The 120,459-nt window shown below is 37.0% G+C and overlaps 4 protein-coding genes and 1 long non-coding RNA gene across 9 annotated transcripts; 3 read left to right on the top strand and 2 right to left on the bottom strand.

Annotated features, from left to right (window-relative positions):
* The first annotated feature begins 37,184 nt into the window (after window positions 1-37,184).
* Window positions 37,185-55,479, top strand: ywhaqb (tyrosine 3-monooxygenase/tryptophan 5-monooxygenase activation protein, theta polypeptide b). The gene is made up of 6 exons (XM_055172200.2): window positions 37,185-37,344; window positions 38,172-38,551; window positions 48,493-48,616; window positions 52,113-52,276; window positions 53,899-53,994; window positions 54,144-55,479. Exons 2-6 carry the CDS (start codon window positions 38,258-38,260, stop codon window positions 54,201-54,203), a joined length of 738 nt encoding a protein of 245 aa, XP_055028175.1. The 5' UTR covers window positions 37,185-37,344; window positions 38,172-38,257; the 3' UTR covers window positions 54,204-55,479.
* Window positions 55,480-56,218: 739 nt separating this feature from the next.
* gcfc2 (GC-rich sequence DNA-binding factor 2) lies at window positions 56,219-67,920 on the top strand. Of its 2 annotated transcripts, none has more exons than XM_055172193.2 (18): window positions 56,219-56,770; window positions 56,854-56,958; window positions 57,210-57,344; window positions 57,607-57,837; window positions 57,950-58,047; window positions 58,458-58,558; window positions 59,723-59,906; window positions 60,329-60,452; window positions 60,977-61,037; window positions 61,202-61,282; window positions 61,436-61,637; window positions 64,268-64,412; window positions 64,846-64,967; window positions 65,051-65,127; window positions 65,296-65,362; window positions 65,676-65,822; window positions 65,911-66,050; window positions 67,719-67,920. In XM_055172193.2, the coding sequence occupies exons 1-18, from the start codon at window positions 56,515-56,517 to the stop codon at window positions 67,825-67,827; spliced, it is 2,385 nt and encodes a 794-aa protein (XP_055028168.2). In that variant the 5' UTR covers window positions 56,219-56,514; the 3' UTR covers window positions 67,828-67,920. The 2 variants fall into 2 exon arrangements, with proteins under 2 accessions (XP_055028168.2, XP_055028167.2); XM_055172192.2 differs by having other exon boundaries at window positions 56,227-56,770; window positions 61,202-61,290; window positions 61,438-61,637.
* A 12,214-nt stretch (window positions 67,921-80,134) lies between these two features.
* eva1ab (eva-1 homolog A, regulator of programmed cell death b) lies at window positions 80,135-106,152 on the top strand. 3 transcript variants are annotated; one of them, XM_055172201.2, is made up of 4 exons: window positions 80,135-80,479; window positions 100,470-100,518; window positions 103,068-103,195; window positions 105,167-106,152. In XM_055172201.2, exons 3-4 carry the CDS (start codon window positions 103,099-103,101, stop codon window positions 105,535-105,537), a joined length of 468 nt encoding a protein of 155 aa, XP_055028176.2. In that variant the 5' UTR covers window positions 80,135-80,479; window positions 100,470-100,518; window positions 103,068-103,098; the 3' UTR covers window positions 105,538-106,152. The 3 variants fall into 3 exon arrangements, with proteins under 3 accessions (XP_055028176.2, XP_055028177.2, XP_055028178.2); XM_055172202.2 differs by lacking the exon at window positions 80,135-80,479 and having other exon boundaries at window positions 100,270-100,518; XM_055172203.2 differs by lacking the exons at window positions 80,135-80,479; window positions 100,470-100,518 and adding an exon at window positions 102,481-102,640.
* LOC129417493 (uncharacterized) lies at window positions 93,690-112,534 on the bottom strand. 2 transcript variants are annotated; one of them, XR_008635781.2, is made up of 3 exons: window positions 112,405-112,534; window positions 107,933-108,005; window positions 93,690-95,000 (listed from the first exon to the last, which is right to left on the bottom strand). It is a non-coding gene; the product is annotated as an uncharacterized lncRNA (long non-coding RNA). The 2 variants fall into 2 exon arrangements; XR_008635782.2 differs by having other exon boundaries at window positions 112,363-112,528.
* Window positions 112,535-112,737: 203 nt separating this feature from the next.
* xkr5b (XK related 5b) lies at window positions 112,738-120,016 on the bottom strand. Its single transcript, XM_055172194.2, has 7 exons — window positions 119,682-120,016; window positions 118,851-119,034; window positions 118,252-118,424; window positions 116,122-116,334; window positions 115,786-115,955; window positions 115,576-115,687; window positions 112,738-115,497 (listed from the first exon to the last, which is right to left on the bottom strand). The coding sequence occupies exons 1-7, from the start codon at window positions 119,770-119,772 to the stop codon at window positions 114,737-114,739; spliced, it is 1,704 nt and encodes a 567-aa protein (XP_055028169.2). The 5' UTR covers window positions 119,773-120,016; the 3' UTR covers window positions 112,738-114,736.
* Between the last annotated feature and the right edge of the window lie 443 nt (window positions 120,017-120,459).

Below are 120,459 nucleotides of genomic sequence, written 5' to 3'. Positions count from 1 at the left end.
CCCAAGACCTTTCTTCAAACACTCTAGAGGAGACACTGTCCTTAGAAAAAGTAACCATGGTTTTACTACAGTTAAAAGATTAGTCCATTTTCTTAAAAAAAATTACAGATAATTTACTCACCACCATGTCATCCAAAATGTTGATGTCTTTCTTTGTTCAGTCGAGAAGAAATTATGTTTTTTTTTTTAGGATTTTACTCATTTAAATGGACTTTAATGGACCCCAACACTTAACAGTTTTGATGCAGTTTAAAATTGCAGTTTCAAAGGACTCTAAACAATCTCAAATGAGGCATAAGGGTCTTATTTAGCAAAAAGATTGTCATTTTTGGCAAGAAAAATAAAAAATATGCACTTTTAAACCACAACTTCTCATCTTCCTCCGGCCGTGTGACGTAATACATCATCACGTCAAGAGGTCACGGATGACGTATGCGAAACTACGCCTCAGTGTTTACAAGTGTGGAAAAAAGAGGACCGTTCCGACATTGTTGTATGTCGAATGATACTAATTAATGTCTTTGTGTCAGTTTATTGTTTAAAATGCTCCGCAAAGGCATTACGCAATTACGTGAGGTCGCGCTGGCTCGTCACACACGTGCCGGAGGAAGACAAGAAGTTGTGGTTTAAAAGTGCATATTTTTTATTTTTCTTGCCAAAAATGACAATTGCTTTGCTAGACCCTTATGCCTCGTTTGAGATCGTTTAGAGTCCTTTGAAACTGCAATTTTAAACTGCATTATAACTGTTACGTGTTGGGGTCCATTAAAGTCCATTAAAATGAGAAAAATCCTGGAATGTTTTCCTCAAAAAACATAATTTCTTTCGACTGAACAAAGAAAGACATCAACATTTTAGATGACATGATGGTGAGTAAATTATCTGGATTTTTTAAAGAAAATTGATTAATCCTTTAAAACCAAAAAACATGGATAGTGTAGTAAAACCATGGCTTTGCCGAGAGTAATCAATACACCAAAAAAACATGATTACTACACTTTTACCAAAATAAAACCATGGTTAATTTTCGTAAGGGTGTATATGTGGATGAGGTCATTACCTCAAAAAATTTATAGAAGCAGAAGAGTAAAAAACTTTCATCCGATCTCCATTTAATCTCCCTGCCATCAAGAAGAAACAATTGATGTATTAAAGAGATTTGTGAAAAATTATTTATTTAAATTACATTATCTTTTTAAGATCAGACCAGGAAATCCCAATGAGTGTTTCCCAATTATATCTACAGTACACTCTAAAAAATGTTGGGTTATTTTCAACCCAGCGTTGAGTCAAAAAGCGACAAGCCCAGCCCCTTGGGTTGTAATTTAACCTGGGTTGTTTCAACCCAAAATGCTGGGTTGTTTTAACCCATTGTTGGTTCAAATATAAAAATGTCTGCGTAATTTAACCCAACAGCTAAGCTTGTCCCTTTTTGACCCAATGCTGGTTTGAAAATAACCCAGAGTCTAATGAAACCTCAATGATTAGTTTTGGTGTGGCTTGTTACAAATAAAGATCAACCCGACCCCGTGACATGGCCGATTAAAAAATCAGTAGGATGGTAAACATATAGCATATTTTATAACACAACAACCGAAGCAATGGGGGCAAATACATGCATATACATAAATGAATAATCACGGCAGATTTGTTGGGACACACTCTTGTTTACAAGATAATGGCTGCAACGCACATCTGTACTGGAATGCTGATAAACTGAACTTTCAACATTCCATTTTGTTCCAGATCTCAAACTAAATCCTCTAAAAAAAGTTTCAACCTTTATGCTTAATCTAAAGCTGATTTTTGGATATTGATGATAATGTCCCATGTACAGTCTGCTGGACAAACAGGTTACCAGTGTTTAATAGAGAACCGTGATTGTTACTCTTCAGCACAAAGCAAAAAATTATATTCCCATAGGTCAACACGAAATGACAAGGTTGTGGATTTAAACATCAGGGAATATAAACGTATAAATGAATGTCATGTGCAAGACATTATAATCCTAATATGAACAAAAATCTCGACTGTGGGATTGTGATCCAAACAGTCGCACTTCCACAGAAAGCTGCAAGAAAGATTCAGAATTTTTTTACTATTGTTTTCATGTCATAAGACAGACAGGTGTGGCACTTTAAGGACACACACCCATAGTCACAGCACTTTAGTATGCACACACATATAGAAAGAACACGAATGCAAAATGAGAAGGTTTAAAACGATCTCTGACCTTGCCATGTTAATAGAAATTGTTTCACACGCACATCTTATACACAACTTTAATGACACCTGATGCTCAAAGATCGAAGGACATGCGAAAGACGTGCAAGTTGGCACATGTGACATCTTGAGACGACAGTACGGTCATTAGCTAAGCACTTGTGAATATGGCCGTTATAAAGGGCGGTTCACATTGTGAGGAGCTGAGATTAGGACCTGTAAAACCACCTTGCGCTACAGAAGTTAAACATGATTCTCCGACATACCCGGTTAGTCTTCTTTAACAGATCAGTCGAGTTTTCAAATGCACAGATTTCAGATGACTGAGATTGAGATTGAGACGCATTTACTTAGTTCGCCATTTTCACTTTAGAAGAATGGAGTAGGTCACGTACAAGATAAATTTGGGTCTTTAGATCGCAATGCAACCAGTAATCCCTTTAAACCCTGCAACATTAGGACCCATGTGTGAGAAATACACAGAAAAAGTAGACCTAAGTAACAAATAGGAAAAATTGGCAGTTTGGTGCACAGATGGAAAGTCAGACCGGTGTCAGGGAATTAATATTCACTCTCAGCTTCTGTCAAGAAGCGGGGCAGGTAGGAACAGGCAGGTTTCACTTGATTCAAAGCCAAAGCCATTATTCGGAACATATTACAGTCACCTCGGTGTGGGACACAAACCACAAACAGCCTGTCTCCTGTTACAATCCTTGTAACGCTGTGTGAAGAACTGTCAAAGATTAGAAAGTAAACACTTTCTTATACAATGATCTTTTAGAGAGTTGTTAACCACATATTTATTATAATGATTAAGGGGGCAAACATTGGCCATAGAAAGTCATTTACAAATCATTTAATGTGCTCTAGTCTATATAGCTAAATATAATAACAATTATACAATAAACCACTTTGAATATGCATTTTGTATGTAAAATGTTGTAGAAATACGCAATGCAATGTGAATGATATATTCCAAGTTTGTTTTGTTTATCCTGTCAATCATATTTTAAGGATATATCATGTAAGTGGCTAAGATTATAAACTACAATGCACTTGATGAATGTTTGCATAGCATACTTGAGTTGATTTGAATGCATCTCAACCAACAGAGAACATATATAAAAGAAAGTTGTTTTCTTTCTGGAATTGTTTTACACTTTTTTAAACAGTGTTGCTGTTGACTGTCATCTGCTGTTTTCTTTTCCACACAGAGTTCGATTTTGGCAGCAGCTTTCACATGATTTAAGAATATTTTAGACAAAAAAATTTTGGATGAAGTTTTGTTATAGAGGTCAAACCTGTAACATGCACACAGATACACGTATATGCTTAACTCTTTGTATTGTGATTCAGTTTAGAGACTGTTAAAGGAATATTACATTCTCTTAAAAGAAAAATCCAAATAATTTACTCATCACCATGTCATCCAAAATGTTGATGTCTTTCTTTGTTCAGTCAAGAAGAAATTATGTTTTTTTTTTTTTTGAGGAAAACATTGCAGGATTTTTCTCATTTTAATGGACTTTAATAGACACCAACAATTAACACTTAACTCAACACGTAACAGTTTTTTTCAACGGAGTTTCAAAGGACTCTTAATGATCCCAAACGAGGCATAAGGGTCTTATCTAGCAAAACGATTGTCATTTTTGACAAGAAAAATAACAAATATACACTTTTAAACCACAACTTCTTGTCTAGATCCGATCCAGCGCGACCTAACGTAAATGCGTAGTGACGTAGAGAGGTCACGTGTTACATATGAAGAGTTTCGTTGCAAAACGAGATAACCACCGTTTTTTTAATTGTTCAGAAATCTCGTTTTTTGGTTGTGCATTCCAATTAATTTCAATGCAACTGCAGTTGGTTTGTTTTGATTGAAACATTCATAACTTAAAAAATACAGCTAAGTAGCACCATAAAACAAAATAATAACATGATAACATAATAATAAACATGTTTTGACAAAAATGTTAAAAAATGGATTTTTTGCAACGAAACTCTTCATATATAAAACGCAAATTTGTGGACCATTGTAAACAATAAACTGACACAAAGACATTAATTAGTATCAGTTGACATACAAGAACGTAGGAACGGTCCTCTTTCAACACACTTGTAAACACTGGGGCGGAGTTTCGCGTTCGACCTCTTGACGTCATGACGTATTGCGTGGGGTCGGATCTGGACGAGAGGTTGTGCTTTGGAAGTGTGTATTTGTTGTTTTTCTTGTCAAAAATGACAATCGTTTTGCTAGATAAGACCCTTATGCCTTGTTTGGGATTGTTTATAGTCCTTTTGAAAAAACTGTTATGTGTTGAGTTAAGTGTTAATTGTTGGTGTCTATTAAAGTCTATTAAAATGAGAAAATCCTGCAATGTTTTCCTCAAAAAACATAATTTCTTCTCGACTGAACAAAGAAAGGCATCAACATTTTGGATGACATGGTGATGAGTAAATTATTTGGATTTTTCTTTTAAGAAAATGGAATATTCCTTTAAGATTTTTTTGTCTGGTCTGGGTGGTGCTATGCAACTTCCTAAATATGATCTTGACTGTGTTTCATTGACTTCTAATTGTTTTGGAATAGATTATCTTGCGGAAGAACACAAAATTATCACTTGATTACTACAATTATCACAGTTTTAAAATATATATATTTTTAGTGCTGAGTCTGTAGGTCGATGTGAGTTAAAAACATTTTAACACCAGTTAAACTGTATAATTCACAAAAATTTAAAGGTGCATTGTGTAGCTAACGTTTAAAAGGATCTCTTGGCATAAATGCAAAATATACACAACTGTATTATCAATGTATAAAGGCTCTACAAAATAAACTGTATTGTCCGTTTTTATCTACATACAACACGGGTCTCCTTACATGGAAATATGTCTTACATATGTTTCTACAGGAGCCCTAAATGGACAAACTGTTCTATAGTGCGCGTTTTGTTACGTGTTTGTCCTGTGGTGGCTATCGTAGCTTCACTATGCGTTTCGAAAGGGAGGGGTGAGCCGTCCACTAAGCCATTTGCTGCAATTCACAGTCTCACCAGTAGATGCTCCTTGAAGTTAATTCACTGGTACACTGTAAAAAAATGAATGAAGCATTTGTTGTCAAAAGAACATATATTTTCATGTTACTTTACTATGTCAACTTATCGCAGGTCAAAACTTAAAATAGAAGGTTGAATTGACTTGCAAAATCTTCATGTTGCATTTTTTTTTACAGTGTAGGCGATAAACAAAAACACACCAACTTTAAAGTTAAAGTCGGCTTGAAAAGAAGCACAAGACAAAAGAGCACAAGAAAATAGCATTGGCGAATTAAAGGTCTTCTCGGTTTCGAAAGAAATGTACACGACCCAAAATAAACCAAATCACTTTTTACCTGAACCAGACGTGCCTAAATCTTTTTTTTTTTTTAAGAAAGACCCGACCCGAGACGAACCTGAAAAATTAGACCCAAGTCCGACCCGAACCAGTGGCATTTTTTTTTAACCCAACTGGACCCGAATGTAAACGGCATTGACGCGTGTACAGTCTGCATCCCCGCATGCACCAGTCAGACAGACAGAAACCCTGATGGCATCGCAAACAATTTGGCCTGCTGCTCCATTTATCTTCATTGTTATAGTGTGTTAGACTTGATGAGAATAGTTCAAATGCACTTATGTATTACTGTTGCTCTAATTGCATCTATTGTTACCTCATTTGTAAGTCGCTTTGGACAAAAGCCTCTGCTAAATGACTAAATGTAAACGTAAAATCTGATGACGACACCAAGGTAACCGCTAAAATATACATTTAAAATTGATTGACAGGTGTGTCTCAATGAAACCGCCAGTTACATGATGTCGCAAGTGCTCTTAGCAAACAGAGGAGGCATTGGTAAAGGACTCCGAAGCACACACAAGAGATAGTTTGGGTCGTCTCGGGGTGTTTTCGGCAAAAACACATTCATTTTAATTTAACCAAGACCTGATGCCGCTATTAATATACCTCACCCATGTCCGAGGCACACATGAAACTTTAAGACCCGAACCCGGTTCCCGAAAGTTCTTCAGAGTGATGCCAGCTATTTTTGGTTCCTCAAAGAACCATTCAGTCAAAAGTTCTTCAAAGAACTATTTCTTAATTTGTTATAGACGGTTTCATCGGACACACGTGCGGTGACGCGATTACGCGTCTGAGCGGAACTCAACTTTCGGTCTCTGTTTGGTCTGACTAGTGGCTAAACTGAACTCTGAACAAATACCTTGTCGAAAATTACAAATGTTTTGGTTTCCTAAAGACGAGGGAAGACAGTGATGATAGATCACTTCCTATGATCTATTTTGACTATTTGGGAGGTTTGGCAGCTGATCTGATCTGTAGTTAAGATTGCATATAGTGCACATTTTAACCAGTAATGTTCGCTCGGTGTCGTTTTTTATACGCTTTAGTTATGATTTATACTAAGGTAATCTACGTGTTGTTTATTTTGCTTGTTATCAGAAATAAACTCCTCTAAGGGGCCAGTCACACCAAAAGTGCTTTAAACGCTTGCAAACGCAAGGGGCGACGCACTGCCTTTTTTAAAAAAGAGCAGTGCGACGCGGCTTTTCATATTGCTAGGCAACCACCGAGTCAGCTGTCTTGTCAATCAAATATTGATGCGTGAGCGCTCTTTTGCTGTTAACTGTCATATTAGCAGAAACTTTAAAAAGAGGACGCTTGCTCTGACCTTGTTTGAGGATGAGAGGTGCACAACAACCCATTCTCACCCCATGTCGTCAATATTTGACGCACTTGACCATGCGTCAATATGTGACGCGGAGGGTATACCTTTCGCGTCATTTTTTGACGAACTGGGGACTTCAATACTATTACGTCCGTTGCATTCTCTGCGTCGGTTTAGGGTTAGATTTACATAATGACATCCCTACCCAAACCTAACTCTAACCCCAACGCCAGGTGACAACTGTCATACCTAACTCTAACCCCAACGCCAGGTGACAACTGTTTAATTTCGCGTAATCTAACCCTAAACCGACGCGAAAATGTTAAGAAAATAGGAAAAAGAATGCAACGGACGTAATAGTATTGAAGTCCCCAGTTCGTCAAAAAATGACGCGAAAGGTATACCCTTCGCGTCACATATTGACGCATTGTCAAGTGCGTCAAATATTGACGACATGGGGTGAGAATGTGTTGGCGCACAAACACGCAGGAGAGAGTGAGCGAGTGGAGTCCGGTTCTTCAAAGCAACTGTAAACTTCCCTCACCACAACGTAAGGCCCGCCTCTCCCCTCATTCGATTGGACAATGGAAAGAGGCGAATGACGTCGGGCGCTTCTCCGCTCTCACGGCGCATTCACACGGGGCATCAGCGTTAACGCTTCCCATTCACTTTTAATTGGTGACGTCATGCGTTGTCGAACTGAATTGTGGATCCGTCGGTGCCGCGTCATTGGCTGTTGGCCACGCTTCAGACAAGCCTTCCGTTAAGCGCTGACGCCCCGTGTGAATGCGCCGTTAACGGAAGGCTTGTCTGAAGCGTGGCCAACAGCCAATCACAGTGGCCGCTACACATGCTCTGTTCTTCCATAAACGTAATTGGCTGGCTCTGTCTAGGTAATTTGCATAAGACGATCTGATTGACTGACGCACGCGTTGCCGCTTGAAAAGTTGAGAAATGTTCAACTTCGGCCGCGAGCAACGGCACTGACGCGGCGCCGACGGATCCACAATTCAGTTCGGCAACGCATGACGTCACCCATTAAATGACGCCCCGTGTGAATGCGCCGTCAGCGCTCCTTCAAAAACGCGTGCGCAGCAGGCGGCAAAAAACCGCAAGGTGCTCGGCGCGCATAAACAGCGCGCAAACACGCCCTGCCCATAGAATATCATTCAAAAAAGGCGCCTGCAACTGCCATAAACGCTTTTGGTTTGACTGGCCCCTAAAAGTACTTTGTTGTTATTTGATTCTTAGCGGAGTTTACTGGAAGTTACGTTTGTTCCACGAAAGCTGTTTATGTTGTTACTGTTGAAACGTCTATAATCTAAAGGACATTTTTTAAATCTTTTGTACAAAAGCGATATAAAAAGGTCCACAAACTAATTTTTCTAAGACATCGTGAGCAACTTTATTTTTAAGAGTGTACCAGAAAATATACTTTATGTCCTACAATCTGACATATTTTTCTGATTTATTAAGATAATAATTTCCCAGCCCAATCTACCATTGTTTTAATTCACTGTCTGTGAAATACTGCATGAGTCACCTTTAAATCATCATCCTAGAATCATGTTATTTTTCCTGCTGTCTTATAGAAATGGCACACTTTCAGTCATTATCCAGGGCATGGTTTGGCACAAGTCATAAACCTTGCATGTGTGTCATTAATCAAAACATGACACAAAGCAATCTCTGAGTCAAACTTACTGGCAAACCTTGCAGGTAATGGATTGAACCTTTATTTATTTGTCTCTGGGAATTTTGATCCCAAACACAGATTGTTACCTCAAAACATTTGCTCAACTGTAAACCAGTGGACATATAAACTCGTCAGCCACTAACTGATATCTACCGAGCCAATTGACCTCGGGTCTGAAGATGATTTCCTAGTGTCAAGACAAACTTGGGGCGACTCCCAACGAAAAACACACGAGTTTCTGTTGAACCTGAGCCAGGTCTTTTAAACAAAAGGGGAAAAGGCAGCATTTAAGGTATTACTGGAGAGGTTTTAAAGCGATCCAATATAATCCGGTGATCACAACACCACTGTCAGATAAGATCTTTTAAACTAATAGCTGCAGATTCACATTCATTTGGAAGGCAAATGTGTCATGGATTCAGTTAAGTTGAAAGCAAATTGGTCATTTAAATTTGATGGTTCTGACACATGTTTTTTATATTTATTCACAGATTTCTGCAATCTGTAGATTAAATTAACTTATAATAACACTATAATAACACTTATAATAACACTTTTTTTACATTAGTTGTTAACATTAGGGTTAACCAGTATTTGCATTGACATTGATTCTGTCTATATAGGTAATACAGAGTATGGTTTTTACAAATCAATCATTTGATCATTTTGTATTTTTATATTTCTGACTGTTGGGAACATTATATCGGTGGCGGCTGGTGACTGCTCATCCGAGGGGCCCTATATCAAAATAAGTGTGTCATGTGTGTTGCTTGCGTTTTCAAAATATGTGTTTGTTGCGTCATGTGAACCATGTGCATCACGTGTTTTGTCTAAATAAGTGCCTGCTGCACACGCGTCAAAACCGTTTATGATAAAAGAGACACTCACCTTCACAAAATACACGCAAGACACTCCCTTAACAGTAAACTCAGATTATGCATAAGATTATGCGAGTATCTGGCAAACGCGTGCATCTCTTATCATAAAGCACTTATTGCATCTGCAACAGGCACTTATTTTGACAAGACCAGTGATGCACACAGGATCTCTCGACGCGCAGAACACATATTTTGAAATTACGAACATGACGGGCTACATGCATGTTGTGACGAAGTTCGCATCGAGCGCCCTCAAAAAAAGAAGTCACCGGCTGCCACTGCATTATATCCAACTTAATATGATTTCCATAATTCTAACTGTGAAAATTCTAACTAAAATGTTTTGAATGACTTTGAATTGATCAACTAGATTAATGTAAGTGCAAATACCACCTCAATTCTATTTAAAAATATCAAACCATAGTCTTTTTATGCATGGGTTACACTCTTAAAATGAAAGGTGATACACTATGCCACATAGAATAACAATATTTGTTACACACTGTAAAAAAGTTGGATCTACTTAAAAAATACTTCATTGGTAACACTTGAAATATTTACGTTTTATCAAATTTAAGTTGAAAAATGTTACATTTTTCAGGTGTTACCAAGTGAAGTAATTTTTTAAGTTAATCCAACTTTTACTTTTTACAGTGCATGGTTTTATAGCAGTGGATCTTCGCAAACCTTTTTAGCTTGTGGCCCGCCTTGTGAACGGTGCATCCCTTCATGCCCCCCTTAAAGAAAATTTATGACATAAAACATTTACAAGGAACAATTCCCGCACACTATCTGCTTGCTGAAAAAAATTATTTAATGAAAGTTGCGTTGCAACGTTTCGATCAACTGATCTTCATCAGGCAACAGTTGATGAAGATCAGTTGATCGAAACGTTGCAACGCAACTTTCATTAAATAATTTTTTTCAGCAAGCAGATAGTGTGCGGGAATTGTTCCTTGTAAATTTTGAGACTTTTTGTCGTCCTATCCTACGCACCTATCCATTGTCTTCAGGTGTGCGACGCTAATTTGTTATGACATAAAACATAAAAAAAAACTAAAAAAAAAACTTAAAATTTGAAATAAATAAAACATAATAAAGTATATACAAGTGTAGTGTTATTAGTTAGTAGCCTTATTTTTCTGAAGTTTAATTACACAAAATTTAAGATAATTCATGGTCATTATAAAATGTAATTAAACTGGGGCCCCCTAGAACCATTTAGGGCCCCCAGTTTGAGAACCACTGCATATAGGAGCTTTAATATCCAAAGAACCATTCTGTTTCACAAACTCTCTCTGGAAAAAGGTACTTTAGACCAAAAGTAGGGTCCGGGGACCACTGGTGGCCCTCAAGCCAAGGGGGTCCATTAAATAATTTGTTATAAATTATATTATTGTATTTTATTATTAAGAAGGGAATACTTAAGGGCTCATTATAGTTGTGCGTAGGTCCTACGGCATAGCCGCGACGGCGTAGGTTCTGCGTCGGTTTTCATTTATACTTTTGCGTCGTTGTCCGCGTCGACATGCAAACACGTGCGCAGACCGCTGGTTGGCAGTATTCACGCGTGTAACCACAGTAGCAGCATGACCGTCAAAGAAGAAGCAGCTTGGCAAGTTAACCCACAAATGAGGAAGAAACAGCAACTTGTGTATGATTTGAGAAGACCAGCAATGATGGAAGTAAATAAACAGCGACTTTTGTTGCAGTTTGAGTTAAATCACTCCTCAACTTGGCCATTCTTTGTTTTCACCGTTGCAAACGGAAATACTTATGATGCAGGGTTTTTTTTTAACCTGACGGGAGGGGTTCTGGTGGATCAATCACAGCGCTTGTGTTCCGCGTAGAACTGATGCGCTGTTAAAAATTTTGCGAGGTGCACATCAGGCTACGCAAAGGCTACGGATAGCCTACGGCGTAGAACTTACGCACGACTATAAATCGGGCTTTACATGTAAGAACCATGTGAGTCTTCATACTGATGATTTTATGAAAGATTTTAAGATAATTTAAAAAGTATAACTGTTCAGTCAAATATAATTTGAACAAAACCATCCTCTTAAAAAACACATACGGTAAGTTAAATCACAAATTGAATAAAAAATTCTGTTTGTGTTCCTTTAACTTAGGATCTGGTTTGATTTTTTCTCATTTTGAGAAAGCAAAGTGTGAACCAACCATTTAGATGGTCCCTCATTGTTGCTTTATTGTTTTGATGTTTCTTAAATATATTGCTCCCATTTGTTTAAACCAGTGGTTCTCAAACTTTTTCAGCGTGCGGCCCCCCTTGTGTACAGTGCATTTTTTCGCGGCCCCCCGAAAGAAGATTTATGACAAAAACATGTTTTAAAATGTAATATTTTAATTAAACAAAACATGTAAAATTATACCTATAGTGCTGTTGGTTAGTTGGCTTATTATTTTTTAGGATTAACTACACAGAACCCATGAGAAATTAATGTACTTTATAAACAGTCATAACACCGGGGCCCCCCTGGCACCATCTCGCAGCCCCCCCGGGGGCCCCGGCCCCCAGTTTAAACAACATCCATAAGAGCAGTATTGGGAATATATTGGGAACATGAGAATTTTAGTTTGGAGAATAGAATTCATAAAAACTTTCAAAATTGTACACATTTCAAACCAATAGTTTCTTATTATTATTTGTCACATACTCAGTTAAAGACAGGATGCAACTTGCAGTGATATGTAGGTCTTGTTGTGAAATGTAGTGAAAACAATACCAGTGCATCCTGTGTTCCTCTTGCTTATTTAGTAGTAGTATACACTGCATTAGCAATGCAAAGGTCATGGGTTCAATTCATAAGGAACACACATACTGATAAAAATAAAGATTGAATGCACTGCTAAGTCATTTTGGATAAAAGTGTCTTTTAAATGCATAAGTTGTAAATGTGCACTGCCAGAGAAGACACACCTGTGTGACAACTAGCCCCAGTTAGCGCTCTTATTATCAGGGGATGGGCCTTCTTATAGCAACTGGAGTAGGCTGTGATTATTACTGAAGTAATCTCAGCACTTCTGTGGATGTGGAATATATTGTTGCCTAATGAAAACCAGTCTGACCTGTCATGTCTTAACCTCGAACTAGTCTTACTGCCCATCCCATTCTCCTCAAGATCTAAATCAATGCACTTCAAAAGTGAGCTGGATTGTTTCTCCAACCGTCAAATTTTTCATATTACAAAAGACACTTTTCTTGCTTAAATGGGAGGAAGCTTCACGACATAAAGGCCCAACTGTATGTGCAACATGATGTGGCTCCTTATTACAATATATGACTTGAATGAATTCCTTAATTTCTCATGATCCTATAAACCCAAAAAGCTAAATGTAAATTGAAGTGTGTAATGCTTTTCCATTTGAATTTGGTTCTAGTGTCTCACTTCATTTTCATATACAGCATTAAGCTGTTAGTAAATAGATTTCCTCGAAAGGTGTAAACATTGATTCTCGGACGTGCTTGCAAAACATTGCTCTGTTTGCCCTATAATCACCAGAACTGTTTTGGTCAAGATTTTTATGGTGATCACTGGTTTTTGGAATTTTATTATTTTTATTTATTTATTTACGACAATATTTATTTAATCACAAACAAGTGATCACTTTTATTTATCTTTTATGTGCATAGTGAGGTGAGGCTTAGTGACAATTTTTTTGTTTGTTTTTTGGGCGAGGGTCCAGTATTTTTATTTTTTTCTTAAAGGATTAGTCTATTTTCTTTAAAAAATCTAGATCATTTACTCACCATCATGTCCTCCAAAATGTCGATGTCTTTCTTTGTTCAGTCGAGAAGAAATTGTTTTTTGAGGAAAACATTCCAGGATTTTTCTCATTTTAATGGACTTTAATGGACCCCAACACTTAACAGTTTTAATGCAGTTTAAAATTGCAGTTTCAAAAGACTCAAAACGATCCTAAACTAGGCATAAGGGTTTTATCTAGTGAAACGATTGTCATTTTTGACAAGAAAAATAAAAAATATGCACTTTTAAACCACAACTTCTCGTCTTCCTCTGGTCATGTGACACGCCAGTGCGACCTCACGCAATACGTCATCACGTCAAGAGATCACGGATGACGTATGCGAAACTACGCCCCAGTGTTTACAGGTGTTTAGAAAGAGGACCGTTCCGACGTTGTTGTATGTCGAATGATACTAATTAATGTCTTTGTGTCAGTTTATTGTTTAAAATGGTCCGCAAATGTGCGTTTCATATATGTAACACGTGACCTTTCCACGGCTTACGCAATTACGTGAGGTCGCGCTGGCGCGTCACAGGACCGGAGATAGATGAAAAGTTGTGGTTTAAAAGTGCATATTTTTTTATTATTTGGTCAAAAATGACAATCGTTTCGCTAGATAAAACCCTTATGCCTCATTTGGGATCGTTTAGAGTCCTTTGAAACTGCAATTTTAAACTGCATTAAAACTGTTACATGTTGGGGTCCATTAAAGTCCATTAAAATGAGAAAAATCATGGAATGTTTTCCTCAAAAAACATCATTTCTGCTTGACTGAACAAAGAAAGACATCAACATTTTGGATGACATGGTGGTGAGTAAATTATCTGGATTTTTTTTTTTAAGAAAATGGACTAATCCTTTAACCTTTACTTAGATTTGATACCCTTGAACATCTATTTTACATCTATTTCTAGGTTGCTGGTGTAAATTGAACATAAATGAGAGACAGAGGCGTAGTTGTTAAAGAGGATGGGAGGGATTTAACCCTTTAAAGCAGTGTTTCTCAAACTTTTTCAGCCCAAAAAATCTTTCAATTTTTTTCTGCGGACCACCTAACAGAATCCCACTCTAACACGCCCCCAAAAAACAACAAAATAGGATGGATAAGCTAAATTTAAGTTTAATATATAAACACAAATGCAATGCTATGTTCAGAAATGATTATCGGAATTTTATTTCATTTGAAAAAGTAAATGTGAAATGAGTTGCGGCATAATATGAACAACAAATTGCACATGTGAAAAAAAACTAAAAAAATAAAACATACTATAACAGCCTAGGTCCCACTTAATGTCATTCCAAAGAGCCATTAGTTTAAAACCGAGGTGGTGGGTATATGAAGTCTATGGTTGTAACTATGGTAAATTTTCCCCTTAATTTTCCCCAAAAACAATTAAATTACATGGATTTTACACATGAAACAAAAACTAGTACATTACAAAACTAATAGATCTGTGGATTTTAGCTGCTTTCAGTTGACGCTTGATCTTTTCTTTTGACTCCTCTTTGGTTTAGCCATCGATCCATTTTTACGTTATTAAAACAGAATGGCAAGAACTGATTTCACAAGTACATTAAAAATCTACTTAAATAAGTGAGAATTTTGTTTAAACACTAGTTTAGTTTAGGTCATCTTTTGGCGGACCACTTGGACCACACTTTAAGAATTACTGCTTTAAAGGGATAGTTCACCTTCCATAGTAGTAAAAAATATTTTGAAGTATTGTGATAAATAATGAAGAAGATAATTTGATAAATGATGGTAAGCACACAGTTGACAGTACTCATTTAGTTCCATCATATTTTTTTATTCCTACTATGGAAGTCAATGGTCACTATCTGCTGTGTGTATCATTTCCCAAAATATCTTCTTTTGTGTTCATCAGAAAAAAGAAATTCATAAAGGTTTAAAATAACATGAGGATGAGAAAATGATGACAGAATTTTCATTTTAAGGTGAACTATGTGACAAATGCATTATCTTTGATAGCTACCACAGAAGATTTTCAGAAGCAAGGATTAATGTGCAGACAACCAAATACAAAATCAATTTACATGTATTCCCTTAGCAGAAGCTTTTTCCAAAGGCACTTCCAAATGAGGGAGAATTTAAAGTTTTGCCTTAGAGACAACAATAAGCATACAGTATGCAAAGCCATTCATTTAGAAGTAGAAATAGCACTGAAGCCAGAAATGAATAGCATACACTTTAAATTTGAGTCAAAGGGGAATGAGCCCAGCTGTTGGGTTAAATTAACCCAGAAAATGTTTATTTTGTTTTGACCCGAGTTGAAACAACTTAGAATAGGTTAAATTACAACTTAATGTGTTGAGTTCATTCCTTCACACTGGGTTGAAAATAACCCAGCATTTTTTGTATATATAAATTATAAAATGAGTTTTTTAATTATTAACAAATTTTGTTGTTTTAAACAAATATTTACAAAGATATTCAAAGTTAGTTACTGACCACAAGAGGGCAGCAAAGGCCTGTATCTATTTTATTCACGGTTCCCACATGCTTCACAATGTACAATAAATGAAAAATACTACTTCATTCTCATATTCAGGGTGAATTTTAATGTTAGAAATTGATTATATTTTGACTGAAAAATCACCACAGCATAACAAACTGCCAATCTTGTATAATAACCTTTGTTCCTCTTTTCCCACCACTGTCTTATTCAAATGATCCCCTCACAGTGTTTATGGAAAGCAGACTGCTGATGCTTAAGTTATAGTGTTTAATAAAATCCCACAAGCATTTCACTCATAAACTAATTTTGCATCTTTAATGACAAAACACAGATGTGTATGTAACATCTAGAAAATGTCAACGCTGTGCAGATTGCAAGGTGTTGGTGAATATGTTATGATAATAAGCTCCTAATTTGGTCTCTGCTGCTCTCTGTAGGTCTGTTCTCTGTATGGCCTTTTATCTTTTATGCAGTTGCCTCTTTGTGTGTGTTTAATACACCCATTCATGAAAGCAACTTGTGGTTCTTCCACTAAACGAGAGCTATTGTGTTATATATGTATATGTATTCTATAGTAGGCTCTAATTTATGTCAATCTCCAACCATCAAAGGAAACGCTAAGTCCTATTTACTATTCATGCTTGTTCACCCATATCTGAAAAAAATCTATTAGATTGCTTTAATATCTCAACTGGAAATGAGAAATTAAATTATATAGCAAAAGCAGACTTTTGTTCGATATTACATCTCACTATATTTTTTTCGTATAAGAGAGAAATTAGTACACACGTTTTGTTATACAATACGACAATGAGATATCAGCTGATTTGAATATGCAAATTCAGTCATATTCTTTAAGTAAAATTTTTCATAGCTCATGAGAGTTCTTAGTTGTCTCGGATGTTTCTCCTAAACTCGTTTTATGGTTGTATGGGTAAAATAATCTAGATTTGGGTACATTTTATGAGAAATGTTTTATGTCGAAATCTTCAATACGGTTCACTTTTGATTACAGACTTTTGTGACATTGTTGAGATCTCTTCTGAAACTCTATGGTTTCTTGGACAGGGCTTATCTTAGTCCCAGACTAAGATAAGCATGTTTGAGCTACTGGGACATTTCAAGTCTTTTTTAAGATGTGAAATAAATAGTTGGTGTCCCCAGAGTACATATGTGAAGTTATTGATTTACACTCACCTAAAGGATTATTAGGAACACCCTACTACTACTGTGTTTGACCCCCTTTCGCCTTCAGAACTGCCTTAATTCTACGTGGCATTGATTCAACAAGGTGCTGAAAGCATTCTTTAGAAATGTTGGTCTATATTGATAGGATAGCATCTTGCAGTTGATGGAGATTTGTGGGATGCACGTCCAGGGCACAAAGCTCCCGTTCCACCACATCCCAAAGATGCTCTATTGGGTTGAGATCTGGTAACTGTGGGGGCTATTTTAGTACAGTAAACTCATTGTCATGTTCAAGAAACCAATTTGAAATGATTCGAGCTTTGTGACATGGTACATTATCTTGCTGGAAGTAGCCATCAGAGGATGGGTACATGGTGGTCATAAAAGGAATGGACATGGTCAGAAACAATGCTCAGGTAGGCCGTGGCATTTAAATGATCCCCAATTGGCACTTAGGGGCCTAAAGTGTGTCAAGGAATCATCCCCCACACCATTATACCACTGCCACCAGCCTGCACAGTGGTAAGAAGGCATCCATGTTCTCATTCTGTTTACGCCAAATTCTGACTCTAAATTCTGATCGAGACTCATCAGACCAGGCAAAATTTTTCCAGTCTTCAATTGTCCAATTTTGGTGAGCTTGTGCAAATTGTAGCCTCTTTTTCCTATTTGTAGTGGAGATGAGTGATACCCGGTGGGGTCTTCTGCTGTTGTAGCTCATCCGCCTCAAGATTGTGCATGTTGTGGCTTCACAAATGCTTTGCTGCATACCTCGGTTGTAACGAGTGGTTATTTCAGTCAAAGTTGCTCTTCTATCAGCTTGAATCAGTCGGCATTCTCCTCTGACCTTTAGCATCAACAAGGCATTTTCGCCCACAGGACTGACGCATACTGGATGTTTTTCCCTTTTCACACCATTCTTTGTAAACCTTAGAAATGGTTCCGGTGAAAATTCCAGTAACTGAGCAGACTGTGAAATACTCAGACTGGCCCGTCCGGCACCAACAACCATGCCACGCTCAAAATTGCTTAAATCAACTTTCTTTCCCATTCTTACATTCAGTTTGGAGTTCAGGAGATTGTCTTGACCAAGACCACATCCCTAAATGCATTGAAGTAAAAAATGTGATTGGTTGATTAGATAATTGAAGAGTTTCGTTGCAAAACGAGATAACCACCATTTTTTTAATTGTTCAGAAATCTCGTTTTTTTGGTTGTGCATTCCAATTAATTTCAATGCAACTGCAGTTGGTTTGTTTTGATTTAAACCTTCAAAACCTAAAAAATACAGCTAAGTAGCACCATAAAACAAAATAATAACATGATAACGTAATAATAAACATGTTTTGACAAAAATGTAAAACAAATGGATTTATCTCGTTTTGCAACGAAACTCTTCAATTGCATTAATGAGAAATTGAACAGGTGTTCCTAATAATAATTTAGGTGAGTGTAGATATTTTATAATAGCATGTAAAAAATGGTCAGTAATAAGTCGCAAGGGTATATTTGTAGCAAAAACTGAAAATACAATGTATGGGTCAATTATCGATTTTTCTTGTGTGCCAAAAATTATTAGGATATTAAGTTAAAAAATATGTTACGTGAAGATATGAATATAAATAGATATAAATTTCCTAACTGTAAATGTATAAAAATGTATTGTAATTAGTAATATGTTTTGCCAAGGACTTAATTTTGACAACCATACAGGCGATTTTCTCAATATTTTGATGTTTTTGCACTCTCAGATTCCAGATTTTCAAATAGTTTCATCTTGTCCAAATATTGTCCTAACAAACAACAATCAATGGAAAGCTTACTAATTTATTTAAAAAAAAAAAAACTGACCCTTATGACTGGTCCTGGGTTATATTTTATCTCATTGGTGTATAGGAGAAATAACTGAGATATTAAAGAGATCTCATCTGTGATTTTTTTAACGGAAACACATACATAAACACAACCAATTTTCAGATTTTTCCTTAATGATATTCTCAATGGACTTGTCATTCACGGCCCACATTCAAACCTTGCATATCAGTAACCATGGTGACAAAAGCGTAGTATTAAGCGCCCCAAATGCTTCAAAACACTACATTGTCTTCTTATGGTCACTGTGTGTGACTTATTTACACTGAACACGATGTCACATGATTCTTATGAAACACATCACAGCTAATTCAATAATCAAACTAGCTTTCACTAAAGTCAAATGTATACTAGTACCATGCATGTGCTGTTTTTCCAACCGGTTATTTACTCATGTGAATAGCTGCACTACAAATACAGCAAGTCAAGGAAAACTTATTTTAAAATGTTATTTGCCAAAATATAATTGTATATGTGGAAGAAGTGATCTCAACAGTGTAAGTAACGCATAAGTAACGTCTTCTCAAACCATGCTGTTTATTAAACCAAATCTCTATGACAACAGCGACATCTAAATGAGACCTTTATAAGCAAGCTTTATAGCAGAGAGCATCTAGGGAGGATGAATATGCAAATGGGCTGTTGGTTTTTCCTCGCAGGCCTTTAATAAAGAGAAATATCAGTACCTTTATGCAAATCTGACATATTCTTTACATTTAGTTGATGGTGACTTTTCTTTAGACCAGATTCAATAGTGCTAACTTTCTCTGTAAGATTGTTGATGTGCAAACCAAATAACTGTTTACTCTCGCTTTGCCTTGTATAAATCCATAACATGGCAATAAACACAAATGGTCCTGTTGGTTTGTTGTGTGCATTAAATCTCTACGTATCATCATAAAAAAAGTGTAGGTTGTCTTGGAGCATTGCTATAGTAACTGGTGAGGGTGGTGTTTTGCGCATAACAAAAAAGGTGGAGCGGTGGGGGGAGAAATGGAGGGGATTTGACGCACAGACCCTTTGGCAAAAAAGGATTCGGTGGTGTAGACATATGGATGAAGGTTCTCTTGATAACATGACCAGGTCACATCCTTAGCTATGGATAAATATGTTTGGTTTGCCTTATTCACTCAAAAAAATGATTCAAGCCCTTCTTAGAAATGACACATTAAAATTGTGTTGAATTAATTTAAAATACATCATTAAGAGCAGTAAGTATATATATATTTAAATTAGTCTAACACAAAATGAATATGTACTATAATTTATTGATTTCTTTTTAATTGTGTTAACACAATTAGTTTGGGTTCTGGAGAAAGAATTTCCCAGCATGTTTTGCATGCTTTTGGAGAGTATTTTTTTTAATTAAGTGTTATTTTATGCATTTTTAGGTAAAGTGAAAGACCTAATATTGTTTATGTGCATTTATCTTATTGATTTAGAAGCGTTTGTGTTATATTTTTTCAAATTGTTTGGTTACCATCGTGCAGAAGAGTGGTGCTTGTGGTTATGTTGTGGATGTGACGTATTTCTCTCAATGAGCACTAATATATCAATATATTTTTATTGTATAAAGCAGTTTTTTATGAGTTAGGTGTACACATTCATATTGGATGGAAATCCTGCCCACAATTTTATTGAGTTTATCCAATGAGTCTTTTTTTTGTGTATTAAAGAGAAAATACAGACCTATGTGATTAATAAGAGAAAAGCAGCATCTTTACAGAAGGATTCAATGTACTATGTGTGAGATGGAGGGGGCTGTGTCTATAAACGCAGTTGTTCAGGCCAGATGGCTCTTTGGTCTGGTCAGCCTGTTCTCATGGCTTATTTGTAAGATATGCATAGAAAACATAGTATAGAAAAATTTCCAAGGACAGATATAAAATTGTTAGTATTTGTACTGTAAATGTTTTGTCAGATAACCTTAAAGGGACACCACTTTTTTTGAAAATATGCTAATTTTCCAGCTCCCCTAGAGTTAAACATTTAATTCTTACCGTTTTGGAATCCATTCAGCCGATCTCTGGGTCTGGCGCTAGCACTTTTAGCATAGCTTAGCACAATCCATTGAATCTGATTAGACTATTAGCATCGCACTAAAAATAACCAAAGAGTTTGGATATTTTTCCTATTTAAAACTTGACTATTTTGTAGTTACATCGTGTATAAGACCGACAGAAAATTAAAAGGGACTATTTTGGGCAGTGCATAATATCACTACGCCTGCTGCAGCCATGTTACATCAGCAAAGTCCTTGATTATTTAGCCAGAATGAGAGTATAGTTCTAGCCAAAAATGCTAGAAAATCACAAATTTTAGTTATCTGTCGGTCTTAGTATACAATGTAACTACAACAGAGTGAAGTTTTAAATAGGAAAAATATCCAAACTCTTTGGTTATTTTTTAGGCGATGCTAATGGTCTAATCAGATTCAATGGATTATGCTAAGCTATGCTAAAAGTGCTAGTGCCAGACCCAGAGATCCGCTTAATGGATTTCAAAACGGTAAAAATCAAATGTTTAACTCTAAGGGAGCTGGAAAATGAGCATATTTTCATAAAAAGTGGAATGTCCCTTTAATGCGTGCGTTATGTGGCCTAATACCCTGAGGCTGTTGAATGCTTCAATCTGATTGGTTGAGAAATTTTCCATAGGTGTTGATTATTTTTCAATAACCGCAGGCACCAGAGCAATATTTTTGGTAACCATGGTATAAGCGGAATAAGTGACTCCGGTCCTTTAAAATATTCGAAAATAATGCACACTCCCCTTCGCGTTGAGCCGCATAACCACTTTGGGTGTGCATTATTTTCTTATAATTCAACGCCCCGTTGTCAATTATTCCTTACATAACCCTAACCATCTACACTGTAAAAAGTAAAATTTGGATTAAATGTAAAAATTACTTCAATTGGAAACACCTAAAAAAATATTTTTTTCTCACTTTAAATTAACAGTATGTAAGAAATGTATATCAATTAATCATAAAATGGCCCTGATATATCACTAGACATTAAGAAATCATGTTCATTTCAAATACTTAAATCACTGACAACAGTGGTCTGGCCAGGATATTGTCATTTAAAAAGTGGAGTTGCAGCCCTCAACTGATGTTTATGTTGTCATTTTGTGTATTGGCCACCAGTTGTGTGATTGCAGTACCAGTTTTAGCCACAAGATGTGTGATTGCAATACCAGTTTGGGCCACAATCCTCCAAATCCTGTTCCTTTAAGTTGAATATTTAAAAAAAATTCACCTTAAATTTTTCACTTAAAGTAAGACAATTTGGGACTTACAGTGCATTACAAGCGATACATTTTATCAGTATTTGTGTTCCCTGGGTTTAAACCCACAATTTTTGGCATTTCAAACGCAATGCTCTACCACTGAGCTGTATACAGGAACACCAATTGAAGTAATTTTAAGGTAGATCCAACTTTCACGCTGTAGATTCATAGGTTAAATGTTTTTCATACAAATTAACTAACCTGGCTACATTAGATTACAAACACTAGTAAGGGTTAGATCAGGTAGAAAAGTCTAAACAAATGCGATATTTAAAGGAACAGTATGGAAGAAATTTATATCAATTAATCACAAAATGGCCCTGATATGTCACTAGACATTAAGAAATCATTTTCATTTTAAATACTTATATCACTGACAACAGTGGTCTGGACATGATATTGTCATTTAAAAAGTGGAGTTGCAGCCCTTAACTGATGTTTATGTTGTCATGTTGCGTATTGGCCACCAGTTGTGTGATTGCAGTACCAGTTTTAGCCACAAGTTTTGTGATTGAAATATCAGTTTTGGCCACAATCCTACATACTGTTCCTTTAAACACTGTGGTAAGACATCATGAGCATAAAGCAGTGTCACTGGGGCGATACCCTTTTAAAAAGTACACCTTTGCACTTAAACAGTTCATAATAAGAGTGCGTATTAACATGATTGTCAAGTATGGAACCCATACTCAAAATGTGACCTCTGCATTTAACCCATACCAGTGAGTAGTGAACACACACACACTGCTAGTCAAGAACACACACACACGGAGAAGTCGGCAGCTATTCCTGCAACGCCCATGAGCAACGGGGGTTAAGGTGCCTTGCTTAAGGGCACCTCACCTGTCAGCCTTGAGACTTGAACCAGCGACCTTCGGGTTACAAGCCTGACACTCCAACCACTTCGGGGCGTTGTCCCGGACAAGGTTTAGATTAATCTAGGACTAGGCCTTAGTTAAATTAGGATATTACAAAAAACAGTGCTGGTATGATATGTCAGTACTGAAGGTGTTTTGAAATTAGAGCAGCTCAAACATGCATTTTAGTCTGGGACTAGGATAAACCCTATTCGGTAAAAGTAGCGTATGCTTAGCTGCTATTAAAAGTTAATCGATCGACTGACAAAGACAATAAATAATAAATAAATAAATAATTATTAGTGTTTGTAACAAAGTAAACTAACAGTAACATGTTTAATGAAAATGTTTGTAAAGCTTTATTATATCTATATATCTGTAAAGGTTTAAGAATCAGACTAAAAGCACAGCAAAATTCACATATTGGCATAATGCAACCTTTATCTTTGTGACCTCTGTGATCTTTCTGATACAGATCTGGGGGCAAAACAGAATGACTCAGCAGAGCTATAATTATGTTTCTCTTGCAGGCTGTGTTATTTGTCTTCTAGCCATATACTGTACTCACAGCAAAGAGAGAGAGAGAGAGAGAGAGAGAGAGAGAGAGAGAGAGAGAGAGAGAGAGAGAGAGAGAGAGAGAGAGAGAGAGAGAGAGGGAGAATGAGAGAGAGAGAATGAGAGAGAGAGAGAGAGAGAGAGAGAATGAGAGAGAGAGATTACACTATTCTTGGCATGGTTTAACACTTATTGGAAAACAATTATCATCAGTGCAATTAAATGCAAATTAGGGATTTCAGAAGCTTTGTTGAGATTTAAATAAGGTATGATACTATACCATTTACCTGACCAAATGTAATAACCTGGACAGTTTCTGTTACTTCACCTCATCCAGGTAACAAAACCCTCTCAGCCCGCCACATTAAGCAAATCGGATACAAGAACATGAGCTGGCTCAGGATTTCATATGATGAATGATGTCTCTCAACACTGCCAGAAATAAATGGTCACTTTGACAGTACCCTTTCAAAAGTACACCAAAGACATAAAATTAGTACCTCACAGATAAATATATACATAATCTGTACCTAAATGTTACATATTAGAAGCTTTTAGAAGGGTGCTGGCCCTGTGACAGCTTAGGCCATTTTTTCTGACAGTGAAGGTGGAGACTTATTATTTCAATTTAAATACAACACGATAGAAAGGAAGAGGAAGTGGATTCTATGCGTTTGTTGCATTTAATACCATCATACCACAACTATCTATATCTTTAGTTCTAAGGCACCAGATCACAGAATTATATCACAGTTGAGTTGTTCAGCTGAGAGATTAGATCTTATTTAACCAGATCTCTTTCATTTGAAATTTCTCTGAAACTTGACATAAACTAATACATCATAACCTGTCATGACAACTTGACATTACCAAGTAAAATAGTCATAAATCTGTCATACACATGACATAGCAGATACATTATTAAAATTAAGAAACTACCTTGCTTTATGGGTTAACATTAAATTAAACTGTCATGTGGTTGGTTTTGACATTGGCTGTCATGAGGCCATTTTAATTGTGTCTGACCACTTTTTACCAGTGATACAAACTGAAGTTGTCATTAAAATGTCATGAAGTGTTAACACACTGTCAAATAGTTTTATAACAACGTCATTAATATTTTTCTTGACCTCAACTACAGTGGTAAAATTTAAATTTGTCATTAAAATGTCATTAGGTGTAAACACTGTCAAATAGTTTTATAACAGCTTCATGAATATTTTTCTTGACCTCAACTACAGTGGTAAAATTTAAATTTGTCATTAAAATGTCATTAAGTGTAAACACTGTCAAATAGTTTTATAACAGCTTCATGAATATTTTTCTTGACCTCAACTATAGTTGTAGAAATATAATTTGTCATTAAAATGTCATTAAGTGTTAACACTCTTTAAATAGTTTTATAACAGCATCATGAATATTTTTCTTGACCTCAACTACAGTGGTACAAATTAAATTTGTCGTTAAAATGTCATTAAGTGTAAATACTCTTTCAAATAGTTTTATAACAGCGTCATGAATATTCTTCATTTCATAATGTTTTTAAGTTTCCTACAGGTGTTAGAGAAATAAAATCAATCATCTAATAATAATAATAATAATAATAATAATAATAATAATAATTAAAATTGATAAAATGATATTTTATTGCATTTGAAGACAGATTTATTTAAAATGTAATTAAAACAGTTCAATAATGGGTTAAGCCATGCAGTGTTTGGTCCATATCGCTGCAAAAACGTTAATTTAATGTTAATTACATTCATTTAATGTTAATTAAATTAAAGGTACAATTTGTAAGATATTTGCAGTAAAATATTCAAAACCACTAGGCCAGTGTTATATATTTTCTCCAGCTGTTTACTAACAACATCTCTAATGTTTTCAACTACTTGTATTTTATAAGAAAGTTGCCATTTGAAACCGTGACACGGGGCAGTGTAGTCGTCTGTCAGTGGTCCCATACATGACGTTTACCACGTTACCCTTTGTTACCACCTTTACTGACGTAGAAACCACATGACAACAGTGTCATGGACAAATGCGGAGGTATGCTTTAGTGTATGGGGCCGTTCACATGTTGTGCCTAAAATGCGTGTAAAACGCTAGGCGCGTAGGTTCTTGTCATATGACCTGCGGTGCGCTTGTGACATTTTGAAAAGTTGAAATGTTTTTAACTCAATGCAGTGTGGACGTGCCTGGAAAAAACAAGCGAGACGCACCGCGTGCGCATCGCTTCCTTTATGAGCGCGCATACCGCCACCTACATGTGAAATAACGAACTTGAGCACACAAAATACGCAAATTATAAAGAATGATTCATTTAATTTACTAAATTTTTTAAGGTTAGTGGTTGCAATCAATTTATTTAAGCTACATTTAAACACAAGTTAAAAAAATCTAATTTTTTAAATGTAACTTAAATAAATTGATTGCAACCACTTACCTAAAAAAATTTAGTAAATTAAATGAATCATTTTTTTCAGTGGTACGGCCCCTATAGCTTCTGTCAGGCTACTCGTTTGTTTATGGTAAGTTTGTTGATCTGAACACCTAAATGTGCTGTGTTAACACACCAACGAATTGGACTATTGTAACATCTATGACTTACAATTTCATTTTGAACATTACATGAAACCTAACACAATGAAATAATACTATGTCATCAAATGCAACATTTATAAAACTTGATTACCTCATCCATAAACATGATCTCTCCTTCCCATCTGATTGATAGCTATGTCCGTACTCAGGTTAGATCATTGAGGTCGTCCAATGGGATGCTTCTCAATGTTCCACTGTCTAGGCGTAAGAACAGAGCATTTTCAGTGGCGGCACTTAAATTATGATCTCTAAAAGATTTATGACAAGTTATATTGTCTTAATAATGTCAAGTTGCCATGACAAGTTATAATTTATTGGTTTATGTCAAGTTGTCTTTACAAAGACATCCCACACAATGTCATTTATACATTAAAGGAACAGTATGTAAGAAATTTATATCAATTAATCATAAAATGGCCCTGATATGTCACTAGACATTAAGAAATCATTTTCATTTCAAATACTTATATATCCTACTTATACTAGGATATTGTCATTCAAAAAGTGGAGTTGCAGCCCTCAACTGATGTTTATGTTGTCATTTTGTGTATTGGCCACCAGTTGGGTGATTGCAGTACCAGTTTTAGCCACAAGTTTTGTTATTGCAATACCAGTTTTGGCCACATTCCTTTAAAAATGACAAATGACACTTAATGAAAGTTGTAATAAATGTGCATAAAATCTCCTTCACGTGTCATGTCATGATTATGAAGGTGTCATGTCAGTCTTATGAACACCCCTTCAAGTTAAGTGCCACTAGCCAGACCATTAAACAAACAGAGACCGGAAGTTAACTTCCACCAGATGCGTAACCGCGTCATGCGTCTGATGAAACCGTCTACATTGCATAAAACGCATGTTTCCATGGTGACATATATGCATATCTAATAAAGTAAAACCTGACAAAGTGCACAGAACAATTATCATATGTTTTTGAAAAGGAGCTCATGAGGGGGTGATTTATTGCCATCATGGTGTGGAAAGTCACCAGGGTTCTGTTGCCATACCTGTTACTTCTCTGCTGTTTACCTTTATTCAACTTTTCATTTGAAATGATTAAACTCTCTAAAGGGAATTTAATAGGCAGGTGTGCCCTCTCTAATGCTCGGAGCTCTCCTGAGTCAACGATACCTCAGCCGTTGGCTTCCCGCCATGAGACACACCCAAAAAGTGCCGTACCTCCACAACAGCTTGTATTCTTTCATATGAATTAGGTCACCTAATGTTGTAAAAGCTTTGTTTTTCAGTATGAATATTAAATATATGTGTGCATGTCTTACCATTATAATGTTATTACACTGTCAGAAAAAATGCTATCTACTGTAGATGGGGCGGTATGGTACTCTTTCACTTTGCACCTATTTGTACCTCAGAGGTACATATATTGTTATCAACGAGTGCATATTAGTACCTCAAAAGTACATGATATACATATCTGGATATATTAGGACCTTTCTAAAGGGTACTGCCCCAGTGACAGCTATTTTTGGGCTTTACAGGGTGTAACACTTTTTTGTTACACAATGCATGCTGCTCCTTTGCTCTCAAATGTCTGTCCTGTGCAGTCTGCATCTTGCATTGTTGCTGACACAGCACTCATTTCCAAGAATTTATGTAGGGAAGACAGCACTCGTGTGTGTTTTATGCAATTCGGTTATGACCTCTGGCATGAGAGTTTGGAAAAAGTATAAAAGAGAAGGCGGGAAGGCTATGGAGGAAGAGAGCAGATGAGTAGAAAGGGACAAAAGCACTTCGTCCCACACATCGGAGTTGTGCAGTCAATTCTACAGCAGTTAGTAGGAAGACACCCCCACTTCTTACATAACAGCTCTCCACCTCCACACCGTACAGAGATTATTGCCTCTCACACAAGTTATACTGTAGTATTTCTTCCTTACAACTCAGTGTGTGAGAAACGGTACAGCGGTTCTGTTAATTGAATTGATGAGAGAGTTTCATGGAGCAGGATGCTCTTCATTTGTCAAACGTGCCCGGATTCGGTATTCTTCACACTGGCTAATATAACCGCCTGTCTGATGGAATGAGTCACAGTGGGAAACTCCAACTTCTGTGCACCCCACAGACAGGTATAAGCCTGTGTTGAAATAATAACTGCTGAGATTGGTAAATATATATTGAAATAAACAGTAGATCCAACTATGACTATGAATAATGCACATGTAATTTCTTCACAGTTGTACTGTGCATGGTTGGATTCTTCATAACTATGTCACAAATTTTAGATTGTGCAGATCCTTCATTTTTGGTTGTGTTTTTCTTCATATGCATTTCATTCCTTTGAACAAAGAGGCAATGCATATCCGTTGAAATTGAGTGCAGAAATACACACACTTAAGGGACTTAAAGGAATAGTCAATTTTCTTAAAAGAAAAATCCAGATAATTTACTCACCAACATGTCATCCAAAATGGATGAGAAGAAGTTATGTTTTTTTTTAGGAAAACATTGCAGGATTTTTCTCATTTTAATGGACTTTAATGGACATCAACACTTAACACTTATCTAAACACGTACTTTTTTCAACGGAGTTTCAAAGGACTATAAACGATCCCAAACGAGGTATAAGAGTCTTATCTAGCGAAACGATTGTCATTTTTGACAAGAAAAATAAAAATATGCACTTTTAAACCACAACTATTTGTCTAGGTCCGGTCCAGCGCGACCTAACGTAAATGCGTAGTGACGTAGGGAGGTCACGTGTTACATATATAAAACGCACACTTGCGGACCATTGTAAACAATAAACTGACACAAAGACATTAATTAGTATCATTCCACATACAACAACGTCGGAACGGTCCTCTTTCTCCACACTTGTAAACACTGGGGCGGAGTTTCGCGTTCGTCCTCTGTGACCTCTTGACGTCATGACGTCGTGCGCGAGGTCGCGCTGGTGCTTTCAGGACCGGACCTTGACGAGAAGTTGTGGTTTAAAGACAAGTGTATATTTGTTATTTTTATTGTCAAAAATGACAATCGTTTCGCTAGATAAGACCCTTATGCCTCGTTTGGGATCGTTTATAGTCCTTTGAAACTCTGAAAAAAACTGTTACGTGTTGAGTTAAGTGTTAAAGGTGGAAAAGAGGATGTTTGTTTAATACATTTTTGCAATATTACTTGAAACTGTCTTTACTAAATGATAAAAGATTATTTATTAGGTGCACTGAAAGTAATCATATTAATATATGTCATCTGTGCATAAGGTAGGGCCTTAAAAACATCAGCCAATCGTTGACGCAATCATCGCGTCAACGATTGGCCCTCTGGCTTGTCAATCACTGCCATTACGTTCCTTGTGAGAGACGTGCACGCTCCAGTAACTTGCCTAGCGCATGAAACTCCGTCTTTAGTTTCGGTTTGTTTTCATTGTCGCTCCTGCTTTCCTCCTCGAATTTGCACCATGGAAGAGAAGAAACCCGAAGGAGGATGTAAAAGAAAGACTTTTTAAGTCGCTGAGAAGAGGAGAAATTTGTCAGAATAACGTAATCTAACCAGAGTCGTTATTGGAGAAACATTTCAACGCTGGAGAGCAATGAAGGAACAGAGAGGTGTCAAGACAGACGCGCAGTTCGCAAAAATTCTCCTCAACAGGTAACAGTGATTATTCTTTCTTTGTGCAGTGACCAGTCTACTACATACTAGTTGAAATGGGAGTAACGTCGACTGATCTAACTTTACGTCTTATGTGTTTATTATCATTTCATTTCACATAATGAATCCACTGACGCGACACAGCATATGCCAGTGGTAAACAAACACTTGTGTTCAAATACTCGTGCAGGAGTTTTGGAAGGCGTTCCCTAGAAATGAGCTGTGAAGGAGGAAGGCTGTTCTTACGCATGCCATCATTTAAAAAACTCAGTAACGGTCTCAGTTGGCGGAAACATCCTCTTTTGCGCCTTTAAGTGTTCGTGTCCATTAAAGTCCATTCAAATGAGAAAAATCCTGCAATGTTTTCCTCAAAAAACATAATTTCTTCTGGACTGAACAAAGAAAGACATCAACATTTTGGATGACATGGTGGTGAGTAAATTATCTGGATTTTTCTTTTAAGAAAATAGACTATTCCTTTAAATGGGATTTTGCATTTAAAGAGCACCAATTATTTGATTCACATTTTTAAATTTCCTGGTGGTGCGTAAGTGTGTATTAGTACATGCTAACGATATGCAAAAGGTTCAACCCCCAAAGTAAACGATGACGCGAGTTATCGTCTCCAACGTAAATCTCTTTTCTTGGACTACAACAAACACACGGATTGTAGGCAACAGTCTACTTCCTGGGATTGGTGATGTAGAGAAGACCGACATTATTATAATTCCTCCCGCTTGGACTCACAGCCTGTAAGTTAATTCCTGTTAGCAACCGAATCTTTCAAACATGATAAGGATACAAACCCCAAAGGTACAAACAACCGGCTGACGTTAGAGGTATTCAGACCAATAACAACGTACAGATTAGCTGGCCAATCAGGGACAGTTTTGTACAAAATCCATCTATTTCAGGAAGAAATGGAAATCTGGAGCTACAAAAATGCACAGTATTTGGAAAAGAATGTGTTTTTTGAACCATAAACCACGCAAACACATTGTATTATACCAAATACACAAAATAACGTTGTTTTTTTTGCAATGAAATAGATGCTCTTTTAAAAGCTTTCCGAAATCAGACGTCTAAGCTAAAACAAGGTCAAATTTGGGCTGTCAGTGAAGATGTAATGACGTCTAACCAACGTCTAAAAAATAAATGAAATAAATTAATAAATGAAACCAAACACCTTCTAATCACTGTTGACTTTGCTTACATGATGGGATATCATACTCGCAAGGTATTTTGGCAAAATGCCACGTAACCAAATTCAAGGTTCATTTTGGCTAGAGGTTATTTTGACTCCTAGTCGGACTTTATCGGGTCTATAGTTAACCTAGATGGTGAAATGATGACTATTGCATGCTGGGTAAATGGGAGGCAGGATAGAGTAAAGTAATACACTATCAGACACAAATACCTAAATCTACACTGTAAAAGCTGATGGTGTAGTGGGCAGCACTCCGACATGCGGTGCTTTCGCACTTTCGGCGACCCGAGTTCTATATTCCCGGCTCGTGCGTTGTCATTTGCCGATCCCATACCCAATTCTCCTCTCTGTACTTTCCTGTCCTCTCCTTACTCACTGTTAAAGGGACAGTAAGTAGGATTTACCCCCATCTAGTGGTGAAATTGTATTTTGCATTCAAACGAATAGTGCTCTCTAGCACCTCGCTTTTCCAAATGCGTGTTGCAACTACGGTAGCCGTTATGTACTCACTGATCTCCTTGTCCGTTTCAGCTGGTTCACGTGTTCTGAATGAAAACGCGTTGTGAAAAGGCGTTGGTAGGCTAGTGCTTTTGGTTCCTCTTTGCTATTATAGTTTATTAATACGGCGGAACGACATGGAAGGCTCCTTGAACTTACCCGTTCAATGTAAGTAAAGAGAAGAAATTCTAAGCTTACGAAGAAAAGTCAGATCATTGGCAGAGGTCATTTGACACCAACGAGGACATATTTATGAATAAAGGCAAATACTTAAAATCCTACTTATTGTCCCTTTAAATAAAGGCAAAAATGGCAAAAAAATAAAACTTATTGTATATATATATATATATATATATATATATATATATATATATATATATATATATATATATATATATATATATAAAACGTGATACAAAAATAAAGTTTTTTCTGTAACTTTACATTATGACAGTAGGATTGTTTTCTGCTTATTGATAGTAAATGTTGATATGAAGGATGCATGCAGAATTGCACATGAACCATCCCTTTAATGGCAGAATGACGTGACAGAACCATTAAAACTGTGCTTAAAATATGTCCACATGCATGTAGTGGTTGTGTGGCAAAGTCCTCTGAGCTTTCTGCACTTAGTCTATGCATTATTTATAGAGCAGGATCAAATGTTTGGATAAAACAAGCACTGTGTGTCATTTCCATATGTGGTAGCACACACAACCTTTAAATCTTAACGCTATACTGAGTTACAGATTCTCAATTTAATCTGAGCACAGATATTGAGTTTCAAAGAAATTAGACAGAAAAAGGTGTGGCATTAATGCTTTGAAATCTTGAAAGTGAAGGAAATGTAAATGAATGTGTGATGTCAGATAAAAACAGAAGTCATTTCCATAAATCATAAACAATAAGACCATAAAAGTAAATAACGTCTATTCTGATTCCATATAGAGTTCAACATAAAGAGATGATGCAAGAAGACGAAAAAAATGGATGAGTCTTTTATGTCTTTGTGCCTTGTTAAGGTACAGTAGTGCATGAGGATTCAACACAACGTTCTCACCCACAATGATCACAGTGGTGAAAGGACAGAAAATTAAAGTACCAAGGGCCAATTACACCCCCTGACTCCTACACACGGCCATGCCGACTACAAAATACAACCTCGTCTCATTCAATCAGATTGCCTACACAACTCCCTGAGCCCACCCACCTCCATATCTGCTACACCCCCCCGGCTTCCTCACTTTCAGAGGAAAGCAATAGAATAATCACTTCTGTAGATGCAAGCACTTTCAGCAGGGGCTTTGATGCGTCTGCTGAGACGTGTTATTGTATTTTTCATGTGATAATCAGAACAAAACCTGATATTAGTAAAGATGGATAGACATGTTAAACCTAACCTTTCTCACTGTACATGTTATTACGGTAAAGCTTTGTAAGACTTGATAGAAATGTAAATTGTGTGAAATCCTTTACACGACTAGCATTGCTGGTCACCAGAATATGTTGTGTTTTGATTGATCACATTGGATTCTCGTATCCTTTTAGGCTAGTTACTAGTTACAGCTGGTGAACAACATGGCTGTGCTAGCCCACAAACTAGCAGTGGCGGCTCGTGACTGCTCATCCGAGAGGCGCTAATTCAAAATAAGTGTTCGTAGTGTCATGTGTGTTGCTTGCGTTTTCAAAATATGTGTTTGTTGCGTCATGTAAACCATGTGCATCACGTGTTTGCTGCACACGCGTCAAAACCGTTTATGATAAAAGAGACGCTCACATTCGCAAAATACACATAAGACACTCCCTTAACAGTAAACTCTGATTACGGAAGGCTTGTCTGCAGCGTGGCCAACAGCCAATCACAGTGGCCGTAACACATGCTCCGGTCTTCCATAAATGTAATTGGCTGGCTCTGCCTAGGTTATTTGCAATGGCAATCTGATTGGGTGACGCACACGTTGCCGCTTAAAAAGTTGAGAAATGTTCAACTTCTGCCGTGAGCAACGGCAGTGACGCGGCGCCGACGGATCCACAATTCAGTTCGCCAGCGCTTGACGTCACCCATTAAAAGTAAATGGGAAGCATCAACGCTTACGCCCGTGTGAATGCGCCGTTATAACCTAAATATAACATGTAACCATGAGTCAGTTAGAGCTTAGCAATACTGTAAAATCCAGCAAAGACCAGCATAAGCTGGTGAGATGGTTTTAGTTCTTCCAGCTTAGTTTTAGATGGTCTAGCTGTGTTTTGGTCACTTTTTAAGATGGTCTAGCTAGGTGGTCAGGCTGGAAGACCAGCTGACTTACAAGCTTTTGCCAGGCTGGGAGGACCAGCTTAAACCAGGTAATGCCACCTTAAACCAGTTAAAACCAGCTAGAAGCTATGCTGGTCTTGCTGAATTTTTCAGTAGGCAGAGTTGTTGATTATGGGTGGGCGATGTGCTTGCATTACATGGGCTTGTTTAACACCTCTAATAGATGCTACATATAGGCCACAGCCTACCTTGAATTAAAGGGACAGTTCTCCCAAAAATTAAAATTGATGCCATAATTTATGCACAAGGGATGAATTTTGGATGGCCACTCTTTTTCATACACTCCTAACGTTTTTGGGTAAACTATCAATTTAAATGAATATACATATGATCAACCATGGTTTTTGTTGAGGATACTCCACACAGGCAAAACATGTGGTTTGTCTATGTGTTATCCATAGACTGTAAAAAAGATAGACGACGCAACGTCGCTGCCTTCCATTGTAATGAATTGAAGCCAAAAATGTTCGACCATGGGCGCTACCATGTTACGTAGAAAACGTCAGTGTGCAGAGGGAGTCGTCCGTGGAACCAGAGGTGGAGCCGCGATATCAAACTTCTGCCCAAGCGGTCGCATGTCCAATTCAACCACGCCAATCATAACAACACGCCCTGTTTCTATAGCATCAAATAGCTAGCTAAAATGAAACTTATCACAAAAATGAACAATTGAACATATATCAGCGTGATAACAACTACCTTAAAGGACCAAAACCATATTTCTGAAAATGGTATTGGAAGTGTAAATTTTTTTCATTTAAAACCGTGTCCCATTCGCACATAATGTCCTGTTTATGACTTCTGCAGCCAGCCACCAGGGGGCGATCAAAGAGCCAGCGGCTTCACTTTTCAAGATGTATGAGGTACACCAGGTGTTATCTTTCTTAGCTTTCTGTTTCTGGGAGTCTCTCTCTCTCTCTCTCTCTCTCTCTCACTTTATACTCACACAAAAGCAGCCATTTTCAGAACTTGTTGCTGTATGTTGGCAAATGTCTATGTCAGAATACTGATGCAACATATTGATCCCCCTCAGGAGGTGTGAACGTGAAGCTGTACCTGTAGGCAACAGAGTTTACTGCAACACCAAAGAGTTTTTTTACCTTAAAATAACGTTTCCAAAAAAGTTTCAGTCGTTCATCCACTCGAAACAGGGTGAATGGCAATTTCACATTTGCTTTGCAGCCCTCTATCGGCCAAAACCGCACTAAAGAAGTTTCCCCCCGTCGGGTCGCGGTCCTGTAATTCGAGTGAAAACAACAAAAACTTGCTTTACGGCAGACCTACAATCCAATCAGAGCCAGCTTTGCTGCAGTAGGCTAAATTATTTAAGACAGTGGTAATGGACAATTCTGTTTCCAACCTGTAGGGGGAGTAATAAGCAAAAACTCTTTAGTGTTGCTTTAATTCACTACAACAGCATTTAAAACCACATAAATATTTCAGTTTGCTTGAAAGCAATACCTTATTATATGCAAAGAATAAAAATGTGATCACCCCTGAAAAATATGAAATATTTACAATTCAAGTAAACAAGAATAAGGGCCAAAGCAAAAGACATGACACAACCTGCTGAAGTGAACGCATAATCTTTCCAGTGAATTAAACAAGCTTTTCTTCATTGAGTTGAGTCTGGTCTTTGCCCACGCAGGTGGTGAAAAGGTTGAAACTACTTTTTGTGTAGTAAAAAGTGGGTGTCACAAAATAGTTTTAAGATTCTTGATATCTTAACTTCTTAAAGGTATAGGTCACCCAAAAATGAAATTCTGCCATCATTTACTCACCCTCATGTTGTGGGTGATATTTTGATAAATAATGGTAAGCACCATTAACTTCCATATTAGGAAAACAAATATTATGGTAATATTGTGATAAATGATGAAGAAGATATTTTGGTAAATGATGGTAAGCACCATTAACTTCCATAGTAGGAAAACAAATATTATGGAAGTATTGTGATAAATGATGAAGAAGATATTTTGATAAATGATGGTAAGCAAACAGTTGACGGTACCCATTGAATTCCATTGTATTTGTTTTTCCTACTATGGAAGTCAATGGTTACAATCCTTTATCAAAATATCTTCTTTTGTGTTCATCAGAAATAAAAATAAAAAACTCATACAGGTTTAGAACAACATGAGGATGAGAAAATCATGACAGAATTTTAATTTTTGGATGAACTATCCCTTTAATTTGCTGCTTGACCTTTGAATTGGCTATCCAAATATACCCTGTTGTTATGTGTTACTGCCTATACTCACTTTGTGTGAGTGTGCCTTAATAGATGAGTACTGTTACTTGTTCAGACAAAGATGGGATGTCAAAATTTGTCATATTTCCTGCCCCACCCCATTACACTAACTGTTATTTAGTTACATGGAAGTGACTGGGAAGCTAACAACATGCTCAAAAAGTCCAAATATCAAAAATTGTCAATACCTACATGTTTATTTAATAAACAGTTCCGTTGAAAAGTTTGTGTTCACTTGCTTATTATTTATTGATACTTTTTAAAGTAATAGTGAACTAATTAAAACTATCAAATAAGTATGGTAATTATGCTGTGACTAAAGAAAATTCAAATGTAATCTTATCAACTTGTGTAGACACCCTTTGCCTAGAATTGTTTAAAAATGTAGCCTACTCTTGGCATTTTATAAGGTTTCACCCTGATATTTTCAAACAGTATTGAAAGACTTTCCCATTGATTCTGGTTTCTTATTGGATGCTTTTCTTCATTATTCAGTTCAGATCATGCATTTTGAAAACAAATTTGAAATTAAACGTATTAATATTTTTATAATAATTTGCCACAATATATTTTATATATTTTTAATACAAATATATAATTCAAAACACTTAAGCACAGACTTTCAAGAACACGGAAAACACAAGTGTTTTTTTGAGTATCCTCATACTTTATGGGTCTATGGCTAGCTGGTATAATGCTCTCTCTCACTTACACACACACACACTCTCTCTCTCTCTCTCTCTCTCTCTCTCTCTCTCTCTCTCTCTCTCTCTCTCTCTCTTTCTCTCATAAATCATATTTGTGATATTCTCTTTGAACTGTGTTTGAACAAATCCGTTTTACTTACAAACTCAACTCTCCATTAGCATATCTAAACCAATTATCTTTCTAATATGATTAATGAAAGAGATGGTATTCGGGTCTCAGTAGGTAGGCTACAACCGATGTTCCTGCATCCAGCTTCGACTCATGATGCTGATGGTGAGGCTCGGGGTGAGTGGGAGGAGGGGGGATCACCATAGCAATAGTGACGTAATCTCCCTTGCTCTAATTGGAGGAAACCCCGTGGCTACGAGTCCGAGTTAACAGGGCAACCGAACTTATTTCTATCGGCCCGCCTCCATTCCCCGCGCTATGCAGCGATTGGACGATATCGCGAAGAATAACGAGTGACGGGCAGGAATCGCGCAATGTGATTGGCTGACGGGAGGGATTAGCGACGTCCTACACCAACACTTTCGATTGTCTTTCTCTACTACGTTTTTTTCCTAACCATCCAAGCTCAAAGGCTATCAATCCGGTGGAGTCAAGCATTGATCTAGAGGTGAGATGTAAACTAAAATATTTTACGTTTGAACGCGTTTGTTTGTGTATAGTACGAGGTTATGTGTTACACTTAAATATTTTATATTGTTGCGTTGGACTGCATAATCGATTTAAACGCGCTAGTCGGAGGGGCAGGAGGGGGGTGCCAAAATGTGTCCGAGTCGACTAGGAAAAGGCTGATTTGCGTAAAAAAATAAATATAGAAAATACATATATACACCTTTACAAGTACGATTTATTGTCTGTTGTAAAATATGATAACTTGTGCTGCACGAGATAAGTCTCGTGGCTTTGATGTTAAGGCGGGTCATCTGCTAAAATTTCTTGAGTCTATTTTGTGAATTTTTTTTGCCATCGGTTGAAACAAATAGGGTTGTTGTAATCATCATAGCTGTTCAATACTTTATTGCTAATATGTATTTGTAACGATTGAGAGAGCGCATTGTACGGCGAGCCAGCAGCCTCATTGCCACGGAAATCATGCTTGATTTTATTAAATCAAATTGACTCTGTATGATGTTGATCGATGTGTTTAATTATAATGTGGTTTGTGTTTAATAGGTAGTTAAAACTAACGGTCCGTTTGAAAGATTTTTGCGTTTTACTGAGAAGGGCAGGGCTGCAGCGATTCCACTGACACAGATGTGTTAACGCGCACACCCTTGCTGTGAGCTGCCTACCTAGACACCATTTATGGCCATAGAAACGCCCCAAAAAGAAGCAGATAGGTTTAAAGACAAACATGCTGATGGACACAGAAGGAACACAACATTCTGTAATGAATGCAATGCATGGCGTCATACTGTCATGATTTTTCCTCCTCAGCGTCCCTAAGGATTAAACAGCGGTTCATTTGCCTCCTTTGATCAGTCGAGTGTCCCATAGAAACACAGACTTAAGAAAGCGGCAGGATGGACAGAACAGAGCTGATCCAGAAGGCGAAGCTGGCTGAGCAGGCCGAGCGTTATGATGATATGGCGGCCTGTATGAAGTCGGTGACTGAAGCTGGCACCGAGCTGTCCAACGAGGAGAGAAACCTGTTGTCCGTCGCCTATAAGAACGTGGTGGGCGCCAGGCGGTCTGCCTGGAGGGTCATCTCCAGCATTGAGCAGAAGACCGAAGGAAACGACAAGAAATTGGCGATGGTGAAGGAGTACCGGGAGAAAGTTGAGAGTGAGCTGCGTGAAATCTGCAACGATGTGTTGGTGAGTGTGTTAATACATTTTCATACAAAAGAATTGTAGGCCTACAAATATGTGGTAAAATATTTTTTGTTAAAGTAATAAATAATATAGTTGTAATAATGTATATATTTAATCTGAATTTATTCATGTAGTACTTTCGTAATTGTTGAAATGATAGAAATAGAGGTTGAAAAATAAGCAAATATTTAAAAATGATTTAATCACAGCTCAGTATGCAAATTTAACGAAGAGGCCCAGTCGCAATTAAATAGGCAAATCATCTAAGTGACGTCATCACTGTTAAACAACCTTTGAATGAAATGTTGTAAGAAAATTGGTTATTTTTTAAACCTAAGGCATGTGCAATACATGTTTAGACATTTATAATAACTGGTAACAAGTTACAAAAGGTGGAAATCTAAGGTTGAAAAGGGAGATTTGGAATCTCAATACAGTACCACCTTGCATGTTATTTAATGTCTCTTTAACCATAGTTATCATGGTCTCACTACAGTATCCACAGTTAAAGGTGCAGTGTGAGACTTTTAGAAGGATCTCTTGACAGAAATGCAATATAAATACCTTACATAATGAACATACTGTTTTTATTGGCTTATGCTGCGTTTACACCAACCGCATTTAAGGTGTCAAAATCCCGTTTACCGCGCCTAGTTTGCCGCTTGAACAGTTTGAATGCATTCGCGCGTGTAGAGCGAAGTAGACGCACGTCAGAGGCAAAATCCGCTTCTTGTGGGAGGGGCAAGTGCTATGCGGTTGTCTGTTTGCAAGATGGTTGATGTTGATTGTGCATTTATCGAGAGAGTTACCACTTTGTATTTGGTCATCTTACTATAAGGGGAAAATAAACGGCGAGGGTTGATAAACGACACGTGACTTAAAAGTGAAATGTGTATTTACAACATACCAGGTTGCCCAATGTCCTCACTGACACTCTTCCAAATGAGGTCCTTTTTATTCCTGTCTCTATAGAAATAAGAACTTGTGTCGTATAGCTCAGGGAGACTGCTTACGGACAATATCAAGCGTTCCTTCATGTTGAATGAGTGACTCCGGGCGGGGCTGCCGCCACAGCAGCAAGCAGGCTCCTGATTTGTTAACGCGGCGCGAAAATCTGCCAAAGTTCAAATTTTTCAACTCGGGCATCAGCCGCAAGTTTGCGTCAAACGCAAATGCACAAAAAAAGCACCATTCGCGCGTACCGCCCAAGACGCTCAATTCGCGCAAACTAGATGCGCGGACAAGGCGGAATCGCGTCTACCGCGCCAAACGCCTCATTCGCACCGCAAGACCGTCAAGTGTCTTCACATTGACTTAACATTGAAATCACTCGCGCTTGACGCCTCTACTGCGGCTGGTGTAAACGCAGCATTAGAATGAGCCGTTTTTATCTACATACTGTAGATCCCCTTAAATGGAAGTCGCCGCTATGTTTCTACAGTAGCCCTAAACAAGGGGTGCCCAACCCTGTTCCTGGAGGGCTGCCGTCCTGCAGATTTTAGCTACAATCCCAATCAAACACAGCTGAAGCACCTAATCAAGGTGTTCAGGGTTGCTTGATAATTACAGACAGGTGTGTTGGAACTGAAGTCTGCAGGATGGTAGCCCTCCAGGAGCAGGGTTGGGCACCCCTGCCCTAAACGGACAAACTGCTCCGTAGAGTGCATTTCGTCCCTAAGTTTGTCTTAGTCGACAACACGTTTATACCGTACAAAGCTACTGTAGTGAAATTGAGGGGTGAGCTGTGGTCTGAGCTGTTGGTTGCTGTTCACAATCTCACCACTAGAGGCCGCTAAAACCCACATTGCACCTTGAACTTTAGTAATACCATAGACTGTAAAAAAAATGGACATAGTGTCCGTGACGTCACTCATTGGTTTTTGAAGATCGTTTTTGAAGCTTAAAGTAGGTGTTGTCTGCCGTCGCCATCTTGGTCATCGCGTCACTCGTGGATAACCGAAAATGGGTAAAGAGGCAGGACATGGGTGAAGCCGAGGTGGCTGGTTGCTCAAACCACACCCGCCTAGCTCGATACAAGTGACAGCAGTAGCAGTTCACCACTCACTCAAGTGGCCACGCTGTTAATTATGCAGAAGTTTAAGGCTTAATATAATTTAAATGGATGAGTTACAAAAAAATTCACCCCCTCACAGTTGTCATGAAGGGCAAAATTAGCTATATAGACCAAAAACACTTTTTGTACCAGGCTGTGAAGTTGGGCATTTAAACACTGAGGTCTATGGGAATTGACTCCCTTTTGGAGCCAGCCTCAAGTGTATGCATTACAGTAAACAGGGCAGATACTATGCCCTCTTTTCTGATTTAACAGCAGCCCAGTTTTGGCTCTCGCTGGAGTATCTAAATTAAGGGGAGCAAGTACAGTCTTGCACAAGGACAGCTATGTAGTCATTACTTTTATATCTAGTATATGTAATGGGCTTGTTGCGATAGTCAGTGTTACCGATGTTACACAGTCGTCAGCCTCTCACAGATTACATCACTTGTCCATCACGGCACCGCCTCTCACCGTCATTTAGATTTTTTTATAGTAAGTAAAAGAAAGTAAAGCTTGGGAAGGGCGGACTTCCATTCGGACAATATGTGAAAGAAAAAGATGCGTCTGCACGCGCATTTATAAGCGATTTAACGTAAGCACCTTATTCAAAAAATTGCAGCTAAATTAAAAGTGAAAATAAAATGGCATGGCTGCACAGGCATTCATAAGCTATTAAAGCCCCCCAACCCATCGAAATGTATTAATTCATCGATTAATCGGTGCGAAAATGTCCTCACCGTCACATCCCTAATATGTAATGATGAGGGATCAATTTACAGCTGTGCAGATCTTATACTGTTTGCTTTTGGCCTTGGTGTACTAAAGCAAACCTCTGCCCTAATATATTTGCGATGACATCATAGAGAAGTGTTACCTATCAGACGCTTCCCAGCATAAGGAAATTTTTGTTTACATAATCAAATCATGTGCCTAGCTGTGTCTTACCTCACAGAGATGAGATGATCAAAGTTCAGCAGTAGGTGTGTGTAAAGGTGCATTCAGGTGGACTTTAGTAACACTGTCTGAATTGGGCTTTTGGGCTATGCAGTTCCTCATTTTTGAGGCTTTTGCTACTGGTGGAAAATTTTAGCCTCGTCCACTAAGGGGCTTTTTTTCTTTAAATACAATGATTAATGTTGCCTGAAGCAGATTATTTTAAAAATGGATGCTTGTCTTGTTGTTGTCTTTCTCAAAGTTGAAATGGTTACATGAGGCTCTAGAGAGGTATTGTGAATCAGAGGTGGTCAATAAATAGTAAAACCATGGAAACTGCAAGGCTATATTTAGACTTTTTACATACATTTGTTATTTAACCTCAATTAGAGACCGACCGATATGGGTTTTTATTTATTTATTTATTTTGGGGGGCCAATACCAATTTTAGGGTGTAAAAAAAGACAGATTCCAATATATCAGACAATATTCTTTTTGTATAATATAGTACACTTTCCATTCGCTTGTCCAGACTTTTGACTGGTACTGTATATAGAATACTGTATATACAACACAAAAATATGTGTAATTAATTAAATTAATAATAATAATTTTAAAAATCACAAATCCTGTATTTAAAAAATCTCTTTTGCAATTTTTTTTTATAGCGATTTTATTTAAGTGTATTGCTTGTATTGCTTATTATACCTGTTTTTTATTTATTCATCAAAAATATGAAATTTCACGTTATAGACGGTTTCAGCAGTACCAACATAAACAAACGGCTTTTGTGGATTAAACGCAACACCACATAGAACCAATAACTAGGGGTGGGCCGATACTTGGGATCAGACCTTTTTTGTTGGATCGGGGATCGGACAAACGGGGCCAATCCAAATCCGATCGGTTTAGCCACTAGCCAGACCGATAAATAAATACAGACCAGAAGTTAATTTTGGTTTAGTCACATAAACGCGTGTGAGTAACAGATGGGGACTTTATTTACATTTATAGCATTTGGTCTCACCAGCTAGGTAACAACGTAGCATTAAATCATTCACCAATCGAGCCACCACCACACTGCTATCTATTGAACTGCAGAAAGATATTAAAGGGATAGTTCACCCAAAAGTGAAACTAATGTCATTAATGACTCGCCCTCGTGTCGTTCCAAACTCGTAATACCTCCGTTCATCTTCGGAACACAGTTTAAGATGTTTTATATTTAGTCCGAGAGCTTGTTGACCCTTCATTGAAAATCTACGTACAGTATACTGTCCATTTCCAGAAAGGTAGTAAAACATCATCAAAGTAGTCCATGTGACATCAGTGGGTCAGTTAGAATGTGTCATCGAAAATATATTTTGGTCCAAATATAAAAAAATTGACTTTATTTAGCATTGTTTTCTCTTTAAAAGACAGCATTGTCTTCTAAATCAGTTGGCCTTTTATTGAGACCTTGTGTAATGGTTTACCAATGTTCGTTTTTTTTAATGGCAGATGCAAATACTAGTGAGATTTACATAACACAGTAACCAATATCTGCATAATTTACATAAAATTAATGCTTTTTACACAAAGGGGCTGTTTACACTTGGTATTAAGATGTGTTTTCGTCGATCGGATCACAAGTGGACGAGAGAGACAAATCACGTTTACACCTGGTATTTAAATCCGTCTCTTTTGTCCACTTTCGACCGCTTCTGTCCTGAATACTGTGAGGAGGGGGTGGTCTGTCGAGACGGTGGGCGAGTCTCTCCGCTGTCATTCAAACGCAAGCAGGAGTAATTATGACTTTATATGGACGCGAACTAATATTATGTCAGAGTCCACTCTTTGTTTAGCAAGTAAACATGCTGCACAGTGTTTTGTACATGTATATGTTAGAGCTTTCTCTGAATTTTCAGCGCAATTGATGAAATAGGATCGCGCAACTTTCACACGCTTGCAAAATGAATCTGCGGAGATCAGCCGCTTTAGTTTTATTAATGAAAGGCTGAAAATAGAGCTTTTCACCGTATGTTCGTGGCAGAAGTCTGAAAAGACGTAAAAGATTAGATAAATGGGCGGAGAGAAGGCGGTCGCGTGTGGCTATTCGAACACATTCAACCACATGTGCGTTTACAATACAAAAGCAATCCGATCGAACGGGGTTTCTACCTCTGAATGTGGTTGAAAGTGGACGCGTTCAAAACGTTTGGAACACCGTTTACACCTGGCATTAACGTCGTCCACTTGTGATCCGATCGACAAAAACGCATGTTGATGCCTAGTGTAAACAGCCTCTTAGAAAATTTACAAAAAAACCGAACAGCACTTAAACGTAAATCAATATGTCATAGAAGAAACACGTGAAATGCATTACTATGCAAAAAATGATTTGTTTTGTTCCTGCGAGCTTCCAAACCACATCAAATACTTTCAATGAATGCTTTTCAATATCCAGAAAGGGCTTCATGTGGGGAAAAAAGTAGTCACGTTCACTCTAGACTTAGTTTCCTTTTGGTCACACTGTGGCATTGTTAACAGTTATTTTGTTGTGGTCCACTCTAGAGCCTGTTGAGAGTAAACCGTATTTGTGCAGTGAGTCACTGCCGGTTACTGTGCACGGCTTTAGCTTCATTTCCCAGCTTGTCTGTAGGGTGTGACTGTGACTCATCTTAATGCTGAATCAACTCTGGGATCAAGGTTGGTCCACAACTCCAACTGACAGCTTAATTTGGTCTTTCAGCACTCATATACTTCGTCCCTGCAGTAAGGTTGTGACGATAAATCACGGTGCACATAAATAATACCTGTCTGATGTCGATTCTAAATTTGCAAAGGCGATATTATGCACAGATATTTTATGTGCTATAGCTCTTATATTAGTAGTAGGGGTGTAACGGTACGCAAAAATCACGGTTCGGTGCGAACCCCGGTTTTGGAGCCACGGTTCGGTTCATTTTCGGTACAGTAGGGGAGAAATGCAAACATTAAACTGCAGGTTGTTTATTACTTTAAACTTTTTTTTACAATTTGTTTACACTTTTTTAAACACTTTATTAAAATATAACAGATAAAATATATATAAAATGAAAAAATAATAAATAAAATACTACTGCAAAGTTATTTTTTACATTATTTTATAACAGAAGGTAACTCTTATCTAAACCTTCTCTTAAACTTTTTCTACTAAAACCTTGAACTAACAAATTCAATTCCTGAATACATTTATGAACTATTAGCCTACATTTTTGCCACAAAAAATTTTCTGTTTTGATTTATTTTGGATTGTTTAACAGAATTGAATTGGCTATGTACCATCTCTGTATAAAAATAATATTACTGCTCTATGTGTAACTGCATAGCAAGCAACATGATGATATACTTATTATACACTCATTTTGAGATTAGTGAGCTGCATACATAGCCATCTTTGATCTTTTGCACGTTTCTCCTAATCTTTGCTTGTGTCATCAATGTAAGCTGTGACTTTACTTACGAACCCCTCCGCAGCTGAGTAACAGCGAGTAAGCCCGGGTTACAGCTTTTCTCTGTCCCGACCAGCTGATCGCATTGTGACAATGATATGATTGACGTGATATGCAGATGAAAAATCTGATCACGCATTCCTTATTCTTGCTGTCACAGAAAGCGTGTCTCATGAATGCGTAGCAACGAAAGACGTGCATCCTCTCACGCACTTTTGAAAGAACAAAGCAGCGCGTTGACACGCGTTTAACATGCGCTTTTAGATACGACACGTAAACGTTTACATCAATAATCAAACGGATATACAACTAAGTAAATAAAAATCTTTCTGCGGGCCGAATTATGTTATATGTTTGACAGAAGACTTGCGCTGAACGCGGAGACTTCCGCCACTTAATATGTTCGTGCGGAAACGCACGTATTATGTTCCGCACAGGGGCACACAAAATGCATTCGGCCTTTCGGTGCACGTGTGCACCGTGCCGAAAGCCCTGAACCGAAACGGTCCGGTTCGAATACACGTACCGTTACACCCCTAATTAGTAGGAAGTCCTTATCAATCTAAGATCACTGAGTTTGAGTCATTTATAACATGTAAACTAAAATGGCTTTCCGGATATGCGATTTGAAAAGGATTTCAAAGCAGCTCTGGATGTAGCCTGAAACGGATTATGAAAAAAAATGGATTTTGTGTGGTTTTTGGCCGTTCACACATCTAAATGTCATTGGATTCCAATCAGATATGCACCAAAATCAGATTTGGACTGACAGTGTAAACAAGCTCTTCAATATTTTGTCTTGTTCCTGCTTAAGGTGGAGAGACAACTGCAGAAAAGATGCATGTTTATTGGCTGATTCCTCAAAGTTTAAACAGTATGGCTGTTAAGTGCACATCTGTTTGTTGTGCACATCACTCATCATCCTTTGCTCAACCAATGGTGCGAGTTGGGGTACGATTATTTATTTGGCTGACCAGTGGTGGGAAGGGACCGAGGTGGGAAGTGTTCAGAAAACCTGTTCAATAACCTTTTAAATAGCTTTGGTTAGGGCTGTCACGATTATGACATTTGGCTGACGGTTAATTGCCTAATAAATTGCGCCAATTATGACAATTAATTGTCTGTTTTATTGCTTTGACATTTAATTCTCATACTTGGTTTTGTTTGTTTGTTCATGAAAAATTTTTCACACATTGTTGTGATTATTTAACTTAAAGTCGCAATGAAATTGAAATGAAAAACTATATATATATTTTTTAATATTGTGGTATTATTAACAAATGACTTATCTGTGAGCTTCATTATTTTTAAAAAATTTGTGTGTGCTCATAATCTTTAATCAAAAATGCAAATCTCCTCCCCTCCTCAAAACGATCTCTCTTCACTTCCGGTAATAAGTATGGCAGGTGGGCGGGGTCCGGGAGAAGATCGCAGCAATTAGCAACACAATCCAACTTCAAACGATCCAATCCGATCTCGATGGAGAAATTCCAGCCCTGCCTTATTTAATCTCAAAAGCCGTTTCATTCGGATATACGTCACCACGGGGAAAATAAGGCAATCACTACTTCCGTTTGATGGCGACTTTAAATCTTTTGCAAGGTTTACCTGGAAGTAAATATTAATACACATAACACATATTTCAAAGTAATTAATAAATGAATGTTTCTTTAAAAAACTGAAAATTCTTCATAAGAAATAAACACACTAAAGGCCGCGGTATACTATTTTTCCGCGTCCGGTTCGTGTGCACACGCCTCCACACAGCTTTCCAAGTATACTCCCCGTGGCTACACGCGGATGGCTGCGTTTAACACTATACCCAATACAAATGATTTCCTATTCAAATTATTACTCTACCAGGCCGTCAGGGAAGCACTGATTTGGTGACATTTACAGTACATTAAAACATTAGGATAGGTGAAGAAAAGTAGCCGATCCACCATTGCAAACACAGTTTAGAACAAACAACAAGAACAACAAAAACTAAAATCAAACATTATGGTAACAAACATGCTCTACAGCTGTCTGTTCTTGGAAAAAGTAAAAATTAAAGAAGAAAAACGATAGTGTGTGTGCAAATGCTGTCTATTTCCTTTGCATAATTGTTTGTAGTGGAGTGTCCTGTCTAAATATTTTCACGTGCATGCGCTGTTGTACACAGACTGTACGCACACTGTCCGCGCAGTCTTAAATTTTGGGCTGCCACGGACAGTCCGCGCGGACGGCCGCAGACCCTTCTGATGACAAAAATGACGTCATGCGGATGGCGAGCATACGGGGATGTCCATAGTATACCTTAAAGTGTCTGAAAAAATAACTGATACGGTCTCGTTTATACAGGCTCTGCAGCTCCCCCTTGTGTTTTTTAGAGAGGGATGCAATCATTGCGGTGATCTGAAATCATTGCGATGAGGTCAAATAATCGCGATGGGACTTATTTAATCATTGTGACATCCCTAGCTTTGGTATTGCAGTGGTACCAAAGTTACACGTTTCCACTATTGTGGGAGAAACACATATGATTCTCAGATTAAAGGGGAACAATAGAGAGTAAATTCCCAGGGAAGGTTTTATCATGCTCCCATTTGAAACATATTATGGACCATGATCAGTTCTGTGTTTTTCTATGCAAATCTTCTTTTATATTGATCACTCTTATATTGCAGTTTAAAAGCAGTATGCATGGATAGCATTGACCTTGTTTTCCTGGATTGGTCATTCGTGACTGGCAGCCCTGTGCTGAGAATCCTTGACAAGTGTGAAGAATGAAAATAAAAATGCTCTGGCAAGCCTCCTGGACCTTTGCTCAGACAGACAAGAAGTAACAGGCCCTGATGCATGAAAATGTTTCTTTACACTTTCAGCGTTGTCTATTTCTGCTTTGACATTTTAGGTTGTATCCTGTACGCTTCCATTCCAAACATTATTCACAATCTTATAAAATGACTGTTATATTCTATCTCTGCTATTGAAATCAGGATTTGTTGGAGGTGATGTTTTCTGCATGTCTGTCTGTACAGCATGTGTGATGCATACTTCACAGGCATGCTGTGAAGTGTAGGAGGATGGAGAAGAATATTAAGATCCTGATTGTAAATTGTCTGTGCTGGTCTCGCCATAGGGAGGGTAAGAAGTGTTTGTTGACTGCAGTGGGGACTATTCTTGCAACGGTGGGTAATCTGGTATTTACCAGTGCTTTAATGCTGCTTTTACTGACAAAGATTACTGGTAAAACAGACTGGAGTTTCTCATACACAGATTGAGATTAATCCAGGACTAAGATTACGGAAATCCTCTAAAACTGTTTTGAAGAGGAGTGGAACTATAATAAGGCGGGGCTGAAAATTTGATAATTCAGCCCATGTGTAAGATGTTAAAAAGGTTATCTTTCCTTGTGCAATGGTGGTTTGGGTTTCTTCTAACTCTGTAAGGCATACAAGAGTATTGCGGTCTGACGTGTGCTTCATGTTTTTCAACAGGAGCTGCTGAACAAATATTTAATCGAGAATTCCACAAACCCTGAAAGTAAAGTCTTCTACCTGAAGATGAAGGGCGACTATTACAGATACCTTGCTGAAGTCGCCTCAGGAGATGACAAGAAAGGTAAGAACGTAAAGCTGCCTGCGTTTGACCTGACTTTTGTGGGTGAAGTATTGGAAACCTCTTAAAGGGGAAGCTGGTTTGGGTATACCCTGATCATATCTTTAAAATAATTTTCTTTTTTAGGTGGTTTCCTAGACATGGTTTAGATTAATGTTATGACGTTTTAAGTAGTTTTTAAAAAGATACCTTATAAAAAACATTACTGGTGTGTAGTTTGAAACAAAACTATGGCCCTGATATATTTAAAGATGGGTCGGTGCGAGCTGTTTTCAAGCAAGACAACTAAAATTTACATTTTAATCTGGGACTAGGCTTAAACCTGGTCTTGGAAACTGACCCTTTGTCTCCTAATGACTAGGGGTGGGCGATATGACCAAAATCTTCTATCACAATAGGATTCAATTTATATCATGATAACGATATGTTGTATGTATCACGGTAGAGTTTTTTATTTTTTAATACGGTTTTTCTGTTATTAAAATCTTTAATACCATAGAAATGTTTATAATTCTCACAAAAACCTTATACAAGCATAAAAAGAAAATAAAAACAAACAAAACTAAATAAAGAAATTAGTGTTGTCACGGTACCAAAATTATTGGTTTGATACCGATACTATGTCAAGGATTTCGAGAAACAGAAACACTCTCAAATCTCATTGCTGTGCTTTATATTAAAAACGGGATAACATTCTAATCATATAACACACTAATAAATGAACAGCATATGAACAGCAGATATATTAAACATTTAAGCAAAATATGAAATATATCAAAATATAAAAAATAAATTAGAGCAATGGCATTCAAGGTAAAAAAAATATAATTTTAGCAGCATTATCTCAGTTTTTCTCTAGTGAGCATTAGCATAGTAAAAAAAGATGAACAAGTACTTAAACAAATGTATTGCTTTTTGTTTGTTATTGTTAGTTAATACATTAACATTTATATGATAAACAAATTATAGTGCAAATGTGAAAATATACCTCACTAAACGACATGAGGGTTAATAAATGACATGTTTTTGTGAACTTAAAGCACAACAGTATCTGGGTTCATTTACTTTTTACCACAGTAAAAGTATTTTTTGTCAGCTAAAATGCTGTCTAATTTCCTAAGTCTGATAACTGTGAGGCGATTGTTAGGGATGCACGATATATCGGCCGACATATCGTTATCGGCCGATAACTGCTTATTTTTAATATTATCGGTTATCGGTCTGATAGCAAAATTAGGCCGATAAATGAAAGCCGATAAATTATGTATTATTTTGGTTTGTTAACCCACTTCACTTGCTCATTGCTGGCCATGTGAAGTGTTGATTGGTGCTTTCTGTGACATAGCACGAAGATGACACATGTTGCGGGCTTAAGAAGAGTATGCTAGTCTAGCGCAAAGACAAGATGTCCGCGGTCTGCGAGTTTTTCATTGTGAAAATAATATGAATATTTATCGGCCTATAGATATCGCTTATCGCCCCCCAAATTTAAAGAGTTATCGGTATCGGCCAAAATGTCCATATCGGTGCATCCCTAGTAGCGATTTGTATTAACTTGGATCATTACAGGCAAAAAAACGAACAAAAACTGTGACAACATGCATATTAACAACAATTTGGTAAGTCTAGAATTAATACTTGGTGATGATTATCAATCTCTCGGTCCTTCAGTGCTTTGCTAGCGCCGTTAGCACACGGCTCTGTAGCAACGCATATTTGGCTTACTTAACTTGTGTCCTTCAGGTTCGCATGTTTATTTGACTCGCATCCGAAAAACCTCCACACAGCACTACTGCTTGGCTTTCTTGTACTGTTAAACCAGAGCGAACGAGACGAGGAGAGGAGGCGGAGCACTGCATTCCCGTGCACTGTGTGTGCGGCGCCGTTTAAAAGAAAAAGAGAGCGAGAACGCGCAGCTGGTGTTTGCAGAGTTGCATAAAAAACAACGCACAGCTCATCTCGGAGTATCGATTCCGCTGGACACGAGTATTGGAATCGTTTTAAATTTTCAGTATCGATATGTATCGAAATATTGATATTTATATGATTCTGGTCTTTAGCTGTTCACTTTCACTTTAGCCCTAAATGGTTGTGTTTATGAGGATACTTGCAAAGATGGGAATTTTGACGCATATATCTATTTAAGGCCAATTAAGCGGCAAAAATGCTCACAAGCTTAATGAGCAGCGGTTGCGCGACTCGCGTGCTCCTCACACAGAAAGAGCGCACACGTATAGATCTGTGGTTTGTGTTTTAATGGCTTAAAATAACTTGTTTTAAAACTGCAGTGCTTAAATACGTGTACAAATGTTACGTGTACAAATGTTACGTGTACAAATGTTACGTGTACAAATGTTACGTGTACAAATGTTACGTGTACAAATGTTACGTGTACAAATGTTACGTGTACAAATGTTACGTGTACAAATGTTACGTGTACAAATGTTACGTGTACAAATGTTACGTGTACAAATGTTACGTGTACAAATGTTACGTGTACAAATGTTACGTGTACAAATGTTAACGTGTACAAATGTTAACGTGTACAAATGTTAACGTGTACAAATGTTAACGTGTACAAATGTTAACGTGTACAAATGTTAACGTGTACAAATGTTACATTTCCGTGACAACGCGCACAGGAGCGTGATGTGGCCGCGTAACCTCGATAGAGACGATAGTCCAAAATCTCTACCGGTTGACAATTTTCTACCGGTTAATCATGTCTACCGGTTTATCACCCACCTCTACTAATGACAATTGTTTAATATTTAAATAAGCATTAGGAACTGTATAGTTCAGCTTAATGGCTCAGAGGAGTGGCTTATGTTAGGTATTTCTGTAGCCATGTTTCCATCACCATGATTTAATGTGCATTTTAAGGTATAGCATGAAAAACGAGCGATGGAAACACCAAATTTCGAATAAAAATACCTTAAAGGCGCGGTGCATGATCGTTAAAAGCTAATGTTGACATTTGAAATCACATAAACAAACATGCTCGCTTGAGGTGGTTTTTGACTCATGTAAAATAGAGTAAATGCGAATAATGGGAGATGGAAACGCATTTGCCGAATAAATACTGACGTAGCGAACATTAAACCCATGGGACTGACCGTCTAGCTGTTTCCGCTGAAGTTGTCTTTACCATATATAGGTTTCGACGTTGTCTTAATGCCCTTAGTGTCTGCATCAAAAATGCTTGATTCCTTCTTCTGTGCACAGCATTCAGTTTGGCAATTACAAGCTGCACTGCTGATAAATTAATAATTTGCCCCATCATGACTACATGCAGTCCTGTTTCCATTTTCCATGCGTACCTTGTTTTGTTTACTGTTAGTTACTAGGTTACCAATACCACTGTCATTCGCTCGAACAGCTTGATGGAAATGCACCTTGTTTTTCTTTTTTGCAAATTTTGAAAAGATTCGCTTCAATTTTGGATGGAAAGCCAGCTGGTGTCGGTTGTGTCTAAACTAACCTTTTCTTCTTCCTACAGCAACCATAGAAAACTCTCAGGATGCTTACCAGAAAGCATTTGATATAAGCAAGACAGAGATGCAACCCACACACCCCATACGCTTGGGTCTGGCCCTTAACTTCTCCGTCTTCTTCTACGAGATCCTTAACTCTCCAGAAAAGGCCTGTGCTCTCGCTAAACAGGTACGTTTAGATTCTATTATGGTCATGCATTAAATTTTTCTGGAAGTTAGTTAGTTTGAAGGGTAGGCCGACTATATAGTAACACTGGGATTGGCTATATGAATGTGAAATTTAAAAAACAAATGTCATAATACGTCAAAAGGTTGCGATCAAAACCCGTTCTAGGTCAGTCTACATGGTCAGAGCACTGCAAAATATCTTTATTGTTCTACTAACAAAAAAAGTGTCGCCAACATATCAGATGGCCTGAGGGTCTGTAAATAAACTTGATATTAAAAGTATGCTACGGTGTTCTTTATTTATTAGTTTGCTGAACTTCTTGGTTGTTCCTCTATTGTTAAAATAGCTGTTGAAGGGGACATTTCACAAGACTTTAAAGCAACACTATGTAGTTTTTTTACCTTTAAATAATGTCTCTAAATAGGGATGCACCGAAATGAAAATTCTTGGCCGAAACCGAAAAAAGGAAACCAAGGCTGAAAAACCGAAACCGAAACCCCGAAATAAATTATTATGGCAATTATTAGTACAATTGCATTTATGGCTATCACTGTGTACTAACTTTACTAGGGGTGTGTGACGGATAAAAAACTCACAGTTCGGATCACATTACAGTTTTTGAGGCACAGATCAGATTCTTTTTCGGATCAGCAAAAAGCAGGTGGGAAAAATCTAATAAACAATAAAGAAATTGCAAACATTTATAAAAGAGAACAAAGTTGTACATTAATAAGGTCTGAAATTAGCATTAGGTACAGAAATCAAATTAAATGAATCATAACACAATAAATTAAATATATTATTATTTTTTAGAGCTATTTGTCTCTTTGTCATGGGTTGTTTGATCAACATTAATGACACAGACTTATACATACATTTAAGACATAAACAAATGTTTTTATTAGAAAAAGAATACTGTGGAGAGAATTTTGTTTATATGTGCCCTGTCAATAACAGCGAGATTTTATGTTTGCTTTTTTTTTTTTTAAACGGGTTTCTCTCGTATGCGCACTACCGAGGGCACTTAAATGCGTGCACATACAGAGACCTAGGGTGAATCCCAAACAGCGCAACAGTCTCTCCACATAAAAACATTAAGTTGTGTTTCATTGCTTTATTCGCCAAATGTATGTTAATGGATTACAGTATGAGACACATTAGCGCAACTCTCTCTAAAGTTTACACATCAAGACATGCCTAATCTTTGCAGACGCGTGCAAACAGCTCGACCGTGAGTGAAACCTGCTTGAGCACGAAGGGGAGGGGTGGGAGACGACTGATCACCGCGAGTGAAACCCAAGCGGTAGCGCACAGATGGGAGGGGCGCGGTTGACATTCATTTTCGGCTGGATTTTTTATTTCGGCCCGAAACCGATAATGCCATTTTCGGCCAAAATTTTCGGCGAAATTTCGTATCTCTACAATTATTTCAGTGATAGAACAACTTTTAACTGGACAAATTGTACTGTTGCTGCAACCTGAGCAGCCTCCTAGCTGCTACAAGCACACTCTGAATTTTTCACGAAATTAAGAAATTTGCATTGTTTCTATCAATGGATATTAGTAGGCACGTGTAAAGTATTGAAGTCCCCTTAAAAATAAATGTCTCTGTACAAATTCAGGCATTTGATGAGGCCATAGCAGAGCTTGATACGCTGAACGAAGAGTCCTACAAAGACAGCACTCTTATCATGCAGCTACTGAGAGACAACCTCACAGTAAGTAACAATACGTTTTTTTTTTACATTGCTTTAATGGTAAAAGTAGATATGCTATACTGATGTTTTACCAAAAATGTGCAGATGCTTTCATTTTACATGAAAACTGTTGCTCTTTACTGATATATTTTTTTCTTTTTTTCCACTAGTTATGGACATCTGACAACGCACCAGATGAGGTAGAAGGCGGTGATGGAGCAGAGAACTAAGACGTGCTCCTTCAGCAAAGAAAACAACCTTTTTACACATCTCCATTCCTAATCACTCCATGTCAGAATTCGTCCCATAAAGAACAAACCCATAAATAATGAAAAGCAGTTAATTAAAAAAAAATCATTTAGTCTTTCAGAGTGCAGCTTTTGGACAAGGAAAGATATATTTGGGGGGACCCTGTTCCTTTGTTTGTTTGTCTTGGCTTTCCATAATGTGCAGTTTCTGCTGTAGAGAGGGGTATAAGTCATTTTATACAAACATAATCTTAAAGTATAGCTAATGGAAAATAAATTAATGAGTAACTTAAACATAAGGACATGCATTTCATTACGAATAAGTATGAGACTAAACCATAATTGCAGGGATATTAAAAGCATTTAGATAACTGTTGTCTTATACGCCTACTGTATCTGGTATTTTAACACTTCGTGTCACCTCAGCACTACCCAGGGTTTAGCATTTCCGCTGAAATCAGTGGACAATCACGCTTTAGATAGTTCAATATGAAAATTTAAAAAAATCTGAATTGTTGAATTGGAGTATATTTCACATTGCATTGTAGGTTTTTATTTTGAGGCAGTGGTATGTAGTATCTGAGCAGTCCTAAGTTTATAAACCGTTTAATATATTTGTTTTCTTTTTTTTTAATTTTGGCCTGTTTAGTGTTTTCTTTGCTTTAATTTTATGGAAATCAAAATCATCCATAGAAATGTAAAACATTTTTAGAAGACTTGGGGCATATTGTATTTTTTTTTAAGTAATGCTTTGTTTGAAGTAAAACTGTTCAATAACCCCACTAGCATGCAGACCAATACTGACACAATCTGTGGCACAGTTTGGATTTAATTTTGCATTTAAATTACCCACTTTGGAAGTAACTGCACATGAAGCATGTTATAAACAATAGAAGAACAGGAATGTTTTGGCTGTTTGAATGCTGTTGGTTAATATCGGTAGGCTTATTGTTGGCAAATAACATTGCCTGTGCAAGTCCTGACAGAACACTGGAATGGAAATCAATATTGCCAATATTAAAGTTAAGTACTTTTCAGTGGAATGTGCACGTGTGTTTGTCCCAAAAGTGTCATTATAGATTGGACCACTATAATGTGTTTTGTTTCTCTATTTTCGTCCTTTTTTTGTGTATGTGATATTACTTTACTTATTTCCCATAAATTTTACTCGCACAAAAGCCTTGTGAAAATGTTTTATGCCCTATGTATGTTATGTAACATGCTTAAAAATGACATTTTATAAACCAGATTGCTTCTGTGGTTGTGTCATTTTTAATTAATAATGAATAATTTTTAATTAGGAAAGAGTTAGTGAATGTTTCCGGAAGTTATGTTCATTTGGAAAAATTGTTATTACACGTAAACCCGGAGTATAGTCTGTTTTTACGTGTACACGCACAGTCTTGCAAAGTATAGTTTATTTGTCTTGAGACAAAAGGCAATGCATCTTTTTGGCTACATGCAACATTCTTCTTTAGGCGCATGCGCGAGCAATGCGTACACTGTATGCGAGGTTTAAAAAGAATCCAGCGGTGCGCGTACATAACGCGGGCACTCTTTTGATGAAGAACATTTTGTAGCACCATCCGTCGTATTTCTTTAGATAATACAATAATTTTCTTTCATTCCATTCAAAAGAAAAATATGAATTACTTTTTGCTGTAATTTAAAATGATAATTAACTTTATTCCAAAGCTTTTCAGAACATTTGGTGTGAAAATAGTATATGAAGAGTTTCATTGCAAAACGAGATAACCACCGTTTTTTTTAATTGTTCAGAAATCTTGTTTTTTGGTTGTGCATTTAAACCTTCATAACTTAAAAAATACAGCTAAGTAGCACCATAAAACAAAATAATAACATGATAACATAATATTAAACATGTTTTGACAAAATTGATTTATCTCGTTTTGCAACGAAACTCTTCATATTTAGGCATTTAATTTAAATAAAATAATTTTAAAAAACCATGAGAAGAAATAATATTTATGCTAAAAGCAAAATTGTTACTATAAAATAATGGCTTAAAATAGTTTTATGATGTCATTAAAATTATAATTATAAATGATTTCCCCTAACTGTTAACTGCTAGGTTTAAATATTCAACCTCCTCTTGTCTAGTTTGGAATATGATTGTGCACTATTTAGTAACTCATTAATACTCGTATATTTGATTTAAATTGTAATTATATCACGTCCGTGACATTTATTTTGAAATGCTTTTAACCAACGACCCGGAAGTGAAAAATACGTCATCGTCCACCGTTGTTTTTACGCTCACGTTGGTTTAAAAATGTTTAATAAGAAGCCACGGAGAAATTTCAGGCAAAGAAAAAATGAATCAAGTGAGGAAGAGGACAACGAAAAAGTCGGCAGCGGTGACGATGGAAACGAAACGGAGAAACCTATCCACTCAAAAGCAGATTTACCGCGCAGACGTCAATCTGACTCGAGTGATGCGGAGGAGCCGACTGTCACTCCAGTTCAGTCTAAAGACATCAAACACTCATCGCAAAACAATACTCTTAGCTTCCTGGAAGACAAAGATTGTAAGTATTTCACTATTACCTCTTTGCTTCACTTATGTGGTGAATAGATTCGTTTTAACGCAGAAATTATTGTACTCTTGCAGCCACTGAAGGACGAGCTTTTAAAGTAAAACGGTCGGTCAATAAAGAAGTTGTTTTCAAAGCACGGAAAAGGGAGGATTCTCCTGTAACGTTGTCAATCCCTCAAGGTGCGTCTGTTGTTTAACTAAAGGTGTGTTACGCTTCACTCGGTGTAGCGCTGAACGATCGGCTTGTGACAAGAAGTACCGCGAGAGCGAGTCGAAGGCTGTGCTCTCGCGGCACTTTGATGTGATACGCGATCTGTCTGTGCAGCACTGCATGAATTCGAACACCCCTAATTATTTACTGATAAACTCTTAAACTTCCTGTATTGATCTGTCACTGACTCTAACCCTAACACATCACTTTTTGTTTATAGTTAAGAAAAATGTGGATGTCAGTGAGGAATCACAATCGGACAGTGATGCTGATGCTGAGGATTTACCTCCTGATAGTGATGATGAAAGCTCCTCCACCATGTCAAGTTCATCTGGTTCTTCAAAACCACACACAGGTGCTGGACTAAACTTCAGTATTTGTCCATCTGTATTACTAAATGCTTATTTTATTAAGTTGTGTAACCTCAAAGAAGTAAAAAGGCAACCACCCAAAAACTAGCAATTCCAACCCCACACTATTTACACAATTATTCATGAAAAGATACAGTTAACACTTAAATCGCTTCCATGTTTAATCCAAATCTGTCTGCTTATCTGACTAATGCCATTTGGAGGGAGTGTTTTTTACCAGATTAAAAAAAAATATTTGTGCTGCAGTCAACATCCCAGATGCTAGAAAGATTCACGCTGCCAAAGAGCAAAGACGACAAGCCAGAGCCCGGAAAGATTACATTCCATTGGATTCACCCGGCACTCCTGGCAGCTTCCTAGAAGAAGATCGTAGCGATGCGGAGCAAGGCAGCGACAATGAACCTGACGATCATGAACGCAGAATCGAATTTGCACCCAAACCAAAGACTCTGAGAGAGCGTATAGCTGAGAAGATGGGTGAGGGACATGGGTTTGATAATGCATAATGGTCCATTTGTCAAAATGCAGGATTATTTTATAAAAGTACAGTGTTTAACTTCAAGAGTTGTTGTGTGTTTGTGTTTTATAGGAAGCGGTAGTGAGGAAACTTTTTCGGATAGTCAGGAGGAGGAAGACCAGCAGATCTGGGAGGAACAACAGATTGGAAAAGGAGTCAAAAGACACCAAGTGAGACTCTTCACTGTCATGTAAAAGCTTGATGTTAACATGCTGCTATTTTTTGATCAGGTACTCTAATAAACATTAAATAAATAGTATCCACAAAAATAAGGAAAATACATTTATAATTGCACATTTCTCTCCTTTGCTTCGCTTGTTACATCAAATTTTGGGATGGCTTTTACAGCAAAGGTTACATTTAATGCTGTTTTTAAGTTTTTTGTAACCTTCAAGGTTTAAATTTAATTTTGCTGCCTCATGCTCAAAACTGCTTCTTTTTAGGCAGCTTGCTAGGCTGTGGAACAGAGCAATTAAGAGTAATTCAAACTAATAATTTGCCTTTTCTTAGTGCTAATCTCTTGATATAATTTTAACATTACCTTGCAGTTAATGCATGCCACCTTTTCTTGTTTTATCAGAAGCAACGTCAGGCTCTGGTAAGACCAATCAGACAAAAGAAAATTCCTGAAACGCTTCCACCAGTCAGCATTGATGTCATCAAGAAAAGAATTGTGGGAAAGTAAGCACTAGAAATGTCATGTTTATTTAGTATGATCTATAAATACTTTTTTACTTCTTTCATAATTTACTCACCCTCGTGACATTCAACAAACAAATACTGTTATATTAATATGCAGTCATGTTATTTTCTTTTTTTGGTTGTCAACATGGCAAATCTCCAAAAAGCATATACATCCATGTTACATATACATTCCAACATCCATTGCTATCGATGCAGAATATATTGATCACTAATATAACTTGTTTCTCTCCAAAACATATTATTTATTTCATATATAAATGAGACACATTTAGTAATGGATGTATGAGAGAATTCAATATCCCAGACTAAAAATGCATGTTTGAGCTGCCTTCATTTAAAAACACCTTGTACTGACATATCTTAACATATATTGTTTTTTGTAAGGTTTGTTTGTAAAAATTACTTAAATGTCCTAATATAACTAAGGACTAGGGCTGGGTATCGATTCAGATGTTCCAGATCGATTCAATTTCGATTCACAGGCTAACAAAACGATTCTATTCCGATTCTCAAATCGATTTTTATACTCGATTCTCGATTGAACTCAATGAATATAGTTTAAATATAAATACTATATTTATAAAAAGAACAGTGAACATAAGTTTACAAGGGTCATTAATAAAAAGAAATTAAGAGCCACCTGTATATTAAATATTTAGGTACACTTGGGTACATTAGAACAGAACCCATCTCTAATTTTCAAATGCATACAATTATGTTAAATACAATACAATTTTGATGCAAGATGAAAAATGTATGCTGAAAAAAGTCAGAACAACCTAGTTGAAAAGACTAATTAGATTAACGTTAATCTTACGTTCAATGTTTGTTGAAATAATATGAAAAAAAAATTGTGGCCTTTTGAATTTTGAATCAACCACATAAAAAAAGATTAATCGAAAAATCGATTTTTGCCCAACCCTACTAAGGACTAGTCCTGGATTATTCTAATCCCTGTCTGGGAAATTGCCCCATAGTTATATGCAACAAAGTGATTAAAGAACTGCATTCTCCAAAAACCTCATTATTATATTTTATAGATTTTTAAAGCTATTTTGAGATTACTAAACGAATAAAATAACAACTTAAAACAAATTTTGGTCAGATTTTGATCAAATAATTTCTTAAATCACCCTCTAGATTAGATTCGCTCAGGGAGGTGCACAGGGCGCGGGAGGCGGAGCTAAGGAGGATGCAGCTAGATGTTGAAATGGCCAAGAGCTCCTTGGAGAGCCTTGAAAATCACCCTGCGGATGATCAGCTCCGGTTCTACCGTACCATGAACGTATTCTCACAGAACCTGCTGGAATGCCTGTCTGAGAAGGTGAGCATTGCTTAATCCTTAGATATGTGATTTATATGTGACCCTGGACCACATAACTAGTCATAAGTGGCACGGGTATATTTGTAGCAGTAGTCAACAATACATTGTTTGGGTCAAAATTATCATTTTTTTATGCCAAAAACCTTTAGGATATTAAGTAAAGATCATGTTCCATGTAAATTGTATTTAAATGTATTTATCATTAATAATATGTGTTGCTTTTGTTTGGACAACTTTAAAGGATATTGTGATTTTTGCACCCTCGGATTTTCAAATACAAAAATTTTGTCCTATCAATTTATCCAGCCTTCAGATGACGTATACATCTTTATTACAAATGACCTTTTATAACTGGTTTTGTGGTCCAGGGTCAAATATATAGTTTAAATGATTCATCTTAAACTTTGAATGCTATTTTTCAGATGGCTTTAATAAACTCAGTTGAGCTGGATATGCACAGTCTTTATATTGACCAGGCGGAGGCGCTGTTGAGTCAGAGAAGAGAAGCGGTTCAAGAGGAGTCCTCTCGAATTCAAAAGTTAACCTGTAAGATATACTGCAGAAAAGCATCCTATGGCGACATTTGAGAATGCTTTTCCAATAAAAAATCAATTTGTAACTTTTTCTTAAAATGTGAAATCCAGGGTAAAGTCTGATAATCTCATTATCATTGTCATGGATTTCACTTAAATTTCAATCTATATTCTCACAGAATGTCCTTTATGTCAGATGATTTCATGTAGAAAACAGTAAATCACCAAAAACAGGCAGGGTCACAAATCAAGAACTTAGCAGTATTGTATTTTTTAACTAGAAACATACATTTGTCAAGATAAAACTGTTTAGGCTTGACAAAAAGTTTACAAAATGAGTCTTGGATTCATAGGACTTACATATATTAAACAGACATAAATAGATCTGCCCCATGTTTAATGTATGCATTTCACTATACTTTTTTGCGAATCACAGGATCACATATACATTATTAACCTTATCCTGTGAAGAGGTCTTCCCATTCTGTATGCTGTTAAGAGTGCTCTTGTTCATATAATACTGTGGTTCTGTCATAGATAATACTGATACACAAAGCAATGGTGACGCAACTGGTGGTTCCAGCCCCCCTGTGCAAAGGTGAGACACTTTCGTGACTACTAAATGTCATTTCGTCTGGATTTACTAAGCCTGACATTATGAAGCCCTATGCAGATTGCAGCCTTTGGAGGCTTTCTACTTATAATCCTTAAATTACAGTTGTCATGCTTATTTATTGTCAGTTCTTCAATTTCATGTCTTAGCTTGTTTGACTATTCTGAAGATGTCGAGTGCTTGCCTTCCGATTTGGAGCCAACTGCTGCTCAGGAGGCTGAGCTACAAAGTAAAAGAGGTGGGTGGGAGTTTTATGGAAACACAAAATCATTTTGGCATCAGAGCTTGGAAATGAAAAAATATATTGAGAATGGGGTCTCTTTGCTTATGTGTAATATGCATTTAAAATGCATTCAAAGTATTGATTCATTGTTTCATTCAACAGCTGATTTGCTGAAAACTGCAAAGGAAATATTTGCTGATGTCCAGATGGAATTTTGGGACGTGAAGAAAATCCTATCCAGATTTGATGAGTGGCGTGTCTCGATTCCAGAATCCTACAATAATGCCTATATTGGACTGTGCCTTCCAAAACTTCTGGCACCACTGATCCGACATCAGCTTATTGACTGGAATCCTCTTAAGGTGCCCCATTACATATCAGTTATATATCACAAAGCATTCTGCGATTTATGGGTGTTTAACTGTTATTAGGGCCCGAGCACCGAGGAGCAGGCCAGAATGGCCTGCACCGAAAGGTGCGAAGCCCTATTGTTTTTGCTCGAATTTATTATTTAAAAAAAAAAAAAAAAATTTATTTATTTTTTTATTTATTTTTTTTACACTTTTGGGCATTTTGGGTGCCTTAACATACTCGAAAACTCTTGAAATTTGGCACAGACGTTAGAGTCGTCCGTCATTGCGAACAGACAAAGGCTGGAACACGGGCGTGGCACGGGGGCTCTGTAGCGCCCCCTGTAATGCAAAAACAAACAGTAGTGCGCAGATCGGGCAAACATGTACGCACATTTACGAAAGTTGGAACACATATAGATCTCATCGACCTGAACAACTTTCGCCCTCTAACATTTTAGCTCTGCCCAACAGGAAGTCCGCCATTTTGGATTGTTTAAAAAATGCATGCGGTGAACTTTTGAATACTCCTCCTAGGTGATTCAAGCAAATGACACCAAACATGGTGATCATGATGTCAAGACATTGGACTTGCTAAATTGCGAAGGGATTTTTGATATCTCGAACGGTGTTGCAATGGCGAAGCGGCAAAGTCATGGCGAAATCAGAGAAACAGAAAGTGTCTAATATCTAAGGCAAAAAATGTCTTATAGTGATGACACGCGGGGTGTTTGTTCGTCTGAAGATTCCAATCGCATCGATGTGCCTATTGTAAGTCTCGGGTATAGCGCCACCACCAGGCGCCAGGAAGTGTTGCAGTCACAAAGGTTGATTTTTTTTGACAGTTCCATGTGATGTTCTTTTAAATACTCCTCCTAGAATGTTTATGCGATTGACACCAAAAGTGGTCAACATGATGCCAAGACATAGTAGATGATAAATTGCGAATGGATTTTTGATATCTCGAACGTTGTTCCCATGACAACGCTTCAAACTTTACTTTCATTTTAAAAGCATATTTAAGCCCTTCAGTTGCATGCAGTGAACTTTTAAATACTCCTTCTAGGATATTCATGCGATTGACACCAAACGTGGTCAACATGATGCTGAGACATTGGAGATGATAAAATGCGAAGGGATTTTTGACATCTCGAACACTGTTGCCATGGCAACGCATCAAAGTTTACTATTATTTCAGGAATATTTAAGCCTCTTGGCATGCTTAGATTAACTTCAAATTTGGCACACACATCAGAGTTGTCAACTGTTAAGTGTTGACAAACAGGTCAGACATAGGTGTGCCTCTTAAGTCGCTCACTAGCGCCCCCGTTTGTCCAAAATGTGGGGTTTCTTTTACCTACAGTCCCCAATTGGGTCAGTAACAACATAAATAGTCCACCGATATTTACCCACTTGATGCACTTGCCCACAGTGCATCGTTTTCTCGGAGGCACCGTGTAGCGGTAAAAATACGTGCGAGGGCCCGCCATCGCTGCTTGCAGCTATATTTTAAGTTGTTTTGCTGTTTAATGTATCATTTTTATGAGTAGATTTTACTAAACCTAAATATAAATCAACACATGGACAGCCTTGTGTACACAGATCACAGATGTTGTATATTAAAAACATAAGGCAAAATATTACATACTTTTATGGAAGAATTCTCTTAAAATGAACAGTTAAAGGAAAACCTTTATCAATCTTTATTCAATGCGTACACTTAATCTTTGTACAGCGCATTGTGAATGTGTTAGCATTCGACCTTGGGCGCAGTAATATTGATGGAAGTTTGAGCGAGAGGGGGAGTAGCCAGAAGTAGTGATGCACTGATGTATCAGCCGCCGATGTTTATCGGCCGATTTTTGATGAATTTGAAACCATCGGCATATCGGCAATAGCATGAGAAAGGCCGATACCGATTGTTTATTAATTTACTGCATAAACAAATCCATTATATGTAAAAAATTTGTTAATGTTGTTAATAAAATAAATGCTAAATAGCAAAAACCACCTTTGAAGGTTGTCATGCTGTCTTATTATATTTGTTTTAGCTTAATTTGTGCCTCTCTTATTATGTTGGTCAGTTGAATGTTAAATAGATCCAATCCATGTTCAGTAAAAATAATTTGATGCAGAAATAAACTAGTTAATAGACCAACTGTATAGTATTGTATACAAGTGTTTAATATCGGTATTGGCATTGGCCAAAAGTTGTCTGTTTAAATCAGTATCAGTATCGGCCCAAAAAAATCCTATCGGTGCATCCCTAGTCAGAAGTGATGATGTTACTGCGTGCCGAGGTCAAAGTGCTGCAAACTAAGTGCTCTTCCGCCATACAATATAGTGCTCATTTTTTATCTGCTTTAAAAAATCGCCACGTTTTATTTTGTGCCACCATACTTACTCGTTTAACTACTCATGTAACAATCTTTAAATAGGAAGTGTTTAGTGGCTTCTAAATTCATCCCTGTTTGGATCCTAAGGAATGAATGGGGCTAGGCTAAATGCTAACACATTCACGACGCACTGACAAAGATTAAGTGATTTTAGGTCAGTTGAGGACAGATCGACGTACTGTATCTATACATTTTTTCACAATTGACATGCACACTCGTATAAAGATGAATGTAATTGTCTTTCAGGCAGATGCTGAAGACTTTGAAGCATTACCGTGGTACTCTGCTGTTGAGAAGTTTTGTCATGGTCAGGGTTATGAGGAATCAGAGAACATGGATACAAAGACGCTGCCCACCATAATCGAGAAGACGATCCTATCTAAAGTTCAAGGTGACTTCATTTAAGTATTTAAGCTAACAGGTGTATAATGCAGGGTCCCAGTCAGGGTCATATACAGCGGAGTTATACAAGTATACAAGTTGAGTCATAATAAATAAAGTGTGTTTAATACTTATTCCCTGTGTCATTTCATTTTATTTATTATGACTCAACTTATTATGGCTACATCTGGTGGAAATTTTGTGTTAATAGCCCACTTAAAAATCCCCTTACTGATAAAAATGCTGATGTGTCAAATACTTATTTTCCCTGCTGTACCTTGAGTTGGAGCTTAAACTTTCTATCAATTGATAATTTTGCTTCTAACCAGCAAAAATGTGTTGTTACGGCTTTCTGGTCACAATCAGTGCAGCATACCTTCGAAAGTGATAATAAAATCCTGAAGTAATGATATTATTATAATGTAGCTTGATGTTTCTGTCAGGTTTTGTGGAGCTGGTGTGGGATCCTCTGTCTACACAGCAGTCTAATACCCTGACAACACTGTGTAAGAGAATACAGGAGGATTATTCTGTATTTGATGGTGAACAAAGCAAGCCTGTTAAGGTATTGTTGTAATCCACAATATCTCAGTTTTAAAAATGTGTTTCATGCCCAGTGCAACAACATCTAATTTTCTCATCCCTTAGGTTTTTGTAGAAGCCGTTATTCAGAGACTAAGGAGTGCGGTGGACAATGATGTCTTTGTCCCATTTTACCCCAAAAAGTAATTTATTTTTGTTTGTTTGTTTAGGAAAATCGTATTCTGGCAAACATTTAAAGCTGTGGTTCTTGTGGAGTAATTTTTAAAGGAATGGGATTTGTTTTTGCAAATAATTAGTTGCAAAACAGCGATGACTTAATCAGAAAACATTGCATTTGTTGTATGTGTTAGGTTTTTAGAAGACAGGAGGTCACCACAGTTCCTGTTTCAGAACAAACAGTTTTATTCTGCTGTGAAGGTATGACATTTTACTTTTAGGGGCAGTTTCCCGGACAGGGTTTAGATTAAGCCAGAACTAGGCCTTGGTTATATTAGGACATTTAAGTAGTTTTTCAAAAAAACAAAACTGGTGTGCATCTTGAGACACAACAATGGCACTGATATATGTTTTTAAATGATGGCAGCTCAAACATGCATTTTAGTCTGGGACTAGGATAAGCCCTGTCTGGGAATCAGTCCATATTCATTTTAGTGTGCAATATGTTCGCTTGTTTTTAGATATTGCATACCAAAAGTTTTTTTTTTCTTTTGACATGCTGCTTGTCTTACAGTTGCTTGGCAATATGGCTTTATGGGATGGATTGATTCCTGATCATATTCTTAAAGAGGTGATGTTGGAGAAACTTCTGGGACGTTATTTAATGATAATTGTTCTTAATGAATCCAGTCCAAAACACAGCATCCAGAAATGTAAAAAGGTGCATATGAATAAATATTATCTGATCTCATTGTCTCAAACTAAAGACTAAAATTCCTCGTTAGACTAACCTTGAACTCTTTTGATAGATTGCCAATTGTTTTCCAAAATCATGGTTTATGGAAGTAAACGTCGGATCAACACTACCTCAACTACAGAACTTCAGTAAACATCTTCTACAGGTTGCTCATGGGATAGGCAAGGACAACAGTGACCCCAGCAGCACTCGGTAATATGTGACATTTATAAAGAATTAATAAACGAACAAAAGTGTCTGCTTGTCTATTTATCTCTGTATCTATCTGTCTCTGTATCTATCTGTCTCTGTATCTATCTGTCTCTGTATCTATCTGTCTCTGTATCTATCTGTCTATCTGTTGGTCTGTATCTATCTGTCTATCTGTTGGTCTGTATCTATCTGTCTATCTGTTGGTCTGTATCTATCTGTCTATCTGTTGGTCTGTATCTATCTGTCTATCTGTTGGTCTCTCTATCTGTCTGTCACTTTCCCTATCCATTTGTCGGTCTCTCTATCTACCTCTCTGTTTCTGTCTGTCTGTCTCTCTAGCTGTCTATTTGACTGTCTATCTATCTTGTCTGTCTATCCATCTTGTCTATCTATCTTGTCTATCTTGTCTGTCTGTCTGTCTGTCTATCTATCGCTTTCCCTATCTATTTGTCGGTCTCTCTATCTACCTCTATCTATCTTGTCTATCTATCTTGTCTATCTATCTTGTCTATCTATCTTGTCTATCTATCTTGTCTCTCTATCTACCTCTATCTATCTTGTCTATCTATCTTGTCTATCTATCTTGTCTATCTATCTTGTCTATCTTGTCTGTCTATCTTGTCTGTCTATCTATCTATCTATCTATCTATCTATCTATCTATCTATCTATCTATCTATCTATCTATCTATCTATCTATCTATCTATCTATCTTGTCTATCTATCTTGTCTATCTATCTTGTCTATCTATCTTGTCTATCTATCTTGTCTATCTTGTCTGTCTATCTATCTATCTATCTATCTATCTATCTATCTATCTATCTATCTTGTCTATCTATCTTGTCTATCTATCTTGTCTATCTATCTTGTCTATCTATCATATCTATCTATCTTATCCATCTTATCTATCTTATCTATCTGATCTATCTATCTATCTATCTATCTTATCCATTTTATCCATCTTATCTATCTATCTTATCTGCCAATCTTATCTATCTATCTTATCTATCTTATCTATCATATCTATCTATCTTATCCATCTTATCTATCTTATCTATCTATCGGCCCGTCTGTCCTTCCATCTCTCGGTCTCTCTGTCGGTCTCTCTGCCTGCCTGTCTGTCTGTCGGTCTCTCTGTCACTCCGCCTGTCGGTCTCTCTGTCTGTCGGTCTCTCTGTCACTCCGCCTGTCGGTCTCTCTGTCTGTCGGTCTCTCTGTCACTCCGCCTGTCGGTCTCTCTGTCTGTCGGTCTCTCTGTCACTCCGCCTGTCGGTCTCTCTGTCTCTGTATTCCTGTCGGTCTCTCTGTCACTCCGCCTGTCGGTCTCTCTGTCTCTGTATTCCTGTCGGTCTGTCCGTCTCTCGATCTGTCCCTCTCTCGGTCTCTCTGTCTGTCCCTCTCTCGGTCTGTTTTTCTATCTGTATATCTCTCTATCTCTTTGTATCTGTCTGTTCATCTGTTTCTCTATCTGTGTCTGTCTGTCTGTCTATCTGTCTTTCTGTCGCTCTCTATATCTATTTGTCTGTCGTTCTTTCTATCTCCGTATATGTCTGTTTCTCTGTCTATTTATCTATCTGTCTGTCTGTCAGAATAGTTGGACTGGTATTTTTCATGCAATTTTATATTTATTGTGTCTCTAAGACTTTTTCCTATTTGTTTTTAACTTGCAGAGCACTTTTATCTGAAATATTGTGTATACTCCAGGACATCAAGGCACATGACTGCATTAAGACTATAACAAACAAATATAAATGTAAAGATCTGCTAAAAGTTCAGTAGCAGCATTTTGTCTTGACATCAGTGAACATGTTTTGGTATGTTACCAAGTGGCTTTTATATGTACATGTATAGTAAATAAAATTTTGGCTCATGTGGCTGTAGTTTGCTTTTAATTTGGGTGACTGGAATTGTTATTTATATCAAGGACATGATACACAGTATATAGTTACAGTCAATTAGTCATTTTTGTGATATGAAACGTGGTGCTCAGGCTCATTCTTATAGGACTTGTATCCGTAAACATGTGTTTTATGGATTCAGGGTAAGCTTCGTCTTGGATTGAGTTTTTAGCTTTATTCAGAACTATACAGCAGCATCACCATATCATCGTATTCACTTTCTTTATGGGCGCCTTTATTTTTCATTAGGGATTAAAGAAATTCACTGAATTGGCTCATTTTATTTCGTTTTTATTGCTTGTTTTCTCCCTGCCCATATAGGCCTACAGTTCCTCTTTATAAGAATGGCGTCATGACCTCTAAACCGAACTCTTGCATTTTATTAAATGGGTCCTCAGAGACAACATATGCAGGATGCTTTTCTATTAGACGAGTCAAACTTGTACTGCACAAATGATTCCTGTTTACATATGATGGTAGAGATTCTGAGCATAACTCCTTAATGGAGATCTTCATGCAAAAGTCGTATTTGTAAAGCCAAGTTTGTCAAACGAGAGACAAGTGAATATTTTCATGCAGCAATATGTTCAGATGTTGGATTACAGCACAGTTTGGACTAAGGTACATTTTGCTGAGTAGGTGTAAGATCTCGCACCTCTCATCTATCTGTCACAGTCCTGTGAGATTTCATTTTTATTTTGCTGTGGTAAGATATGTCATTGATTCCATTACTAAAAGTCTCCATGGCGACCGCTCACCTCTTCCATTATCTGCTATGTAATGTTTTTTGAGGAGATCCTCCATCTTCAGCATAATCTTGCTCATGCTGTGCAATATTTACCTTTCTTTCTTTTGACCCCTGAAGTGGGGCTTTGTAAATTTGTGTAAATAACAGGATTAAAACCTTATGTTGCATCAAAGTGCTGTAAAAATAAACAGGAAGAGACTATATCTGAGAAGAATAATGAGTGGCCTCTTCTGAATATGCTGACTGTTGTATCTTGTGGTTGTAAAAATGGGGGAATCGTTTTATGTGCATGCAGATAGAAAGTTGAATTAAAGCCAAATTAAACTATTAAATTTTGTAGAAGAAAGTCTTTGTGAGAGATGGCCGCTATTAAAATGAAACATTGTGTCTTGGATATTTTTTCTTATTAACATGTAATACCTTTCACTAAAGATGTGATGATAAACTTAATAAAACAAAGAGGCCAATAAAAGGTTGCTATAATACGTTTTTACAACAGCTGTCTTTTATAGTTTAACAAGTCCCTCTTAATTTAATTTCAATTTAAATTAAGATTTAATTTCATGATGTTCTCTGAGCAGAACAAATATCAGATGAAGTAAGTCATACTGTTTTATTTACTTTTAAAGAGCACCTATTTCATTGCTAAAAACAATGTTATTTTGTGTATTTGGTATAATACAATGTGTTTGCGTGGTTTATGGTTAAAAAACATTATTTTCCACATACCGTACATTTTTGTAGCTCCAGATTTCACTCTCTTCCTGAAACGCACGGATTTGAAAAGCTCTGTGTCCCTGATTGGCCAGCAAATCTGTACGATGTGATTGGTCTGAATACCTCTGACGTCAGCCGGAAACGTGACGCTCCTTACCATGTTTGAAAGATTTGGTTGCTGGCAGGAGTTAATTTATAGGCTGTAAGTCAAAGCGGGAAGAATTATGATAATATCGTTCTTGTCTACATCACCAATCCCAGGAAGTAAACTGTTGCGTAATCTGTGTGTTTGTTGTAGTCCAAGAAAAGAGATTTACGTTGGAAGCGATAACTCGCGTCATCATTTGGGGTTTGTACCTTTTGCATATCTTTAACATGTACTGATATACACTTACACACCAAAGAAAATTTAAAATTATGAATCGGACAATAGGTGCTCTTTAACTTTAATATTTGGTATGGGAGCCATTACAGCAGTACATTTCTCCAGCATAGTGTCAATGTATTTCCTCATAACTTCATCAGTAATATTATCTCATTCTGAAACTCAAGCCAAAGGTTTTCCTTTGAATGTACAAGTGCTCTTTGTTTTCCAACTCTCCCTAAATTTGCTCAATAGGGTTGAGATCTGAACTTTGGGGAGGCTAGTAAGGAAATTGATCTAAATCTCCTTATGATGGCAACCACTGTATCTGCAAAGTCATCATTATGCCCTATAAACCTTAGCATAGAGCAGTGGTGTTCCAAACTGTGGGTCGCACTAAGTCGCTTGGCTGTAGCATTATATGACACAAAAACAGTCCAACTAATGAAAATTATTTTGATTTATACCAAGAGTCTGTTGAATGCTGTATTCTGATTGGCTGAGAAATGTTCCATGGGTGTTGATTATCTTTCTGTAAACCGCACACCTAACTTGTCAAATGTCTTAAAAATAGACACCAGAGCAATTTTTGTGGTAACCGTGGTATAAGTGGAATAATTGACTAACCGCAACACTCCATTACCACCTTGGGTGTGCATTATTTTCTTATAATTCAATGGCCCATTGTCAATTATTTCTTACATAATACACCATAAGGTATAATAAAGTATATATAAAATATTATAAACTTGACAAGGAAAATAAAAATCTCTTAAAGTGATATTTTTTATGTTTTATCATATTTTTTATTTAAAAATATGTTGGTTGGTCCAGGGATTGATTATGCCTATTTAACTCATTCCCCGACAGCCTTTTTTTTGAAAAGTTGCCAGCATTTTTCACAAAATGCCTTCCAGGAAAATTTTCTTCTAAAAATATATAAACATACAAATACATCAAATTAAAGAACAGACCCTCTGCTTTCAAACAAACAAACAAACAAAATGGTAAAAAAAAGTTTTATCCTATCTTTATTTTTTCTCAGTTTACCCTTCAATATGGGTATTTTTTATATATATTTTTTTTTTTAGCAAAAAGCTGTAATAATTGAATTTTTGTGAATTTTTTTGTTAGAGATCAGATTTAAATAAATTATTTTTTGCTTCAGTTTTTATAAATTGGGTAATAATCGCGGTATTACATATTACCATAAAAACTCATGAGGAACACTTTTTTTCATGCAAATGTTTTCTCTTAATCGACGAGATTGTCAATGGCGGGGAAACAGTTAAGTGGGTCGCCAAATTAAAAGTTTGTGAACCCTAGAGTAGAGCCATCAAGTAGACCAGTGTAGTGATAGAGTCATAACATTATGTTCTATATTTCCAGAATTAAAAAACTGTACTATTTGAAATATTTCTTTTTTACACTTCATGTTTCATTTAAAGGTGTCTTCAAAATTTCTGGATGATGCATGTGCACTGTAAAAAATCTTTGCTGCCTTAAATTTTTTTGTTTTAATGTTTATGTCAACTTACTATTATTTATCTTCACAAGAGATGAGTTGCTACAACTTATAAAATGAAGTTGACTTTTTTCAACTATATTTTATATAACAACTCATCTGTAGTTATAACAATTCATTTCTAGTAAAGATAAACAATAGTAGATAAAAATAGTTGAAATGACTTAAATCTGAGTTGATTCAACAAAAAACTTTAAGGCAGCAAATAATTTTTACGAAGTATTTACAAAAAAGGCCTGCACATTTTTTACTAATGCAGGTGGCCAAGTCTACGTTGGCAGATCCAAAACACTATTCCAGAATTTGCAGTAATATAGTATAAATGTTATTTGCCAATTATGGTAAATCTGGTTGGCATTGGCAATTAAACTTAATGAAAACAAAATCTTGATTCAAGGATACATTTACAATTAAATTAGTTTTTCTTTTTTTAAATGTGTGTCTCAGAAAACTACAATATTAATTTTCTCTTCCTCCAGCAAATGCATTTAATATTATCCTGTAGTTGTGCCTCACTTGATTCATATATGTCTTAGCATTTGGCTACACAAAATACCTACAGAGGTTATCCCAAGGGTAGAATTTGATGTGGATTCAAATTTTCCGGTCACGGTCAAGAGGGGGTGGTAATCCTTACTAATGACTTAAACAGACCCAGAGTTCAACTTTTGTGAAAACAAAGGCTGAGCTTTTAATGTGAATTGCTGAATATGTTTCTTGTACTATTTCTGAAGGTTCTCTTGCTTTGCTTCACGTTTCTCTATCTGATGAATCGCATAGTAAGAATTATATCATCAGCCTTATTTCTGCTACAACTTTCCATACAGTTTTAATGTTTTGCATCTGAATCTGAGGTTTTAGGTGTGATTGGAATAAAACCATTCAAAATGAATCTATTGCAGTTTTATTATTTACTGCCACTAACATTTATTTTGCACTACACAGATGCAATGTTTGTATGCTAATTTCAAAGAGTTAATATTTTGGTGTGTCATTCATACAAGGACATGATTAATTGGGTGTCTTTTGGCAAGGGTGTTGAACTTGAGAGGGTTATGGGCATTTAGTACTAATGCAGTCTGACTGTACTGTCAGAGCTACACTAACACACACTGTCTGGAGGCAAGCACAGCAACAGACCAAATGTCAAGCATTGTTAAAATAACTCTAGACATTTTTATCTTGTTTAGTGAACACGGTGCATGTACATGTTCTGAATGTTAATGCGTTTCTGTTTATTTGATTATTTAAAATTAGCATATTTTGTAAAATGTATTTTAATGAATAAAATACAGAATGTATAATCTGTAAATGCAAATCTACATATCTATAAATAAATGATGCATATCTAACTTAATTGTATATTCTTAAAAGGATAAAAATTCTGTCATCATTTACTCACCCTCAAGTTGTTCCAAACCTGTATAAAGCATATTTCTTTGTTCTGCTTAACACAAACTGAAGAATGTTTGTACAAATTAGATCTGGGGCACCATTTACTTCCACAGTAGGAAAAATTAAAGGAAGTAAATGGTGCCCCAGATATGTTATTGCCATTTTTCAATTAATATTTGTGTTCAGCAGAACAAAGACATTTTTAAAGGTTTGGAACAACTTGAGGGTGAGTAAATGATGACAGAATTTTCATTTTTCAGTGAACTATCCCTTTAAAGTACTTATTCATGAAAATGCAACCTGATCTCATGAATTTCCGTGGGATAGTCACGGAATTTCGGTCTTAGTACATGATCTACAGAAGAGTCAAGTTTTAAATAGGAAAAATATCGAAACTCTTTGGTTATTTTTGAGCGCGTTGTTAATGGTCTAATCAGATTCAATGGATTATGCTAAGCTATGCTAAAAGTGGTACAGCCAGACCCGAATATTGGCTGAATGGATTCCAAAACAGTAAAAATCAAATGTTTAACTCTGTGGTAGCTGGAAAATGAGGCTTTTTTTAGAGAAAAAAAGTGGAGTGTCCCTTTAACTTGTAGTAGGCTATGGCAATAGCAATACCATAGCTGTAGGAGAAAACACCTACTGATTAAATGTATACCTTAAAGCATTAATTTCCACTCCAATAACAATATTTGTATTAGCAGTTATTGCAATATTTGCAATTAGAAAGATGTTGTTTAATGCATTTTGCAAATATCAATAAGAAAAGCATCAAGAGATTTCATGAAAGCAGACATAGCCTGCAGAATAAAATGGGAATTAGGGCATATGAATGCTTGGGTGGGCATTGTTCAGACAGCCTGCCATGAGACCAGAATAGCATCCATCTCTAAGTATTCACTTGGCAGTATTTGTGCTTTCCCCCTCTTATCTATTTCTTTTTTCATACAAAACCTACATAAAACATTTTCATTTAAAGTGCCCCGGTTTTTCCCTTAAGATTTATGTACTAACTGGGCCGAAAATAGTTACAGCTTAGATATAAGCTTTCTCCATATCCAAAAAATCTTGCTGTAAATCACCTCTCATCTATGTCACAGAAAACTGCAGGTCAACCTCAAATGTTTTTCTGCATCTGTCAAATGAAAGAGCAGCTTGTAACACCATCATGTAATTTCTGCAAATTGTTTTAGTCTTCTCAATCCTCTTTGGTTTTTATAATTCACCAAATGTATTAACTTTTAAACGTTTATTTTTTTTATAATACATTTCACACAGAAATAATCTTTAGGAATCTCCATTACGTTTATTTCTGTAATGCTATGCAAAACTACAAATTCTGATGAATGACTTTTATATCCATGACTTTCATACCAATACTTACAAGAATTATTTGTTTTTGTCTGAAACAGAAGGCCTCAGACATGTTTTTAGGGCTTGACTATTTAACCCAAACTAGTCTACTAGTTAGGGCTTGTCAGTGTCTAATATGTAGTAATTTTTTTAGTGCTGACCCATTAGCTCTGAGACAAATACAGGCGCACCCCGTCAGCGCTAGTTGTTGACTCTAAACAGAAGGGCAATAAAGTCCAACACACGTGGAATGGGACATGGGATAGCAAAATTGTGCTGCTTCAGCAGACCTTTATGCCAGTTGTTTCCACAGGACCAGAACAAAAGAGGTGGTGTGCTGGAATATCCTTAAAAAATAAAAACAGCAACATTTTGGATCAAGATGGCTGAAACTGGAGATTAGAAATATTATAAAGCTGGTAAGTCCTAATCTTAAAAAAAACTAAATGGCTTTTTAGATATTTCTACGTGGTTTCGTGATTGAATACATTGTATAAAATTTCCCTTGATGGTTATTTTCCATACAATCTCATGGCAATTTGAACACTGTAAAAAAATCTTTGCTGCCTTTTTTTATTGAATCAACTCAGTTTTACAAGTCATTTCAACTTACTATTATTTATCTTGAGGAGTTGTTATAACTATAGATAAGTTGGTATAACTTATGAAATAAAATTGAAAAAAGTAAACTTCATTTTATAAGTAGGAGCAACTCATCTCTTGTCAAGATAAATAATAGTTAATTCAACAAAAATCATAGGTACATAATTTCTCATGAAATTATGTACCTTATCTTTTTCTTTCTTTAAGCCTTTACATTCCCTTCGAAACATAGGCCATTGATCAATCGCCTCCATCCCCGCCTGTCTTGGGCCATCTTTTCAAGCTATGTACCTATAGTTTCCGAATTTTCCGAATTTTTTGTGATTGTATCAAAAATTTCTGTTTATGTGTCATTGTCATGGATTACTTAACTGCTTTTTCCTATTTTCAAACCATTGTCGCTTTGGTTTAGGGTTAGATTTGGTGTTTGCGTTAGGATATCACTTTAAGTATTGGTTTATACTATTTTTTCTGATTTCTTTTTTTATATTTTCTGATTTTTAAACTATTGTCGCCTGGCGTTAGGGTTAGAGTTTGGGTAAGGATGTCATTTTTTGTAAATCTAACCCTAAACCGAAGCGACAATGGTAAAAAAAATAGGACAAAACAGTTGAGTAACCAATACGTGACAATGACACATAAACAGAAATTCGTGATACGATTATGAAAAAACGCGGAAATTCGTGACAGTATCACGAAAAAGAATAAAACATTTACGTGACTATAGGTACATAATTTCGTGAGACATTTATGAATTTGCTTAACACTGTAAAAAAAATCAACTTCTAATCAACCTGGATTTACAAGTCATTTCAATTTTTATTTTTTATCTTGACTAGTGATAAGTTAAGCTAATTCAACTTAATTTTATAAGTTACAGCAACTCAACACTACCAAGCGTGGCGCACAAGCCCTGAAAAGTGAAGCCAAAACGTCTCGATCGCCCCTCAGTGACTGGTCCCAGTTATTCAATGGGACTTGAGACCAACTAAAAAATGTAATTACACATCAATTATCTTTTTTCCAAAGCTGTAGATTTTATCACGCTGATTTAAATTCAAGTGTTTGTTTTTAAAATAAGTTTGTTTTTAGTTAGTTATTTAATGATATAAAAACGGTGGTGTCACGTCATGATTGACAGCTGTGACATCGTGTGATATGCGCATTCTGCGAGAGCGAGGGCGGGGTCTTGATTTCGCTGCTTTACTTCCTGCTCACTACTGTGCAGACTCAAAACCCAAGATGTCAGCGCCGTATCGGGACACTGGCGGCTTCACTTTTCACCAATGGAAGAGAGCGAACAGGCGTCGTCCATCTTTTTTTACAGTCTATGATCTCTACACTGTGAAAAGTAAAAGATGTTCTACTTAAAAAAAACTTCAATTGGTAACATCTAAAAAAAAAATTAAGTTTTATAAACTTACATTTTCTTTATGTAAATAATTTAAGGTGAAAAAAACTTTTTAAAATTACTTTAATTGGTAACACCTAATAGGTAACTTAATTTTTTCTCTTCAAATTTATAGGTGTTACTAATTAAAGTTTTTTTTAAGTCAATCCAAGTTTTCCTCTTTATAGTGTAGTCAAGACAAAAAATGAAAGTTGAAGTGAGTGCAAACATGTTTTTACGCTGTTTAAATTCGTACAACAACATTTTTCGGTTTTGGTATGATTTGCTTTTGCACCTGTGATGTTGGGTTTAGGAGTGAGGTATCATTATTTTATTTATTTTTTCCTGAATAATCATACTTTTTGTGCATTTCACTTCATAAAAATTTATATGAATTAAGCTGCATTTAGACTAGAAGCGACTAGCAGTAGCAGAGCGACGCGATCTCATTCATCTCAATGAAAGCTTGGCGACTTCCGGCAACACGAGCGATAGTGACCGCTGGCGACTGGATGGGGTGTGTAGAAACGCCAGATTTAGAAACGCCTCTTTTGAAAGAGACGAGCGTCACACAGCGACAAAGTCGCTTATAATGTGAATGTACGTTTATCCACCTCATAAAATTCGTACAAATTCCCCCGCAATCAGGTTGTTATGTTTTATTTGGCTAAAATTGTATAATATGTAATATTTGGATGGGTAACACCGGTCCTCAGTTTTTTCCTGAGATGCTTTTCAGTTACGTAAAGCTTTTGCACAATCATGCTAATCAAATCATCTCCATGAGTGAGTTTGAACCTCAGTAGCTCTGCAATCTGCTACAATGTGGCTTTACAATCAGCCTGTGCTTCATATGGCTTGCTTCCTGCTTTTCTTCTCTGTTTTATTCACTCGTGTGGTCATGTACTGTTGGTGAGCTATTAACTCGCTCATTAAATGTTTAATTACCTTCCCTGGGAAAAGAGGTTTTACCAACAGTTCCGTTAATTTTAACAGGTTAACGTGGCCGTATTATTGAACTTTTGTGAAGTAAAAAGATATCAAGATGTGCAGGACAACACTGAACGGAAATCGTAGTTGTAAACGTGTATGGCAACACTGTTTGTGTGCAGTCAGCTGTCTCCAGTCTAACAACTTTATTACTTTAGGCAGGTATCTGGTCAATGGACGTTTGACATGAACACTGGGCTGTTCTTTGTTCAACATGGGAAAGGACTTTATAATGCAGACTGATCTCATGGAAAGTTGTGTTATAGTCACAAAAAATTTAATTCATTTATTCGTGTCCATGGTACAAAATTCAGCTTTTTATGTGCCTTGAGTACAAATGTTTTTTTCGTGTCAGTTGCACGAATTTCTATAAATAGTTTTTCATGGCCATGGACGACTTTCTTTGTCGTGTCATTTTATATATTGTTTTCTCATTGTTTTTTCCTGTTTTCTTACCATTGTCACTTGGGGTTGGGGTTAGAATCACTTTCTGTTACATTTTTAGACATCCTAATCCAAACCTTAACTGCAGGCGAGAATATTTCTAAAAGCGGAAGAAATTTTTTTAGAAACCAATACATAAAACAAGAATTGCGTTTATATGACGGGTCAGCAATTATAACCAAAAATGTAAGTGAAAATTTGGACTGTTGGTGGCGCTATTGGGTTTGACATAGGCAATCCATATTTGGTGTGGTGACTATTTGGAATGTCCTCTATGAGTGTGCCAAATTTCATAACTTTCCTACGTACGGTTCTATGGGCTGCCATAGACGCAATGGCGGAAGAAGAAGAATAATAGAAAATAATAATAATAAGAAGAAAACTAACAATCCCAATAGGGGTCTCGCCCATTCTGGGCTTGACCCCTAAGTACACCCAAACCCAAATCTAACCTCAACCCCAAGCAAAAATAGGAAAAACAATGAGAAAACAATACATAAAATGACACGAAAAAGAAAGTTGTGCTACGGCCACGAAAAACTAGAATTTCGTGTTAGTGTCACGAAAAAGACATTTGTGATTAAGACACGTAAAAAAGCTGAATTTCGTGCCATGGACACAAACTAATTAAATTTTTCGTGACTATAACACAACTTTCCATGCAATCATGTAAATTTTTGTCTAGCTGAAAAGTTATTATGTTTCTTCAGTGCTTTGTTGACGTTTAAAAAAAAAATTTAAACACAAGCTCACACAATGTAATTTCTACGTTTTCATACAATCTGGGACTCAATCTTGAGTCGCCGAAAGCGCGATGTGTCGGTTGTTTTTAGGGGTGGACCTTTACACATGCTTTTATCTTATAATCGTACATTTTGTACAATTTACATCATACAACTCGCCACTTCGTAAAATGGTTGTTTCCATTAAAGGCGGAGTCCACGATGTTTGAAAAACGCTTTGGAAAAGGAGACGGGCCGACTACCAAAACACACTTATAGCCAATCAAATCAAATCAAATGCCGGGTTGCGTATGTATGGGTCTATAGGTCCAGATTCTATTGGGGTAGGGGCGTGTTTGTTTAGGTGATTTCAAATATCAACATTGGCTTTCAAACATCATGGACTCCGCCTTTAAAGGGGACATTTTACAACTTAAGGATTTAAAATACATCTTTGGTGTCCCCAGAGTATATATGCCAAGTTTTAGCTCATAATATCATAAAGATAATTTATTATAACATGTCAAAATTGCCACTTTGTAGGTGTGAGCAAAAATGTGCCGTGTGTCCTTTAAAATGCAAATGAGTTGATCTCTGGACAAAATGGCAGTGCCATGGTTGGATAGTGCAGATTAACGGGCGGTATTATCCCCTTCTGACATCACAAGGGGAGACAAATTTCAATTACCTATTTTTTCACATGCTTGAAGAGAATGGTTTACCAAAACTAAGTTACTGAGTTGATCTTTTTCACATTTTCTAGGTTGATAGAAGCACTGCGGACCCAAAAATAGCACTTAAACATAGAAAAAGTCAGATTTTAATGTCTCCTTTCAGATCAGGTTTTTAAAATTTGCATAGGCCCCACTGCAAATCACACACAATATCTTTCCATCAATAAGATCACATTTCAAGCAGGAAGACAATGCTGGGTTGTTTTAATGCGGTTGGGTAAAATATGGAAAAACCCATCGTTGGACTTCAATGAATCCTGAAAATGTACACATTTGACACAAACCATCGGTTGAAACAACACAGCATTTTCACAAGTTCTTGTTTAATTTCAAAGTCTGCATGCCCTCCTTCCTACATTAATCGTACATTAACCCTCTCCTAAAAACACAAGGGTCCGCATTGAGTTGTTTGCGTTAAATTTAAAACCACACCACCGACTTTGATCACTTTATTGATGCTGACAGAAGATCAGGCTGAGAGATCAAAAGCACAGGTCTCAATCACAGACGACTATATTGGTGCCATGCAAAATCTTCTGTCTGACCCTCTTCCTATCAGATTAGAAGGAGAGGATTGCATTTAAGGACTATCTACTGGTTTTATGGTCTTAAAAACAACAGATACTCAACTTAATGAGTGTGCACAAAGGTCATGAGAACGACCATTGTTTACAAACCTAGGTCTGAAAGCATTATAGCCCACTTCTTTTGGTGGTCCCTTGACATACATTGCATTAGAATACATTACATCAAAGCAAAATAAACCTTTTCAGGACTAATTTAACTTTTTGGGAAGTTTGGTATTCCGGTAGCCTAGAGCATTACGTTAGTAGCAGGGTTCAATCCCAAGGAACACGTTTACTGATAAAACGCATAGATTGTTGTAACTGTAAGTCACTTTGGATAAAAGCATCTGCCAAATGCATACCTTTGAAGACATTTTAGGCTGTTCTTTTACAATCTACAAAGCAGTAAGCCGGTTCTCAGTCCTGTTCACATAAGTGCACAAAAATGCATTATTTCATAGAGCCTAAGGGAAGAATTTCTAGCAAAAGTTAACAGGCGAATTCCAAGTCCAAGCTGAATGAAATTCCCATGTCATGTCGCGTTCTCTATCCTGTCGGCCAACCATCCCCCTTCTCTCTCTCTCTCTCTCTCTCTTTACTAGACCACCCTCTTTCTTTCTTTCAAACGCGCTGGTCTCCGGAGTTTCATTCTGACTCGGCAGTGTCTGTCAGAATGTGCTGAACGCTTCTGCCTCCTGCCTTCTCTGTGTCACATTCCAGCTTCCAGGGCACAACGTTTTCCCGACATGGGTTATAAAGAGAAGCAGAGGTCCAGTGCGCTTTTGCACACGGCTTTGTGATCACCTTTTTACCTCCAACCACTTTTTCAAGTACCTTTCTCAGGCAAAGGCGCACACATTCTTTAGGAGAACAGCTATTTTTTTATTTATCTATCTTTGACGTGGATCAGACTAACTTTTGCACAGTGGAATACAGTTTTCTGCACCAGGTGATTACAAAAAGGGACAGAATACATTGGGTGAGTTTGGTATGACCGAAGTTGTGCGGATGGATGGTTTTGTCTTTGTGGTTATGTGATACATTTGTATTTGCATAAATGTGATTAGTTATGAATGACCATATCCAATAGGTGGATATGACCTATGGGCTGCTACAGTACCTAAATGCAAATGTACTACCCCTGTTTATTATGCTTGTATTTAAAAGCAAATATTAAAGTTAATTGCATATCATTGAACAGTCATCTGTGGTGGTTTAAGGATTTTTAGCAGGATTTTTAAGGATTTTTCGTTTAAAGTGATAGTTCACCCAAAAATGAAAATTCTGTCGTCATTTACTCACTCTCATGTTGTTACAAACCTGTATACATTTTTTGGTTCTGATGAACACGAAGGAAGATATTTTAAGGAATGTTTATAATCAAACCGTTTGTGAGACTCATTTACTTCATAGTAGGAAAATAATACAATGGAAGTGAATGGGGCTCACAAACTGTTACATTGCTTAAAATATTTTCATTCAAACAAGAAATTTGTACAGGTTTGTAACAACACAAGAGTGCGTAAATGATGACAGAATTATAATTTTTGGGTAAACTATCCCTTTAACATACACAGTCAGAAATAAAGGTAAAAACTGTACCTTTTCTGTCGATGGGGTGAAGGTTCTGTTTTGTACCTTTACAGGTATACTAAACATAATACAATGTTGTACCTTTTTGGGTACAATACTGAACCTTTAAGATCTATCTTTAGGTTTAAAGGTACACTTGATCTGTATCCCTAAAATTTAACTGGTACAAAATTGTTCCCTAAGGTACACAATAGGTCCTTAAAGTATATTATTATACCCTTCAAAGGTACAACATTTCAATGTGTTGTATACCTTTAAAGGTACACAAATGAACCTTTAAGAGTATCACCCCAGTGACAGTGTACATGTTATTGTGTGGTACATTATTGTTCCTCAGAAAGGATGTGTTAATTTTTTACACATTTTTTTGTATTAAGCTTTTAATACATTGTGTGTAATTTCAACACATTATGTGTCATTTTGTGTTGATTTTGTGTTAAAATAAAACACACGTTGTGTTAAAAGTAACACAAAATGTGTTGTTTCAATAATAACACAGAGATGTGTGGATTCTGGGACAACGCATTTAATGCAATGTTTTTACACATCCGTTCTAAGAGTGTGGTTATTATTAAGTGTATTGAAGTTTAGGGCTGGGAAAAGATTAATCGTGATTAATCACATACTAAATAAAAGTGATTTTTGGCATACTATATATAGTGTGTGCTGTGTGTAATTACTATGTACATATAAATACACACACATTCATGTATGTATTTAAGAAACATTTACATGTGTATATATATTTTTTTCCATATTTTTATATATTCTATATTATATAAATTAAAAAATTTATATATAAATTTTAAAAATCTGATATGAATATATGTATGCGTGTGTGGTTAAATATACACAATAATTACACACAGTACACACACATATATTATGCAAAAATAACTTTTATTTTGTATGCGATTAATCGTGATTAATCTTTTCTCGTAATGATCTCTGTAGTTTTAACATATTCTGAATTATTTAGCCTAAAACAAATGTATTATTCTCCAGTGTATGAATTTGTAATGATTGAAAAAGCTATATAAGTTGCACTTCTGATCTGCAACCAGTTTCTCCTATTCATAGCCCATATACAATAATTAAATCGGTCTAAAATACTGATCTCAGATCAAGAGCGGAAATTCAGTTCATCACAGGTTTGGGAGTATTGTTGAAGTTGAAAGGGAACACCTTCGCTCTCTGTGTTAAATAAAAACTGTTGAATGACTCTCAGGGGTGCTGAGCTCTGTTTAAACAACAGCATGCTAGCAGGATTTCCTTTAACACTTCAGTTTAGATTGATGTCTTTCACTGCTCATGAGGGCCAACTAGGGTCAGGATCATCCCTCAAGCATAAGCAGGCACCCACTGAGCACTGCATCAAAACCTCACTGACGATTATACGTATTTATAGACGCTTCAGAAATGAAAGCCAGCTGTTTAAAGAATAGTTCATCTAAAAAATAAAGTTCTGCTATCTTTGTTACTCTCCAAACATTTCTGTATAATGAACGTGAATGGGTACTGGAATTTTCAAGCTCTGAAATGACAAATAAGCATCATGTAGGGATAGATATTTCTCAGTAAATCCCCTCATGTGTTTACCATTACAAAGTCAGTAACAAAGTTAAAACAACATGAGGGCGAATAAGTGATGACAGAAATTGTATTTTCGTGTAAAATGTTTCTTTAAGGTTTTGCTAGGTTTATTGGTTTTTATGTCACTTTGGATGATAGAAGTGAAATGAAGTGTACATGTAAGTTGTTTTTAGGTTTTTATACTCCGTAAAGTAGAAACAGTTTAAAGTTAAGGCAGAATACCATGTAGTGCTTAACAAGTTTATTACGTCACCTGTTTATTTCTCTCAAAGACCATGCAGCATCAAATGCTTTAAAGGGACACTCCACTTTTTTTTTTAAATAGGCTCATTTTCCAGCTCCCCTAGAGTTATGTATTTGATTTTGACAGCTTTGGAATCCATTCAGCTGATCTCCGGGTCCGGCGCTACCACTTTTAGCATAGCTTAGCATAATCCATTGAATCTGATTAGACCATTAGCATCGCGCTCAAAAATAATCAAAGAGTTTCAATATTTTTCCTATTTAAAACTTGACTCTTCCCCTTAGTAGCTTGCAATGGCAGGGGACTATTTTCGGGCAGTGCGTAATATAATTGCGCCTCCTTCAGCCATGTCACAGCAGCAAAGTTCTTGATTATTACGCCAGAATGAGAGTATAGTTCCTAGCCATATCTGCCTAGAAAATCACAACTTTTAATTTTCCGTCTGTCTTGGTAGACGATGTAACTACAGAAGAGTCAAGTTTTAAATAGGAAAAATATCTAAACTCGTTGGTTATATTTGAGCGCGATGCTAAATGGTCTAATCAGATTCAATGGATTGTGGTAAGCTATGTTAAAAGTGGTACCGCCAGACCCGGAGATCAGCTGAATGGATTCCAAAAAAGTGGAGGGTCCCTTTAATGTGGACTTTTTTTTGAAAAGGAGTGATGAATGTCAAACTAAATTTGTGTTTTTATATAACCTAAATTTCAGCGAGCACATTTAACTTCTATAAGTAGTCAGAAATCAATAAAGCATATAACAATAAAGCATAACATACAACTATTAAAACTTATTTTAAGGACTCGCAAGTAAATGACTGTAACTGGGCATCTAAATAATAAAAGTTGGTTCAACTTAAAAAAGTTACATGTTTGCCTCAAAATTTTGAGTTAATTCAACTTAAACATTTTAGTTGACACAACAATTTTTACTGAACAAACTTTTTTGAGTTAAATAATATTTTAAATTTAACTCAAAATGTCAAGGCAACCAGTTAATTCACTTTATGGTGAACCGACAAATCTTTTTTTACAGTTTAATAAAGTGCTTTACTATTTTTTCTGCATTTCTTGTAAACAGTAAATCTGAATATTCGGATGGATAACAACAATTATTTTTTAGCATTACTGTGACTGCATTACTGTGGATTAACCATTACAGACACTGTAAAAAGTGAAAAGTTGAATCAACTTAAACATTTATTTTAATTGGTAACTTCTAAAAAAATAGTTTTTTTCAACTTATTTGTTTAAAGTGTCCATAACACACGCTGTTTCTGCATATCTGATGATAATCTGGAGTACCTATAGAGTAGTATTACATCCTTCATATCTCCAAAGAGTTTTATCAAATTTATAAAAAACAGATAAGCTTTACTGATTCTTTCCGATAACGCACAAAAAAATTCGGAAGGAGGAGTTACGAACTGCGGGAGGAGTGAGTCTGAGTCAACACTTTATACAACACTGACTGGATAATTTATGATTCACTACATGTTTGTTTCGTTTATTTCATGCCTATTTCCAACATAACACAGAAGTCTTACTTACCTATATCTATATCTATTGTTTCCATAATGCTGGCTTTCTTCTCCTTACATCCAAAAACACACTTCTTCTTTCGTGCCATTTCCAAATCTTGATATATAACAAAGCTGTCACGTGAAGTGATGCCTGTAAATTAGCATTCTCGGTTCTCGCTCTCTCACTGATTGACATGTGGGCGTGGTTTTCTGGGGGAAGTGACCATAAAAAGAAGTGATACGTAGCCTATAGCTTACCCCTGAAACGTCAGCTGGACCCATATTCGAATTGACTTTCCGAAACTTGTACGAACCCTGGCGAAGTGCATTCGAAACAGAAATACTCTGTAACACGTCCAACTGCTTTTGTTTAGCATGAGGAAACCAACTCTTAAACTGGGTTACCAAGTCAGAATGCATGAAATACCCCCCCCCCCAAGTTAAAAAAATAGTTGAGAAAACATTTTTTTTTTCGGTGTTACCAATTGAATTAATTTTTAAGTTGACCCATATACTCAAAAAAATGCTGCATTGGGTTGAAACAACCCAGCATGGGTTAAATTACAACCTAAGGGGCTGGGCTCGTTCCATTTTAACCCAACACTGGGTTGAAAATAACCCAGCATTTTTACAGTATATAAATGATTTTGGTAATCATCAGAACTGTTAGTTTAGGGCAGCCGTGACAAAATTTGTTGGATGTTGGTCTAATAAATTTGCTATGCACACACAATAAAAAAGCACTGACACAGATAACTCAGATAAACATCTTATCTAATCATCTTTTTCCACTGATAACAGGAGTTTCTCTGTTTTTATACATACAACCTCCACCTTCAAATCCACAAAGATCTCAATGTCTACACCATCACTGACCCGTAGCTACCTAGCCACTGCATAAAGTGTGGAGTCCTTGTGGCCACTGACCTTATGACTAGAAACACTACTTTCCTTTTATTCTGTCCTGCTGTCGCCTGCTTTGGTTCTCGAGGGTCTCTAATAGAAGGACCAGATGTTGGCAGAACTTCCTGCCACTCTGGTGCTTTCAGACAGCTGCTTTGTGTCAGCCCCTGTCCCGGTTCCTGCTCTTAAAGCTTGGAAAGCAGTAATGGAGGCCCTGAATATACACTGAAGAGCATTGTTTAGTGAGAGAAGCTGCCTCAGGACTTGCAGGGGACACACAAGATACACTCAGGTCTAAGTGAGTTGACAAAACTGACTGGTGGCCCCATTACAGTTCATACTGAATGGTCATTTCATCCGCCATCATTTGTTTTGCATCCTCTGCACCCTAATGCTGCGTTCACACCAGCCACGGTAGAGGTGTCAAACGCGAGTAATTTCAATGTTAAATCAATGTGAAGACGCGTTGATGCGCGTCTGGAGGTCTCGCGGCGTGAATGAGGCGTTTAGCGCGGCAGACGCGTTTCCGTCTCATTTGCGCGAATTGCACGAATTAGGCGTTGCCGGGGCAAATGCCCGATATAAAATATTTGAAAAACGCGCCGCGGTAACCAATCAGGAGCTTGCTCTAGTAGTGACGGGATTACAGGAAGCGAGCGGAGTCTCAGCGGAGTCGCAGAAGCCCCTTCCTGGTTGCGAATTTCCATGAGAATGTGTCGTTGACTAGAATTTCTTGCGTCGTGAATGAAGCGAGTAAACTCAAAATGTTCAAGCGGCAAACTAGACGCAGTAGGCGCAAATTTGACGCCTCAAATGTGGCTGGTGTGAACCCACGATAACTGCACTGCAAAAAATGCCTTTCTTACTTAGTATTTTTGTCTTGTTTTCAGTAAAAATATTTCAAAAAATTCTTAAATTAAGATGCTTTTTCTTAATGAGCAAAACGACCCAAGAAAATAAGTCTAGTTTTTAGACCAAAAATGTCAAATTTAAGAGATTTTGTGCATTAAACAAACAAAAAAAATCTGCCAATGGGGTAAGCAAATTTTTCTTGAATTTTTCTTGAATTTAGTGTTTAAGAAAAATGTTCACTGATTTTATTGCTTACCCCATTGGCAGATTTTTTTGCTTGTTTTATGCAAAAAATCACTTAAATTTGATATTTTTGGTCTAAAAACTAGACTTATTTTCTTGGGTCGTTTTGCTCATTAAGAAAAATCATCCTAATTTAGGAATTTTTTGATATTTTTACTGAAAACAAGACAAAAATACTGAGATTTTTTTTCTTGAAAATCATTTTTAAAGTGTGTGGGTTTACACCAGACACGAGTTCAATGATTTGCGCGAGTAGATTACAAAGTCAATGCAAAGACGCGATCAGACGCCTCCTCGCGTGGGGCGATATGGGTTTGCCACGAAAACACACGCTATTCGCCTCAAACGCATCTTCACCCACGTTGAAAATATTGACACGAAGTTAAATCCCGTGAGTAATCTAGAGCAAGTAACGCAATGTCCCGCATTTGGTGTGTACGTAGCATAAGAGGTGTTTAGAAAGATGTAACCCAGTCTGTGAAAACCCAGCTTTGTTGTGATTTACTGTTTTCTACAAATCATCCTACATAATGTATACATAGGTGAACATTTAACCTTGATATCTTTAATATTGACTCAGTAAGGTCATGTCAAAGATTGAAATGCTCCTCATCTCATAAATAAATTATAAAACTTTAGATTTTACAGGGTCACAAATGTTCCCCAAAAACAGGGCTTTAAGTCTTTATTGACTTCACACTCTAATTCATGCTTGCACACATTCTGACTTTGAATATGAATATGCGTCGCGACTCAAGCCAGGTTTGACACCGGTATTGAAAATCCTATAGGAAAGCAGTTGGTTTCACAATAATATCTAGCACATTTTGTGAAATAGTTTAATAAAATCCAAAAGCTACAGTATGTTTCAACTGTAATTATGTTTTTTTCAGTTTTATATTTCTTCGCCAGTTTTATATTAAGTTGCCAAACTCAATTTCATCTTTTTGCTTGTTAGTATTCTGAATTCACTAAGGAAGCTTATAATCTAGTACCACAAAGTGAAAAAGTCAGTATCTATTAACATCAGGACCTTGGCAGGAGGCGTGCAATAATTTATGAGTCCCCTTTCCCCTAACTATTAAACTCTATTTGCTCTAATACTCAAAGAATTGCCTATATATTGCATGAGATGTGTTGGCGGGCTTTCATGATTCAGCATACACCAACACTGGCGAGGGGCCGCAGCTATGCAATTAAAAATAAGCAAACAAGTGGCTCTGGTTAAAAACCAAATAGCAAAAACTCAAACAATGGCCCGTTGTGTTCTTTGTTTTTGGGGTTTACGTCATCTTAAAAATCCTCTTTTTTAAATTTAGATCCTTATCTTGATGAAGTAATTGTATGAAGATGTTCCTCTTCTGAGATATTTACATTAGTTTGTAATTTTATATCAGTAATTTGATTGGCAAATAGCAAGGTCAGCCCAACAGGACCTAAATAGTCCAGTAGCAAGCAGAAAGTCTAATCTGTTACATGGACACAGGGTTGTCGTCATTATTTTCAAGACAATTTAGTTTGAATTAAATGCTGATTGTACTTAAAGGGATAGTTCACGCAAAAATGATAATTCTGTCATCGTTTACTCACCCTCAAGTTGTTCCAAATCTGTATAAAGAAGATATTTGAAAACAGGAGCACCATTGACTTGAATAGTATGGAAGTCAATGGTGCTCGAAAACGTTTTGGTAACAAACACTGGGTCTCATTCACTAATAATTGCGTATGTTTTTCGTATTTAAACGCACACTTGAACTTCTCACGAAAACTTTCCGCCTAATTCACAACACGTGCGTACATACATGAATTGGTTGTTCTTAAGTTAGTGAATTTGGAGTGTTCTACGTGAGCGGCCGTGTGCACAATGTTGGTAATTTGCATAAAACACACCCAAACCAGCTCCATATAAGGGCTTTCCGCAGCTCAGTGCTGGTCCAAAGAACATTTTAGAGCAGTTTGTCAGAAAAGCAAAAGAGCTCGAAAAGAAATCCCTGATCATATTTATTATCGGTAGTTACATTTTGCTTTGCATTTTTTATGCTGTCACTGGAGGAAGCCAGTGCTGTCCACTGACCAGAGTAACGTTATATAAGTATTGGATGCGTTAACAAATATGACATTTAATTAATATGACAGAGACGCGCATCTGTATCTAAAATAAAACAGACAGGAGATCGACGATCTCGATTGACGTTTGGACTTCTCATTACATTTACGTTTACATTAGGCATTAAGCAGACGTTTTCATATAGAGGAAGGAAAGCGAGAAGATTTGTCATTACGTGAATCTTTTTTATATGTGAAGAAAGATAAGTAGGCTATGATAATATACAGTTGAAAGAAAAAGTATGTGAGCCCTTTGGGCTTACTTGGATTTCTTCATGAATTGGTCATAAAATGTGTTCTGATCTTCATCTAAGTCACAATAATAGAGAAACACAGTCTGCTTAAACTAATACCGCACAAACATTATACGTTTTCATGTTTTTATTGAACACAACATTTAAACATTCATAGTGCAGGGTGGAAAAAGTATGTGAAACCCTAGGCTAATGACTTCTCCAAGAGCTAATTGGAGCCTGGAGTCAGCCAACCTGGGGTCCAATCAATGTGATGAGATTGGATGTGTTGATTAAAGCTGCCTTGTCCAATAAAACACACACACCAGTTTTGAGTTTGCTGTTCTGAAGAAGCATTGTCTGATGTGAACCATGCCTCGCACAAAAGAGCTCTCAGAAGACCTACAATCAAGAATTGTTGACTTACATAAAGCTGGAAAGGGCTACAAAAGTATATCTAAAAGCCTTGATGTCCATATGTCCACGGTAAAACAGATTGTCTACAAATGGAGAAAGTTCAGCACTGTTGCGACTAGGCGTGGTCGTCCTGTAAAGATGACTGCAAGAGCACAGCGCAGGATGCTCAATGAGGTGAAGAAGAATCTTAGAGTGTCAGCTAAAGACTTACAGAAATCTCTAGCACATGCTAACATTTTTGTTGACAAATCTACAATAAGGAAAACATTAAACAAGAATGGACTTCATGGGAGGACACCACGGAGGAAGCCACTGCTGTCCAAAAAAAAACATAGCAGCATGTTTGAAGTTTGCGAAAGAGCACCTGGATGTTTCACAGCAATTAGCTTTTGGAGAAGTCATTAGCCTAGGGCAGGGGTTTTCAAACTGGGGGCCGCGAGATGGTTCCAGGGGGGCCCCAGTTTTATGACATTTTATAAAATACATTCATTTATCATGAATTCTGTGTAATTAAACCTAAAACATAATAAGCCAACTAACCAACAGCACTACTAGGTATAATTTTATATGTTTTGTTTAATTAAAATATTACATTTTAAAACTGTTTTTGTCATAAATTTTCTTTCGGGGGGCCGCGAAAAAATGCACTGCACACAAGGGGGGCCTCACGCTGAAAAAGTTTGGGAACCACTGGCCTAGGGTTTCACATACTTTTTCCACCCTGCACTATGAATGTTTACATGTTGTGTTCAATAAAAACATGAAAACATATAATTTTTGTGCGATATTAGTTTAAGCAGACTGTGTTTCTCTATTGTTGTGACTTAGATGAAGATCAGAACACATTTTATGACCAATTTATGAAGAAATCCAAGTAAGCCCAAAGGGTTCACATACTTTTTCTTTCAACTTTATAATATAATGTATATAATAATAATATAAACCATGTATAATAATATATAATACAGAAAATATTATAATATAAAATATAATCATGTTAATTATACATCAACTTTATTATTAACATTATAATTATAGCCTAGTATTTGATTATAGCGTACGTGATTATTGCGTACGAGTGGTTTTAGGTCTGCACTATAAGTGCTTTGCCATAGTAGGAATAAAAAATATGATGGAATTTAAAGGGTACCATCAACTGTGTGCTTACTATCATTTATCAAAATATTTTCTTAATTTATCACAATACTTCCAAAATATTTTTTCCTACTATGGAAGTCTATGGTCACTTATTGCTGTGTGTTTACCATCATTTCTCAAAATATCTTCTTTTGTGTTCATCAAAAAAAAGAAATTCATACAGGTTTGGAACAACATGAGGATGAGTAAATGATGACAGAATTTTCATTTTGAAGAGAACTATCCCTTTAAGTTCTAATGTAGTTTTCAGGGTGAATTCACATTTGTCAGGTTTAATTTGATTTAAACAGACCTTGGTGTGATTGCTCTGCTAATGCATGTTTATTTTAATGTATTATTTATCTAAATGGGAAAGCTGCCATCCAAACCTTGATGTTCAACAAACAAGCAGGCCGAGACCCCTACTTCTGTGTTGTTCTGAAATATGAATGCAAAGCATTTTCTATTTTAGTCTGGACTGAAAACACAGAGTATGAACACATATGGTAACACTTAGCCATTGTCTAGCCTGTTTGCCTGAAATGAGATTGCAGGTGAGGTTATGTCTGATGTTAATAGTGCTTACTTTTTGGCTAATAATTTGACTAAATAACAGGGTAATTACTTAATGGTGCACTGTGTAACTTTTTCGGAGCTTCTCTTGACAGAAATGCAATCTAATATACATAACTATATTATCAGCGGTGTATAAAATCTTAGATAATAATCTGCATTGTTTTTATTACCTTAGAATGAGCCATTTTTATCTACATACACTGCGGGTCCCCTTTCATGGAAGTCGACATTTGACACCACCATGTTTCTAAAGTAGACCATGTTCCTAAATGGACGACCAGCTCTAAAAGAGCAAGTTTCGTCACTACATTGTTGACATATGTCCTGTGGTGGCTACCGTAGCTTCTCTATGCATTTCGCAATCTCATAACTAGATGGTGCTAAAATCTACACACAGCACCTTTAATTTCCCTACTGAAAAATCCAGCTAAGACCAGCATAAGCTGGTCAGCTGGTTTAAGCTGGTCTCCCAGCTTGGTTTTAGCTGGTATTGATGGTGAAGCAAGCTGGTCTAGCTGTGTTTTGGTCACTTTTTAAGCTGGTCTAGCTGGACTTAGCTGGTCAGGCTGGAAGACCAGATGAACCACCAGTTTGACCAGCTTTGCCAGGCTGGGAGGACCAGCTTAGACCACCTACTTCCACCTTAAACCAGCTACCAGCTTATGCTGATCTTTGCTGGATTTTCCAATAGGGTTGCCTTAAGTAGGTCAGCTGTTAGCCATTTAACAGTTTCAACTGGACAGTGGCTTCTTTTTCTTTCTGTGTGTCATGTATTTTCCAAACTGTGTTATAGATGCCACAAACAGGCTGTTGCTGGATTTTATAGAGCCGGCTGTCGCCAAGGAGAGACAACTAAGGACATTGTCCAGTTCATGTGATGAGAACCTGTCTTTACACTACTAGATGTATTGGGGACCGGGCCACCCTTACAAATTTTTCTGGGTCCCATAAAATCCCATACACCCAGGATACAGACACACAGAATAGGTTTCTGTATCACAGAGCTTAAAACAATGTTCCTGTTTGTTTCAGTCTGCCTACAAGTTAAATATTAGTTTTTTATTATAAATCTGGGAAAAGAAAAAAAGTCAAAAAGGAAACTGTGTACCATGTGTGCTTCGATGGCTGAATGTTTGCTTGTTTGTTTATCCTGTAGGGTCTCTCTTTATGTCTTTGTGCATGTTTATCAAAGTGTATTTGTGCGATCTGTCAGTAAGGGCGGGATTTTCTGGCCTCTGGCTTTAGCTGTTTTCAGAAACAGAGGCTTTGTGAAGGACAATGTAATAATATGAACCTCACGAGGAATCTATTAAAAGTTTATTGTGTGTATATAGTTTTGTAGTTAATCATCATTATAACTGTTTGTCTAAATTTGGGTTAAGGATTTAAATAAACCCGTAGCCATATACAACTTTTTCTGATACAGTTACATCAATAATACCATCATTTCTCAGACGATAAAAGGTAATACTTGACCTTACTGTAAAAAAAGTTGTTTACCTAGGTGCCTTAAAATTTTAACCACGTTTTTTAAAGAGCACCTATTTCATTGTTAAAAAGCAATGTTATGTTGTGTATTTGTTATAATACAATGTGTTCGCATGGATTATGGTTAAAAAACACATTATTTTCCACATACCGTACATTTTGTAGCTCCAGATTTCACTCTCTTTCTAAAACGCACGGATTTGAAAAGCTCTGTGTCCCTGATTGGCCAGCTACTCTGTACATTGTGATTGGCCTGAAAACCTCTGACGTCAGCAGGAAATGTGACGCTCCTTACCATGTTTGAAAGATTCGCGCACAATGCAATGCTTAACAGGAGTTAACTTACAGACTGTGAGTCCAAGCGGGATGAAATATGATAATGTAGGTCTTGACTACATCACCAAACCTAGGAAGTAAACTGTTGCCTACAATCCGTGTGTTTGTTGAGTCCAAGAAAATAAATTTACGTTGGAGATGATAACTCGCTTCATCTTTTACTTTGGGGTTTGTACCTTTTGCATATTGTTAACATGTACTAATACACACTTACAAACCAGCCCAGTCACACAAAATTACGTACGTATAGTCACGTAATTTTTTTATTCTTTTTCGTGATACTGTCACGAATTTCCGAGTTTTTCATGATCATATCACAAATTTCTGTTTATGTGTCACTGTCACGTATTGGTTACTGAACTGTTTTGTCCTATTTTCTTACCATTGTCGCTTCCGTTTAGGGGTAGATTTACATAAAATGACATCCTTACCCATACCCAACTCTAACACCAGGTGGCAATGGTTTAAAATTTAGAAAATATAAAAAAATCAGAATGCAAACACCAAATCTAACCCTAAACCGAAGCAACAATGGTTTGAAAATAGGAAAAAGCAGTTAAGTAACCAATCCGTGACAATGTCACATAAACAGAAATTCGTGATACGATCACGAAAAATGCGGAAATTCGTTACAGTATCACGAAAAAGAATCGAAAAATTACGTGACTAAGTACATGATATTGTGAGACTTGGTAGCACAAACCAAAGGAAATGTAAAAACGTGAATCGAACAATAAGTGGTCTTTTGAATTATAAAGGTGCGTAATTTTTGCGGCATCTAGTGGTGAGGTTGCAAATCGCAACCAACGGTTCAGTTCACTGCTTACCCCTCTCTTTTAAAATGCATAGATAGGCTACGGTAGCCCCAACCGGAAAACATGACATCGTCAGAGACAACTTAGTAAAAAAAGTTTGTCTGTTTCTGTAGAAACATGGCGGCACAAAATGGCGACTTCCACATAAGGGACCCCGCTGTATGTAGATAAAAAAGTCTCATTCTAAGGTAATAAAAACAAAATGGTTCATTATAAAAAGGTCTTTATACACCCCTAATGATATAGTTTTGTATATTTTTTTGCATTTCTGTCAAGAGATTCTTCTAAAAATTACACACTGCACCTTTAAGGCAACCAAGTAACTTGCTTTTTTAAGTTAAACCAACAGTGTTGGAAATGAGATTCGGACATGCTGGCTTACCGCCATTAAGCAACCATCTATTAAATACCTAGCAAACACCACAGCAACAACTTGGCAATGTCCTGGCAATTACCTAACCCCCGTCATTTTAACAGTGGCCAACAATTGCTTTATTTTTTTTTACATGTATTCTATTTATATTCATCCTTGAACTGTGCTGAAGTTTCCTGAGGTTGTAGTAGTTTTGTATGACACTCTAAATACACATACTTGATGTACTTTTTGGATGAAATCCTGTAGTAAATTATTACCAATTGAAGAGAAATTCAAGCCGCAACTCTGTCAAAATGGAGATCTCTGTCTGTCGTAATATGCCTTAATAGCCCCTGGTTATAGGTTTCTGCTTGAGTTATTTTATGTACTATGGAGGCGGTGCATTCCATGAAAAATTACCCACATACCCCAAATTTAGAGAAACGGTCACAGGAGAATAAAATTCGACTGGGAACTCTGGACAAATCAGTCACAGCCAAGGTACACAGGCCTACACAGAACACAAACATTCACATCCCATGGGGCGAGTTCACTGGACATATCTTAAAAATAGTAAATAGTATTTTACTTAAAGTGCACAAAAATGGCGTTTCTACTAAAAGTCCTCTTTAATCCAAAAGTCTGGTTCAGTTTCCGTGAAGCCGCCCTTAAATGAACACATCATGTTTATCTTGCGTGTCAGCAGCATGTTACTAAACATCCATGGATTGTCCATTACTCTTATAGTGGTTAGGGGTTCGAATCGGGTCAGGTGATAATTCAGTGCAAAATGGCAACATCCTTCAACTCTCCTCTGTTTTTTATAAAATACTGTACATCTCGATGACAGTATACAATTAAATGCGGTGTAACAAAAACAGATCTAAAATAAAAACGTCCGCTGTGATGTTAAATAGTCAGTGTTTCTTCTTGTCGAAGCAGTATGGAAATGTTTTAGCTTACCATCTGTGTGTGGGGTTACACAGATGTAGTAAAGTTCATTTCGATCATCCAGTTCCACGGTTCTGCTTTGCTGAGTTAACAGAGACTGAAGTTGGAGAGCGAGGCTGGCCCTGCATTCTGAAACCTAATATTAGAGAAGAAAACAGTGAGGGAGAAAGAAAAAAGGGGAAAAAAGACAGGCAGAGAGGAAGTTTAGCATTAGGGTTGGCAAATGTATCTGCCAAAGTCATGTTTTGTGATTATAATGAGGCTGAGGTGGTGTGGCACAAGCGAATGAGAGTGAAATAATGATCTTATTTACGATTTTAAGGATCTAATATGAAATACCATTTTGTTCTTTTAGAGGGCATTTTACGGTTACATTTATGCAGCACATTCAATGTATGCATTTTTATCAATATGTGTGTTTCATGCACTCTCAGAAATAATCATATGCATAAAAGTAATTTAAAGGAATATTAAATTTTCTTAAAATAAAAATCCAGATAATTTACTCACCACCATGTCATCCAAAATGTTGTTGTCTTTCTTTGTTCAGTCGAGAAGAAATTATGTTTTTTGAGGAAAACATTGCAGGATTTTTCTCATTTTAATGGACTTTAATAGAGCCCAACATTTAATACTTAACACTTAACAGTTTTTTTCAACAGAGTTTCAAAGGACTCTAAACGATCCCAAACGAGGCATTAGGGTCTTATCTAGCGAAACGATTGTCATTTTTGATAAGAAAAATAAAATCTTGGCCGCACGTCACAGCGAATCACTCGCGGAAAACCAAAAATGGGTAAAGAAGCGGGACATGGGTAAAGCTGAGGTGGCTGGTTGCTGAAATCACGCCCGCCTAGCTCGATGCTCGTGACATCAGTGGCCGTTCACCCCTCACTTAAGTGGCCACTTCCTTAATTGTGCAGAAGTTTAAGGCTTAATATCATTTGAACGGAGGAGTTACAAAAAAATCACCCCCCTCACAGTTGTCATGAAGGGCAAAATTAGCTATACAGACCAAAAACAATTTTTGTACCAGGCTGTAAAAATTTTTTTTTACTGTAAAGTTGGGCATTTTTAACATGGAGGTCTTTGGAAATTGACTCCCTTTTGGAGCCTGCCTCTAGCGGCCAGTTGATGAACTGCAGTTTAAATCACTTCCGTATTGGCTTCATCAGAGAGGTCAGAAGGTTGCCCCTCGGGATACACGCGGCAAAAATGATGTCAACACGGAGTGGGGGGTTGTGCGCGAGACCCCATTTTGCTTTGCGGTGTGCACATCAAATTTTGTAACTTTGCGCGCGGCTCCGCAACCCAAGAAGCACGAGTCCCAGGCGAATCTAGCCAAGCATGACGTCTCATCACGCCAGCACCCAGTCTGTGTGTTATTGTGTGTAATATTTTGCTGTATGGGTGGGTACTGCTGTCTACCCAAAAAATTTGCCTCTAAGGACAATAAAGTTAAAGTAGCCTAAGTAAGAAAGATTTTTTTGTCGTCTGGGAAAGATGATGACAAAAACTTGGCCTTTATAAATGATTGTGCTTTGGTAAATAACAAAGTCAGTCAAGTCTGTATATTATGCAGAGCCAAGCAAACTGTGTGTTATTAGTCATCTTGAGCAGTCATGCAGTCTCTCCTAATTCTTTATTATGTGTGCGGAGATTGCGTGGTTACTGTATGTGGTTAAAACCAATCCTGGATGAGACAAAAATGACTTAAAACCAAAAACAGTTATTAGTGGTGGGAATCGGTTTGCTTTTGTCTGATTAAATGATCACTCCCTCATTCTGCTCTGTTTGTATGTTGGGGGCTTGATTATATAGCAAAGATAAAGTGTTTAAGGCGGAGGAGCTGCAATTTACAGTGAGAGTTTGTACTCTTAGACAAAAAGGTACGAAAGTTGTCACTGGGACGTTACCTTTAAAAAGTCAATATGTACCATTTAGGTACCAGTTATGGCAAGAACAAAGGTACAAAAGTATACTTTGTGAAAAGGTACCACCCCAGTGATAACTTTTGTACTTTTTGTATTTAAAAACCTCATTAATTGGGCTTAATTTTTGTCTCTATTCTATGCTTTATTCTTTTGTAAACTCAAGATTTGGTTGGGACATATAACTTTGTATGTGGTTAATAGGCTGCAATTACAACACAGCCCCATGATTTGCTAGTAGGTTGCATTAGGGGGCGGGACATTGTCATTCTAGAAAGCTTTGGAATAGACAAAAGGGAGTGCAAGATGAGTTATCCATAGTTTTAAAATCTGTTTTCCCACAAAAAATGCAAAACCCTATGAGTGTGTCTGATATGTAACATGTTTAGGTACAGTCATTTCACTTAAATAGCAATGAAAAGGTTATAAGTCAGTAATTGAAATCCCTTATTTTCACAAATGTCACTCAAGTCATTTTATTGGTATTTAACAAATTTGACTGTCTTTCACTGCAAAACACACTAAGTAGATGCAAAAATCTCTACTTCAATGAAAAATCTCAAGTCACTCTTCACTGTCCATTTTGAATAAAGGTAAAAGGCTCAAAAATTTGGTCAATATCCTAAAATATTCCGTAAACATCCTCTTAACTCTTTCCCCGCAATTGACAAGTTATATCGTCAATTAAGAGAAAACATTTGCATAAAAAATGTGTTTCTGAAAATTTTTATGTTATTCTGTAATACCGCAATTATCCACTAGACTTACCCAATTTATGAAAAAAAATGAAGCCAAAACGTTATTTACTAATTTAAAACTCTTCGTATGTTTTGATAATCGTTCTGAATCTGATCTCTAACAAAATTCCTTTACAAAAATCCTATTATTTCAGCTTTTTGCTAAAAACTTCATTTTTAAAGAAAAATACCCATATTTATGAGTTTATAAGCAGAGAAAAAAATAGATAGGATGAACCTTTTTTTCCCCATTTTGTTTGTTTCTTTCATTTTATATATTTGTATGTTTATATATTTTAGAAGAAATTTTTCCTGAAAGGCATTTTGTGAAAATTTTGTAAAAATCACAAAAAATGCTGGCGGGCAACTTTAAAAAAAAAATGGCTGGGAGGAAATGAGTTAAAAATACACCCTGCCGTACGAGCGCAAACGCTCATTTAATTGTTCTTCCGTGCACCAAGTTTGGTAAAAAATCACTGTGGTGTTTAACAGATTCTGCCAACAAACCCTTATATCTGAATGGTCTGAAGCTAAGATTTAGTGGATTTGAAGCGAAAGTATTTGATGAACTTATAATACATGCACACTGAGAGCATTCAGTCAATATCATTATCTCATTTTTTCATCTGACCTCTTCATATGCTACTTATAAAATAGCTTACACACATTGCCACAACTGTAATTTTGTTTTAGGGTGTTTAAAGCCAAATATTATCTAACATTATGAAAATGTTTTATGTTTTTAACTCCTTTTTAAGTCTTACTCTCTTTATCTTTGCTTCCCTGGATATTTTTCAACCAAAGCTTAATTTTGTCATTCCATCTGATCAGAAACAGCTGCTGGAAAACTGTATGCAATTCTCTATTTTTAAAATTTTCTCTAAAAATACACATTTGAAACTCTCTGATGAATCCTCTTTATATGTCTAATCTTCTTCTATGAAAACAACGATGACGTTCGTCTGACCCTGTTGCTCTTTCATTTCTCAGCAGGATCTTTTGAGTTCACAGTAAACAGAGACCCTTGTGGGAAGATATTTTTATAAGGCAAAAGTGTCTCCCTCAGATATTAAGGGATTTAAGTGAGCTTGTGCTTGTTTTCCTGTACTATGACAGAATAAGAAGTTTATAACGTTTATCCACATTTAAATTGTCTGTTTATGTTTATCATGACAATAAAGCCAGGAGTATAATCAGTTTTTTACGTGTATGCGATTGCGAACGTACAGCCTTGCAAAATGTAGTTAATTCGCAAACGTACACAGATGTTCGACGCATGCGCATTGCGACAAAATGAAAAAAATATCTCTTATCTCTTTAAAAGCACTTGTAACAAGCACCTGCTTATCCATTCACCTGTCTGTTTGTTCTTGAGAAACTCGCATCTATTGCACATAAAAATGCCTGGCCAGCTAAAAGTGACCCGCTTGGTCGACAGTGCATTCCTGGCCTGGTTGCTTGACTTACTTCTGGGAGGTCCCTTTGACATTGACTGATTTAACCCTGGCTGTGAATACTAATGACAGCAGTTGTCTACCCATTATTGTCTTAACTTAAATATCATGTTATAGTTGGGAAACAGGTGCTTGAAATTCCAGAGTTTTTGTAAGAAATAGACAACTGTTTTTTTATTTTCATTTTATAGCTCTATGCAATACAAAATGGTTGGGAAATGATCCTGATTGACTTATACGACAAGGAAAGAAATAATTTCAGAGTTACTTGTTTGCTCAACATCTATTTATGAAGTCAAATGAAAGAGTATCGGCTTTGTATGGCAGCTTTGAAGCTTGGATTCAGGCTTAGTTTGGCTTGGTGTCTGATTAAAGCCAGGCTTCGCTGGTCAGGTCCCTGAAATACTACAGACTGCGGGCTTCGATGAAGCCCTGCCAAAATGAACCACTGCTCTGATTGCGGTACAAAATGGTGTAACTATTTGGAGGCAGCATTTAAGCTAAATACTTTGGTAAAGACACATTTGGTCAAGACACTTTGGTATTTTACACATTTGAAGTATGGATATATGGTTGAGCGAGACAGTATTTATAATTTACCTGTTAGACATTTTATAACCTCACCATGTGTGTAAAAACTCTTTATCTTGTTTGTAGTCAATGCAAATGATTGGTGAAGGAAGGTGTTGGGCCAAATCAAAAATGGTTTTTTGATTAATGCTTTTGGTCATAACAAAGGATGACCTTTATTTGCTTTACTTTATAGTTTTTATTTCTCAATGTTTAGTCTCATTTTGTTTGATGGGTAATCCTTTAATTCAATGAATTAGCTTTGATTAAAGTTGATTGATGCAATCATCCTTTTAAAGTTTTAAGATTCAATTATACATTTCTCTTAACCTTGTGATGACATCAGAAGTTAAAAATAGTTTAAATCTCTACAAATATGCTGACCGGATACGACACATGGGATTTTCATGGGAAAGGAGGACTTGTCCAGAAAAAGCCTGTGCAACAGATTCAGGATCTAAACCACAAGAAGAATAACAATTTAGTCATACACTGTTTTCCAACCTTAAAAATAATCTGATGTGCAGATAAGACAACAGATAAGGTTAAAGTTTTGTCTCTTCAGTCATTGTGGTTTTTAGTGACTGGTCTATCCTGTGCATCTAACCGGTTTCAACGCACTTCAATGTTTTTGCTTCTGACGTCTAGTTAGGGAGGTTAGGTCCTGACTAATCACTGTGGTTGGATGGAGGAGTATGTATACCGGAAAAGCGCTCATAGTGATACAGTGTGATGTATTATCTGACACACACAAACACATACAGTTTAGGAAAGGATATTTTTCCACTGATGGTCTTATCATAGCACTAAGGGGGCAGCTCTGTTATATAGATCATGACTCATACAGTAGCCCTTCAGGAAGTTAGTAATGTGTTTTTCTTATTTTTTTCTCTACCTTTTGTTCTCCTTTCAGGATCTTTTGCATGGCTGTGAAGTTTTCTTAGATGGACCACAACATGCAGGTAAGAACTTTAAAAAAAAAAAATTTTTCACTTACAACAGTGCTTTCCTGTGTTTTAAGGGTCAAATGTACCACTAAACCACAGCAGGAATCCACAAGCTATCAGGTTGTAATATTATTATGAAGATGTGTTTGGTCACCAACAAATTTTACAGTATTATTTATGTCAGATGTGATTGCTAGAGTTCAAATTTATAGTCATTTACATTGCAAATTTTCTTTAAAAGAGTACAGGCATAACCACGGCTGTAAAAGTTAGTTCAACTTTAAATTGTTTCGTTAATTCAACTTAAAAATATTAGTTGATACAACTTTTATGTCTAATATTTTTAAATTTACTCAAAATTTTAAAGGAACCAGGTAACTTACTTTATTAAGTTGAACTAACTTTTTACAGTGTGGAACCGCTCAGAAAAAATGGCTGTAAAAAGTGAAAAGTTGGTTCAACTTTAAAAGTTACTTCAATTGGTAATGCTGAATTCACACCAAACGCGAATAGAGCGCCACATTCGCCTCTACAATGTCTATAGACGCGCGTAAAAAGCAAGCGCTTGAAGCGAAATTGACGCAAAATCCGCTTCTTGTGGGCGGGGCAAGTGCTAGGCGGTTGTCTGTTTGAAAGATGGCTAATGTTAACCAAGCACTCATCGAGAATGTTACCGCTTTGTATTTGCTCTGGAGAGCAGAACAGCGGCGTAGGGATCAGCGTCGCCGTACTTGGGTCCACCAGACCCTCCGGAGCCGATCCCAGTTTGGCAAATTTCATCATTTGCTCCAGGAGCTGCCCCTGGATGACAGGCGCTTTCAGCAGTACTTCCGCCTTCGTCTTGTGCCCAATTTGATGACTTCTTGTCCCAGTTGGAGCAAGGATCACCCACCAGGACACTAACTATGGGCACTCTATTCCGGCACCTGATTGGTTAACGCGGCGCAAATAGACGCCAAAGTTTACATTTTTCAACTCGTGCGTCAGACGCAAATTCACGTCAAACGCGTAAATGCACAAAACGCCTCATTCGCGCCAGATGCTCAATTTGTATCATTCGCGCGAACTAGACACGCGAATGAGGCTGATTTGCGTCTACCACGCAACTCTAATGCTACATACACACCTAAACGCGGGGCATTGCGTTATTCGCTCTAGATTACTCGCAGGATTTTACATCGTGTTGTGCAAATTTTTTGCTCAAGTTGAATATTTTCAACTTGGGCGAAGGCGCGTTTGAGGCGAATAGCGCGTGTTTTCACGGCAAACACACTGCCCATATCACGTCATTCGCATTGCACCACGCGAGGACGCATCTGATCGTGTCTTTGCATTGACTTTGTATGTAATCTACTCATGCAAATCGTTGAACTCGCGTTTGGTGTGAACCTACAGTAAACGCCTCATTCGCGCCGTGACACCTCCAGACGGGCGTAAACGCGTCTTTACATTGACTTAACATTAAAATCAAACGCCAGATGCTCTATTTGTGGTTGGTGTGAACGCAGCAAAACACTTATAAGACTTATTCAATTTTAAATTTTCACCTAAAGTGAAACTAAAAAAGTAAAATAAAGTAAAATAAAAGTTGAATAAACTAGGTGTTACCAATTGAAGTCATTTTTTAAGTTGATCCAACTTTTCTCTTTTTACAATGTATGGCATCGCGAAGCACCTTTATTTTTAAGAGTGTACTTTATGAGATTGCTTTAGGTTTAGGCTACTATTTACTTGAATATACCATTTAAATGTCAAAATTACGGCACAGAGTCCAGGGGAGAATCATAATTAAAAGGTAGTATTGAAACGCCTCCTCAAATGTATGGACAGTTGAATGAGTTACAGTTAAATAGCAGCCTGCCCTAATGAGACAGGACCAGAGACTCTGCATTCCATTACACCCACGTGTACGACTCGATCCGGGTGCCGTTTCTACCTTCAGCCCAAACTACTACTACCATCCAACCATGATGAACCATGGTTTCGTGTTTAACCACTTTTCATTTTTATTTCCTGTTCTTGGGAAGAATATCAAACACAAGCCAATATTTCTGGCAATTTGGCATTAAATTTATGGGTAAAATTTCCTTATTGCTAAAAGTGGTTTTACGAGGGCGTGAGAGAGAGATTGTCAGGGGTAGGAAATAATTCTTTACGAAAGGTTATAATTTCTGTTTTGATTGTTTCGTTGTGTGTCATCAATCTTGTCTGTGAATAAAAATGTATACAGTGGAGCCGAATTTCAATTCACGGTTGATCCTCTGACAGGTTAATGAGGAGAAATTAAACTTGAGATTGTTACATGGTTTGTGGTCATACCTAAGGTAGCATTATTGCGCCGTTCGGAATTTTCCAGCCTGTTCGAGTTTGTCTGTAAAAATACTACTGCCGTCGCTACACATGAGGCTTTAGTGCAACTTAAATGTAGGGAGAAATCCTAATATAATTACACTGTTTAACAACATTATTATAAGCTGTGGTTCACTGCTTCCCTTTACTGTGATTAAAAAACGAACGTGGGTTTAGACCGGTTTTAACTTGTTGTCTCTTTCACTTTGTTCTAGTACTACACAATAAGTGATCTATAGGGAGTTCATGGATGATATGGTTACACCTTTTTTGGAAAGGCAAGCCATTACTGAGGAGATGGCTTTAGTGAGCAATGCACTGGCTGCGTACTCCTACATAGCAGGTAAAAACAAGTTTAATACCCTTACATCACCACTACTACTATCTTTCATTCCACTACTGCCATGCTCAATGCTACCAACCAAATATTATCATCCTTTTACTATCAAAATCAACTATTCCAACATTTTCTTTACTACAATCATACAACCTTTGTACTACACTCTGAAAAAGTGCTGGGTTATTTTTAACCAAGCTTTGGGTCAAAAAGGGACGAAACCAACCCATCAGGTTATTATTTAACCTATGATCATTTTAAACCAATGGCTTTTTAGAGTATTTTTTAGAGTGTACTTAACTACACTATACTTATCTTATTGCCTTAAGATTTTAAGTTAATTCAACTTAAAAATATTATTTGACACAACAATATTTACACCTTTTATGAGTTAACACATTTTTTAAGTTAAATTAACTTGAAATTTTAATGCAACCAGTTAACTTACTTTTTAAAGGGGACATTTCACAAGATTTTTTTAAGATCTCAAATAAAACTTTGGTGTCCCCAGAGTATGTATGTGAAGTTCCAGCTCACAATGCCATATAGATAATTTATTATAACATGTTAAAATTGAAACTTTGTAGGTGTGAGCAAAAATGTGCCATTTTTGGGTGTGTCCTTTAAAATGCAAATGAGCTGATTTCTGCACTAAATCACAGTGTGGTGGTTGGATAGTGCAGATTAAGGGGCGGTATAATCCCCTTCTGACATCACAAGGGGAGCCAAATGTCAATTACCTATTTTTTCACATGAATGCAGAGAATGGTTTTCCAAAACTAAGTTACTAGGTTGATCTTTTTCACATTTTCTAGGCTGATAGAAGCATTGGGGACACAATTATAGCACTTAAAGGCAAGTTAGGCAGGAATTATCTAAAAAACTTTTTTACAAATTTGTTTAAACTGTCTTTATATACAAATACATAATTAAAATGTTAGTACTCTGAAAAAGAGAATATAAAACTCGAGTGTCTGTAGACCTTTCAGTACTGTTTTAAACACAGTTAATTATTTCCATTCGGGACGAAAAAAATGATTGGCTTGTGCGACTATAACTCTCTCTCGTGACCATGGCACCACCCCTGTTGCTACGGGATCTGCCCAAACATGCGCACACCCGATTGATTTGAAAGTGCACGAGGCACTCTAGGAAGAGCAAAAGTATGGCAGAGAAAGTGCATTCACAACTCACAGTGCTTGCATATCCAGTCAGCGAAGGCAAACAAGGCAAACAAAGGAATAAACGAAGCAATCAAACGAGAGTAAATATCGCGTGGCTTTTCCTCGAGTCGACGATGCGGTAGCGGTATTGTCTCAGGAGTGTAAGTCCTCATCAGAGTCAACAATGCTTTTTTTATTACGGAAACTCTTCCATGCAAAACACTGGCTTAATAGTGAGTACTAAAAGCCATCCTATTTGTTTATATTCATAGTGATAAAGTTAGGTGTATTATTACATGTGATTTTGACATGATGTTACTATATGCACCGCGCTCCTTCCTCTCCGCTTGTCTGAGGTAAATGCTGCTCCCAGCGCGTTCATGTGTTTTGGGGGCGTGGCTTTAGAAGAAACCCAGAAGCGAGGGGGTGGAGTGAATGGAAAAATGAGCTGTGTTTAAAACAGTCGTGAGAAGATTGCAGACACTCGATTTTTATACTCTCTTTTTCAGAGTACTTACATTTTACTTATGTATTGGTATATAAAGACAGTTTAAACAAATTTGTAAAAAAGTTTTTTTAGATAATTCCTGCCTATCCTGCCTTTAACCATGAAACCATGGGTCCCTTTTAAGTTGAAGCAACAATTTTTTACAGTGTATAATCCTACACCCCTTCCCTTTCACTAGAATTGGGTCTCTATTTTTTTTTAAAAAAGGATTAAACGATCATGTATTTAAATCCATAAAAGATTCTAAATTTCTTGAAGATAACTAAAGAAAAGTCTTTAATCTTTAACTTCACATTTTTTTTGCAGATCACCCAGAACGGGCAGCGCTGTATTTTGTGTCCGGGGTGTGTTTGGGACTGGTCCTCACTCTCATCGCGTTAGTGGTACAAATCTCTTGTAGAACCGACTGCAGAACAGAAAGAGCACCCAAGAAAACGGGAAAACCGGCAGAGAGCACCAGCGATACCAGCGACAGCGATTCGGACTGGGACAATGCCTCTGATTTGTCGGCAAGGCGGCACAGGCGCTTCGAACGGACGCTCGGTAACGTGTTTACTTCAGCCGAAGAGCTGGAGCGAGCACAACGATTGGAGGAAAGAGAGCGAATAATACGAGAGATCTGGATGAACGGACAGCCTGACATGCCTGGCACACGCAGTCTGAACCGCTATTATTGAAAGATCTCTGAAGATTTGAGAATGCACAAGGAAATACATTCTTGTGAACAATAAATGATTATTTCTTTTTGGATGTAAAAAGAGACTGGGAAATAAGCAAAACCAACAGCTGCAGTTGTCTGGAAACATCTTTGTACTGGTGGTAACACAAGTGAAGTGTTTTTTATAATTGAAAAACTAATTTGATGAAGAATTTATCATAAAATGTAATACAAACGGTAGAAAAACATACTTGCTTGACTTGAAATATAAAAGTTTCACTCGCAATGAATATCGTCTTACATTATTTGGATAGTAAAGTGGTTTAATCACAGATGTTAATAGTGTGCATTTGACAATTCAGACACCTAACTTTAATGTCTTATCCTTAAGTGTTATCTTTAAATTGTTATTTAAGCTAAATGTTTTTCTGTTACAAACCTTTATAATACAGCGTTGTTGTGGAGCTCAGGGCTTTCATTTGACCTTATATGTGACCCCACAAAGCCAGTCATAAGGGTAATTTTTTGTAATTGAGATTTATACATCATCCTAAAGCTGATAAATAAGCTTTCCATTGATGTATGGTTTATTAGGAATATTTGGCCAAGATCTGGCATCTGAAGTGCAAAAAAATCAGAATATTGATATATATATATATATATATATATATATATATATATATATATATATATATATATATATATATATATATATATATATATATATATATATATATATATATATATATATATATATATATATATTCATGGAACATGATATCCTAATTATTTTTGGCATACATAATCAATAATCCATACTATGTACCATTAGCTACGGCTACAAATATTACTTAACTATTACTTATGACTGGTTTTGTGGTCCAGGGTTACATTATTTCCTATCCCTCTGTGAAGGATTTAATTTGTAAGATACTAACCAAGCAAAAAAAAAATGGTTGGTGTGTGCCTTTATTTCAGTTCTGGGCTTTCTTCAAACAAACTTTTATTAATGATGGTAGACAATCACCTCTGTTTATACAATGTTTTTCACAGCTTATATGAATTTTATGAATATTAGTTTTTATAATATAAATATAAAGATTTTATGTGGTGCTAATACAGTAATCCATCCTTGCATGAGTACAATTAGGCAACCAAAAGGCAGATAATGGTCCAAAAAAGCGGTAAAATCCAAATAACCCATTCTGTCCCATGTCCTTATTTTTCTCTTTAGCATTCAGCAAGCTATGCATACATCCACTCTCTAATGATGTAATATATATAAATACATAAATTTAAACTTGCATCTGGTTGTGTGCAGATTTACATTGAACTATTTTGCTTTTATTCTTTTATTGAATCAAACCAACATTTTGTTTTATAACAATACTCCTCCTATATTTCAACATTCTCAAATCTAAATTAGTACATATATGATGAATATGTGCATATGCTCATATGCATAACCATATTAAGATAAATACTAATTTGCATTCACAAAATGTTTCATAATGGAAAGTTGATTGGCGATTCAAATTAATTGGGGATACGCATGTATGTTTAAGTCATCACATGTGGATTGCTTGGGTTTGTGTGTATGAAACAGTCCTGGCAGGTCTTAATGGATGTTGTGCATGGTCACTTCCACTTTTTGTCTTTACCAGCTCAGTTACATATGAACATTTCCCAGATTACTGTTAATCATATTGTGATGCTGGCATCTTTTATCCATGCACTAAAAAGACCAATTAGCTGTGAATGTGGTTTAAAGTGACATTGACAACGTTGAGGGTTAGTGTTCTCATGTTATATTTAGTCAAATATCTACACTGATCAGCCACAACATTAAAACCATATTAAGGAGCATAACAATGTCCTCTTTTCATATAGTGCATTGTTTTCTCCTTTGGCAAATAGGCAGACTCACCCAGCCATTCGTCTGATCTAAAAAACTGTGATTTATCAGATGTGGTCTTGTCAAAGTCACTTAGATCTTTTCACCTGCCCAATTTACTTGCTTCCAACACATGACTACTGTTCACTTGACAGGTGCCATTGTAAGGATACAATCAATGTTATTAAATTCACCTGTCAGTGTTTTTAATGTTGTGACTATATGCACATATGCTTTGGCTAATGTGCTTGTTTAAATTGGATAATGAATGTCACAAGATATCTGACACAAAACGTAGCCTACCTGTTAAATGAACACTCTCATTTTATGCTTAATAAAATGTATAATACCTTAATACATCCTTAAAACAAAACCAAGCCGAAAAATAGGTTAAATCAAAAATGAAACATTATCAGTTTAACGTTGAGGGTGTCAACAACAGTACACTGTTAAGTACAGACAGCATAGCACAAAGGTTTCTTATGTTCTGGTCACTGAGGAATGTGTAATGTATACTTACCAAGCACAATGAATCACAAGCTCTCAGATACTGTATGATGTGTCGTTTGAAGATCTGCTGCTGAGACACACCTCTGTCAAAAAAGCAAAAACACATCACTAGGTTCTGTCAGACATCGCTGGCTCTCGTGACACTGCTCAATAGTAAGCAGGGAATAGACAGGGCCATAGACAATATAGGCTCATGAGATTAGTAAATTCTGTGCAGAATCGGTGCGAGATGCATGCTGGTTGGAGAGGTGTTTGAGTTATGTCCGACTTGCTCTGATGTCAGGCTGCCATGTGCCAAAGAACTCTCACGAGGGCGGGCCGTCGGATTCTGCAGGTGGGCGCAGTTGCTCTCCACCGACCATAGACTTTATATACGTAGGCCCTGCCCCAATTGGCGCACTTCATGTGGACTTTCGGTCTTGCGGCCTTAAATTGCGCGTTCTCGCTTAGTCTACGAGTCCGTAGGGTGTCCCATCTGTCATTATTGTGCTTTGAAGTGTGCTCATCAGCGCCTCCTTTGCCCCCTTGATGCGGTCTTCAGCGAAGCCCGCACTGCAGCAGGCTTCGCTCACTTTGCCAACCCAGAAGTCCTTGCAAAAGGGCAATCAGACCAATCAGGCGACGGAAGGGAGGAGTTCACACTGACGGGCAACTTCTCTACCTATTTCCGGTGTGATGCTCGAGTCTGTCCCAAAATACAACTCCGGTGCACCCACGTGGACTCGCATCAAGGATCCCTAAAGTCTGGACTACGTGATGTCATCAAAGTGTGGACTCTGAGGAGGACCACAAGTCCGGAGTGTGCCATTTGGGACAGGGCCGTAGACGCCTCATAGACTGCACTGCCTATTGGAGTTTACGTATGAGCGCGGCCGCCATCTTGGATGGGATCCCAATACACCCCCCTGCTTTTATTTCTACTGAGGAAGGTGTATCCCCAACTACAATCATCATAACTCCCTGTATTTTTATCGGATTTTCAGTAACGTTAGTTATGATGACATAGTATTATAAATGGTAAAATAACCAAAATTATTGTTTAATCTTACTTGCGCCAGTTATTGCAACCGTAACCTGCACAAAATACTGACATTTTTGCTCGCTCTCCATTGACTGTAATTGACTCTGGTGTTAGCATAGAGTGAGGAGACCCAACCAATATGGCGGCGACGCTGGATTGCGTTCCAGCACGTCATGAGACATCTACATATATACCGTAATTGCTGTGCCCGAAACCGCCTACTTCCATACTATATATAGTAGGCGAAACGCAGTAAGAAAAGCAAGTAGTCTGTCCGAATACATAGTATTCCAAAAACACAGTATTCGAAACGTACCCGGATGACCTACTACTTCCGGCTAGATTTTGCAGCGTGCATACGATGGACACTTCACTATCCCATGATGCCCCGGGAGTGGAGTTATGCAACGAAGTAGAAGAGGTGAAAGCGGCGATGCGGCTGTGACGTATGTCACGTGATGTATCAACATGGCGAATGTAGTACGTCTGAATCGCATTCATACTACCAGGATTCATACTATACAGTACCTACTACCTACTGTTTTAACAGTCAGTAAGTAGGTACTTCATCTCATTCAGTACCTACTGTACAGTATGCTGTTTCGGACGCAGCCAATGTCTATGGGTGGAGAGCGGCTGCGCCCGACTGCAGAATCCGCCTCGGTATTGCAGGAGTTTTTTGGCACACGTCAGCGTGACATCACCCAAACGCTCTAAAACGCTTACACGCCCAATTCAAAATCGCGCATTTTCGCTTAGTCTGCGAGTACGTAGGGTGTCCCAACTGTAATTTTTACACTCCGAAGTGTGCTCATCAGCGCCGCCTCTGCACCCTTTATGCGGTCTTCGTCAAAGCCCACACTGCTGCAGGCTTCGCACACTTTACCAACCCAGAAGACCTTGCAAAAGAGCAATCAGACGACGTATGGGAGGAGTTCACACTGACGGGCAACTTCTCTTCCTAGTTCCGACGTGACGCCCGAGTCTGTCCCAAAATATGACTCCGGTTGCACCCTTGTGGACCTGCGTCAAGGGTCCCCAAGGTCTGCACTACATGATGTCATCAAAGTGTGGACTCTGTGGAAGTCCACAAGTCCATAGTGTGCCATTTGGGACAGGTCCCAGGTCGAGCGTAACTTGGACAGTTTTCTAACCAGCAGGCATCTCGTGGCCATCGTGATCGATTCTGCTCAGAATTTGAAAGGTCACGTTCTTCCTGATACCATTTTTTAAACCCTAGTTAGTGTGTAATGTTGCTATAATAGCATAAGTAATACCTGTAAAATGATAAAGCTCAAAGTTCACTGCCAGGCGATATATTTTCTTCAATAGAATTCCTCTTTAAAAGCCTACAACGAACGGTCGGTTTGGACTACAGCCCTCTATTTCCTGCATTAATGACCAGGGACGTGCACAGACATTTTGAGGGGCAGGGGCTCAAGTGAAATAAAGGGCACTTCTCATTATTATGTATATTTTTTTCTTTTTTTTAAAACAAAAAGTATATATATTAACGCAATTCTGACTTCCTTTTTAAAAAAAATATTTTAAAAGTTCAAAAAAGTTCAAACTCACGCAATTGTTTAATTTTCAAAAGATGTCTACAAAATAATCAGTTGTTCACACAGACACAATGGTCTACTTAGTAGTCTAGGTTTATAGAGCAGCAAAGGAAGCCATTACACAATGTGCATGTTTTGAAAACATTAAATTACACATTAATTACAAATTTGTTAAAATGCTAAAAACAAAGTTGTGACTGCTGAGTTAGCCCTACATGCCAATAAATGCTATATCATATGCTAGCGTTTAGCTAATTAGTTGTTAGTTGTTACTTAAAATGTATTTTTGTCTGATAAGGGCTCAAAATATAAGGTCTGTTTACTAATGTGAGCTTCTGGCATGAGCCTCAGAGCAGAGCAATCAGAGCAGAGCTCAACATTATTATTCATGACCCTTTCAAATAGAGCAAAAATAGACCATTTAATTAAAATGACAAATTCTAGGGTTGTAAACAGACATGTAAAAACGTTTCCGGATAATTTTTGCACTTAATAAAGCAACATACCTTCTATGTAATTGTCAAAGAACAATTTAACATATTATGACAACACATCCTATTGCACCTTTAATCTTAGGTTTCAAATTTATTAGGGTTACACATGGCAGAAACAACAAATATAGATTAGGCCTATTTTATTTGTATTTTATATTTTACTTTTTTGTGATGTCAGTGAAAATTCAGACTGGGCAAGTAAAATACTGAACCATCAGATTTCTTCCCAATCTACTACATCACTCCAGTATACTACATTTTACTTATTTAACAGCCATTACAAAAAAACGCAAACAAAAAAGCTTACTACTGCAGTTAGCAATTATTTTATTGTTTGTGCTTTATTATTTTATGAGCAGTCTGTTTAAACTACATACACTGTTACAAGTTTGCAACTCTTCAGGTTAATATGGGATTGCCATGGAAAACAATGTCCCTGAATCGGTATGTGTAAAAACGTGTCCCATATTGCATAAAACTGTTAATATAAGAATGCTTTCCTCACACACTTACCGGTAGCTGCCTGCATAATAATGCACATGATCGCGTCTCGTTCGGGCTCACGGGCTGAACTTTGGCGCTTAAAGCGCGCGAATGATGCAGCACGAGTGTAGACAAACCAATCAAAAGCGAAGTAAGTTAGAGAGGCGGGACTAAGGAAAGGTAAAGCCAATCACATTAGCGATTTGAATTTTGGAGGCGGGACTCATCTGTTAACCGTTTGTGTGCCACAAATAGCGCTATTTTTCTTTATATAAGAGTTTAAATCTTATTAAATGATTTCTGAATAAATTCATGTTAAATTAAATAAGCAACAAGTAAAAAACACAAAAGATCATATTATTATTATTTTTTTTAAAAGCACCCCAGAAAAAAGGGCACTTTCTCTCCAGGAATAAAAAGGGCAGGTGCTCAAGCCCCCTTTGATGTCTATGTGTGCACGTGCCTGTTAATGACGTCAGTAAAACAGTTCGTTGACTAAACTCCGCCCACATGAATACGTCAGTCACCAGCTTTCGAATCACAGCACGCTAAACAAACTACACAATCAAAACTTGTTACCTATTTCTGAAGGAGGGACTTCACATAACAAGGAAGATATCAGCCTGTTTTGAGGACAGTGAAAACAGCGCTATACAGATAAGTAAATTGTGTGAAAAATACCGCGTTTTTTACACGTGAAACACGAACACATGTTATATTGCCCACTATAAACACAATCAAAGCTTCAAAATCACAGACAGAATGGGAGCTTTAACTTGTTATTGAATTATAATATTTATATTTTTAATTAATTCATTTAAACGTTTGTATTGTAATGTAAGCTGTTAACATTTCACACAGAAGAATTTGTATTACCTACATTTATAAGTAAGTTAGCGTTCTCCAGTAATGAAAAGTTCACCTTTGTTGATTCTCCTTAATGTAAATGTATTTATTGGTATTTCAGTTGCATCTATTTCATCCGCGGTAAAATACGCGAACGCGATCTCTGCCTCTGAAGTTTGTGGTCAACCGGACTACGAGATTGGTGAATCGTTTCCGAATGTTTTGAATCAGTCTGTGAAATTAATGATTCAGTGACAACTTGCCGCCACCTACTGGTTTTAGGTTCACATTAAAAGGAGGCCTATCAGTATAATTTCTTTAACATTGAAATTATTCTAACATAATTTTATGACTTATTATCCAAATTAAGTATTTTCTCCTGAGACACTTGCTTCATGTCAGTTGTATGCATGTCATTGAGTTTTTCATATAGGATAGTTTCTGATGGATAAGTTATTCATTCATAGTATTCAGAGGAAAACTGTATTTTATTTTGGAAATTTTCAATCGTATTGTAGATTTTAATTATGAATTAACACAACATTGCACTGTGATCCCTCTCCTTCAGCCAATAGAAATGGACCTGATAACATTGGTAAGAATACATTTATGTGACGTTTAAAAAAGTATTTTATTATAACGCACATAAACATGGCACACAGGCTCAGTAGCTCCATTATATTTAAAGCCACCCTCCTCGAGATGCACAGTCTACCCTGTTTGGTCAGCTAGCCCACTCTGTACCAGTTTAGGGCGCATATTAAAAATGTAACACCCATGACTCAAATCAGGTCTCAGCTTCTCAGCCTTTACAAGCAGAATTAGACACAGTATTTCTATAGCATCTATAGAAATGATGCTGTCTTTATTGCCGTACCAGTCACATCCTAAGAGTTTGGAAGAACAAACCCAAAACAGCTTCTTAAGAAGAATTGTTCAGGACAACAATGACACAAAGATGGCAGATGATACAAAATCCAACGTAAACAATGGAGAATATAGAGAATATAAAATAGGTCAACCATAAATACATATTTTAAATATATGGTGTTCCTGAAATAAATATAAACATTATAAAATAAGAAAAAAAATATATAGAACAGAAAATAAGACATAAAAGTACACAATACATATACAAGATACATTAAAATGCAAACAAATGCTATTGTAATAGACAAAAAGAGAGCAGCAGGTAAAAAAATGCTAGATTAAATACACTCATCTAAAGGATTATTAGGAACACCTGTTCAATTTCTCATTAATGTAATTATCTAATAAACCAATCACATGGCAGTTGCTTCAATGCATTTAGGGGTGTGGTCCTGGTCAAGACAATCTCCTGAACTCCAAACTGAATGTCAGAATGGGAAAGAAAGGTGATTTAAGCAGTTTTGAGTGCATGGTTGTTGGTGCCAGACGGGCCGGCCTGAGTATTTCACAATCTGCTCAGTTACTGGGATTTTCTAGGGTTTTCAAAGAATGGTGTGAAAAGGGAAAAACATCCAGTATGCGGCAGTCCTGTGGGCGAAAATGCCTTGTTGATGCTAGAGGTCAGATGAGAATGGGCCGACTGATTCAAGCTAATAGAAGAGCAACTTTGACTGAAATAACCACTCGTTACAGCATAGGTATGCAGCAAAGCATTTGTGAAGCCACAACACGCAATACCTTGAGGCAGATGGGCCACAACAGCAGAAGACGCCACCGGGTACCACTCATCTCCACAACAAATAGGAAAAATAGGCTACAATTTCCACAAGCTCACCAAAATTGGACAGTTGAAGACTGGAAAAATGTTGCCTGTTTTGATAAGTCTCGATTTCTGTTAAGACAATCAGATGGTAGAGTCAGAATTTGGCGTAAACAGAATAAGAACATGGATCCATCATGCCTTGTTACCACTGTGCAGGCTGGTGGTGGTGGTGTAATGGTGTGGGGGATGTTTTCTTCGCACACTTTAGGCCCATTGGTGCCAATTGGGCATCGTTTAAATGCCACAGCCTACCTGAGCATTGTTTCTGACCATGTCCTCTGATGGTTACTTCCAACAGGATAATGCCCTGAACAAATCTCCATCAACTGCAAGATGCTATCCTATCAATATGTGCCAACATTTCTAAAGAATGCTTTTAGCACCTTGTTGAATCATTGTCACGTAGCATTAAGGCAGTTCTGAAGGTGAAAGGGGGTCAAACACAGTATTAGTATGGTGTTCCTAATAATCCTTTAGGTCAGTGTATGTAAAACATACTAATAAAAATATGTAAACTAGCTTATAACTGTTCGTACCAATGAGTGTAAAGATACTACAACTATGATTAAACATACAGATCTATAGTGGTTAGTATGGTATGACCTTTATCATAAGCTTGATCCCAAATAAAACATTTTCCACAAATTTTCTATCATTAAAAATGTACTTGTCTCCTTGCTCCTCCTAATCGAGGACTTGTATTGTGCATTGTTTTGAGGTCTGGTATTGGAGTTGAGGTATAGCAAGGGTTCCTGTTTAATAATTCTTTCGCTGTTAAGTGCGGTGCAGCTTTATTCACGATGGGACTTATTACAGTCATGCTCTCGTTGTCTAATGTAGCATCATCAAGACTATAAGCCGAGTGTGGTTCTGCACTAAAGTAAACAGTACTGCTGCCATCTACAGGACAGGTGTTATAAACAGCATCCTTCAGCATCTTGGATTCACCCTCTGGGGACTGTCTCAGTCTCTCGACACGTTCAGCATCCTCTGCATGGTCAGGTAAACTTTCACATTGTTCTTTTATGTCCAATGACGGCTGTTTACAACTCTTCATTTCAGAACGTGCACCAAGTACATTATCATTCCCCGGTAAGCCTGAAAGCCCTCCGTATAGGCGGTTGATCTTGCTTGGGGTGCCATTTTTGAGAGCAAGGTAAAATAACATATGATGATGGTGCCCGCAGCCCCCTAAAGGTTGAGAACAACACGCTCCCGCATCCTCCTCTGGAGTGTAACCGGTAACTGAAAATGTGCCATGGCTTTGTTTGCAGGATTCAAGTGTTGACTCCTTGCATTGTAGATCAGAGGCTGTTCTGTCGATAGCAGACAGGCTCATTTGAAATCTTATACTTTGAAGGATCTCGGTAGATTTTGGATGAAGAAATCGGTAGTAAAGAACAACAAAAATGACACCTAGAAAACACAGAAAGAGAAAAATGTTACATTGCATTATATAATCAATATAGTTTCAATATAATAAGTGATGCTTACCAATGAAGAAGCTACATAGCACAGCCACAGGAATGCTCAGACTATTCCATGAAAGTTTACTGAGTGAGTCTGAGGCCAGAAGAAGGAGGAACGTGTTTTCCAACAACATTAACTACAATACAGATACAGATACAGTCAAATGAAGATCATTAGTTGGCCAGATAACTTAGATAATGTATTATTTTCTGTGTTGACACACTGACAACGTACCAAATAGAACCCAACCATGCGGTACCGCAAGGGGCCGTCTTTAATGTTAAGAAATAGGAAAATGTGTACAGCCCCTAGGATTACGTTGAAGAGACGCCAGGAACTCCAGTTAACACAGATTTCTGTCTGCTGGGACACTAGCCAGAATGCCATAATGAGCCAGTGGAAACCTGAGCGGGGATTTACACAGACAATGCAGTGATTATAACCAAATCATCACTTCCCAGGTAAGAGCTGGGAAATTACACGGAAGTGCTCAAGGCCATCAAACAAACTCACTATTTTGTCAACACAAAAACAAGACTTGGCAGTATAATAAATAAAAAAAATACTCACCCATGACGCCACAGGTCCACCAATGAAACACACTGCAGAAAAACATCAGGCTGGCCACCCTGGCACCCAGCATGCCACCTCTCCATATGAGCTGGCACAGCATAGCAGCAGGAGTCATGTGCAGGTGACCAGGACGGAGCAATAAGCATGATCGACTGTACAGGACCAGGAACCAGGACACATTTAGCAGGCTGAGCCCAACACATAGGGCCACTGTTTAAAAAAGCACATAAACTCTACATCATTGGTTCTCAAACTTTTTCAGCGTGCGGCCCCCCTTGTGTACGGCACATTCCTTCGCGGCCCCCCAAAGAAAATTTATGACAAAAAAACTGTTCTGAAACTGAACTTTTAATTAAACAAATATTGAATGATACAAAGTAGTGCTGTTGGTTAGTAGCCTTATTTTATTAGGTTTAATTGCACAGAATTCATGATAAATTAATTAATTTTATAAAATGTCATAAAACTGGGGCCCCCTGGCACCATCTCGCGGCCCCCTGGGGGCCCCAGTTGAGAACCACTGCTCTACATAATTAGAATTGTTTTTGAAAAGTTATCAATCTTAAAGGAATAGTCTACTCATTTTCAATATTAAAATATGTTATTACCTTAACTAAGAATTGTTGATACATACCTCTATCATCTGTGTGCGTGCACGTAAGCGCTGGAGCGCGCTGCGACGCTTCGATAGCATTTAGCTTAGCCCCATTCATTCAATGGTACCATTTAGAGATAAAGTTAGAAGTGACCAAACACATCAACGTTTTTCCTATTTAAGACGAGTAGTTATACGAGCAAGTTTGGTGGTACAAAATAAAACTTAGCGCTTTTCTAAGCGGATTTAAAAGAGCTACATTTTATAGCGTAATAGCACTTTTGGGAGTACTTCGACTCGGCGTAGTAACGCCCTCCCTCTCCCATTATGAGAGGGAGAGGGGGAGCGGACTTTTCAGGCGGGTCGAGGTGCTCCCGGGGGTGCTGTTGCGCCATAAAATATAGTTCCTCTTTTAGGTCCGCTTAGAAAAGCGCTACGTTTTACTTTGTACCACCAAACTTGCTCGCACAACTACTCGTCCCAAATAGGAAAAACGCCGATGTGTCCGGTCACCTCCAACCCCATCTCCAAATGGCACCATTGAATGAATGGGGCCAAGCCAAATGCCACCGAAGCGTCGCAGCGCGCTTACGTGCACGCACACAGACGATAGAGGGAAGTATCGACAATTCTTAGTTAAGGTAATAACATATTTTAATATTGAAAATGAGTAGACTATTCCTTTAAAGAAAAATTTGATGACTAATTTGTAGAAAGTAGACTATAAAATAATAGTATGAAACAGTACCCCTTAAAAAGGTCCTAATATGTAGCATTTAGGTACAGCTATATACCTTTGAGGTACTAATTTGCACACTTTAGTAGAGCCCGACCGATATATCGGCATGCCGATATTAGGCATTTTCTAAACTATCGGTATCGGCATTCATAATGGCCGATAAATGAATATTTAAAAAAAAATTGATGAAACAGCCTTCAACCATGTCATGAGTGTTGCCGTTGTAAAGTTTGTCCACCAGGGGGCACTCTACAACCTCCCTGTATAACAAGTCACACATCCTGCAACCTGCTGATCCAGCCAGAGTCGGGCAGAGAGAACAACGGTTAAGTGAGTTCATGGTGAGTTGGTCACGAGACATACATTGCTTGAATAACAATTAAAAGAACATCCCGATCAGTTCTCTTAACTCAAATAAGCATGACAAAATTTGTGACTATCATATCCAGTTTTGCTGCTGTTAAATAAGCCGAGAGTGAAGCGAAATTACCTAGTAAATATCATATTATTTTAGTTAAAACTCATACATAACTACAAATAACTAATGTTAGAGAAATCTGTTAATGTTTTGTTGTGCATTTCTGAAAATATATATATATATATATATATCGGCCGATATATCGGAATATCGTATTTTAAAACCAACAAACATTTGTATCGGTATCTGCCTTCAAAATCCTTTATCGGTCGGGCTCTACACTTTAGGTGCAAAGGTGTGCGTATTGAAAGGGTGCTGCCCTTATTTCTATAAGTGTAGTTCTGGTTGTGTCAAAAGGAAGTCATAGTCATATACCTGGTGTCAGAAAGCCGGTGTTAAGGGTGAATAAACTGTAGGTCTGCAGTAGACTTTGAGGCAAGCTGAGTGACAAGGATTCGATCAAACACAGAGCAGACACATCTGCTTGCTGCATTAGCAATGCATCAGACTCAACCTGCCCTCCCTTAGACTTCATGCACTTCCATAACCTGCCAACATATCACACACACAACATCAGATACATTGACTGCATGACTAGGGAAATGTCTTGGTCAAATTCATTTTAATATCATTAAGATTTTTAATTTGCATTATAATTTATATGACAATAAAAATGTATTATTGATAAATTATGTCAACGTAGTGCACAAAATAGTAGTGTTTGTTGTACTGCCCTTAAATTATGCTAATTTACATAAATAAATCACATTTACATTACATAATGAGAATCACTGATGGAAATAATAGCAATTACAAAAGCCTGCCTTTGAAAACCCAGCTAAAGTCATTTTTGTGATTTAGTAAGGCCATGTCAAAAATTTAAATCATAGTAAAATTAATGGTTGAAATTAAACCAAATCTCATATTATGATACTTTAGCACAGACAGGATCACATATTTGTTATGTTTATGACCTGTGATAGATCCCCAGGTGCAGGCAGTGCACAAAGATGATTGAAGGCTTGCTTTTTTCTGTATCAGTGATGTACCACTTCAGACTAAGCAGCTGGACAGCGGTGGCAGGCAAACATAGAGCCAGTGTCAGCCAAGCCAGCAGCGCTTTCCCCATCCAGAGGTAGTGAATGAAGCAGAGGACAACTGATGAGACAAATACCAAATAAATTATACAACATTATTTTGCATTGGGAATTGCTTTGGAATCTAACCCATGACCTTTGCTTACCCAGTTCTGCACCAACTGAACTACAGTAACACCAACACGATTACATACCAAGTAAAACTTGTATACTTTTCAAAGTTTTCATGATAGTTTTAGTGTATTTAATAAATGTATATATATTACATTTCTCTTTTCTGAACTGGTAAACCTTTCAGTGTAATAACTAGTCATATATAATAAACATTTTATAATTTATAATAACTAACAAACATGTAAGTGTTTATAGTCTGTTAAATATTTTATAATGTAATCATGCTTTTAAAACTAATGAGTTGTTTGAGTTGCTCGTATGGCTGTAATGTAAAGCAGCTGTCACAGCAGGACACGCCCCCTGCACGCTCCATTCATGAAAAAGGCGCTCAAATACAATGAAACCATAGTAACAACTATGTGCGAGTCACACACACAAAAAAACGCTATTTTCTGGTACATCAAGTCCATCCACATAAAAACAACATTGAGAACACCGCAGCACGATGCATTTGCCAAATGTATTTCGTGGGTACAGAAAGCGGTTTGGTAAGACATGACTCAACGGAAAATACTTCCATAGAAAATAACTTACGTGCCACTTTCTCTAGTAAAATAATGACTCCTGAAAAAGAGTACAAGCAGATGTGACTCCACATGATCGCTCGTCCCTTTTGGTTTTGCATGATTGCAGGACACCTTCCTCTTTCGATGTTTGCGGTGTTGATTCAGTTTTTTATTAGACGGGAGCCTAGGCGCTTTGTCTTCTGTGTTCAGGGTTTTGGAGCCTGCCGCTCATGTGACGTCATTGGCCGAGTAACCAAAGACTGCGAGCCGTTGCGAATATTTATTTATTAATTTATTTTCACTGTTTGTTAGATTTTAACAAACTGTAATAGCATATTTTGACATGAAAGTAATTATTAACAGGTGATGTAGGAAAAATACGCATTTTGAGTTTATATTATTTATACAAATAATAATACATAATAACAGGGATCTGACATTAATATTTATTTTATTTTTATATGCTACATTTGTATATATCGAAAGCATTTATTTAAGTGTTGCAACAGCTTGCCTCTTAAAATTTATTCATTTATGCTTTTCTCTGTGATTGATTGGACACTTCACCTTGAATGGTTATGGCTGAAAATGCTTTTACATTTTCTTGTTCAGCAAAGTTTATAAGGAATTAAACAAGGTACTACTTTATCAATGTAAGTATTAAACAATTTATATTCCATACAAACAGAATTACAATATCCCTAAAGAAAAACACAAATAGATGTTTTAATTTCGTTTGCAGAGTATGCTCATGAGTCATGAGGACAATAATGCCATTCACCATTGGTTTTACAGAGAGCACGTAC

The sequence above is a fragment of the Misgurnus anguillicaudatus genome, chromosome 7 (assembly GCF_027580225.2).
Source record: "Misgurnus anguillicaudatus chromosome 7, ASM2758022v2, whole genome shotgun sequence".
Classification (NCBI taxonomy): Eukaryota; Metazoa; Chordata; class Actinopteri; order Cypriniformes; family Cobitidae; genus Misgurnus; species Misgurnus anguillicaudatus.
This window is presented reverse-complemented; position numbering and strand designations above follow the sequence as displayed.

Excerpts from the sequence above, each read along its gene's own strand:
- ywhaqb (XM_055172200.2), top strand. The coding sequence starts at position 38,258 with ATGGACAGAACAGAGCTGATCCAGAAGGCGAAGCTGGCTGAGCAGGCC. Across the intron at positions 38,552-48,492 it reads AAATCTGCAACGATGTGTTG|GAGCTGCTGAACAAATATTT; the intron begins GTGAGTGTGTTA and ends GTTTTTCAACAG. Across the intron at positions 53,995-54,143 it reads TACTGAGAGACAACCTCACA|TTATGGACATCTGACAACGC; the intron begins GTAAGTAACAAT and ends TTTTTCCACTAG.
- gcfc2 (XM_055172192.2), top strand. The coding sequence starts at position 56,515 with ATGTTTAATAAGAAGCCACGGAGAAATTTCAGGCAAAGAAAAAATGAA. Across the intron at positions 64,413-64,845 it reads GATCCTATCTAAAGTTCAAG|GTTTTGTGGAGCTGGTGTGG; the intron begins GTGACTTCATTT and ends TGTTTCTGTCAG. Across the intron at positions 65,363-65,675 it reads AGTTTTATTCTGCTGTGAAG|TTGCTTGGCAATATGGCTTT; the intron begins GTATGACATTTT and ends CTTGTCTTACAG.
- eva1ab (XM_055172201.2), top strand. The coding sequence starts at position 103,099 with ATGGATGATATGGTTACACCTTTTTTGGAAAGGCAAGCCATTACTGAG. Across the intron at positions 103,196-105,166 it reads TGCGTACTCCTACATAGCAG|ATCACCCAGAACGGGCAGCG; the intron begins GTAAAAACAAGT and ends TTTTTTTTGCAG.
- xkr5b (XM_055172194.2), bottom strand. The coding sequence starts at position 119,772 with ATGCAAAACCAAAAGGGACGAGCGATCATGTGGAGTCACATCTGCTTG. Across the intron at positions 116,335-118,251 it reads CACCGGCTTTCTGACACCAG|TGGCCCTATGTGTTGGGCTC; the intron begins GTATATGACTAT and ends TTTTTTAAACAG. Across the intron at positions 115,956-116,121 it reads GTGGACCTGTGGCGTCATGG|GTTTCCACTGGCTCATTATG; the intron begins GTGAGTATTTTT and ends ATCCCCGCTCAG.